General features: G+C 41.8%; 12 protein-coding genes and 1 pseudogene across 19 annotated transcripts; 4 read left to right on the top strand and 9 right to left on the bottom strand.

Annotated features, from left to right (window-relative positions):
- Window positions 1–12635: 12635 nt before the first annotated feature.
- Window positions 12636–18502, top strand: LOC139908297 (serine/threonine-protein kinase Sgk1). The gene is made up of 13 exons (XM_071894939.2): window positions 12636–12824; window positions 13384–13459; window positions 14262–14337; window positions 14438–14478; window positions 14592–14649; window positions 14758–14841; window positions 15010–15141; window positions 15250–15362; window positions 15512–15635; window positions 15749–15844; window positions 15953–16108; window positions 16220–16309; window positions 16704–18502. The coding sequence occupies exons 1-13, from the start codon at window positions 12755–12757 to the stop codon at window positions 16866–16868; spliced, it is 1281 nt and encodes a 426-aa protein (XP_071751040.1). The 5' UTR covers window positions 12636–12754; the 3' UTR covers window positions 16869–18502.
- Window positions 18503–19279: 777 nt separating this feature from the next.
- Window positions 19280–35666, top strand: eya3 (EYA transcriptional coactivator and phosphatase 3). 2 transcript variants are annotated; one of them, XM_078290296.1, is made up of 18 exons: window positions 19280–19371; window positions 21674–21778; window positions 22579–22628; window positions 22903–22997; window positions 23077–23157; window positions 23381–23450; window positions 24079–24188; window positions 24817–24902; window positions 25038–25215; window positions 25799–25968; window positions 26415–26498; window positions 26621–26710; window positions 26912–26970; window positions 27339–27499; window positions 29624–29738; window positions 31022–31143; window positions 31331–31431; window positions 31773–35666. In XM_078290296.1, the coding sequence occupies exons 2-18, from the start codon at window positions 21722–21724 to the stop codon at window positions 31851–31853; spliced, it is 1710 nt and encodes a 569-aa protein (XP_078146422.1). In that variant the 5' UTR covers window positions 19280–19371; window positions 21674–21721; the 3' UTR covers window positions 31854–35666. The 2 variants fall into 2 exon arrangements, with proteins under 2 accessions (XP_078146422.1, XP_078146423.1); XM_078290297.1 differs by having other exon boundaries at window positions 22906–22997.
- A 19-nt stretch (window positions 35667–35685) lies between these two features.
- Window positions 35686–39077, bottom strand: LOC139908300 (XK-related protein 8 pseudogene; annotated as a pseudogene). The gene is made up of 3 exons (XR_013507482.1): window positions 38764–39077; window positions 37854–38044; window positions 35686–37049 (listed from the first exon to the last, which is right to left on the bottom strand). The product of XR_013507482.1 is annotated as an XK-related protein 8 pseudogene (transcript).
- Window positions 39078–41029: 1952 nt separating this feature from the next.
- On the bottom strand, window positions 41030–43285 carry xkr8.3 (XK related 8, tandem duplicate 3). The gene is made up of 3 exons (XM_078290178.1): window positions 42960–43285; window positions 41989–42176; window positions 41030–41757 (listed from the first exon to the last, which is right to left on the bottom strand). The coding sequence occupies exons 1-3, from the start codon at window positions 43283–43285 to the stop codon at window positions 41030–41032; spliced, it is 1242 nt and encodes a 413-aa protein (XP_078146304.1).
- Window positions 43286–44373: 1088 nt separating this feature from the next.
- srsf4 (serine and arginine rich splicing factor 4) lies at window positions 44374–50100 on the top strand. 3 transcript variants are annotated; one of them, XM_071894987.2, is made up of 6 exons: window positions 44374–44527; window positions 45448–45587; window positions 47197–47303; window positions 48079–48293; window positions 48664–48741; window positions 49155–50100. In XM_071894987.2, the coding sequence occupies exons 1-6, from the start codon at window positions 44421–44423 to the stop codon at window positions 49660–49662; spliced, it is 1155 nt and encodes a 384-aa protein (XP_071751088.1). In that variant the 5' UTR covers window positions 44374–44420; the 3' UTR covers window positions 49663–50100. The 3 variants fall into 3 exon arrangements, with proteins under 3 accessions (XP_071751088.1, XP_078146281.1, XP_071751090.1); XM_078290155.1 differs by lacking the exon at window positions 44374–44527 and adding an exon at window positions 46534–46728 and having other exon boundaries at window positions 45450–45587; XM_071894989.2 differs by lacking the exon at window positions 44374–44527 and adding an exon at window positions 46534–46680 and having other exon boundaries at window positions 45450–45587.
- An 820-nt stretch (window positions 50101–50920) lies between these two features.
- On the bottom strand, window positions 50921–59585 carry msto1 (misato mitochondrial distribution and morphology regulator 1). The gene is made up of 14 exons (XM_071894993.2): window positions 59418–59585; window positions 58048–58177; window positions 57664–57733; window positions 57134–57209; window positions 56888–56951; window positions 56598–56748; window positions 55853–55967; window positions 55374–55508; window positions 55140–55292; window positions 54380–54511; window positions 53630–53814; window positions 52614–52718; window positions 52403–52515; window positions 50921–51618 (listed from the first exon to the last, which is right to left on the bottom strand). The coding sequence occupies exons 1-14, from the start codon at window positions 59499–59501 to the stop codon at window positions 51356–51358; spliced, it is 1776 nt and encodes a 591-aa protein (XP_071751094.2). The 5' UTR covers window positions 59502–59585; the 3' UTR covers window positions 50921–51355.
- An 11701-nt stretch (window positions 59586–71286) lies between these two features.
- apoea (apolipoprotein Ea) lies at window positions 71287–74229 on the bottom strand. Its single transcript, XM_071894944.2, has 4 exons — window positions 74187–74229; window positions 73905–74055; window positions 72280–72567; window positions 71287–71602 (listed from the first exon to the last, which is right to left on the bottom strand). The coding sequence occupies exons 1-4, from the start codon at window positions 74227–74229 to the stop codon at window positions 71287–71289; spliced, it is 798 nt and encodes a 265-aa protein (XP_071751045.2).
- A 2196-nt stretch (window positions 74230–76425) lies between these two features.
- apoa4a (apolipoprotein A-IV a) lies at window positions 76426–77470 on the bottom strand. The gene is made up of 3 exons (XM_071895035.2): window positions 77431–77470; window positions 77115–77265; window positions 76426–77005 (listed from the first exon to the last, which is right to left on the bottom strand). The coding sequence occupies exons 1-3, from the start codon at window positions 77468–77470 to the stop codon at window positions 76426–76428; spliced, it is 771 nt and encodes a 256-aa protein (XP_071751136.2).
- Window positions 77471–80143: 2673 nt separating this feature from the next.
- LOC139908362 (uncharacterized) lies at window positions 80144–81137 on the top strand. Its single transcript, XM_071895028.2, has 3 exons — window positions 80144–80183; window positions 80308–80458; window positions 80558–81137. Exons 1-3 carry the CDS (start codon window positions 80144–80146, stop codon window positions 81135–81137), a joined length of 771 nt encoding a protein of 256 aa, XP_071751129.1.
- A 963-nt stretch (window positions 81138–82100) lies between these two features.
- Window positions 82101–87165, bottom strand: tomm40l (translocase of outer mitochondrial membrane 40 homolog, like). The gene is made up of 10 exons (XM_071895074.2): window positions 87135–87165; window positions 86164–86372; window positions 85920–85987; window positions 85415–85507; window positions 85211–85312; window positions 84878–84983; window positions 84369–84491; window positions 84134–84210; window positions 83654–83756; window positions 82101–82975 (listed from the first exon to the last, which is right to left on the bottom strand). The coding sequence occupies exons 2-10, from the start codon at window positions 86369–86371 to the stop codon at window positions 82836–82838; spliced, it is 1020 nt and encodes a 339-aa protein (XP_071751175.1). The 5' UTR covers window position 86372; window positions 87135–87165; the 3' UTR covers window positions 82101–82835.
- Window positions 87166–88772: 1607 nt separating this feature from the next.
- Window positions 88773–98759, bottom strand: LOC139908392 (putative ATP-dependent RNA helicase ddx6). 3 transcript variants are annotated; one of them, XM_071895072.2, is made up of 12 exons: window positions 97677–98759; window positions 97482–97586; window positions 96762–96891; window positions 96257–96403; window positions 95721–95815; window positions 95377–95499; window positions 94655–94783; window positions 94239–94355; window positions 93661–93724; window positions 93453–93554; window positions 92768–92988; window positions 88773–92657 (listed from the first exon to the last, which is right to left on the bottom strand). In XM_071895072.2, exons 1-11 carry the CDS (start codon window positions 97917–97919, stop codon window positions 92774–92776), a joined length of 1470 nt encoding a protein of 489 aa, XP_071751173.1. In that variant the 5' UTR covers window positions 97920–98759; the 3' UTR covers window positions 88773–92657; window positions 92768–92773. The 3 variants fall into 3 exon arrangements, with proteins under 3 accessions (XP_071751173.1, XP_078146272.1, XP_071751172.1); XM_078290146.1 differs by having other exon boundaries at window positions 88773–92660; XM_071895071.2 differs by having other exon boundaries at window positions 88773–92665.
- A 1556-nt stretch (window positions 98760–100315) lies between these two features.
- LOC139908346 (trypsin-2-like) lies at window positions 100316–103313 on the bottom strand. The gene is made up of 6 exons (XM_071895010.1): window positions 103274–103313; window positions 102804–102954; window positions 102378–102642; window positions 101674–101796; window positions 101075–101176; window positions 100316–100363 (listed from the first exon to the last, which is right to left on the bottom strand). The coding sequence occupies exons 1-6, from the start codon at window positions 103311–103313 to the stop codon at window positions 100316–100318; spliced, it is 729 nt and encodes a 242-aa protein (XP_071751111.1).
- Window positions 103314–104077: 764 nt separating this feature from the next.
- lipea (lipase, hormone-sensitive a) lies at window positions 104078–114708 on the bottom strand. 2 transcript variants are annotated; one of them, XM_078290576.1, is made up of 11 exons: window positions 114689–114708; window positions 111801–112042; window positions 111080–111364; window positions 110569–110659; window positions 110263–110408; window positions 109966–110151; window positions 109083–109226; window positions 108517–108661; window positions 107925–108152; window positions 106461–106852; window positions 104078–105124 (listed from the first exon to the last, which is right to left on the bottom strand). In XM_078290576.1, the coding sequence occupies exons 2-11, from the start codon at window positions 112038–112040 to the stop codon at window positions 104858–104860; spliced, it is 2124 nt and encodes a 707-aa protein (XP_078146702.1). In that variant the 5' UTR covers window positions 112041–112042; window positions 114689–114708; the 3' UTR covers window positions 104078–104857. The 2 variants fall into 2 exon arrangements, with proteins under 2 accessions (XP_078146702.1, XP_071751110.2); XM_071895009.2 differs by lacking the exon at window positions 114689–114708 and adding an exon at window positions 114482–114560.
- Between the last annotated feature and the right edge of the window lie 5436 nt (window positions 114709–120144).

The raw sequence follows: 120144 nt of genomic DNA on the forward strand, positions 1-120144 counted from the left end.
GTGTTGTGTAACCTTACTGCACAAAGCCATAATGATAGACGTTTCAACTCATCCTGCTCACTGGTCTGCATCAGCGCGCACACACACACACACACACACAGTCACAAATGCATGGATGCAGACACACACAGGCATACAAAATGACATTATTATCTAGAATATTATAAATCAACGTTATTTCACAGCAGCCGATGACATTATTGACCTAATCTTCAGTGTGATGTAATGTTGCGTATCGTTGCCAGTATCGTTTTTTCTGACCTGTCAAAGAAGTTACAGGACTTCAGAGAATTACATGCAAGGCAGAGCGGGGACGAGCCAGCTATTTTGGTAGATTATATTTTCCATCCTGCTCTGTCCTGCGGGGTAGACTGGCCAGATGCCCTATTATAGTCTAAGCAAAGTGCAGTGTCCTCATTACTGACAGCAAAGTAGCTGGAGTCCGTCTCATTTTTAATACTGCAGTGACATACAGTACTCAGCCTATACTTTCCCTCCTGTACTCCTCCGGTCCAGTACATCTAGTGTCAGGTCTTTATAGGATGTGGAGCAGGCAGTGGTGGAAAAAACACTCAAATCCTTTACTGAAATAAAAGTAGCAATAACATAATGGAAAAATACTTAATTAAAAATAAAAGTCCTGCATTCAAAAGTTTACTTAAGTAAAAGTATAGAAGTATTAGCAGTGAAATGTACTTAAGTATCAAAAGTAGAAGTACTCATACTAACACTTTTACTAACAATGTAACATATTTTATGAGCTTATTGTATGTTTTGCATGTAAAACCTTATAAGTAATAGTAAGGATAATAGTAAGTAATAGTAAGGAAGTATAAGTAACTCCAGACGTCAGATAAATGTAGCGGAGTAAAAAGTACAATATTTCCCTCTGAAATGTAGTGGAGTAAAAGTATGAAGTCTCACAAAATGGAAATACTCAAGTAAAGTGGAAGTACCTCAAAATTGTACTTAAGTACAGTACTTGAGTAAATGTAGTTACTGTTTCACCTCTGATAGCAGGTGAATTTCTTTCGTTCTCTGCCAAAACTATAAACTTTGCCTTTGAAAAACCCCTGGGGAGTGGCAGCACTCCAATAAAACTTTAAAAACAAGACTTGAACTGCTCTGGCTTCACTTGACCCCTGTTATAACTTATTTTTTTATTGATGTCCGCACCAAGCTAATGTGTCTCAGCATAACCCTCCATCAGAGGATCATACACGTGATATTTGGCCAGGATGGATGACACAGAGCTGTAAAGTGATCAAGGAATTTGAGATTATACTTATCTTGTCTGGTTCCTTGTACTGTGTGTGTCTCCTGAGTGGCTGCGGCATGTGTTGATAACTGAAAGTGGCATGACAAGAAAACAGAAAGACTTTTCTTTAGTTTGCTGTCAAATATAGCATGTCCTTTCAGCCTGTCAGTGTGTTTGTGAAGGCACATGATACTGATTTGTAAAAAAAATACCAGCATGCACACGCCTCTCGCATGTGTAGTAGCGGGCGTAACAATTAAATCACAGAGAACCGTGAAGTAGTGTGTCCCTCATTCTGTGTATCAACCACTTTATCCTTTAACCTTTTTCCCCACAGCAGACATTTTGAACTTACGTCACACTCAGGGTGGGAAACACTATTCGAAAGAGCAATATTTTGAGTGTCGAAGAAGTTTAATTGAAAATAATTGTGGAAGATTCATTATAAAGTAACCTATGAAAACATCAACAAGTGGCCAGATAAAGGCTCCGTTTCTGTGCTCAGAAACGCTTTGACATATTTTTTTCTGGATGCAAAGTTAGTCTTTCCTGAGGACAAAACACATTGTAGCCAAACTAAATGTCAAAAAGCCACACAGCAGCAATTGAGAGTAAACAAATAAAAATCAGTTCTTAACGGGTTAGGACAAAGAATCCCATGTATCAAATTAGATTTGCACAAGAGCGATCAAGGACAAATCAGTACAATCATTTATTACTGATTAGGTCAGTTAGGGCAGCTAGAGGAACCTAGAGATCTGCAAGTATCAACTTACTGACCCACATGAGAGTGTAGGCTACCAGCCTGAGGCCTGACCTGTATTGTATTGTATACAGCTCACTCTGCATGGTAGATGAAGCAATGGAAACAAAGAAGCTATACACTCAACGCTATAAATACACTCAACTAGCAGATGAAGCTGAGCAGCCGGAGGGGAAAGCCACGGTCGATCTCACAGACACATCTCAGTTCATTAAGGGAGTAAGGGACAAATCAATGGATTACATAAAGGACAGAAATGACACCAGTTGGGGAATAGCTATGGTAGCAGAACTGAGCAACCATACACAGTTTTTCTTTTTCTATTGTTTGTAGTTACAATGCAATTTCTGAATTGTCGTCCCTTTAGCCTCTGATTGCTGGTACAACACTATTTCTGAACTGCTGAGCGGGCTGTTTCAAGCTGAGTTTCTAGATTATATATTGTGGGATGAGTCTAAAGCTACAGTATTGTAAGTGCAGTGTAGTATAAGTGTGGTGTAAAAAGGTTAAATTTAGTGAGAGTGGACATAGAGGAGAGTGTGGTGGTCCAAATTCAACAAAAACCCCTTAACTGAGCTTCTGTGTATTTGTAAATTTAATGGAAGAATACATTAAAATTTTTAAAGTAATTGGTAACAGTTTTTGTGGACATTTTGCGTCTCCTGTCTGTCACTGTCAAGTGTGACTCAACATTTCACATTCGGGATCACACGGTTCTTAAGAAGACTAAAGTAGCCCGGCCTGTTTCTATTTATATGGCGGCGATAAGCTCTCCCATGTCTAGAGTGCGTCCTTTTAAATCCACCACTCACCCTTACGCCCAGTGGGTGACCCAGTGGGTGACCCAGTGGGTGACCCAGTGGGTGACCCTCAAGCAGAGAGCCATCTCAGGTTTCTCTTTGAAATCCCAGAAATCATAAAAAAATATTCTGCGGCTGACTGAACATATACCAGAGCAAAAGAATTACATCATCAGCAAACCGCAAAGTATATCCATATGAAACTACAGGCAGACAGTTATCATATACTGTATATCATGGGGTTTTCATGGGAACCCACTTTTTTTGAGATGCCCCAACAAACACACACACACACACACACACACGCACACACACACACACACACACACACACACACAGACACACATCTAACAGATCCTCCTCCACCACTCGACCTGCTAATCAGATTAAAGATAGCAGTAGGTGAGCCGGGCGGTTCACAGAGTGACCTACTGTACAGACAGACTGAGTTCAATCCCTCACCTCCACTGGCCTCCACACACCCGCTCACCAGTTATTTTTACTTCTCACCAAGTCAGTTGACTTTGCAGTTACTAATCTGCTGTTTAATGCTGGGATGGGCAAGTGGTTGTGATTGGCGTTGGTTAGAAACGCAACACTCCTTTCCCTTAATTGAAGCCGTTCCCTAAGTTGTTGGAAACTCTTTTTAATGCATACCTTTAACCCCTTTGCACCCTGAGTTTCCCCTTAAATTCCCACCTAAGTAGCTTCAAAGTTAGAAATTTTGTCACATCCATATTCTGTATCTGCTCGTTCCAACACTTCATTGAAGCTATTAGCTGCTTATACTGAGTGAAATATTCAAACCCAAGATGCCACTTTTTTATGGCTGCATCATTAAAACAAATGGGAAAAAATCTAGATGTTTGAGCATCAACATGACCTTGTAATTAAGCATGACATATTTGGGGTCCTTTGGAAACGTTAGGATGTTGACTAGAATTTATAATAAAGTTCTGTGGATTTGAACAAAGCTTGGTCATGAAACCTGTTTGTAATGATGGAGCCGCATGAGGGACCTTAGGGTAGTTAGACATATTAGACATATTTCATATTTCATATTTTGATTAATGTTTGCTCTCCAGATCGGGTTTCTGTCTCACCTGCATGCTTCTCTCATGTAAATTTGTATATTTTGTTTTAGTCTTCCAGTTTAGTAGTCTTACACTTTAGTCTCCTACAAAGGAATTGCGTTTATGTCAATACAATGTCAGTGTGATTTGATACCCAAATTGAAATGAAACCTACACCCTTGTAGACACGATAACTCTAGCTAAGACTTTTTTTGAATAATCCCATGGACAAGAAAATGGGCTTTGAGCGTTTCATTGAATTTGTGTGACAGGAAAAGTCCAGTAAACAGGCATGATGCTCAGCAGTTGTTTTCCTCCTTACTATAAGCGAGAACGCTCAGCAACGCGACCGGCAGAGGCCTTATCTGAGGCTAAGGATAACATGTGACTTAACATATTGACATGCAAATCTGTCCTGTCCAAGCGTCTGGACACAGATTGTTCCTGTGCCTCAGCCACGTCTGGAAGCATTCACACTGTATTCCTGTTCCCCACAATCATTCCTCAAGTTACGTGATACGAGGCTGTATTTGTTTTCACTTTCCCCTGCGAACTGTGTTGTGCAGTGTTGTTCAAGGTGATGACCAGGCGGAGATGTGTCTGTTGGCAGTGAGTCGCTTTATTTCAACACCAGACCGCAGATATAAGATGACTCAACAAACACTGTCTGAAACCTTTCAAGAGGAAGCTCATTTCTCTTTCAAAAGTGACTAAGATGCGTCGAAGGTAACAGCCCTTCTGAATTTGTTACATTTCTGAACTCTTTTTGACCTCTTGTGGGTTTTTTTTTTTTTTTTTTTACGTTCAAAATCATGACAATGTATTCAGCGGTTTCTGTTTGCTCTGAAGTTTGGAGTTCAGCACCGGGGCAACTGGGAGTCTTGTGCGTCAGAAGCTATCGCTTCAGCATCAATAAAGGCAGAATGAATGGGCTGTGAAATGCGTCAAGTCGTAAATATGCATGTGGACTGAATCTTCTGATGAGAACAGAACAACAGAAGTCGCTCATTGCATTAGCTGCTGAGTCATTAAGCAGAGACCCCCCCTCTCTCTTTTTATCAGCGCTGCAGCCATGACACTTCTTTTTTTATTTTTGCCCCGGCCTATCACACTCCATTTCCTGACTCTGAGGGATACAATGGACCCCATTACCGCAAGATCATTCAAATTAAATCGTTTCGCCAGTGTCTGAAAATGCTGTAGTAAAATTTAATATCCATGAGAATGTTCTGTCAGAACGAGGAAGGAAATTTATACTGTTATCAATGGCAGACCGCTTGCACTTTAATCTGCAAAGTGCCATGTGAACTGATATCAAAGTTTTAAGGACAGACATGTACTATTCTCTCTCTCTCTCTCTCTCTCTCTCTCTCTCTTTCCTTCTCCCTTTCTCTCCCTTTTCTGTTAGCTACTTTACACTGTATTGTGTTTTATTCTTTGTGATAGTTGTCATGTTGTATCTATATTTTTGTCATATGCTTCTGTCTCTCTGTCATATCTCTGTTGTATCTTTATTTTTGTCATATTTTGTCCTGTCTGTCTGTAACTTTCTGTGCTGCTGACGTCTTGGCCAAGTCTCCCGTGAAAGATAGATTTTTAATCTCAGTGGGACTTACCTGGTTAGATAAAGGTTAAATAAAATAAACAAAAATCATAACAGCTGAACCAGTGCGCAAGAAGATACCTATGACATCTATCCTGATTATTTCATTGCTTTTATGGCCCATAAATAGGCCTATGTGTAAGCTAGAGCTGTAAATTTGTCAAACCCAAGCACCTACATACAGTATACATACACCACCAGTCAAAAGTTTGGACATACATGATTGAATGTACTATGTTTTTCATTACCTTAAAGCCATTTTGATCTAATGGCTTACGCTTAAATGCTTGAAATTTGTTTTATAGACAAATATAAATAGTGAAGTTGATGCCGATGTGTGAATTTCTTCCCAAAGCCTTTGCCCTTCGATCAAGGCAAAGGGCGGCTACTTTAAAGAATCTAAAATATAAGATAGTTTTGATTTGTTTAACAGTTTTTTGGTCACTGCATAATTCCATTTGTGTTATTTCACAGTTTTGATGTCTTTACTATTATTCTAAAATGTGACAAATAGTAAAAAATAAAGACAAATGTGTGTATATAGTATATGGTTCTTGTTAGAGAAGTTTTACTTCCGGCTTCTAAATCATAATTTACCACAGTGCCTCGCTCAGTGAAAAACTGCCTAACTCATCAATGATGCTGTTGTGTCTCCTGTACAACTAGCCCCACAGACCTAGTTCTTCATCAGATAGCGCCCATTGTATCCAATGGCCTACAGCCCAAGGCGGTGAGCTAACAAAGCAGTCAGGGCTGTCAGTGTGTCTGACCGGATAATTCATCCCCAACCTCCTCAGAGACGGTGAATGAAGGAGCTGAGGGAGCGGGGCCGCATCACTGGAGCAACAGCAGCCAATTAACAGCAGCTTTTAAACCTCGCTGCCTGTTCCCTGTGATCCTCAGGTGGTTCCTGTGCCGTGCAGAGCGGTTTCCCACGGGCGGGACTCCCATCCTCACGGGAGCGGTAACCAGACACCTGCTTTTGTTTTGTACGTGGCTCTCAGGTAGATAAAAGAACAAACGAGGGGGGGCCGGAGGGGGAGCAGGTGCGTCACAGATCTTTGGTTTCAGCTATTTGGTGTCATCGTTTCAGTGCTGCTGGCAGGCAGTGGGAGAGAGAGAGAGGAGGAAGAAACAACAGAGAGGAGCGAGAGGGAAGTGCGATGAGGGAAGTTGTTTGTCGGTGAATTTGTAGACTTTTTTTCCGTCCAGTGCTGCAGTGAGAGAGGAGAGGAGAGGAGAGGAGAGGAGAGGGAGGCAGATTACAGAAGGACTACAGTCGGAGACATCTTACTTATGCACTGAGCCACCTGGACGCTCTGCATCAGACACACACACACACATACAGTCATCGGAGAGTCCAATACAGACACAGCTATTATAATCACAGAAACACACACGCACTGCACTCAAGTACGAGAGGAGATGAAGACCGGCAAGAAATCCTTCATAGGTAGGAGCTCCTTTTAATTCCCTGTGTGTGTAACCGGCAGGTCTTGAGGATTACGTACAGCATCAGCCACACAGCAGAAGACGATGCACCTTGTGACGTCTAACTTTTCTGTTCCATGAAATGAACATGAAACGCTCTCGTCTATATCTCGATCAATCTCTCCAGTTTCCCTCTTATTTGCCTATCCCATCACGTGACTTTGAATGTTGAAGTTGTTTTTCTCTCTATGTTTATTACCTATTCAGTTTCCTTTCTCATCCTCTCTGCTCGCCTTGATGTCATCATTTCTTTTTAATTTTTTGACAGGATGCAGAGGCTCCATCTACCACACCTCCATCTATCCTAGCTTGGCATTATCTATCTTATTCTGTAATAATATCCGACCCTATAAGCCTCTCTCGTCTCCTTTCTGCAGCTCCTTCTCTCTCTCTCCTCGTCACTTCATTTGTCACCTGAGAGGACAGAGGCGATCACCAAGCCTTGACATTATGACCAGGAGCAAATGGATGGCGTAATTCTGACATCCAGCTATTATAGCCTGAAAATTGTTTCTGTCCCGTAGATACAGACAGAGAGAGAGAAAAATAACGCTAACAGGGTACACACTTTGTCCCACGTCATCCAAACCACAAATTTCGAGATTGTCACTAAATCTGGATGTCTGTTTTATATTTTCATTCATCTGTCAGTCTGTCAGCCATGTTGAGATGTGCCTCAGCTCTCAGCAGACCAGGGTTGGGACATTGAGAATTGAGAATTGAGAATGCATGGAAAATTCCAATTCAGTTCCTGGAGTTGGAATTGGAATTGGAATGTCACCCAGCTCTAAGGAAACAGAATCGAATTCCATGAAATTCCACTTCTAAGAGAGAGTTTGTCTAAACTTGCTAAACATAAGAAATCAAACATTATGAATCAAATAAAAGGCAGTTAAATATATCAAATACATTCAATCATAATGTATGGATTACGATGACATGCTGTGCATCAAATGTCACCTTGTCCCTTTAACATTTTATGATATTCAGTATTTATAATATATAACACAGCGTGTAATCTAAGATATGTGGTAGCAAACTACAAAAACACCGAATTTCACTGAATTAAATTCAACTTCCTGAAATTCCAATTCAATTCCAATTCTGTTTACTGTAGATTTTTTCAAATTCCAATTCAATTCCAATTCCTCAGCTGAATTGGAATTGAGTTCATTCATGAGTTGACCCCGACCCTGCAGCAGACTACAACACGATGAGTGAATGAATGAATAACTTGCTAAAGGCAAGTTGCTAAAGGCCGGTGGCTTTGCTAGTGAGCGAGCTTTATCCCTCAAGTGTGTGTTTCTACAGAGGCTGATAGTAACACTCAACCAACACGCTCTCTCCGTAGCTTAGCGTGTGAGCATGTTTTCCCGGTGTCCATCCACTCGTTGCTTAATACACGTCACATTCTCATAATCCAGGCCATGTATGGAGACGCAGGAATGGGATTTAAGGGTTGCATGAAATAACTGGAGTCACAACACACTGGTCTGTTGATCCAGTGATGCTTGACTACATGGGCGCTGCAGTCAGTCAATGAGCTTGGTACTCTCTGAATGAGAAGGGTTGAGCTGTCCTCTAATCTGCTGCCTCGTTACTGAGCCGTGAGGGTTTCAGTCATGTTGGGAGCCCGCTGAGGCATGAAAGACCTTGTATAGAGTCACCTGCAGTGCCGGGGTTGCATGGTTGAATTGGAGCTAATACCAAAGTACATCACAACAAAGGTCGCCCCGCCATCATGACAGTAATTGCACTAGTAATAGCAGTCGCATTAATCAAAATTAATACCAGCTTTGCGCTTCTAAATAGCTAGGATCATCCCACTTGCTTGGAAGCATTTTGAGGTAATGCATCACATAAAATGATTTGGCAGCAGTGTGTGTGAGTCATCACACAAGAGAGCCAATTTTTGTATTTATTTATTTATTTTTTACATCTGATGAAGCAGCCATCTAATCCCCCATAGAGGATTGAAAAACAGCCTTCTTCTGCCTGGGAATTCAGGAGGGGGACACAAACGAAGGAGAGTAATTCCGACTGTAGTTTAATGAGCCAAATCTGCTCCCACTCACCGCGGCCCGGAGCTGCACTGCGATGCTGACGCGGGACCAGCACCTCCTCCAGTCCTGTCTCTGTGGTTCTCACTATGAGTAACGCTGAGTGCCAAGATGTGTGTACAAGGCTGACACAGATAGCAGCTGAAACAGAAAGAGGAATCAGAGAGCGATGGGGGATTTTAGTGGAAGAGAGGCTGATACAGTTGGCATGGAGTGTGCGGGAGGGAAGCCGAGGCCGTGAACGCTCCTCTGAGCCGCTCGATAATAAAAACCACATTCTAATTAAAGATCCTCCATCACCATTACCTTTAAAGCCCCCCAAACCCAGCAGCTCATCACCCAGGACTTGTTTGTCTATATGTATGACTCATTCACCCACCTTCTGGTACCTTCTACCCACTACAGACTAACAGGTAGGACCCAGACCGATGGATACTCTGCCTTTTATACAAACACCAACCTCCAGCTCCTCATACCGGCCCTAGAAAGAGCCCAAGTAAACATCCATCTTAACAAGTCATTTAGTCTCATATTCAGCCTTCAAATCTTATTTTCCTTAAACCAAGAGAAAAATTCTGCCAATAAGGAGAGATAACGCCAAGAGGGTTTCCAATGCAGCTTCACTCGTTTCAGGAATTCTCTAGAAATGAGTGTCAATATATTGAAACAAGTCAGAATAAGGCAGAGCACTGCACTACTATCAAGAAAATGACACTTGATTCTACAAAATTCTCTAAACAAGTTGGATTTGCATTGGAAACAACTGAAATTATCTAACCACACTGGGAGATTTTTTCACTTGTTTTAAGAAAATCGTGATTTTAGGACTCAACAATAGACTAAATGACTTGACAGTAGTAAGACTATGGCTGTTGGTGGAGGAATAATAGAGTCGCAGGCTTTTTCCTGGAGCTTGCTGGCAGGTTGTTTTGTTTGGTGACTCACACGACTACTCTTCACCAGCGGAAGTGCTGCCTGCCTGTCCGCTTGACATCAATCACGCGATCGAACAGAGCAATGGAAAGCAGCTAGGGCGGCTTTTGTGAAGGCGCTAAATAAAACCTGATTAATCTGTCATGTGGCTACACTGGAACTGAGGTGTCATTTAAAGAGAGAGAGAGAGAATGGTAAAAAGAAAGGGAGAGAGAGAGAGAGAGACAGAGAGAGGGAGGGAGGGAGAGAGAGAGAGAGAGGGAGAGAGAGAGAGAGAGAGGGCATGTGCCATTGAGGTTAAGCAATGCATGTTCAGTTTCATTGCAATAAAACAGCAGATAGCTTCTAGTAAAAACAAGAGCATATAGCAGAGAATCTTTAATTTATCGCCGGAGGAAAGACTCTGATCAGATGTCTATAACTGACTTGAATGGGAGATTCCTTTGATAATGTATGTGTCCATTTTGTCATATGCTACATTTTTTTACAGACACGCTTAATCAGCCTCACAGCAGATTCCGGGAAACTTCACACAGGCTTTATCTCTTGTGACAGATGGGCAGGGTCAGTTAGAGCTCGATTACTCGGAAAAACATCACATTTTCAGAAAGGGAAATGCCACTAAAACCAAAACCAGCCTCTGCTTTGTTCTACGTACAGCACCTGACTTTCTGTTCTGTTCTGCTCCACCCCTGACAGAAACAAGCTACGCAAATCCCAGACAGAAGTGACAGAGACATAATACTGTACCAGGGGAACTTCCCCAGTCATGTTTTGTCCTAGCTGCAAATGCTATCAGGGGTGATACGATACACTTCAATAATTCAGGGAGAGGTTGTGTGTACAAGCACAGTGGGTCAGGAAAAAGCCCCCGAAGGAGCCTGGGAGAGGTGTCAGTGTCACGCAATCGGATCTGGTGTGTGTGTGTGTAAATGGATCTGGAGCAGGATTGTGTGCTCAGGTGGCCTGCCAGGTGTGACACTGTACGCCGCTGGCTCCGCACCAACTAGTTTCCTCTGTCTATGGCCTGCCAGCGATAGAGCGCCCCACTTCCTCTTTCCCCAATACAAGAACTACCGGTCATGCTAAGTCTTGCTTCCCCTGAAATATGCATGACTGTCACATGTCAAACAAGGGGCAAAACCCAGGAGTTCCCCCACTGATAGCTTCTCTGTTGAGGTGTTGAATGAATCTCTAAGGAGCGAGGCAGGCGGTCACAGTTTTAATTGCTTGAGACTTGACTTGATGCATGAAGAGAAGACTTGAGACTTGACTTGACTTGGGTTCTGGTGACTTGGGACTTGACTTTGACTTGTACTTTGATGACTTGAAAAGGTTTCTAAAGTCTTGACAAAAAGATCTTGTGTTTGTTTAAATGACTTGAGATTGAAAATGATGAGATTTGTTCCACCAGACGACTGAATTTAAATTCTGTTTTCTGAATTTGTATGGAATGATTGAATTTATTGGAGTTTAAACTGATTATAGAAATCAAACTCATGATGCTCTAACCAAGTTTTTATCCTATTAAAACCATATTGCATTGAAAAGTCCTAGATATTTAGTTTTCTTTAAGATATTAAATTGATACTGGACTCTTGATTTGTTCTGACTTGACTTGGTATACATTTAGACTTGAGACTGACATGGGACTCAAGCAAAGTTGACTTGGTCATAAGAGAAACACTTGGGATCCGGCTCATCCCTGTCCTCAGGCAGTATAGATATCTGCATTATGACACACTTATATAACTTACAGGGTTAGTGGACCACATCTGTCACAGCTGGACCGATCATGGGCTTAGTGGGACATGATGTCATATATAATTTCACTGAGTTTATATAATTTATCCGTGCCAAGCCACCTCCATAACCTTGACTTCATCCGGCCCAATAAGCCATATGTGCAGATAGAATCGCCACTCACCGGAAATGACACCATGCGTCACAGAGAGCAAAGAGGGAAGTTCACATATTATTTTGAATCCAAGCTACATAATTGCATGGGCTGAAATAGTGCATTATCTCTGCTTTATGTTTTTACCCCTGACATACAGTATGTTATCTGCATTCATTTGCTTGTAACCCCCTTACTGGACCAGACCACTAGCATCAGGAATGTTTGCAGTTGAAGCTGAAATGCATTCATCCTGAAATATATTACTCCTTATCCTCTCAAAACATACTGACTGCAGGAAAGTCAGGGAGCTGGTGAAATGAAAGGCCTGAATGCAATCACGATCTAAACAGAATAAATCAGAAGAAGGGCATCAACTCTGCTCCTATTATTGTTTTTTTTCCCTTTCCATAATAGCTGAGTGTCTTTAATCCCTTTGTGCGGCAGGACATTACAGCCAGTTGTATCTTTCCATTCAGAGAAAATGAGGAGGAGGAGGAGGAGGGGGGGGGGGGGGGGGGGGGGGGTGTTCAGCCTCCTCCGCCTCCTCCTATGCGGTGAGCTCTCCTCGTCATCCCCCGCCTCCTGCAGGCAGGATAGGGAGAAGCGGAATCCCGTGACATCACTTCTCCGGTAGTTGCCTTGGTTACACAAGTGATGTCAATGTGTTTCGCGTCCGGTACCACGTGTTCCGTATATAATAACTGGCTGGCTCGCGCTGTGGACAGCGGCATTTGGAGCTGAGCGGTTTGTTGAGCTCCGCTCCAGCGAACCGGGACCGTTAACTGGACCAATACAGGCAGCGATATCTGACCAAGGAGGATTTTTAACACTTATTCTTTTTTGTGTGTATTGGATATATTTTTTCCGCTCAACATGGCTGTGACTGAAGCTGGATGTGATTTAACTTACTGCAAAATGAGAGGAATTGTAGCAGTTCTCACCGGTGAGCGATGAGCATACAATATCACAGCAGACTTGAGATATTCATCGTTAATGGTGTTTATTGATATGTATTGATCCGCAAGCCCAAACGGCTCTGAAGGATTTAATTAAACTGTAACCTCATTGAAAACTGATGCGCTTCGTTTGTTAGACTTAAATATTAGACTATAAATGCATATTCGGATGATTCATTTGCAATCCAGTGTTGCTGTAAAGAAATAGTGCTTTAGCCTACATGATGATAAAAATCTAGGATGGAAAATGTTCCGTTGGCCATCACTGTTGTAACCTATGTGGTTGCGTAACCTATAAGCCCGCAGCATTAGGGTCTATGCGCAACGCGCAAATCTATCCAACAGGATATTTGGAACTTAAAACTCACAAATAGGGGATTAGAGATCCAGCACAGATATGTGTTATTCTCTTGTGTAATGGAAGACCAAATCTTTGCATCAGTACAAGCCAGGTGTCCTCCGATCCGCACTGAATGAAGCAGTGTGTGACGCTGTGTTTGCTATAGCTCTCCACTGACGTAAATGCATGCCTTTCTCCATTTACAGCTTTCATCAAGGAGAGAAAAATGGGTCTGAATGACTTCATCCAGAAGCTGGTGTCAACCCCACATATCTGCCAACAGTGAGTATAGCCTGGAGAATATGTGACCCATTAAAAAGATATTCTTGTCTAATGGAAAAACGGAACAGTGTTTAGATTTGGATAAACTACTGGAGCATTTCTGTGCGTCAGTCACCTCAGGGCTCTGTGGCCTCCAGAGTTTATTTTTGATTATTAGCACACGGTCAGTGTACAGTGGCCAATCCAATCAGCCATTTGAGTTTGGCTGGACACTGTGAAAAGAGTAATCTGGGTCCAAGCAGCTAAAGCCAGCGTAAGAATAGGTCTTTCATGACGAGCCCGCCGCAGCCTCTCCAGCGCCTAATCACCTTTTCTGCAAATCCCTTCTGTTCTCTAGACGAAGATAAACCAATTACATGATATGGCTCGGCCCATCATAGTGTACTGAACTCCCGGGCATCCAGGTCAGGGACTGATACTGTCTGTCCTCTCCAGATGCTCCAAAAGGACCGTAGAGGTCCCGCAGAGCTGTCTGAACCTCTTGTCCAGAGCCACTGTTCAGCTGCTCTGGTTGTGGGTCAGGGCTTAAGCAGTCTGACAGACAGGTTAGGGAGGTTCATGCCACTGAGTCTGTCCTAAACTTGACCTGTCTGCATGTATCAGAGGGTCCATTGGCTTTCATTAAGCCTTTTTGTCACACACAATATGGGTTTTGGGATTTCACTGTAACCCAATTGCAAACCAAATGAAGTCACCCACATGGAGTCATTCAGCCATATGTGACCGGAGTAATAGCTGATATCAAAACACTGATGGATTATCTGTTTCTTGACATTTTGTAATTGCCTCTCTTCTCTCCCAGTGCTGAAGTTAACAACTTCCTGAAGATTGATGAGAATCAGAACCAGGAGGAAGACGATGAACTTGCTGACAGTCCGGTGAGGAGAAACTGTCTGAACCAGCACTGTCCTGAAATTTCTACATATTCTCATTCCAAACTTTGTATTCACATTTCTTGCCTTGTCCATGTTTTTTCAGATGTGCCTAAATTCAAGGAGTTCACTGGCGGAGGAAACTCAGTAAGTAGCACATCTTATATTATAAATGCTGACAGCTCCTGCTTTCTCTTACAAATACACTTCCCACTGTGTATCAGTGTAATCCTAATCTTTCGTCTCTTCCTCCACTTTAGGATCAAACCCTGTGATTTTGACTACCTCAAAATCATCGGAAAAGGCAGCTTTGGAAAGGTGAGCGTCTGTCTTACAGTGTAACTTCTCATCTGCTCATAGGCTAGCCATGAGGTTTCTATCACTGCTGTAGCATTATCACTGATACAAATGTCTGCTTGGCTGCAGGTTCTGCTGGCTCGACACAAGGAAACCACCAAGTACTACGCTGTTAAAGTTCTGCAGAAGAAAATCATCTTGAAGAAGAAAGAGGTAAGCCCCAGATTCATCACCCACAAATACACCTTCATCGCATCTTGAACTAAAACTAAAACTCTCAAGATCAACCATCATACATCTCAATCAGCCTCACTTCTGCGGTATGATGTCTAATGTCGTCGTGATTGATATATCCTCTTCTCTCTGCTGCCTCCCCTCCAGCAAAAGCATATCATGGCCGAGCGAAGTGTGCTGATGAAGAACATCAAGCATCCCTTCCTGGTGGGGCTGCACTACTCCTTCCAGACTACTGACAAACTCTACTTTGTCCTCGATTATGTCAACGGCGGAGAGGTGAGCCTCAACTCTCACACACAGAAATATACCACAGAACTGAATCAGGCCAGAATAAAAGGAACATGTTTCAGGTAGATGTTAACAGAGGCTTTTTGTCTTCCCCAGCTGTTCTACCATCTTCAGAGAGAGAGGATTTTCCTGGAGCCCAGAGCCAGGTTCTACGCTGCTGAGATTGCAAGTGCACTTGGCTACCTCCACTCCCTGCATATCGTTTACAGGTAGAGCATGAACTAGCCTGCAACGCCCCCTAGTGGACATTTGTAAACATGATCCCTGCAGATTTAAGACTGGAACTGAATGAGGAAGTGCAGGAATAATTTACTGGCTTCGATACATTTCGGTAATCCTTCCTTCTTCTGCTTTACAGGGACCTGAAGCCTGAGAACATCCTGTTGGACTCTCAGGGCCACATTGTCCTGACAGACTTCGGCCTCTGCAAAGAAGACCTGGACCCCAATGGGACCACAACGACCTTCTGCGGGACCCCTGAGGTACAGAGCAAACACACCTTCACACATCCTCACTCTCACTGTAGCAACTCAGATGAAGACTAATGATGAAGTGTTGGACTTGGGTTGACTGTTTCTTGTCGTGTTCCTCACAGTACTTGGCTCCTGAGGTTCTCCAGAAGCAGGCGTATGACCGCACCGTCGACTGGTGGTGCCTGGGATCTGTGCTCTATGAGATGCTCTATGGACTTGTAAGTGAAAATCAGCTGCTGTAACGACTTTATGCCTCTTCATTGCAATTCCCTGTGGTTCTGTTTGGCCATAGAAGACTCAAAAATCACTCTCTCCTTCCCCCATAGCCGCCGTTCTACAGCCGCAACACAGCCGAGATGTACAACAACATCCTGTACAAGGCTCCTGTGCTCAAGCCCAATGTATCTAACGCGGGCAGGGAGCTGCTGGAGGGGCTGCTGCAGAAGGACCGGACCAAGAGGCTGGGAGTGAAAGATGATTTTGTAAGTGTTCACAGCTGACTCATATATTTATACATAACATGGAGAACTTTAAGAGATCCATCAAGCTCGTTTGCAATCGGTCCGCTCATGTAGAAATCTATTTTCCTACAGATTGAGCTCAAGCACCATTCCTTCTTCTCCCCCATCAACTGGGATGACCTGATGGCCAGGAAGATCACACCTCCATTCGTCCCCTCAGTGGTACGTTTACACATCGGAATCATGCACTAAATAATAATAATAATAATAATAATAATAATAATACATTCTATTTGTATAGCACCTTTCAAGCATAGAGTGTCAAAGTACTTTCCAGAAGAAAGAAAGCTAAAATACAAAAACACAATGGTAAAAACAGAAACATAAAATGCAAAGACAAGGATAAAATACAAAAACTTAATGATAAACACAGAAATATACAATACAAAAACAGGGATAAAATGACAGAAATATAAAATGCAAATGGTAAAAACTGGACAGAGCACTAACATGTAAAGAGCACCGCTATCAATCAGCATATTGATGAGCATCTATTAATGCATTGGTGGTGATTTCTTTAACATATTCTCTAATATTCCCTCCTGCTTGCTTTCAGACCGGTCCCACAGACCTCCGACACTTTGACCCCGAGTTCACCCACCTCCCTGTGACCTCGTCCCTGTGCAACACCGACGCCCTGACTGTGACCAGCAGCATCAAGGAGGCAGCCGGAGCCTTTCCCGGCTTCTCTTACGGCCCTCCGGCAGACTGCTTCATGTGAAGGCCCGCAGCTCCTGTCCTCGTGTCCGGGGAGAGTTCACGACAAACGGGAAAACTGCTCTGGATTGAGTTTGATACCGGGACCAGACCGGAGCGGCCTGCCTGGGGGACGTTATGTGGATCTAACTGACACAGCAGACATGGGGGGACAGATCTTGAGGGATCGTGGGGATGAATAGTGTACAGATCGGGATTCTCATCTTCCAACAGCGACGGCCCTACTCTTCTGCCTCAACCCCCGCTGACTGATAAATGTGTGCCAAGTTTGGAAATGGGGATGCACTTTTTGTTCTCATAGGACATTGCTCTCTGATCGCGATGGACCTCACAGCTTTCGCTAAAGTGACATGAAGAGAAGTGCCTGAGGTTCGAGAGGCAGTTTGGACGACAGCAGCAGCAGCAGCAGCAGTAGCTTTGTCACGACACAAAACCATCCGATTCGTTTGGACTTCTGACCAGGGCGCTAGCCGTAGAGGGTGATGCCTTCATTATACATCTGCATATGTTAAAACTTGATTTGTCTCAAAATTCACAATGTGTTTAATGTTGTTGTTTTTTCTTGTGAATGCTCAATTGCACTCGAGGAAACAAGGGTCGAGAAAAGTGAAGTTTTCTGCTTTAAGCATCCACTGCTCCTGTATCTGGGTTTAGACAGCTGCATATCTTTTCACTTCGGAAATCATATCTCTACTTTGGACAAATTAGTAAAATAATATAGCATTTCAATATTGCATACCGCTAGGATTACTTGGACCAAATAATTAACTATGCTACTCTTTAAAACAAATACCTTTTCTGACCAGTTTGTCCTCATAAACTGAAGATCAAAGTTGTACTGTGTAGAAGAAAATGTTACAATATATTTTATTGCAAAACCAAATGGTTTTCCGCGCTCTAATAACCACAACCATTCACTGTTTACTTTGACCTTTAAAGAAAGTCCTATATATCTTATAAATGACTTCTAAATGTTTCATAGTATGTATACACCTATTGCGAATCATACTTCCTGTAGGAGGATGTCTTATTTTTGTTTCCCTCCAATTCCTTCTCATTTACAACCAGTGACTGTGTTAACCTGCACACACCTGCTTTTTGCAGACTTCCTGAAATATTCTTCTTTATTGATCCAGAGAATGCGACATACAGTTCAACCAGCAATAAGAGGCCCGCAGTAATGATAGCACATATATCAATCTAGTTACTTCTTTTAAGTGAAAGTGAATGCTGTTTTTATTGCAAACACTTGAGACGAACTACTAGAATCTATTATACATGTTTTGTATTATGCATCATGTACAGAAACAAAAATACGAGATGCTAGAGAAGAACTGTGAATGTCTTGTGCCTGTCAAAGGCGGCCTGAACCATGCATAATGTACATATCTCTTCTCCACAATCCTCTTGATCCTTATTGTTGACACGGATCTGTATAAATGTGCTTCATTAACTTGACAAAGAACCACTAGGTGGAGCAGGATCTGACATTCAGCCGCTGTTGTATGTGGTTCTGGAACGTGCAATAATATCTTGTTGGCTTGCAAAGAATAATTTATCATTCAGAATAATTTTATTTTCTTTTTTCAAGGGAGTGTAAATTGTAATTTATCATCTGACATTAAATTATTGAAGGATCTTCAGTCGACATCTGTTAATCTGTTAACAAACAGATTAGAGAATACTTTTACTTTGTTTCGCCCCTTGTCAGCTCTCCACATTTCAGTCTGGAAATATTGGTGAATATACTATGAGTGCATTTTCAAGCCTGCTGAAAACTATAAACAAGACAACATACAGTTCTAGACCATTTTCTTCCATATTTGGAAGCTTTACTTATCTGTTTTGTATTATTTTATTTTTTTTCATGTATATTTATTTACATGCCATTACATATATTGTACTACTACTGTATAAAGACTGGAGGATAATTTCCTTGTATGGATCAAATAAAATATTGAACTGTAATCTGTTTCAGAAATGATAAATAAATTCTCTAAATTGAAATGCAAAGTGTTTTTCTTTGTCATAATAGATACTACATTTAATTCACTAAATTTAACCTCATAACAGTTTTAATAATCAGCATTCATCATCATATTTGTTGGAACTGAGCTGGTATGAGTCTGACTTAACTTCAAAGTATTGAATAAAAAACATTACTTAATACAACTTGCCCAAAGCTGTTTTACATCTACATGCATTTATTAGGACTGATAGACCCCAAATAAAGATGATTAAATTTAACGAAGGGATTCATCTGTTCAAATAATACATGTTTTCAGGTTTGTTCTTCACACCTGTGTGTCAGTACCACCGCTGCTCCTACACACCTGTCGCCTTGCATCGCGCCAATGACCGCTATGAATGAACGTAGTGCGCTTGCGCAGTGGTAAAGCACCAAAACTTCCTGCAAAATAGTGGTCCCTAACAACAGACAAAGCTTGACACTGTGGATTCAATTGAAGACGTTTAAATAAAAGCGTAGCGTATTTACTTCCTCAATGGTAAGATCGATATTGATCATTTTTGCGGCTCATAAATACTTTGCGATTAGATTTGTAGTGGCTTGCAGTGAGAATGAGATGCTTTCACACGTTGCCATTTCATTACCCACTCCTATGGTTGTCACCGACTATTCTGTGGAACAGAAAACTTTCGTGTCTAATGGTAGCTAGTTAGTTAGCCACCGTTAAATATCGGATGTAATAGCTAGCATGCATGCAAAATAAACATCAGATATAACTAACTTTTCTGTTGGAAACACATGCAGGCTGGGTAATATGATCGAGGGCCTTTGACATAACTAAATGTGGGCTAGGTAACGTTGTATAGCTAACGTTAACGTCGGTGAGCTTGAATGGTGGCGTCTAATTGCTGGTAAAATAGGCCCGCTAAGTGTGTATTGTAGTCAGTCAAATTTGTCTAATCTGTTAGCTACTCGTATCTATATGTGTGGTTTGTGTGGGAATATACAAATTGTGTTTCAGCTTTTCCGCATTTGAATTAAAACCCAACTAGCTACTGTGTTTCAGGAAATAGTCGTATGCTAGACCTCACCTTCACAACAAACCATACTTGGCTGGGGGTATTTGCTGGTTTCAGCGAGCAGCTAGCTGGCTAATCTTTGCAGACGAGATAGGTAACGTTAGTTTAGGTAACGTTAGCAGGTTAACTTGGGTAGAAGCTGTGCCGTGCCTGTATTTCCTCCAAATGATGCTGTTAATTTACAGTGTGCAGGCCTTACAGTGCTGAAGAGACAGCGGCTCAAATTTCTGATACCACAGAGGTATTGAAAGTCTTTAATAACTACCAATCACAATATTGACAGACTACAACATGAAAAGTAACGTTACGGTGTCATCTTAAGGATAATGATAGTTATAAAGATGATGCAGACAGCTTCATCTTTCTTTATCCAAGATGCATTTATAACCTGCACACACCAAGCTGTAACATTTTTGTTCCTCAGTAAGTGTGACAGTCTGTAATCAAATTGACAAGACACTTGTAAGAATTAAAAGTAACTAAAGCACACTGGCCACATAACAAATTATCCAGAATTTACTCAAAGTTAAGTGTTACAAGAATACTTGCCCCTCGTTTATTAGTGGATGGTGGTAGAAGCTGTTTAGTTTCCCATTCACGCTATAGGCCACAGCTTTATTGACTTGCCCAGGTCCAGGTGTTGGGATTCAACCCAAGCCTTGTTGTGATGTTGGCAGAGGAGAGTGAGCATCAGCTGTTGATAGTGAGCAGCTAGGTTACCGGTGGCAACAGCTGGAGTGATATTGGCTGGGGTTTTGATGAGTTTAAGTCTGTCAAGTTGGCCTGGAAACAGGCAGCAGTACAGGGTTAACATCTGTATGAAAACATGGCCTCCATTTTGATAAATCAGCAATGAATATTGTTGAAAAATAATTGCTCAAGTGCATAATATGTTTGTCCCAGAGGTTGTTATTATTGAGACTTCATGGTATTATTGAGACTTCTTTTTGACTTGTTCATATCTAATATTTGGATGCCTTCTTGTGTGGTTGTGACTACTTGGTGTTATGTAGGCTATAGCCTAAATATAGGATAAAATATAAATATGTAGGATAATTCTAAGGATGGCCTTAATTTCCTCCACCTGTAATACCTTTTGAGTTCCAGTTACAGAGATTTTGCATAAGCTAACACATGCTTTGATTTGTCCCGGCCAATTTAGGTGGCATGCTGTTGATTCAGAACGTGAACCATTAACATGTGCCTGACATATTGGAGTGCTTTTGAATTTGCCATCTGACCTATTTTTTCCCCTCTGTCTACATTATGTCAGTTATATAAATGTTCTATCTTTCCACCAGTGGGGAAAGGCCAGTTGAGCGAGCAGTGGACAAAACGAGGCTAGATCTTATCCCCTGGGGCATCTATTGATACGACAGCTTGCACCTGAGCACCTAATGCTTCTGGAGAATATGTTTCGCTGAATGTAGGTTAGGTCACATGTAAGGTGGCACGCTCCCTTAATCCCACTGTAAACACAGGAGCGGTGGGGATATGGGGCAACGTAGGTGCCACACGTGCCTCACCTGATGCTCTCGTGCTGGAGATTAGACCAGGGTGCCCCACTTCCTCCGCTGTTGAGCCTCCGCCGCACCTCCCCGCTGATCACCCCCGCGATAGGAGGAGGGGAGGGGTGCATTGATGAATGTTTAGGGGACAAGGGGAGGGGAGTAGCACGCCATGGAAAAACTACATAAGGCATTGCCGCCGGCCGCTCATCCTGTGCCTATGTGTTTGTCTGCTTGTGGGTGTGTGAAGCAGGGTCCAGACAGGCTTCCCAGGTACAGACAGTAGGCCGAGCGTGCGGACATGTCAGGTCGCTCTGCTGCTGAGATGGATGACGCGCAGGAGCTGCCTGAGCTGCCGGTAAGTCCACACGATGATGCCAGTTTGGAGTTGGGGGGGGGGGGGGGGGAAATCAATTATACTGTTGTGATGCTATCCCTCACAATATTGTGTTGATGCGCTAATGTGAAGTATTATTTTTAAATGTCCTTTTCAAGGCTATGGAGGAAGGGGCTGTGTTTTATCAAATAATCTATAAAAACGGTCCTTGAAAAAGTGCTTAAAAGAAAGGCCTTTAATGTAGTCTAGTATTTGATTGATCATTTTATTCATAATCAGTATTTTTGACAAGTTTGTTGACCAAAGGGATAGTATTCAGCTTTCTACTGCAGTCAAATGGATAATAGTCATGTATCACAGCATAGATTTACTTAAGCAAAATTGACTCGTACACACAAAGAACATTCCTGCTGACGCAACACAGAACTTCATAGCTCATTGAGAAGAATGGCTCAATTGCTGAAAGCAGACGTAAACATGAACTTTGAACCAATTGCCTGATTTTATTTCATTTGACTTTATTGGTTACAGTCTAGATAAAGATTGAAGCACCAGAGAATAGGACACTGTTCATTTTTTTTATTCTGCTGGTAGCATAGTAGCTACATGACATGATGCTCCTGCTGGGTACTGCACTGCCAACAAAGTATGTTTTTGTTGAAATAATGCCACACAGATTAATAGGAATACCCATTTACTCAGTATTATATTGTATACAATAAATCGGTACTTCTCCTTCTTTCTCACTCAGATACACACACGCTCACACTATCACTGTGTTGGAGACCTTTTCTGTAAATGTCTATTTTTTTTCCTTGCAGGCAAAGAAGGCCAGGCTTGAGTTAGATGATGGACTGGAAAAAGAGCCAAGGTCGGTCTTCATTGATTCTAGGCCTATTTCTGATCTTTCCGATCTTTTAAATTGCTACTTGCACAGTCTGATGGAAAACCACTGAGAATAAATCAGAGTTTTGAACAGGGTACCAAAGAGGGGAATTTTTCTCAGTGGCTTATTTTTATGCGTTTGCTGTACTTCGCCTTTTTTTTTTTGTCTGATGCATCTTTCTAGAGTGGCATTTCTTTAGATATCTGTAGGCTGGCTGCAGAGATTATACAATTGTAATGGATTGTCATTGGTGTTCCAGTAGTTTGGGTGACGATGGGAGCCCGACTGCTCTCCTAGGTTCGGCAGAGCAGGAAAGCTCTTACCCTACGCTGTCCAGTGCCCCGCTTGATGGAGGTAAGTGGAAAATGTGGAAAGAGCCGACAACTTCCATAAATGTTGGTGCAGAACATTGACATTTTGTCCCTGATTGTAGGAAACCAAGAGCAGTCCGACCCAGAGAGAGGAGCAGCACGTCAAGCGTGTGGCGACTCCATGAACTCGTATGCACATTCTGGTATGAACAAAAACACTCTGCACAATGTATTAATGAAGGTCTGAAAAGAAAGAAGCTGCTCTTAAATTTCAGACTGAAGTTGCATCGTGCTTTTAACACGCCGAGGAATGCATCGCCCGAAACATCCGTGTGTTTCAGCGGACTGTTGCTTCTAAAAGAATAATAAAAATATAATTGTAAGAAGATAACTGTGAGTGCTGTTCTGTTTGTGTTTTTAATGCAGTTGTGACCTGCAAAGAACCAGATACAACATCCGCCTCTGAATATACTCCACAGATATACCAAGGGAGCAAGTAAGTACCCTGCATGTATGTAACAGATGTGAATATCTTTAGGTTTTATTATTTTCCTGTATTACACAGGTGTAAGAACTGATCAATGCTTAACACAACTGCTTGCACCACTTATTAGGACATGTGTAGTTCTGTATAACTGTGTAATACGGTAGTTTATATTGGGGATGGGACGATATGCTTACCTCACAATACAATTCGAGATGCGATATGAGGTTCGATAAAAACACGACACAATGTTATGAATAAAAGTTTAACAACAAAGTCTGACTGTGGAGAATTTTGTGCCACAAATCTTTCTAGCAATGGCATTGGCTTGCTGGAATGTAAACATTTTAAAAATGTCATTACAAAGTGCAAATATAGTTTTGATCTTATGAAATTTTGAGGGCAGGCCGTCTCATTTGTGATTACTCCAGCAGAATAAAATGGAGCTAATATCGCAATTCATATTTCTGTCCCATGATATGTATTGTTACATGTTTGTATTGTGATATATTGAAGTTCAAATATCGTCCCATCCCTAATTTATATAGTTTTGTGAAGTTTTGTGGTCTCAAACCATTTTCTCTCTCTCCCCCTCTCCCCCTCTCCCCTCTCCCCCTCTCTCCCTCTCTCCCTCTCTCAGCCCGGCAGTGACGTCCTACACCAGCCAGGTGGCTTTCCCTCCTCTGGCCCAGTCCACTGTGTACTCTGCCTTCCCCCAGACGGGCCAGACCTACGGCCTCCCACCCTTTGGTTAGTCCCCCTTTTCACTCTTAATGGCCTGGTTTAACATTGTCTGCTCACTAAAAACCCAGCATCGCACCTTTGTTACTATGCTTTTGTAGGCTATACCGTGCTTTGGCGCTGTGGATTCGATTGCTTTTGATTTCTGCTGACACACAAGGCCCACATCTTGACTGAAAGACCTGGTTTCTTTACATTTCCCCTTATCTTCCCTCATCCTCTTCTCTCTCTTGCTTTCTTTTTCTGCTTCCATTGCTCTCTTCATCTTCAGGTGCTATGTGGCCAGGCATAAAAACAGAGACAGGGCTGCCTGAGGCGCCCTCTGTTGGCCAGCCTGGGTTTCTCAGCTTCAGCACCGCATATACCTCAACCCAGCCAGGCCAGCTGCACTACTCATACCCCAGCCAAGGCAAGCTGCGACCTCACTCTGTCTCACATGATAAAGCTGCCATACCCTTTTCCAAATATTTTAACCACACAAAGAAATATGGGGGAGTATTGGATTTGCAGTGGCACAGCTCTCTTCTTCTTTTGTCATCCTTCCTGGGGTAACGAAGCACCAATGTTTCATGTAGAAATATTGATGTTTTGTCTGGTATTGTCCTTTGTTTTAAAGTGTGTGCTTTCTCTCCACCAGGCTCAAGTTTCACAACATCCAGTGTGTACTCGAACATCCCCTCAGCTACGGCCGCCACCACAGCCTCCGCCACGGTGGCCCACCAGGTACGGAGACAGACAGAGACCCACGGGTGTTCCTCAGGGAAACGAGGCCACAGAGCAAAACACTCTCTGCCTCTCTGTGCTAATCCTCATGTCTTCTCCTGCTGATCGGATGTTTTTTTCCCCCTATTCATCCAGGAATTCAGCAGCTACAACTCTCTGGGACAGAGTCAGTTCTCTCAGTACTACGCCCCGCCCCCCAGCTATGTGCCTGCCGGGCTGCCCAACAGCGACGACCACGGTGCCGGTGTGGGAGTGGCCGGGTATCCAGCCGTCAAGTCAGAGGACACCGCCGCGGCTGGACTGCCTACCAGAGGTGTCGTCAATACTTTATTTGGAGTTACTTTAATGTTAGGCTAATGTCTTCAGTCCTTGTCATATGATCAGCTGTTTCCAGAGTGTTCTGTCATCACATTGGGTGTTCATCTCCATTCATTTGTATTACTTGTCACCACTGTATTCTGCAGCATGCATTGCACTAATATTTAGGTTGGGACAATAACTGGTATTACTATATATTGTGGTGAAAAACAATAACATTTATGACACTGGTCCTAATTTTTATTACCATGATCACCGGGATAACCAGTGACTTATTGGGAGGCTGAAAAACAGACGCAAAAAGTCAATATTTTGCATAAATATTTTACATAAGTTCTACAGTCTTACATTAAAGCGTGTTTGAAAAAAGAGAAAAGTCTTGTGATTGATATGATTAATTTTTAAGTAATTGCAGCATATTGCAGTACTGGTTTTAAGCTTTTCATCTTACTAATAATTATCGGGATAATATTGTATATTGAGATAACGGCACACGTTTGTTTTTAAAGTTTCAGAGACATGACAGAACTAATGTATTAATAAAGTGCTAATGCCAATGCCTGTATCTTGCCGCTAAGATGCGTCCCCACGAGAGAACCTGCCGACGGGCGTTGCCCTTCCTGCAGGCGTGGCTCTGCCTGCTGGAGCCAGAGACCAGGAAGAGGCCGGACGCAGGAACTCAGTTGGGAAAGCCAAGGGAAAGGCCAAGAAGTCCGATAACTGCCCACCTGCTGACAGCGACCTGGAGGTAACCATGTCACCAATAGAGTTCAATTTGAGTTTATCTCTCACACGCATTGACAAAACATTTAATGTGGACTTTTTTTTGTTTTTTATTTTAAAATTTAATGACAAAGCTATTGATGCAAGGGCTAATAAGGTTAACATGAATTTATGAGGTATTTTGATGCTGTAAAAGGTTTGTTTACATTTGTCATGTTAAACATAAACCATGGCATAAAATACACAGAAGTTTTCAGCTGTAATGGATGGATAAAGATGCAAAAAGTAAATTTATAAAGTCTTCGTTTATACACCCAAGAATTCATGTGTGTATACTTAAAATTGATATGGTAAAAATGGATTGGGGCTTGTAAATGTTATGTTCTCACAATTGTGAACATGTATGAATGAAATGGATGAAACTGTTTTTAAAATTCAAACAGTGAATCTATTCTTGTTTGCCATTTTTAGCGCATCTTTCTGTGGGATCTGGACGAGACCATCATTATATTCCACTCACTGCTTACTGGCTCCTTTGCACAAAAGTTTGGCAAGGTTTGTATCTGTAAATAAGTAAAAACTGTTCACTGAACCTTCAGCATATGACATAAAATGACCAAGTGGAGATCAGTTTAAACCAAGGATATTTATTGTGAGTTTGTTTTGTATTTGTTCAGGACCCAGCCACTGTGTTGAACTTGGGCTTGCAGATGGAGGAGTTGATCTTTGAGCTGGCAGACACCCACCTTTTCTTCAATGACCTGGAGGTACGAAATGCATCCAGACTGGTCTAACCAGGGCAGACCTTTTTTTTTTTTTTTTTGTCTACAGATCACAGTAGCTGGTACAACCCATAATTAACAAGACACTTGAGAGGGGTGTTGCTGTTGTCTTTTTAGAGTTAATGTTCGGTTAATAAATGTATGCATAATTGATCTGTAATCCCTTCTGCTTTTTGTCTCTCCAAGGAGTGTGATCAAGTCCATGTTGAGGATGTGGCCTCTGATGACAATGGACAGGACCTGAGGTTTGTTTTATGCTGTTTTATAGCTAACACAGACACACAATACACTCTAAAATCACTTTGCCTTATCACACACCAGTTGGTATCTGATGAAGAAGCTTGAATCTGCTGGCTTTGTTTAATCTACTTCCACCTCAGGAGCATCTGTTTGTGTTTGACCGTCAAAATCACCCAACACTGTAATAAGAGAGTTAGAATACAATCTGTGCCACGATCAATAGAAGTCAGATCCAAAAGAAAAGAATGTTTTTGCACATAAGTAATGTAAAAAGCATGGGGTTTTGCATCATATATTTTGACCAGATCACTTTTTTTTCTTTTTATCATCCAAACGCATCACCAAAAACACACTGTGTGTCTCCCCTCCTTAGTAACTACAACTTCATGGCTGATGGCTTCAACGGCCCCAGCGGCGGAGGGGCTTCAGGAGCCACCACAGGAGTGCAGGGAGGTGTGGAGTGGATGCGCAAACTGGCCTTTCGCTACCGCCGGCTAAAAGAGATCTACAATGGGTATAAAGGGAATGTTGGAGGTGAGTTTGCAATATGTAAAATGAGGTTTTGATGCTTTAAAATGCCTGGTTATTTTGTCTTTTCTTTTTTTTAATATATATATATATATATATTTTGTGTTCATTTTCTTGGGATGCAGGTACAGCATAATTTCCACAGTCACATATTTTTTCCACAAAACAATAAATGATACTGATTTAGTAATACAGTAACAGTATTAATAATAAACAGCAATAATAATAATAATAATGACAATGCTTGCTAAACCTTCCTGCACTCCCTTATTCCCTACAGTTTATGATTCATATTTCGGGGTGCGATAATAGAGTTCTTGCAGGCCCCACTCCAATTAATGGTCTGCATTGGAGCTGAAAGATCAGTGTTCCACGTTTGTATAACCCCTAAAGTTGACTCTTTATTATCCAATAATGATTTATAAATAATTGAAGCATGTCCTTTCGGCAGTTTAAGTAATGTATCAATTTGTTTAATCAGTGCATGATATGGGAGTTGAGTATTTCATGGGACCCCATGGGCCTTCATGGAGGATCTAAGTTGTAAATACAAAAAGAATGAGCTTATATGATTATATGACTTCTGCAGATGTTGGAATAATTTTAAGCCTTCGGAGTCTATAATATCACCCAGACTGCGAATGGTAGTGTTTTTCCATTGACAAGGAAAAATAGTATGACGTCCTATTTTTAACAAGGAGTTATGGAATATTGGGGTATGGACATGCCATTTTGTTGACCAACTATTCGTCTTCTCAAAATGGCGCCAAATAGAAATACTGTGGGTTATGATTGGGCTGAATCTATGCTTGCATTCAGAGAGTGTTCTACAAAAACAGCTTCATTAAGGGGAGCTGGTGCTGCTAAATTTCTCTCCATGTCCACAGAAGAAGGCCTGAACCAATTTAGAATTGAACGAAAATGCAAAGCCTGAAAGTATAATTTAAAATTTGGAAGTAAAAGGCCACCGTTTTCCCTTTTTCCTTTGAAGATGAATTAACTTAATCCCTAAAATTTGAAATTAACTGGTGCAACATCTCCCAATAACCAGCAGGAGGCAGTAAAGCGCTACAGAGCTACAAAAATTGACCCTTGGAAGAATATTCTTTTTGACAATTGATATCCTACCTGACAACGATATGGGGAGATTATCTCCATCTTCCAAGATCCACTTCAATGGCTTTAAGGGTATTATTAAAATTCCCATAAACTATTTGGACCAGACTGGGTTGTAGTAGTAGAGTAGTGATGATTTATTCCAATTTATCTTGTAGCTTGAAATCTGACTAAATTCTTCCATAATAGTTAGGATATTTGGAAGAGAGGTTTTCACTTCCTTAAGAAATAAAATGATGTCATCTGCATATAGGGATATGGAGTGCTTTGTTGAGTGAAAAGTTATAGGATTAATTATTTTCGACTGTCTTATGGCTTGTGCCGATGGTTGAATTTAAAGAAAGCAAAGGACTAAGTGGACCCCCCTGTCTATTGCTCCTTGTAATTCTGAAGGGAAGAGAACAGATATTACTTGTAATAACAGAAGCCGATGGATTAGCATAAAGTATTTTGATCATATTGATACAATTTTCATCATTACCCATACGACTAAGATCTACTCAGAAGTATGACCATTCCAGCTGATCGAATGCTTTCTCAGCATCAATAGATAAAACTGCACTAGATGTAGTTCTTGATGGTAGTTCAGTTAATAGGGGATCAATAAAGTACTATCTTATCTTAATAGATGGCGTAGATTATCTGAGGGTAACAGTTTTTTAACAAAGCTGCTTTGATCAGGGTGAACCAACTTGGTCAGAACTACTAGAGATATTAGTGTCTCTCCCAAAAGTGTGTGTGTGTGTGTGTGTCTTTTGGACATTGGACTGTGGAGTTATGTTTTGGTTAGGCACCACCAATAACAAAACATTGGGAAGGTGCATCTTATCAGAGTAGTATTTGATCTGTTAGTTGAACAGTGACAAAAGCCCTTACGTGTTTTAGGTCATCGCCATCTGATAGTGAACTTTGTAGTCATTTATTACATTTGCCATGTTGAGGTTGTCTTCTCACACCATGTCCAGGCCAAAGTTATAAATGCATATTGTATATATTCTGCTGCCGTGTCTCCAGGTCTGTTGAGTCCCATGAAGAAGGAGCTGCTTCTGCGGCTTCAGTCTGAGATCGAGAACGTTACGGACGCCTGGCTCAGCACAGCACTCAAGTCCCTGCTGCTCATCCAGTCCAGGTCCGCACATGGGAGGGTCATTAGGTCAAACATTTGTTTTAGTGACATCTCCGAAAATCTTAGGATTATATTCGGCAGCAGGATGGGTCAAATACACCAGTATCCACTTCAGTGGGTATGCTGACAGTGGGTGTGTTTACATACAAAACTCAATACTCAGCAATTACATTAAGGTGATAGTTCATTTGAAGTATTTACATCAATCAAAGTAACACAATTTTCCCCAAATAACCCAGGTTAACATGGATTTATTTGATAGTTGGGTTAGTTACTCAGAGGGATGTGATGCAGTTAGATCCAGTCTGTCAGTCATTTCAGTATCAGACAGAAAACATTTTACACCATTTTTTTTGGGGTAATCTTTGTTTTGTTTGTGTTGATGCAAGCGGTTGTATTCCATGTTAAAATGGTTTATAATTCTGTATTATCTCAGTGCATCAGGGTAAACTTTCTTTGTAACCTTTTTAACGCATGCATACATTTAAAGAAAACTGAATGAAATTAGACTAATGTGTTTACAAGGCTGAATAAATGAAAATATTTAGCAGAAAATCTAGGTTTTAATGCATTATTCTTAACACAGTTTATGACCTTTTTCTTAAGAAAAGCAGACTAAGGCATTAAATGACAATTGCTATAGTCATTAGCAATATATTGCAATATAGTGTGAGTATTACCTCAGTCAGGTTAAGACTAGATTCTAAATGCGTAACCCGCTGACTTCCTCTTCCCTATCCACTATGTTAGCTTTTTGAGGCATTGTGTAAGTTTGCTTACACAGTTTGTTTATAAAGCTAGAGGAACTAGCTTGGCTGATATTGGCTGTGATGAATCTGCCCTAAATTAGTTTAAAAATATCTTCAAGATGAGTGAGTTTCGACACATCCTCCTATCTCTGTTAAAAAGTAAAATATAAACTTATTAACTAGATCTGCTTTTGGAAATGCCACACTGCATCACAGATGTATGGAGGTTTTACCTCGCCTGTTATGTCCCTTTTTAAAATGGATCAATCTTGAGGAAATTATCAAATCAAACACACTCGCTCCATTTTCATTCTTCAGTTGAACACATCAAAGAGGAGCCAGAATACTTTTCCTTCATTATTTAAATATGGGCTATGTTTATAACTGCTCACTGAAACTGTGGCCCAATGTCGTTGAATAGTAAACAGCATGCAGTGTTGACTATTTAAACAGGTCTTTCCACTGGCAAAGCTTTGTGGCTTCATCCTGTGTGTGTGTGTGTGTGTGTGTGTGTGTGTGTCCGTGTCCCACTGATAGGGGTAAGTGTATGAATGTCCTGGTTACCACAACTCAGCTGGTTCCGGCTCTGGCAAAGGTGCTGCTCTACGGCCTGGGAGAAGTCTTCCCCATCGAGAACATCTACAGTGCCACCAAAATAGGTAAATTTGATAATACAATACAAAACAGACACACTATTAATCCCTCCTTAGTGTGACAGAGGAGGAAATTTTTAGATATATACCGCTTTGAGCTTCTTGGCAAAGTCCGTGTGGCAAAAGGTTTAACTATGAAAGTCTATAATTAAAGTTAAGTCGTAAATTTCCCCTGTGGTTTTCTTTCACGCAGGGAAAGAGAGCTGCTTTGAGAGGATTGTCTCTCGCTTTGGGAAGAAAGTGACCTATGTGGTGATAGGCGACGGTCGAGACGAGGAATTTGCAGCAAAACAGGTCAATTTTACACATCTTCCCTGTCCTCTATTGTTTGTTTATTGTTTATTGTCACATCACAATTACAGCGAGTATAAAAGCGAGTTAAATTCTTGTGTGCAGACTTCTGTACATTGCAGTTTAGGTAATAGAAATGAAATAGAATAGAAAATATGAAATGGTAGGAACTATGAAATAATAAAAGGTGTATATACCAGGTTTATACATATGTACAAGGATAATGAATATGTGCAAAGAAAGAATATGCCCTCCATTGTGTATTTCTCTGTAGTTTAAGTGCTAAGTGTATGGTGAATGGGTGAATGTGTATGGTACTCATTTGGTTTTGTCTCCCTGTGCAGCACAACATGCCTTTCTGGCGGATCTCCACCCATGGAGACCTTGTGTCCCTGCACCAAGCCCTGGAGCTGGACTTCTTGTAAAGGAGGTGGCGTTGGATGTCGCACACTAAAGGGAAAATGCAGTTGTCTTTGTTTTTTTTGTTTTTTTGGTGGCTTGTGGAGTGACACCGAGTCTCTGAGAATCCTCCGCGACGCCTACGATACACACTCATACATTACAAACACCTACCTGCTCCCACTGGCGACTCGTAACTCACTGTGTGATGGTAACGTACCGAGGCGGACTTTTGGGTCGGCGCCGACTGTGAGAAACAGACTGGATGCACAGTTGGCTGAATTAAGGCTCGTCATGCCCAGCACTCCCACCTCTACGGCAGCTAACCTCACCAAGGCTGAAACTGGCACTGATTTGGACACAGAAGGGAAGACACCTACATCCGTTTCTTTCTTTCCCTTGGTCTCCTTCTCTTTATCTCATGTTTTTGGTTTTTTTTTTTAAGTATAAACGCCTCCTGTGGCTGACAATGTCCTTCAGATTTTTCTCTCTTTGGGTTGTTTGAGCTTTCCGTTCAGACTCTCTATAATTGAACGAATAATATCACAACAAATTGAAAAATCCCTCTTTCTAGGTTGTTTTGCACTCATTCCAAGACTTGAAAGCATTGATGAGTCATTTTGTCTCAAATCATTGAGTTACTGACAATTGTCGGTGAGGTCAGCGCTCTGTTTAAGTATCAAATAATCCGATTTTTTGTTTTTTGATTTGTCTCCTATGTAGCCTCTCCACTATTTGACGTAAGGTACTGATAGAGTTCTCCTTATTGACCATGAATTCCCCTCCTGACCTGACCAACCCACACCACCAGTCAGTCAGCTGCCCTGACCTCTCCACTGCGTCATGACCACAGACTTCTCCGATCTGCTAATATTTTCTGATCTGTGGTCGGAGGCGGATGGAAACAGCTCGTCGCTTGCACGTGCCGAGGATCAGAGGCTTCTGTGAAATACCTGCTACTGGTCAGGCCTAAACTAGCCTTTCTGTACGTCATGCTACTCTGAGAGGTAGTAAGAAATGCAAGTCACGGTGAGAAATGCAAGCCAAACGCTTAAAATTTCGGCAACGACTGGGGAGTTTAACTGTACCAGCCACTTTGCCAGTTCACCAACCATTAATTGGAGGTTCTTCTCTATCCTGAAAACTACTCCAACTGGTAAAACGGCGATGATAGCCTTTGAATTTTGGAGTCTCAGTGGCTGGTGGACAAAAGTTAATTTCCTGCCCCAGTAGTATTAGTCAGACGATGCACAGTTTCTTGAGCATAATCAATGTGTACAATGTGTATAGTGAGACAACCTGTTGTTTTGGTCAGCCGCTCCTCAGAGCACAGTCCTAAGTGTCCTTGAATTCCTATGAGGAGACTTCCATTGATAAAGCTCGTAAAAGTGTTCAGATGAAAGATGAAAAACGAGTCGCACAATGTACACATATTGTATTAAATACAATGGTTTTGCGGTTGGAGTTGGGTTAGCCGTTTATGTTGTTTGACATGTGAATAAGGATAACGTGACCCTGGTAATAAATACTCTATATGTTCAGTGTTTCCAAGTCATGGCAGATACATTTTAGGACTCGCACCTCATAGCCTCTGACTGAGCTGATCGATTGTTAGGATCATAGTCGGCCAAGAGATTTTATTTATCATTTTCTTTTCTGTTGGTGATTTGCTGGAAAGTTGTGACATCTCATCACATTATTCACAAACTGACTGTTTAATTGCGTGAGGAGAACAATATAGAGAAAGCAGTTTTTTGCAAATTTGTGGATTAAATCAACTATTGACTTAGTTGACAAAACCAATGAATTTTGTTTGGCAAATACGAATTTCTTTAGACAGGGATAACAAAATAACTTGTTGGCCACTTGCAGAATTACATTTCATTAGCTTTACATGTGGGCATGTTATAGTTGCTTTGTTGATGCAGTTGAATGTTGTGGTGGTCATTTACCAAAAAAAACTGCGTACATTTATTTCCAAAGACATGCAGTATAATTTCTCAGTTGCTTTTGAATCACAGGTAGTTTTTCAAGTTGGGTTTAGTCAGTTGACACGCACAGTATCTGCAGTTGGTTGGCACTTGGGGATATTTGTTGTGACAGACAAAATTTAAACCCCAAGGTCAGCTACAGCTGATACAGTTCTGGAGTTTATCAGTCGGCCACATTGCAACCCGCACCCTTGTCATTAAGTCGTATTGGGGGAGAAACAAGGGATGACTGTGCAATACATTTCTAGTTAGTGGTTTGTTCATTAACTGTATTTCAAGGGATTTGATTTGCCTGAAGTAGCTGGTCAAGAGAGCAGGAGGGTCGACTTCCCCTGGTCTGAGTGAGATTACGACTGAACAATACTGAGCCTGAAGAAGATTTCGTATTTACACACATGCAGCTTGACCGTTAAGAATGTGTTTTCTGTGTATTTGTTTGTCTTTCTTGAGTGACTGTGCATATTTATATTGTGCCTTTAACCATCATCTGTACACATAATCTCAAAGGGAAATAGTTAAGATTTTGTTTAATACATTATCATCGCATTATTGTTACATTATCTGAAGTGTTATTTTACTTTTTTTTTACTCTATACTTTTTTTTGTAAATGCTGTCGAGACTTATTGTAATGCTCCAGTAAGTTTTGTTACTAAGTTAGACATATTAATTTTGATTTGACTGTCCTGTCTGCACTGTAATTGAAGGGTTTCCTTCCAGAAAGCTCTGTATCCATTTTGGGGGATAAAATGTTGCCTGGTGGCCACTGCTCAGAGTTTAAAGAAACACAAATAAGTTAATCCTCTAAAAAGTTAAAGGGAAGGGAATATTGTCAAGAATAGTAAATAATGAGTGTTACTTTGCTGCCAGCAATCAATTTCTCAGACAAGGTATCATGTTTTTCAAGTGGTGGATATCTCATTTTGGAATGAAACAATTCAGTTATTTTTCAGATATTTACTAGTGAAATTCTCATCTCGCAACAATCATCTGTTTTGTAATATTTTTTTTTTTTTTTCCTTTTGAAAAGGAAATTGCATTTTGTTGCTGTGAAATGCTTACATCGCTTAGAGACAATCAATCTGTAATACATGGTATGTTGAATACAAATCAGATCAACTCACTCTGGTGAAACATGTATATTGCGAACAATCCTATGCTTTTGTTTGATAGTTCAGTGCTGTACTACCTAAATGAGTCGAGGGGAAATGGGCTTATTCAGAATCAATCCTTTGTGGTTTTTGCAGTCAGTGTTGTCATGCATCTGAGAAAAGAGAGAAACCATATGCAATCTTTACATTTTTGTTTTCTGTACTAGCTTGTGGAATGTGTTTCCTGGTTGCTGTTTGTTATACTTTTTTTTTTGTCTGCATGTCAGTCTGTGTTGAAGTATACCATGGCTATCAAAAAATGACCATGCAATGTTTAAGGGGTATATGCGCTAGATCTGACTTTTCCTCTTTTTTTCAATGCCAAATACTGTTATTTTTAAAATGCTGTCTGTTTTATTTTTTTTTTCCTTTTTATATATTTCATCTCATTTTCAAAGACCTGTGAGGCTACGTAGGATAACGAGAGGCTCAACGTGATCCTGTCAACTGAACACTATCTTAATACTCAATGCTAATTTAATTACAATAATAATCACTATTTCCCCACACTAGCTGTTTGGGACCGGAACACTGTTTATGGTCCTGTAAGGTTTTCCTGTGTACTTAAGACACTCATTACAATGTAAATAAATTTTAAAAAGTTTCAAAAATGACACATTTACTGATTGAGTTCAATATCATTTTGTGTTTATAAATTACTGTACACAATGAATAAAATAATACAATTGCATCACATTGTAATTGTACATTATACAAACCTTACAAGTATTCAAATAGTATATATATATTTTTTAATGGTGTTTTAATACTGTTTTGTTTTTAAGCTGTAAAGTGCTCTGAGTCATTGAGAAAGCGCTATATAAAGAAGATGTATTATTAGTATTATTAGAATTATTAGTATAACTCTTAAAACACCACTAAAACCTGAGTGTGTGGGAGGAGAACCAGCCGGTCAGCTGTTATTGGTAAAACCCACAGACGAATTGCGTAGTCATGGACAAAATTACATCCGTTGATAGTAACAGAAGTGAAAAATAAACCCTCAATGAATCAGAGTGTTTTTACATTACATTACGTCATTTAGCAGACAATTTATCCACTCACAAAAAGTGCATTTTGTCAACAGTAGTGAAACCAACTGTATCACAGTCTTCATCAGCTAAGCCAGAATTTCATTTGTCTCTTCTGAAATCGTATCAGTCATTAAAGTTTTAGAGAGCAGGTTGAAACCCCCTGATCTCACACGGCCCCATGATGACGATGACGACGATTAGTGTGTGCTTCTCTCTTCTCAACCCGTGTTCCTGCATGACTCACACGTCTCTCTACCCTCCTCCTGTGTCCTGTGGCTGTCAAGTGATGCAGGTCAGGAGTAGAAGTTCTCCGCCAACTTCCTCATTCTTTTATTCTCTCGCTTCTGCGCTGGTGCGGGTTCTGGTGCGCTGCGGATGCTGCGAAGCATGCTGTCTGATTGTAAGTCATCATCATGGCTTTTCACCTCAGCCAAATCCACCGTATCTGAGTCCAGTCCAGAGGGCGACCCATTCATCTCATGCTTACCAATCTTTGGATGACAGTACATATAGTATAGTCCTTTAACTAAGATACCAAAGATGAATAATACAATAATGATAACACTAGTGATTATGGCGTGTAAAAGTGTTATATCAAAATATGGTGATTTGATGTGGACCTGCCAGCACCACAGACCGCACAGAAGCACAATATCAACCATTATATAGAGGTGGTACAGCAAAGACCTGTACCTGGTTTGCCCCTCCACCACATTGAACCAGCTGAAATACCAAATGAGGCCTACGGTGGCCCGGAAGAGCCATTCCCCACCGGCGCTGTCCATGAAGGTGGTCTTGGCTTGCCAGGCACAGAAGAAGAGAATCATCCAAGAACACAGGAAGTGGGCGAAGACGTAACAGGGCAGGACGGAGGCGAACAGGGAGATAGCGGCCAGGCGCGGGGCGATCAGCAGCTGGTTCCACAGGAAGTAGACCAGCGACGAGCAGATCTGCTGCTGGTGCTTGTCGGGCAGGAAGGAGCGCAGGGAGCGGTGGTACATGGTCACACTGCAGGTGATGGCTGACACCGAGCCGACCGCCTTGAACACTGAGGAAGACAGAGATCATCACAGGGACGCCACAACATCTAATATGATTTAATGGTTACGGTTTACACATGAGCGCAATGGCTTCTTGCTTTGTAAACTGAGTAAGGCAACTTGGAGCAACAGCAAGCCTAGACGAATCGTAAAAATTTAGGGACGGTAAGACCCCGGGGCGCTGTAGTGATACGGGTGCTGACTAGCCAGGGCAACAAGCTGAGGGAGGGGCCCTAAAGTGTCTGGACTAAAATGATTATTGTGGTCCTCAAGTGTCTATTTAGCAATGTTTTTACACTTTTATTTCACACTGCTCTGGTTTCGAAGCAAGGTTTGGTTGAAATCTACAAAACTGAAAATGAAACTTTCTCAAAAATATGATACAGCAACTGTTGTGTTATCTGAGAGCAAGCAGGAATAACAATTGTCTCAGCTTTTCTTATGCAAATTAAAAACTTCAATTACGTAAGTGTCCGATATTTGATCAATAAATGAATGTGTGGAGGTGCGTTTGAGTTATGGATGGGTAGATATAGATGTTTGCCATAGGTGGAATAATGTTGGTGTGGGGATGAGAGGGAAATGGAGGGGGGCCCAGAGTCACTTAATTCTGGGTCCCCCTAATTCCTAGCTACGGCCCTGGTATGATCACAACAGAAATACTGATACTTTCTAGCCTCAGTGCTCTGGTGACGTAAATTTCCTTTTGAGACACTATAATTATTCACTACTAAACATATCTATTACAGGCGGTGATTCACACTTCTATCCCAAATCTACATAGTTCAGTTTTCAGGCGTGCGAGTACGTACTTGTCATGGGATCCAGCGCGCCCCTCTGCAGAATGATGGCGAGCATGAGGACGAGTTGGGGGGCGCTCTCCGAAAACGCCTCTATGAGCCGCAGCATGCTGAGGTCGTGGGTCAGGAACACGACGACGCCCTCGGGGTCTCGGCTCTTTGAGATGAAGCTGCGTACCGAGGCCTCCATTACACCAGCGTACCTGAGAGGGAGAAGGAGCGTGAATGAGTCTGTCTGCTTTGCTTCAGCACCACCAGAGCCAAGCATACAAATGACAAACAAGAGGCATTTAAGCTGCCTAATGTCCCACCACAATCACCATGATACAGTATATTAAACATAGCCAGTTATGAAAATAGCAAATATTTCTGTCAACATACTTGTCTTCACATAACACATGGGTGGTATTAGTATGAAGTAAGTATGAAGTCTCTATCATGTATTGTTCCTGAGTTAGTGTGTTCACAAGAATATGTCTGCACACAAACACACACAGATAAACAGATAAGATAGATAGATAGATAGATAGATAGATAGATAGATAGATAGACAGACACACAAACACACAGACAGACGCCAACATGAAAACATAATGACTAAGATCTTTTCTATTGTGAGTATTTACAACATAATGCACCAGCTCATTGAATGTTTACTTTGCATTTCCTGTAAATGAGAGTGTTTCCATGAACAGGGAGATGGGAATTAGGGTGGAGCTACATTTTGAAAGCTGTTTGGTGGAGCTTTCTCAAGCAACAGAAATGCTTCTAATTTGTATTAGCTTAGTTCCCATTAGTTGCACTTAGACCCACTCTTACAGGTCCAGTTCCCCACCCATACTACTCAGAGTGCGATAAATAGAAACACAGCCTGCGGCCATTTCAACACACTAAGATCATCAATCAACAAAGCTTTCACAACCTGAAGTAGACTCCCAGCTGCAGCACATGGAGGAGCTTGAGTGACAGCCGGTTCAGGCACTTCTCCACCTTCGTCTTTGTCTCATAGTTATCATAACGATACCACAGCCAGCTGTAGACCTGAGCCAGAGCCGAGGATCCCAGCAGAAACAGCAGCAGCAGACCCAGGCTGAAGTAGGCCTTCTCCTGGTAGAAAGTCACAACAGCCCATGCATCCAGCGCTATGTCGAACAGAAAGAGCAGCAGACCCCCGAAAGTAAACAGGAAGTCCCAGCAGGAGTACTTCAAGGCAACGCCACTGTCCATTCCAAACATTTCTGTCTAAACTGACAATAAAGTTGTATCGTATCGTATCTTCTAAACTACCTGCAACTGGCACTGCTACATCTACAACAGCTGTAGTGTACAGCTGTTTACGCCTCTTCCTCTCTCTCTCTCTCTCAAACCCTTGAGTGAAAACTGAAAGCGAGCAAACAGTCAAGGTTCAGGGTGTTTAAACATGACCCCTCCTTTCAAACTAACGAGTCACATGAAGTCTTAAAGGCACATACATACCATATGAACACAGCCATTGTTGCCACATTTGCACACACATGAAACTCAAACCTCTCACTCCTACAGTATAGCTGCATAATGTTCACATCTTGTAATTTTACTGTTAAAAAAAAAATAATAATATATATATATATATATATATCTGAGCTGTGTAAGATTATTATTAAAGTCAACTAGAGTCTGTCTTTGCTGCTACCATGTTTTTACATATTAGAACTATATCAGTTGTCTATGTAATGGACATGCAACAGAAAAGTACATGTTAAAAAAAAGATAATGCAGAAGTATTTAAAATTCTTATCACTTTAATAATCATACATAGCAAATGAGGTAAGAGAAAGAGAACAGGTTTCAGCAGAGTTTATAGTAAATAAATGGGGCAGCTACTACTATACTCTGTATGAAAATACTTTAAAATGTATTGTAAATTTTAAAAAGGTCTGACATAAGAAAATAGAGTCCTGACATAAAACAAAATACCAACCTGAACAAATATCAGGACACCAAAAAACATGTTTTTTTCTAGAATAATGCTGATCGTCCCAGTGTTAACACAATTTATTTCTACACACTGAAAGAATAGTATGCTTCTACGAGCATAAATCAACTGGAACTGATACCAAAGTAAACAGATACAGTATGTTTGGCATATGTGACATTTACACAAGCTATAGAAACACTGGCTGAGTGAGCAACAGTAACAATATGTTTTTACCTGGAACTATTCCAGGTAAAAACCATCAAAATGTATGTTAGGGTTAATACTCCGTTGGTCCCCGGGCGCTGTACTGCGGCTGCCCACTGCTCCTAGTGTGTATAGGATGGGTCAAATGCAGAGGACAAATTTCCCCACGGGGATAATAAAATATACAAAATACAAAAAAAGAAAAAATTTGGTTTTTAAGTCACACAAGAATACCAGCTTCCCCTTAGTCACTGCTAGAGATGGGCTAACAATGCTTGGTTAATATGTGAACAATTATAATTTGACTTGAACTTGTTTTACAATATGAATGTTATGTAGAGAAATACGAGCACCCTGTCAAAGTGGTCTAATATAGTGGCATGGCACAGTAACAGGACAAAGAGATTAAAAAGGGAACTCCTGATGATAGATTGTACATTCATTGTCCTTGAAAAGATAAAGAAAAGTGTAACAAGTGTAAGAGTGTCCAAAAACACATGAAAACATTACAAACTTACACAAACTTAAGATATCGCTGTTGCCATGTAAAAACCTTGCAAATCCAATTTTGGTGGTTTTCATGTTTTCACTTCAATTTAAGGATTATGAGGAAATGCTCCGACCTCTTGGGTTTATGAAACCTGAAAACTGACTGGATAATGTAAAATATACAGGCTGTTAGTTCCTGAAAAGCTGACATTTTGGAGATACAAGGTTTTCATCCGACAGTGACAACATGCTCTAGGCCACATGTAGTGTAAAAGAGAAACATTTATCTTGAAATGCAAACATATACTCAAAAGTGTAAAGATAATAAAATACCATAGAAAATATATCCAATATCAGTAGCTTTTCACTGTAATATTTTAGCATGAGTTTATCAAGTTACCACAGCTTCAAGAACTATATATGAATCATGCAGCATAAAGGGGAGACAGTCTAGAGATGGACTGCAGGCTTGCTGCTTTCCATCACTATCAAGTAATGTAACATTTAACTGTAGTGCATTGTGGGATCTGACACACAGTCAGACAGCGCTGGTGGCTGGTGGTTCGTCTCCCTTTGTCCTTTTGATATTTTTAGTGACTTCTTGTTCTGAGTAAAAGTGAGTGGCATGGCGGGCCATCCTCTTGTTGAGGAGCTGGGAGGACAAGGTGCTGTCCTGGATGGAGAAGTCTCTGAAGGACACCTTCCCATCAGGCATCTCATCAGCCAGTCCTGGGTCTCTCACCGGGGGCCTCCACAGCTTGGGGTGGAAGCAGCAGTAGTAGAGCGCTTTGAAGGCCAGACCCAGGAAGTAGGTGGAGGGCAGAGCAGCGAGCAGGACGAAGTCGTACGACTGACTCAGGACCGGGTCTCTGTAGCACCACCAAGTGGCCAGCAGGATTCCTCCGTCTGTCATCATGAAGGAGTGGTAGATGACGCTCCTGCTTCGGGTGCGACCCTCCGCTACGTTGAACCAGCTGAAGTACCAAATGAGACCTACGGTGGCCCGGTAGAGCCACTCCCCGCCGCTGCTGTCCATGAAGTCCGTCTTCTGTCGCCAGACCCAGAACACGAGAACGGTCCACAGCGTCAGGAAGTGGGCGGCGATGTACCTGGGCAGGACAGAGGCGAAGAGGGCAATGGCCGCCACGCGGGGGGCAATCAGCAGCAGGTTCCACAGGAAGTAGACCAAGGAGGAGCCCCAGCCCTGCTTGGCCTTGTCTGGGAGGAAGGAGCGCAGCGAGCGGTGGTAGTCCACCACCATCCAGGCTATGGAAGTGGTTGATGCAGCAACGCTCACACCTACAAAACAGAAGTTGTGCCATCAGTGTAGCAACCAAGAGGAAGTTTGCGGTGTTTGTAGCCTTTCCTTACACCAAACAGTGGTATTCACAACCTCACCTTATGTTCCTCTTTGATTCACAGTGGTTCTCCCTATTTTTGGAGGCCCGATTATCTGATAAAACCTGCAGGGTGAAACAGAGGGGGGCGGTAACTCACACTGTACGGTCCTGGCCTTGTTGGTGTGCAGCATGATGTAGATCATGAGGGTGAGCTGAGGGGCGCTCTCGCAGAAGGTCTCGATGAGCCGCAGCATGCTGAGGTCGTGTGTCAGGTAAACGGCGTACTCCGACCCTTGCTCCTTCCGCCACCACACCCTGAAGCCCTGCCATATGGCAGAGATGTGCCTGCATGGACAAATGTGTTAAAACAGGATATTAAATGGTGCATGTATCTTCAGAGAATGGGACAGCAGAGCTCACATACCAATTGCCACGCAATTATGTAATTTGTTGTGAATAAATTCAATCTGACATGATGTATAAGGGGCCTTTAATAGAGTTGACTCATATCAACCAAGTCCTCAGCTATTATCATAAGGTATTCACTCATTATGTGTGCATTCTATGTATTCAGTTCATTTCTGACACTGGATTTACTTGTTGCCGCACCTGAAAATTATCTTTATGGTTTCTGCACCAGTCAGATGTTATTACATGCTTGCTTGAGCTGCTCTGTGTGAACGTCCACTTTCACATGAATAGGCACACTGAGAAACACCCTGCAGTGAAGATATAGGTATTATGCTGGGGTACACATCTTCAATGAATGACCATTATTTCACTTTGGTCCAGACTTAGGCTTTGTTTGCATCTCCTTTGAATGGGTTTAACCTGTTGCTGAAGGACTTTCCACATCTTGAGAAACTACTATCAGTTAGGCAAGCATTTACAACACAAGAAAATAAGTCTAGGCTGTTTCATTCCATCATCACTGAATAATTTGACCTAGTGATAGCTATTATATCGCTATAATCAATCAATAAATCACCCGATCAATTGATTAAGCCAAAATTATTTTAGTGATATAAACAGATTGAGACTGGTCCCATTATTCAAACATTACATAATAAGCATTTGGCAACAAAAAAAATGGAAAAATGCCTTGAATCCAACAGCATCGGTTCCCACCTGCAGAAGAAGCCGAGCTGCAGCACATGCAGGAGGCAGGAGAGCTGGACTCGGCCGCCGAAGAGGACGGAGTCAGCTGAAGTTTGTGCGCTGAAGCCCTCTAGCTGCCGGTCGTACTGGAACCAGAACCAGCTGAACATCTGGACCACGACCGACGACAGCACCATGAGGCCGACCAGCACCCCGAACCAGAAGAAATCTCCGCGCCAGTAAAACTCGGTGGCCACCCACACGTCCGACCCCCAGTCCAGCAGGAAGGTGCACACTCCGATTACAGAGAAAACAAAGTCGAGCCAAGAATATTTAGAAAAAGTCCCGCAATCCATGGCTGTTTGACCGAGTTAGCTAGCAGGAAGCCAACCTGTTGACGTTAGCTAACACTCAGCTAACCGGTTTCGTGTACCGTTATTTTCCCCCATGCGACTTCTCCTTCTTCAACCCATTGAAAAAAGAAATTTCCTCGATTTTCACATCTGAGCGACAAGATAACCACACCGCATATTAAGGAAACGGTGGATAGCAAGATGCGGAAACTTTTTGTTGTATGAAAGTTTAAAATAACTTCCAGAATCCAGATAGAAGAGCAGGTATGTTTGTAAATGATCAGTGATCAGAAGTTTGTAGTAGCCCCTCCCACCACAACTCAAAGCTGCACGCGGCAGGTCGCAAAATCCGGAGTGGAAAACAATGAACCTACTGTAAAGTCACACAATGTTAAACTTTTTCATGCCAAGGACCCACATATGCACACACATTAGACCCTATTTGACAAGAACTTCATTTTAGAATTTATTTGTCTTTTGTCATTATTTATTATCATGTATCATAAGTGCACCACTGTCATTAAATGGTTACAACCGCAGTGGGATGAAACATACGATCAAAATCTGCTCTGATTGTGCTAACTTCTATTGAATGAAATGACAGTGGAATTAAATTATTATCCACTTTGTGGGCCCTCCCAAGGACCCTGGACTACCATGGTCTGGTAGTGAAATGGTTGATTTCATGGTTGTTTTTTTTAGCGTTATAAATATCAGAACAAACAAAAGGACCCAGGAGGACTCGGGACAGCCATCTAAAGCTTGGGCTCCTGCATCCAAACAGTTGAATAGTTATGGCAGTTACATAGGTATGTTTAATAGTGGAACACCATATCTGTTCATGTTTTGACTCCCTCCCGCCTTTCTTTCAGATCAGATATGAGAGGTTCAGTCAAAATCAACTGTAAAATAGGAGAAAATTGTATTCAATCAACAATAGACAGCGTACTTAATAATGGACAACATGTACAGAGAGAGGCAGAGCGCGGACAGTTCCTGGGTCGTGAAGACACGCCCCTTTTAGCTCGCGACCTATTGTATCAAGGAGGCGCACGTAATTTATGCGTCTTTACAGCCTCGCGCCTCCGTGTGTGCTCTCTTACGGATTTCGCATTCCAGTAGCACACAAGCCGGGGAAATGTCGAGGGTGTATATCGGAAGACTAAGCTATCGAGCTCGGGAAAAGGACGTCGAGAAGTTCTTCAAGGGTTACGGGAAGATACTCGAAGTCGACCTGAAAAACGGGTAACGTTGATAAAGCTAACCGTTGTTCTCGGCGCTAACGTCTGCTTAGGCCGCACCGTGTGTTTTGGGCCTTGGCTGCAGCAGGCCTGGACAGGCACAAGCTGAATTAGCTAATGCTAGCTAACACACGCTTACCATCTATCAACAACAGCCGCTTCAAATATATTTTACATCAAGGTTATAGCTTTGTAAATGTATTTGGTGTGTTTCTGGAAAACTAAAGTGAAGGTTGGCATTTGCTAGCGCTAGCGTAGCAATCACAGCGCTCGAGCTAGGGCTAATGGTTGGCTAACATTATTTTCCCAAATTGTACGTGGCCATGTTAGACACACGCTTGCATGCATTTGCAATGCATTTTAGTACCATTAAGCTAAACTGCTGTAAGTAAATCATACACGTGGTCAGATTTAATGTACTTTATATCGTGCAGACCTTTGTGCCAAAAAGTGGATCCCCTAAAATATTTCCCCCTTGTGTGTCCTTGCCTCGATTTCACGCTAGGGAAGAAAATGGCAAAAAATAATTTCAATTTTTGTGGATTATGTTAATTTACTTAACATATTACTGGATTTTCAAACAGTAAAACAACATTTCAAAATTATTTCATTGGATTACGAATAGTGAACGTACTACACCCCCCCCCCCCCCAAAAAAAAAAACAGATCACGTTTGTTTGATCGTATCATGTTATCGCAAACCACAAGCGTCCGTTGATATACAAGGAACTCACGCTACACATCGTTAATTTACCTGTCACTTATTAACCGTATTTCCCCCATGTAGTGTTCCTTATGCAGTGGCAGCTAATATAGTTTGAATATTTGTGCAAACCTGGTCATAGTTGTATTTAATGTTTCTGAATGCATGCTGTCCAAATCTCTCTGTGACCCAGTCTTAACATGTTCTCCTCCTCTGTGAAGGTATGGGTTTGTTGAATTTGATGACCCCCGAGATGCAGATGATGCTGTGTATGACCTGAACGGCAAGGACTTGTGTGGGGAGAGGGTTATTGTGGAGCACACCAAGGGACCTCGTCGGGATGGAAGCTATGGTGGAAGGAGTAAGTGTACAGTAAAATCTTGTTTTCTTAACATATGAGGAATATCATTCAAGAGGGCTTTCACTCACTACAAAGAATCAGCTATTGGAATTTCTATTGCATAAATTTTTAAGCTTGTCCTTGGTGGCTGATGTGCATTCAATTTACATCCTAGTAATCAGAATGGAAATTGTATGGTCGAAAGTGGATCACCACTCTTCTTCTGGGGTGTAATTGGAAGAATTACTTTAGATAGTCTAACAACTGGTACCTGATCTCCATTACTCATGCCTGAGCTGAGTCCATCCTCCTGTTGGGAAATTAACATGGGTGCCTTTAAGTGCCACCTAGTTGTTTTCTCTGCAGCTTTTGGTTGTTCATATGAAACTACACTCGTCCACACCTCCCCCCCTTCCTAATTTTATCAGTATTTGCCATTGTTCTGGTCTCACTCAGCCTTCCAGGTTTCTGATGGTCTGTTTAACATACAGGTGTGGCACAGTTTCTGGATAGGGCAACTACAGAGCAGCAGATCTGGATTATATTGTCTTGCAAATAGACTGGCAGACAGTGTACGAGCGCCACTTACTGATGCACTTAACAGTTCTTTCAGCATTGAGCAATGGGGGTGAGAGGGGATTTTCTTATCAGTAGATGACACGATTAAATTTGTGTGCACCAGAGCCACCAATGACTTGAAAATATCTTGGGTTTCCATATGCTGGATTGGAAAAATATTTTGGTGAAACCAAGAATACATGGGAATATATGATGGGGAAATTGGCTTGGGATATATTTGCTGATGGAAGAAAATAATTGTCTTGATTTGAATACTGTAAAATTAAAATTTTTATTGTGAAGTATCTTGTAATCTATTGATGTTTTATTCCGTTTTTTATTTTATTTAAAATGATTGTCAATTTAAAGGTAAAGATTTAACAAAGAACCTCAATGTTTTAATTGAAAGAGTCCTTTGCTGACTGCCTGCCCCTATTGCTGGCCATGGTGTCCCCTTTCCAAGAGTGTGGTTTGACCATTCTGGGCCCCTGGGCAGACCAAAAAAGGGAGCCATTGTGAATGAAGACCGCTTTTCCCATTAGGCCCAGGCCGGGTGGTGAGGATGCCATGGGGTTAGGAACAGATGTGGGTTCAGCTCTTATAGGTGCCTGAAAAAAAGAACATGTTTTATAACAGTGAAATGTTTTTAGATATGGTAGCTTAGAAACTTGCTTTAGTTCACCGTAAGTACTTCCTCGGTCAGATATATTTTTGAATTTTGATTTTTTTCCTTTTTATTTAGAGAGTAGGTCTATATTTTTCTTTTTAACCAAAATTTAATCAGTTACAATTGTGTTGTATAGGCCTAGACTTTTTCATTAAAAAGGCTTCGTCGACTTATAGGAAAGATGAGTTAGTTTTCTAAGGAGTTAATGAATTTTGGTTTGATTTTCTTTTTATTTCACTTTTTGTGTAGCTCTTTTTCATCTTTGCTTTTCCCCTTTTTGTTTCCCTTTTCCCAAATTTATATGGACATTGTTGGTAGTGTGTAGCTTGGAGTTTAGTATTATGGCGATGCCTCAGTTGGTCTCCGGTTCTCATTGCTCTTGGTCTTTCCTTATTACCTTGAAAGGTGGATATGGACGCGGGGGAAGAGACAGATACGGCCCACCGACACGGACAGACTATCGGCTCATTGTTGAGAACCTTTCCAGCCGCTGCAGCTGGCAGGACTTGAAGGTATGAAGTCACATTTTTTTAGGCAGTCATAACATGTCAATTTTGTTATCTAAACAAAAGAATTACCAAAAACAATAACAAATACACACATCTGAAGTGTTATCTGATGGATGATCTGCTATTTAGGTCTAAAAAGGTTTAATTTGGAAATGTAATGATTTAGAAATATCACAGCAGTTTCACAAGAGTTCAGAGAGCCTCACGCAATAGTTCTTCAAAAGTGTCTAATTAATATTACTTGAGCTACTTGCGCTAGATTTACATTACCCAATACGGATATGAGGAATACTGTTTGAATAGAAAAAGACAAACACATTCCGCACAGTCAAAGATTAGCCAGAGAAAAATCTAGCCAAGATAAACACACTATTTACAGAAAGGCACAGTGACAAACTTGAAGGTGCAAGTGCAAAAACAAATGATAGAGCACTGATAGCATGAACTGGAGCATTTGCTCTTCAGAATATATCTTTGACTTGCACTTGTGCTGACGGTTAATTCCTTGCACCTGCACCTGAACTTCTTCATAGCTCAACAGCATTCCTCTCTATTGGGTTATGCAGAAAAGACATAACCCATTTTATTATAGTTTTCCATTTTGTGGACACAGTGAAAATACACTGATTCTTACTGCCGCAATGAATCTGATGCATCAAACCAAATTACAGACAGCGTGGGGGGTAAATGAACATGGTTGGAGGTTTTCGGGGTTTCCCAACTGTACATAACAAGTAGGTCTCGACTTGCCCTCTAATTACCATCTTTCTCTCATCAGGACTACATGAGGCAGGCAGGGGAGGTGACATACGCTGACACCAACAAGGGCCGGAGGAACGAGGGGGTGATCGAGTTCAGGCTCTACTCTGACATGAAGCGGGCGCTGGAGAAGCTGGACGGCACGGAGGTGAACGGCAGGAAGATCCGGCTCATCGAAGACCGTCCCGGTGCCAGACGCCGTCGCTCCTATTCCCGCAGTCGCAGCCGTTCCAGGTCAGATACGCCGCTGTAATGTTATCCGACTTACTGATGCGTATAGACGCGTTTCTAAGTATAGCAACGATACCCAAGAGGGCATTTTATTGTGATTATAGGTAGAGTGGTGGTGCCAAGTCATCTATTAAAGTAGCATACATGTGTAAAAAATAAAATATGGGAGAAAACAAAGATCCCTGAGGTCCTTGGTTACCACAAGAGTCGGCCTAGCAACCAATAAAATAAAGCTAGCCATGTTTCATCAAAATCAAGCACAGTTGGAACCCTGACCAAAATGTTTGCTGGCTGAAACTACCTGTTTTCTATAATAATTTCTTAAGCCACGTGTTCTCACTGTATTTTCTCTGTTTCTCCGGGTGGTTCCCAGGTCTCGCTCCAGGAGCCGCAGGTCTCGCAAGAGCCGCAGCCGCAGTGAGAGCAGCAGCCGCTCCCGCTCCCGCTCCAGGTGAGAAGTCCAGCTTCCTGCAGGGAATACAGAGGAATACCACCCAGATCAAGAATTTCTATAGCCTAGGATTGACAGCACTTTTGAACATTAACAGCTTCCCCAAAGTTATAAGACACAGTAGTAAACTGCCTTTTCACTTTTTTCAGGAGAGTGGGCAGTTCACTCACATTTTAAATTTTTACATTTGTTTTATTTATTTCTTTTGATCATTTGAAACCAGAGTAGGGAAGACATAGTAGAGAAAGCTTAGGTGGCCGATCCGATAAAATAATAAAAATGTCAAGTGCAGGAAACGACCAAGGAATGAGTTTTACAGCACCTGGAAACAAACCGGTCTGTTTGATCTAGCTTTGGTTGCCTCGAGTTTTCCATTGAAAATGTTTTAATTTGCTTTGTGATTTTGTCCACAGGGCGGCTTCCCGCTCCCGCAGCCGCTCCCGTAGCAAGAAGAATAAGGCCAAGGGAAAGAAAGAGGATGAGGAGCGCAGTAACGGCGCTCACAAGGGAAAGGAGGGCCGCGGCCGCGACGAAGGACGCAGCCGCAGCAGGAGCCGCAGCAAAAAGAACAAGAAAGAAGGGAAGAGGGGCAGGAAAGAGGAGTCCAGGTCCAGATCTCGCTCTCGCTCCAGATCCCGCTCTAGATCAGGGGTCAAGGATCGCTCCAGGAAATCGGGCTCCAAGGGCCGCGAGCAGGCCAAGAGCGACGAGGAGGGGGGCGCGGCCGAGAGGGGCTCCCGTTCCCGCTCCCGCACCCCCGCCGAGTCCAAACCCAGAGCCAGGTCTAAATCCAAGTCCAAATCCAAATCCCGCTCCCCCTCGCCTGCCAAAGCCCGCTCCCGTTCTCCATCCGCCTCCCGTTCAGAGTCCCGCTCCAAATCCCGCTCCCAGTCTCGTTCTCGCTCCCGTTCTCGATCCTAGTCCCGAGTTGGGACTGTCTGTCATGAGCCCTTATCCCAACGCCCCCCCCTCTCCTCCACTTACATTCCCCAAATCCCTCGACCCTGTCCCTGTCTCTTTTTGTTTTTTGATAACTAGCTGTAGAATACCAGGCACTCTTGCTCGATGTGTCCTTCATGCTCATGCTTCTCCATTTTATTTGACTTTTACTCTACATATTTTTTCATTAGATCTGTCTCTTATGGAGGTGTTTGTAAAATAACAGGGTGCGATCTCAGTTTTATAAGTTTAAATGATTGAATTATGCTATAGTATGTGTCCTAGCCTTTTTATCACACATGTAAAAGCATACTGTTCTTCTGTCAATATGCTGGGTGGGATTGTTATGTTCTAACAACTCCTCACCTTTGTGAAATCCTTGTATCATTTTATTTCAGAATAAAAGTTTGCCTGACTCGATTTGTAGTTAATGGTGGATTTGTATTTATTTTGGTAACTGATTCAGAGGTATTAAGGTAGTTGTACTGCTACATTTTGGATTTGAGTGCTCAAAGAAAATCCAGCTGCCCTCTACATAAACATCTTTGGTAATATAATTGCAAATTATTGCCAGTAAATTGGAGTAGTAGTACATAGCAAAGCCTCCTGAGTGACTGCTCCAAGGTTTCCATTTGTGGATGTTTGAATTGTTCTTAGCTGTTAAGTTTCTAACTGATCTATGGGTATTAAATGTTGTGGAAGCAAATTAATTCAGCACAAACTGTAGTGTATAGTTATTAAATACAACTAATCAAGTTTTAATCCAAGATCTCCCATTTCTCTTAAACCTCCTTGTTCAAGACATACGTGTAGATGTTGAGGTGCAAGTGAGAATGTAATTGAATTGATGCTTAATTACATATATACACAGCCATATCTTTTTCACTCAAGCCAAACTGTAAACTAAGTATTGGGGAGAAAAAAAAAAAAATGGGAATCTTCTGATCCCTAGTCAAGACGCCGTTAAAGTCTCAATGATGTCATTTCCCAACATGGTAACAACCTTCATTTTATCATTTTTAAACAGTTAAAATTAACCACACTGCATCTTGCTGAAATTTGTGTGCTTGTCATCCTTTCGGCAATGATTCCCAAGGTGTGCAAAAACATTGGGAAGTGTAAACAATCCAGAATAAGTGTCACTGAGATTCACACTACCTTTACCCAGAACAGAGGTGTGACAACATCAGTTAATGTAAATATAATAAAAGACGTGTACTTATTGAAAACAGCATTTAGTATAAAATACATTTAATTACAGATATACAAAGTCATCAGAGGAAATGTATCCACAGTCCGTACATTCTCATAATGCTCCATCCATACATTATTGACTAGTACACGTATATCCATATCGAGGTCTACATTGACTTCTTTATATCCTCTCTCTTACTGGAGCTGGTTTCTGTTCAGATTTTTATTGTGTTTCAACTTACTTCAAGTGCTTTTTGTATTTTTTTTTAAAAACAAACCGTTTCACCTCTTTCTGTTAGCATGTAATTCAGTCTTGTCAGTCTTAGTAAACCAGAGGCACGCGTCCTGTTCATCTCCCTGTATCTGTGAGAATGCATGCATAGATCTGCAGGCGAGTAAACAAAGCGGATGGGCTGACAGGTTAGTGGAGATCTGTCTATCCAGACAGTCATGGACCCTTCTCACACAGACTCTCACAATGTCAGTCATCATCGTCGTCCTCCTCAGACGAAGAGCGTGTCACGCCGCCGCTGTCGTCACGGTAACACCGGGCCAGGAGGCGCAGCTGCTCCAGGGCCTCCTGGTAGTCGGCCATCTCGGGCCCCTGGGAGAGGAAGCTGGGCGCCGTGCGGCGGATGTCGAGGGTGCTGGCACCGCGGTGCAGCTCCGACAGCCACGTGCCGAGCGCAGGGCCGGACTGGAGGGACGTCAAGACTGGAGCGGACAAGACTGCTGGGACCGGAGCTGCAGAGACAGACAGGGACAGAGGTTTAAGATGCAACCTGACTCCTAAAGAGGAAACTGAGCTGGGTGCAGAGCAGGCCCAGTAGCATGTAACATGTTACATACTGGAACATACGTTGAACTCCAAACCTTTAGGCTACTCCCTTAACGGGTGCAGACTCATAGACACAAAACTATATAGAAATAATGTCCGCACTCACAAACTACATGTTTTTGACATTATTTGCATATAGTGTAAGTATATGAGTCTGCACTCGTTCAAGTAGCTTAAAGGTTTGGAGATGAGCGCATCTGATTTAATGTTCCAGTATATAACACAAACACAAAGGTGCTGCTCTATGATTTGCAAGTTGAAGTTTCTAAAACCTTTGAATCCACATTTGCGCAAAAAAATGATTTTCAACTACAAAGAATCTGGTTCTCTTTCAGTCAAATCAGTTGGAACAAGGAACATGCCCTCTAATGGGGTGTTTATTCGTACGGAGACAGGAAGCAAAGAATAAAACCAGACCAAGACGACTGATTGGAAGCACACAATTAAAGGTATACAAGTACAGTTAGGGTGTGGTTAGAGAATCTGCAATGAACCAGGAATCTTAAAGTCAGATGCCAGATTCTCTTTTTTCCAGATTTTCTTTTTTTCCCCCCTCAACACAGAACACAACATAATGCGTCCCAATCAAATTACGATACCGGTACCGAAAACATCCAAACAATAGTCAGGTCTGTAGCGAGACCAGAGAGACACCTCTTGGAGAGAAAAGTGGAATCAAGGTGTACTCACAGCCAGGGGGCGGGGCCTGGCTCTGCAAAAAGCCCTGAGCACCGAGGGACTGGCTGAATATCTGTGGGAAAGGCGGAGTCAGCTTGCTGGGGGTGGAAACCAGCTGCAGAGCGCTGTGTGGCCGGGATGGAGAGGAGAGAGCAGAGTCAGTTAGTCGGTTGAAGTCAAGTTTGCTTGTTTGTTATCAGCATGTGTCAGTGTGGGGACTCACAGAGGAGCTGCGGGATAGAAGGATCTGATGTAGGATGCCAGGATGTCTTCCCCACTGTGCAGGCTGTGCAGAGGAGTGGGCGGCTGAGTTCCTGGAGCCAGAGAGCTGGAGGCAGAGATCACAGCATTTCAGCAACATAGTAAAAGAGATGTAATGGGGTTTTTTAAAAATGTGATTTTCAGGCTGATGTTTGGCCTGAGCGTAGTCGAATCCCTTGTGTCTACTAGCCAGGTTCAGCTTGGCTGTCGTGACTTGGTGCGTCTTGATTTGTGTCTCCATTGATTAGTCAACTAGCCAGAGAATGTAATGATTTGCTGATATTGAGTCCATCAGGCACAGCTAGAATCCATATCTAGTTTCAGCACCAGAGAGAGAAAACAGTTAAACAGTTTCATTGTTCTTCATCTTCACCCAACTGCTTATTTTGTGAAACAGACATGGTTGCAATATCACGATCTATTAAAAGAATGCAATGCATTCATGTCATAAATTGTGGCTAGTTTTGGCTTGGTCTGGCCAAGCTGTAAGAGTCACCTAGTTTTATACAATCAATTTAGGGAGACATATGTTGTTAGTTCTAGTGAGTATTATAGCCTCAATATCTAGCTTGCTACCTTGAAAGCATTCCTAGATAAATTTCCTACTTATCAAACTTTGCAGAGATAGAGAAAATGTTCTACAGTATGAATTTCAGTCTTTCAGCTACACTGCTGTTTATATTTTACAATTTGATGGTGAGAAGATAATGAAAAGAGTGATAGGCCATCTTCAGGCGTACTGTGAAATTCTCAAGATCTAACATTTCATTTTCATTTGGGCAAATAAACATGACTCAAAGAGCAGGGTTCATCTAAAGGTGCTTGCTGTGGAAATAAACCTTATTTCAGCAGCACCACATAACACAGCCAGTAATCATTTCCTGGCATCTATACAAAGTTTCAGTAAAAACAACCACAACATGACTGAATAAACATCAGAAAAAGCATATTACAATCAATTTATCCAAAAAGTCTGACCTGACTAGCCTCTGGCCCTCAAATCCCTTGAGCGTCACCAACTGGCCGTAGCATCGGCCGTCGCCGAGTTCCGAGCAAGCCGACAGGGGTTTCCATGGTAACGCATCCGCGCAGACACTCAGGGCGTCGGGGAGAGAGCTGCCGTGCATCATGGGAAAGGGAACGGCACCATAAGCAGCCACCACCTGGAATTCAAATTATCCCGTAAAAACTAAAGGAAACTTGAAGAAAGGCTTATTGTTCCTTTTCCATCCTCCGGTACGGTCTTTCCTGCTGCAGTGGATTTGTTGGATACAGGAGGCAGAGAATCTCATTCAATGCGCCCAGTTATCTGATTGTGTTAAAACATTTGCATTTAAAAGCTACTGATGTGTGTTTAGTGGTCTTAGGCTAATGCTGCATTCACGTCATGTCGAATTTACTGAAAATATGACCTGCCAACTGGGAAAAACTGTTTATCAGCCTCACACAGCCACCCATACATTACAGCGAATCCAGTCCAAGATAATATGAAATTAAAATGATCCATTATATTCACAGTAATCAATCAAGTAAAAGCAGGTAATGTATTCTGCAGTTCATTTATGGTTGATTTCAAATTCAGAAATAAAAATAACTTTGGATACGTGCGTTCCAACGAGTTAAACACGTTCCAAGTTGGAGCAACGTTTCTTCCGACATGACGTGAACGTGGCACGAGCTGACCACATGGACAGACACTGTAGAGCTGATCTGACAGCACGAAGTCACCTTTCTCCCCGATACGGCAAGTGCGTCGGCCACCTGCCACATGGGGACGCTGTTGTGCCTCAGCCTGTAAGGCGCAGAGAGCGAGTCCAGGGCCAGAGCCAGGACCGAGCTGGAGTGGTACCACAGTGACGGCTGGCACAAGGGAAGCACAAAGAGAAACACACACCATTGGACGGACACAATTAGATAGACCACATTTTATATACATTTTCTATACAGGGTTCCCACAGCTTTTCACTGACGAAATTCCAAAACTTTTCCATGACTTCTCCATGACCCCTTTTCAAATTTCCCTAGCCAAAGTTTAATGAGACAGAATTAAAAAGTAACCATCAGTTACACTAACTTTAAGAATTAGTTTGTTTTTCACTTTAAAATCAAGGATTATAATATTATTTTAACCAACAATATGTTCCTCTAACAGGGAAGTCTAGACTGTTTCTGAGCCAGCTACAGCTTTTTGACAGTATTCAAGAAAAAAAACCAAAAATCATTAACTTCACAAATAAAATTTCATGACTTTTCCGTAACTTTTCTCCCTTTTATCATTTTTCATATAAAATTCCATGGCTTTTCCAGGTTTTCCAGGAGTGTGGGAACCCTGTACATATACATATATAGTAGAAGAAAATACAATCAACAGCACCACAAGTATAACATCTTCTAAAAAGTCTAAAAAATCATTTTAGTCTAAGTGAAGGAGTTAAAACATATTTTCCTTTAACCATGCAAGGTGGAAAAGAGCGTGAGTGAGACTCACATCGTACGTCAGGTGGGGGAACGCCGTGTGAGAGGCGGGTCGTCTGCCCAGCCCGCCGCGCAAGGTCAAAGGGCAGAAGAAAGAGCTGTGATTGGCCAGGTGCACCGTCCCTAAGGCGTAGTTTATCAGGTGGTACAGGTCCTTCATTGGAGTCTGATTCAACAGAAACAATGCTGTCAGGACAAAAAATGTGCTTATACATAACTGTGCCTCTAAAGCGATTTTTTCACTCACTGAATTTGGGTGACTGACGGGTGCCATCCCCCAGGTTAGGATGCCTCTCCCGCCGTAAGAGTCCTGCAGCATCTCGGTGACCTTTGACCCCAGGCCTGCAAAGCCGTCGGCCAAGTCGCACAGCACCTGGAAGCCCTGGGAGGAAAACGGGAGGAGAAAGAAGAGGAGGAAGATGAAGGGACGGGGAAGGAAAGAGGGAAGACGAGTCAAGAGCTAATATATGAGTGTTCAGGGACTTAGTGCATGAGCGAATACATTCAAAATTGAAGAAAAATATATAATAAAATAAAAATAATAATCATCTTGATCATTGGGCAGCAACAGACTGAACTCAATCACTGATTTTTGTTAATTCCCCCACAAAAAACAAAACAAAACTGTGTCACCTTTTATGTAATGCTTCCCTGAGAGATTACAGTACAGAAAAGTATTTAAAATAAAAGCAATAAAACAGGAGGAGAGCTGAGGTGTGGCGTTACCTGAAGATAATCACACTCCTCTACGAAGAAGTGCAGTTTGTCCTCCAGCTCCTCCAGCACCGCCCCCTGCAGCAGAGCCTCTCCCTGCCCAAACGCCTCCAGACGATGAGCCTCCCTGGACACACACACACACACACACACACACACACACACACACACACACACACACACACACACACACACACACACACACACACACACACACACACACACACAAAGGTTGTTGAGACTGACTGGTCACTTCAGATCTGTATATGTTATCACTATAAACAATATAAATGATTCATGGTTTGATTGGCAGGCTTCATTCAAAAACGAAACACATGCAAATCGATCCTATAAACATGAATATTTTGTGAGCAAATGTCTTAAGATGACTCATAATATTAGTAGTAACCAATAATATCTTTATATCTCTTCCTTATATTTACTTTTTTATTATGTTCTCTGATCCTTTTATGTGTTATTTTATTCTGTCTTACTGCTGTATTTTGTACTTGCTTTATGAAGCACTTTTTGTAACACTGTTAAAAAGGTGCTATACAAATAAAGTTTTTTATTATTATAATGTGCTTTACTTTCTTCATTTTGTAGAAGAGTAACTGAAATTTTCCAGTGAAACTCTGCATTTCAATATTAATCAGTCTTCAGTGGTGGAACATAATCCCACAAATAACCCTGTCAACCCCAAAACTTCCCCACATTTCCCCCAACAAAGTGTAGTAAATGTGGTGCGGCTCTTCACCCGTCGTGGTTGTACTGGTGGATGACGGAGATGGTGCGGGGGTGCAGGTGGATTCTGAGGAAGTCCGACCAAACCCTGACGCTGCCCTCCAGCCTGTAGCCCTTCTGGACACGATCCAGGCGGCTGTTCACCGTCTCCACACTCACCGAACCTGCCAACGGGAGAGTTTTCAGAGCCTGACAGATGAGCGAGTGGCTACTGCTGTGCTTAACTATATTTTGTTAATCGATAATAATAGTTAATGAGGAGTCTAAACGAGAACCTGACATGTTTAGTCAGGTTTTGTTTACCTGAGCGCTGAGGTGGGGAGCTGGAGGCAAAATCAGCAAAATCATCGGCCAATATCTCCCCCTTCTGGAGACAAAGAGAGCTGTCAGGATGAGGCACTAATATGAGGAGGTTTCCATCAAGCTGCAGTACTACGCACGTATCAATGTGCCAAATGTACCAATGATACCAAATGCTTGGCATCAATGTCTCAAGACAATACTGGAAAATATGAAGTCATCAGTTTCCTGCCGGCCCTAAATACTCACATCCAGCTTGTCCAGATCTTGGAGGAAGAAGTTCTTGGTCGGAGGACTTTCTTCATGCATCATGATGTCTCCCTCCCTGCCAGATACAGCACAGTTTCATATACACCAGACATTAGGCACATAGACACTAGGCGCACAATCAACACTTCTGGGTCCAACACATATTTTTATATTAATAGGAGAGAAAAACTAGTGATATCTGATATATCCACTGATAAGGGGTTTGGTTCGTTACATAAAATAAAGACAATTCCTTCAAATTTAGCTCTCAACACAGGAATTGAGACTAAAATTGATTGCTAATGAATGTATTTCGCCAAAGTGCGTCGCATGGAGCAGAAGGCAACGAGCAAACACCAGAATTTGCTGTGACCTAAACATGCTTGTATTTTCTGACAAAGAGCCAGGTGCTGACAGAAAATATTCCAATAAGGACATACTGTACCTGTGAACAGCCAATGTCTAAAAAAAAACACCTAAAAAGACACACACACACGCATGTACGCACATACACACACCCTGTTATTTACCATGTGAAAGTGGTGGTGTCTTTGTCAGTCTCATACAGACTTCCCTGTTGCCGTAGAGTCTGAAGGCTTCCTGTTACAGAGACAGATTGAGAGGCAAACAGAGAGAACAGGTGTCATACAGTGTGATGTTAGACTGGGTGGAATAAAGGCTCCTAACACCATGTAGTAGAATCAAATGAGAACCAGAGGAGGAAAGGGACAGATATTTAGGAATGACAAACATGACAAGCTTACCAAGCTTCACACATGTCAACATCATCGTATGAAACTGTGTTAATGTCAGCGATTGACAAACAAAATCTTAGATGACAGGATTAAACTAGGACTAAAACCAGCAACAGCACAGAGGATGTTTTTGCCCTGTACAAAATCATGTTAAGTTACCCTTGAGATCCATGGCGATGAGGCGCGGAGTGTAAGTGACGTGGCCGCCCAGCGTCTGTCCCTCTCGAAACACAACATCGCTCTGGATCTCACTTGGGGGCAACTCAGGGTCGTACGACAAGGAGGCATCCTGAAAAACAAAGACAACACAGTGAGTGTGAGTTAAAAAAGGCATCCATCTCCATTTAAGTGGCAGAGTCTATATAATATCAAAGATGTAGGAAATAAGAAGATTCCCCTCCATCTATTACAGCCAATAGTAACGGAAGATCTCACACATGTTCACATCTACAAACATTGAGAGTGACAAATTGCCACCTGCCAAATGCTGGTAAATTTTAGCTGTGGCTGTAAAAGTTATGGCACTCTGGCAGGTAACCAAACCAACCATTATTTAGAGGTCCCAGGTCTTTCCCAAAAACCGAATTGGCTGGTAATAGTTAAATAGTTAAAGTGACTAGTGAACTTTGGGATTTTGTGTACAACAACAAAATCATTTGACAATTTGCGATTGAAGTATGAAGCTCAACTCCAAGTTTAAATTTGACCTCTGTTGCTTGAGCCTGCTGAAAAAAGAAAGACATTGGACTATACAAATACTAGTGCACAACATTTTTATTCAATATCCTTACTATTCCTGTAGATATTATGTGCAAGCCATGTGGAATGGCACATAACAAGTAATAGTGTTTTAAAACCAGTTAACATGCACAAGTATTGCTAACAAATGCTAACTCTGCATAAATGTCCTATGAGGGCGTTTTCCAGTCCCATACAGGGAAGAACACAACAAGCATTCATGTCATTATGGTCTAACACAGTCCAGTCAACACCTGTAAACACGACCAGCTCTCCCAAAGCCAGAAACCACAGAACCAGCAGACTAGATCAACCTGTGAGGTGGTTAAGATGTTAATCGGGGTCTAGTTTTTATTTTAGAGACAGACTGCTCCATTCTGGAGTTGGATGCTGGAAGGATGCACAGTCTCTACATCAATCTGTTGTTACATTGAATAATATGGTATGTGCCTTATTTAGCGATACATCTGCCAGTTACACATCTTGTGCTCAAGACTCTTTGCCAATTTGCATCATCGGTCTAAAAAAGGAGATTTCCTGACCATACAGTCATGTCATTGTTTATCCATGTGATGACTAGCAGACTTGGCCTGCTAGCTAACGTTTACTGTCTGCTAACCCCCACGTTTGCTAGCTTAGCTGTGTCGTGTCCATCTCAGTCTGTTAAAACAAACCCTGCACATACATTCCCACTGCTAGCTAAACCGACAGATAATGCAGAAAAAACCAAGCAAGCTCTAAAGTTTGAAAACACATGCAAGCTAGCTAGCGTTAGCCTAAACTATCCTCACCTGTAAATTCCACCAGTGCGTCCCCACAAAGTTTGAATAGTGTCCCAACTGAAGAGTGACGACTTCTCTACAAAGGCTGCTCATCGTGAGGGGAATTAACAGTCCGGATAAAATGTAAATATCTCTTCTTTGAGCATGATGAACATATTTTGAAATGACAACACTGAACAGCGTCTACCTAATACAACAACTGTCCCGGATGTAAACTAATAATCTCCGGGCTTCCATTGGTTGAAACAAACTATGAAGTAATATTATTGGCTGTGCAAACGACGTCATCGTAATAGTTCGGTTTCACCGTGCCATAGCTTTCACGTGCGGCGCACAGCGCTCTCGTTGGTTGACTGAAGCAAAGATAATATATGAAGCAGGATATTTCAAACCATATTGCAGCCAAGGAGGTCCTATCCATAAGCCTGTGGAAACTCTTGTCCACTAGTCCTGATCATCTTGCACTTTCTAATGCTATTTCCAATGCACACAGAAGCTAATTTATTCACTATTGAGTCATTTCTTTCCCCGACATTAAACATTACACTGTTTGACTACATCGATCAGCAAATCAGAGTCTCTCAGATGAAAAGGGGACAACGGGAATAACAGACGTAGGCAGAAGTGAAACCTCTCACTTCGTCTTGATGCTCAGATTACAGCAGTAGAACTTTGAGACAAGCAATTAATGCAAAATACGCGCTATATAAAAACTATACCATAAATATGTGGGTCAACACTGGCCTCAAGGAGCTGCTGACCCAAAAAGAATTTCACTAGTCTGGGTTTCAATGGAGAGTTTTAGTGTCCCATGATGGTCTGAATGCTGTTTCAGGACAAGTGTAAAATTCTGGGCGGAAAGTCGGAAACACTGAATACTTGTAATTTTTTTGGCATGAAAATGGTTAAATTTAAAGATATTGAACAAATATATATCGAACTCCCCAGCAGCACTCAACAAGGACCAGAGCCCTGGCCACAACTGAATGATACAGTGAAAAATTAATAAACCCCTGCACTACTGAAACATGTTTTTTAGTGTGCAGCTGGCAAGTGCAGGGGAAAACACTATTGCAAAGTATTGATTCTTTCCGCACACCAAATACAAAAGTTCCTTTATTTTACATGAGATAAAGGAGACTTTTTTCTACAGACTTTTTTTAAAAATGATTATTATCTTTCAAAAAATAGGTAAGTAAGGGTAATAATAAAAATAGAAATATTACTCCAGTATAGGAACGAACCTCTATAACTGATTTATTTATTCTTTGAAGTCAATTTTTTGCCTCCCAACTGTCTCTGCCAAATTGGATTGAGAGGAGAGGAAGGGGGAGGGGAGGAAGAAGGGGAGGAAGAAGGGGGGGAAGAAGGGGAGGGAAGGGGGGGGTTCCCCAGTTTCCGGTCCGCTCCTGCTCCTCCTGCAGGAAAACAACACTGTAAGCATGCGACATCAGATATTCACACAAATGACATTTAATATGCAAGTGACTCTTGTTACACCGGAGCTGGCCGTGGAAATCCTGAGGATCATCCAGCGTCTGGTCCTTATTCATGAAAGCGGTAAGAATAAAGTCTACACAGGCGGTCTAGCCTACAAAACAATAGAGGACGGGATCTTTGTTTGTTTCAAGTTTTTTGTCAGTAGGTGTTCAAAGCAAATCACCGGTGTTTGTGATAGCGTACGATATTTGACTTTATTTTGTAGATTTGTGTGCGTCAACGCGATTGAAGTCAGTAATTGATAAGCATGTGCATGCATGAATGTTGCCATCTCTACACACACTGAGTTGTGATGAATAACATATTACCAAATCTGCTATTGGTGACCATATGAATATTATGTGTTGAACCATAACATCTAGAGGTGACCATTTTCATGTTTGCACTTTCACTTGTCTTCTCCTCCCAGTGTCAACCCAATTAGCCAATTAGCCTATCCACTACGTTGTATCCTGAGGTAATAACACATATTGTAGGCCGCAACTACCCAAAGCGTCGTTTTCTTTCCAGAAGCTTGTCGTCTATAATTTGCAGATTGTCTCCATTTGTACAGCATCAGTCTTTGGGTCAATTGTCCAATTTTGAAAATAGATTACAGCAGATCAAATGAAAGCAACACAATTAGGCTTTCAGTTTTATTTTATTTTATTTTATTGTTACCTCTTTCTCTTTATACATTGAGAACATTGAAGTCATGTCTTAAAAACCACTAAACCAAACTGCTATATTAACCCGTCAGGAACTGTAAAGTGGTGCAAAAGCTCTCATCTAGCAATATAACAAAGGCCAAAATCAGTTTAATCCAAACCTTCATGCCGCACATTCTGCATGACCAACTGACACAATAGTATTCAGCTATCAAGCTATACCAAAACAAGATTTTTTTGCAATTAGACATTTGTTTCCAGTGTAATTTGTGGGATATGTAGCCTAACATGTCAGATCTAGGCAAGTTTTCTGTAAAGCCATAATCCCTTTTTCCAATAAGTGATGTAGGATTTAGTTTTGCAGCTTCTTGTCAACTACTTCAAAACATGTTCTACTGTTTGATATAGTGTTGACATCAGCTGTCATTGTAATTGCACACTAATGGTGTGTAGTTCATTTCAGGTTTTTATGACCACAGATGTTTGTTGTTTGGATTATGCAAGGAAATATTATTCTTTTAGAGATAATATATTCTCTTCTTTTTTATTTTGTGATATTAGGTAGAAACCCCGTCCTCTAATGGTAGGGAGATGGGACAGCAGTGGTGAGAGCGGCCGCTTCGACCTCCGTTTGGCTGAGACTGACGCAGACGGGACTGTTGATGAGAAGAGAATCAGGAAAGACGAGAGAAAGGACCACATCACTACAGTCCAACAGGCGGCCTCAGCAGTAACTCCACCTCTGAAAATGACTGAACCAAAGGTGGGTCATCTCCAGTTGAATATCAGCAGCAGTTCACGGGGGCAGATTTCATTCATAACACTGATGTAGCTTTGTTTTTGCTTTTTTCATTTAACAGCAGATTTAAATAGCTGAAGAGAGCAGGTTTCCGAGCGAGGCAGACCACGAGGAGAGAAACGCCGACAAACACGGGCTTCGTCTGAACATCCACTCTCGAGGTCTAGAGGTCACTGCTGCAGAGAAACTGACAAATACTAAAAGACAAGACGCAGGGAGTAGAGGTTATGTAGTCATGGATACAGGTGGAGAAGCGTCGACTCTTAAGGAAGGCATGGAGGATTTTTTGCCTCTTAGCACAAAGAAAAAGTACAAGAAAGGAGATGCAATCTGCTCCAATAAAGTTGTCGAACCAAGGCAGCTTATGTTCCAGCATCCTCTGAATGACGAAACACACAGACAAGCCGTGGATGACAGAAGTGATATAAATTCTTCCCATCAGGCTGCACCAGTTGTAGAGAACAAGGAAGAGAATATGTCATACAGCTCAGTTCTTCATCAAATGCAGCAGCAGCAGAGGCTCAAACCTGGCCGGCGCTGCAAGAAGAAAACTCTCATGAAAATGGCTAAACTCTTTGTAATTGCTCAAGGATGGGATTCAGAAGCCACAGAAGCGTCAAAAGGGAAATCCTCAAATGGCCGTTTGGTAGAATGTGAACCATCAGTTTCTCCAGTTACCTCTCAAAGTGACATAATTAATGAAACTAATTCTGTCAAAGGCAGAGAGAACGGCTGTGACAAAGAAACTGTACTTCCAACTAATTCAGCAGACGTGATTTCTTCAACAGCAGCAAAGACTGTCGAAGAATTGAGCAAAACATGCAAAGGAAAAAGGAATCCTTCAACCAGCAAAAAGAAAGCAAGAAAAGAATCAAACATATCAGCAGCAACAGAAAGAGACTGTAGCACTTCCACTAATTTGCTAGATGTTCCTGTTTCGGCACAAGAAGCCCCATTGCTTTCCAGGCCGATAACAGCATCAGAAGTACAGAGGGAATCAAAGAAAATGAGCTCAGTGGCTTTCAAAGAAGATAATAAAAGTGATTTAACTGGAAATAGCCCAGCAGCAATGTCTGATTTAGACGTATGTAAAACTCAAACCTCTAAGCAGAAGAAAAAGTCACGCAGAGATCCAAAAGACAGAGGCAAAAAGAGCATTAAACAAACATTTTCACCTCAGATATCAGCAGATTGTAATGATGTGACGATACCACAGTCTGTCACAGAAGGTTTGTTGGGGTCAGCTGTCACTCAGACGGACGACAACAAGGCAGCGGCGTTCACAACAGTAACTGAGCGCACAACAGCTGCAGAAATACACAACAAGGACCCATCTGGAGCGAAGAGCATTGCAGAGGTGCTGAAACTGAAGAAGAAACCTGGGCGACCGTTCAAGAAAAAGACTTTGATGTCGATGGCTAAGCTGCTGGCTATAGTTCAGGAGGGGGAAATAAACAGTGACAGTAACGGGGATGTACTGTTTTCCCAGCAGCCCCATCTGTCTCAGGCTTCACCCAAAGTAAAGAAAAGGAAGAAGGAGACAGAAATCACAGCATCGACTTCATCAACGATCCCTGCGAGAAGATCAGCCCGAACACAGTGTCGCAGCCCAAAATTAAAGTCCGCTGTGGAATATATGAACAGCCCTCCACACATATCTTCTGAAACTATATCATTAGATTCATCAAGACCTATTGAATCCATCATCAAGTCAGAAGACTCAGCAGGTGCCTCTTTATTAGTTTCCCCCAGTGATGAGGTGTCAGTTAAAACCGAAAACCAGGACTTTGCCACAGAAAATGTTAAAGAAAAAATTAGATCTCGAAAGAAAAACGCAAAGTCGAGTTTGTGTTCACCAGACTCCGCAACAGAGCAGTCACTCCCTCCATCTGCGGAGAATGACCCGACCAAGACCATAAAGAAAGATAAGAAAAAGAGAATCACTGCATCTAAATCGGAATGCAAACGGGATCAAAGCGCTGTGCATTTGCTCTCAACAAATGGAATTTCCCAGAGAAAACAAACCAAAACAGCTCATGATAAAGTAGATACCGTCATTTCAAAACCACGAAAACCTGCTGCTAAAAATAAGAAATGCAAAGAAGAAGCTATTGATGTGCCGTTATCTTGTCAAACAGCTTCCTCTGTTTCATTTTGTGATTACGGAGCGATGAATCACAGTGCGTCTTCTGATTTGTTCCTGCAGACATCACACATTAAGACTGAACCGGCCTGTGAACCGGTGACACCGACATTACCTAACAACAGTGATTCAAAGGCAAGCAGACGACAAAAGAGGAAAACTAAGAATGCATCTGCAGTAGCTTCAAATGCCCCTATTAAAGAAAAAAGTGGAGATCTTGATGTGCAGTCTGTGGAGAAACAAGTGGAGGAGGAAACATCCAGGACTAAGGATCCTGAGAAACCACCGAAAGGGAAACGTCAAAGAAAAAGTAAAAAAGAAAGAACAGAGAAGGAAAAGGCCAGTAAAGAGCAAACTATAAATCCTGATTTGGATGAGAAGTGTGAGCCTGGTTTTCCTCTGACAGAGGTAAAGAAAGAATCAGATGAGAGTCATGTCACACCCATAAAAACAACAAAACCATGCAGGAAAAGGAAACTCCCTAGTAAAGACATGGAAAATGCTAAGAAACCCGCTACACTGACTTCTGTTCATGGTATCGGAGAGGAACATAGATGTTTGGGGCCGCTGGGCAGTCAGCTGGTTCATGCAGGAGAAGCTGATGAAGAAATCGATAATAAAGGACTGGATGCAGCTCAGAAATCACTGAAGCAAACAGGGAAAAGAAAGAGGCTGAAACAGGAGCCTGGCAACGCTTTCACTGAAAATCCACAAGAAAACAAGAAGGATGAGGGCAGGAAATGCAAGAAAATAAAACAGAAAAAAACGACATCTACCGAATTAGTTAGTAGTGACGGAAAGGTCCAAGGAGTGAGCGCACAACCTGAAGATAGTTTTATTACGTCTTTGACAGATGGTTCACAGATGACATCTTTACCAAAATGCAGACGCAAAAAGAAATGTAAGGCAGTTAAAAAGGAACCTGTGGTAGAAAAAGCAACGGAGAAAATGAATAACGTTATAGATAACGTTTTGAATTGTCAAGACGTCCTCACAACTCCAATGAATGAAAATCCACAAGATGTTGGGAAGATGATGGGAAGTAAAAAGAAGAAATGTAAAGTAGTGAAGGAGAAGCAGCTGATATCTGACAGAGCAGATGATGTAAAAGCCGATGAAATGCCAGCAAATCCTGAAGATATTAAAAAATCCAAAGGCAAAAAGAAATGTTTGGCATTAAAAAATCCAAAAGTCGAAGCATCAGTTGAGGAGAATGTAACAGTGGCTGGTGAGGTCCCGAGTGTTGAAAATGGCTTCACGACTTCATTGCTTGAAAATGCATTGGAAAATATAAAGGACAAGAGGAAGAAGAGATGCAAAATAGTAGAGGAGAGTCTGGAATCGGTTAGTTCTGTTAAGGGATTCAGTAGAGCAGTTGATAATGTCAACACTTCTCTAAAAAACTTCTCTGAAAACTTACCACAAGCTGTGAAAGTGAAGGGTAAGAAGAAATGCAAGAGAGTAAAACAGGAACAGTCAGTGGTCACACCAGCTGAGAATAACATAATCCACACAGACGTGGTCTCAAAACCTGAAGATAATACCGCTGCTTCTTTAGGAGGTCGCTCAAAAGAGAGTCCAGAAGTCAAGATCAAGACCAGAGAGAAAAATAAATCACTGAAAGAGCAATTAGCAGAAGATGGGACAAAAAAGAAAGGAAAAGTGCCAGCAACTAAGAATAATGTCAAAACTTCTTTGAAGGAAAGCTTAAAAGAAAATCTGAGAGTGAAAAGCAAAGGTAAGAAGAAAACCACAGCAGCAGCCACATTATCAGACGACACAACAGAGATGGAAAATAAGGTTTCAGATTCCCAAAATGACCCTACAGTTTCTGTTGGGGTTAATTCTGAGTTCCCAGAGGCTTTCTTAACAAGGAAGGAGAATATCAAGAGCAAGGTGACAACAAAAAGCAAGAAAATGAAACTCAAGGCAGTAAAAGAGGAACTGACCACATTAGTTGTTGAAGCGGAGGTGTTAGACAACCAAAATAACGCAGCTAAATCAAAAAGGAAAGTCAGACAACCAAACCAGAGATCTAGTGAAAAGCAAAAACCCGAAAAGGATACAGACATTCTTACAAAACAAGAAAGGGGTACCAAATCAAAGTTAATTGGTAAAAGAGGGAAAATAAAAACACGCGAGGTCCCTACATCTGCAAGGTCTCATAAAGCATGGAAAGTTGCAAAGATCGAAGATTCAGTTTCTTGTTATGAGCCTGTTCTTAGCTCTTCGATCCAAGACAAACCCATTCCCAATGTGGATTTGAATGTCGTTAAAGAGGAACAAGATGAAAGTGAAATATCAGAACTAACTGAGGAAGCTGTGTCACCGTGTCGCGATGAAATCAGGCCAGCTGAATCTATCCCATCAGTCGTTCCTACTGGGAAACCACATACTAAAACGGCAAGGAAGAGACGAAGGACGAATAAAACAGGATGGGATACGAAAAAGAAGTCCAAGCAGCCTCGGACCAGTCTGCACTGCAGTGATGCGGCTAAAGATCCTCATTGCTCTATTGAAACCTCTGGACTTTCTTTCAACTCCAGTCTCTGTAACTCTATATCGGATGATGAAATGATCGATCTCAAGCTGAAGGAGGAGCGCCAATCAACTGAAGTATTATGTTGGCAAATAAACACCATACAAACACCTGAAGCGCTGAACAGGGATCAAGCAGAGGAGATGACAGATAGTACTAAACTAAAACACTCCGCTAAATTGAAACACTTCATTCCTCACCAGGACAAACTGAAATCAATTAAACCTATCATTTGCTCTTTTTGCGGCCGCTCGTTTCGACACATCTCGGCGTTCACAGTCCACAGGCGCATTCACACAGGTGAGAAACCCTACAGCTGCCTGAAGTGTGGCAAAAGGTTCGCTCAGCTCTCCAAGCTCCACTCTCATTCAAATACCCACCAACAACCTGAAGCCGTTCACTGCCCATGTTGTGACAGCAAATTTAAAAATAAAGATGAACTGATCGCTCATTTCAGAACTCACCTTAAAGACACTGAGAACTTGAATTCGATTGATGACACCACAGAAGGAAAAGACACTAATAATCAACAGATGGGAGATTGTATGGATTTTCCAGCCATTTCCATGGACAGTAAGTCTCTTAGGTGCTCCACTTGCTTCAAAGAGTTTATTAACAAGGCCACATTTAAGATGCACCAGCAAACACATGTTGAAGCAAAGCCACATCCCTGTACTGTCTGTGGGAAAAGCTTCTGCAAGCCTTCAAGTCTGAACGTTCACGAAAAGACACACTGGCCTCTAAAGCCGTATGCCTGCTCTGTGTGTGGTAAAGGGTTTGTTAAGCTCCAGGAGCTGAGAGGCCACTCTCAGATGCACTCGGGGCCGACGCCTTTCTTCTGTGCCGAGTGTGGACAAGCCTTCAGCAGCCTCGCGTTGTTACGCTCGCATCAAGCCTCCAAAGTGTGCTGTGAGAAACAAGACGAGGACGGAAATGAAACGGATATTGACGGCTTCCTTGTAACTCAGGGTGTTGACGGACAGATAAATACCCCGATGTATTACAAATGTCCGATTTGCAAGCAACTTCACCGTCACTGGTGCCAGTATATTCTGCATTTACAAACACACACTAACAACCAGCCGTACTCTTGTGAGATCTGCGGACAACAATATGACCGGGCCCCGGAAACAAGTATCCATTGCAAAGTTTGCTGCAAATCAAGCGGAGAGGAAAGGGCGTGTAGTTCTTCTCTGTCTGAGATCTGGCAGGAACCAGAACCGCCACAGAGTCAGGTACTCGAACCTCAGCTTGATCCTCTGTCCAGCCACGATCAGAGCATATCTCTGGATGCAGACCAAGAGGAACATGTGTCTGTTTCAGCCCCAGTGGAAACAGTTGAAGTGGAAATGACAGACATGCAGTCACCACCACCGTCACCGAACAGCTCCAGGCTGGATGGTCAGTCAGTAAATAATGACTTGGACATCAGTTCTCCCTCTCCAAACTGTGCTGGAGAGTTTTCTGGCCCAACTTCCCGCTCTGTGATGAGAAATAGTTCTAAGCAAATGGATCGACAACCCCCGAGATTTCGCTCTCATTCACAAATCCGCAGCCGGTGTGGCAGATACTCATGTGGACGGTGCGGAAAGTCCTTTAACCGCTGGAACAAGCTGTGGCTGCATCAGCGTCTACACCGAAAACAAGGCCGGTCCTTCTCGTGCGCTCAGTGTGATTTGGAGTTTCGCTTCCTCGGCTCGTACGTCGACCACCTGCAGGACCACGCGTCCCGGAGGCCCTACGCATGCCCCTTATGTCCCGACGCCTTCGCCACTGAAGAAACCTTCAATACCCATGCCTCTGAATGTCACAAGTCACGTGATTGTATGAAATGTAGCACCTGTGGGAAGAGTTTTTCCAGTCTGAGAAACTTGAAGAAGCACAGGCTGTTACACAAAGGTGCTAGCTCACATTTCTGCCTCCCATGCAGCCTCTCATTTCCCAGCAGCAGTGCCTTAAAGACTCATCTGAAGAGTCACAGGGCGCGTCTCGATGTACCTCAGCCTCAAGGGTTTATTGAGCCATTCTTATTCCCTTATCGCTGCCGAAAATGCACGGCCAGATTCACAAGCACAGAGTTGCTCCAGGCACATCAGGTTTGCCATTTCGTGGCAGAAAAAAAGCCAACCAGCCCTCCAGCCGATGTCCTGTCTTGTCTTTCCGCCAGAGCTCCAGACGTACAGGGAGTCACTTCAGGTTCGGCTCAGCAAATACGCAGTCTTCCAGTCAGCAATAAAAAATATCTGTTCAGGTATCCCCATCCAGACCGTCTGTATGTGGTGCCTGTGATCTCCTCAGAGCCGCCCGTCGTCATTTCAGATACAGAAGAAGAATGCCTAGAGATTGACATCCGAAGTCCGTCCATTCCTACCTCTTCCAATAACACTGTGTTACCTCATTTTCCTGAAGGACAACCAGATGCTAGTAATGACTCTTCGGATCAGAATACCTCAAATATACTCCAGTCCTCCGCACTTTCCACACCTATGGACATGGATGAACCTGTTCGGTACAGACCAGTGACTGAAACAGGCAGCGCACATCATCCGGTTCAGGATCCTTTAGTCTACTCACGCTCTTCGGATAAACCTCCAGTCCACAGTGAGTCACATCAAAACCACGATACCTCTGGGGATATTAAAGTTATCAGTGACTGTGATAATGACTCAGCCGAAGCCTCAACAGTCTTGATGATATCTAAGGAGAAAGAGCTTCTGAATGACGTCCACGCTTGTGCCGTTTGCACGGAAACATTTACAGATGTTTTAAAGCTTCATCAACATTACTTAGATCATGCCAGGGGGGTGAAGAGATGGGACCAATAGACTGGATTAAAAATGTGGCCCACTTTCCCCGAGTCAGAGACTTAAAATAGTTTTCTAGAAAGATCTCCTTTGGCCTGCCTATGAAACAAGTGTTTAGAGTATATAGGTAATTTATTAGATTGGATTTCGGTTATCCCTTTGTTAAGGTTCCAGTAGTTTGTGTTACACCCAATAATGTTGCTATGTTTCCTACCTCAGTTTGTGTAACATGTATTTTCAGTTTCACTGGTAACACATCATACTATTACAATTTTGTAACAAAATCTGTTACTGCAGTAAACATTTCAACAAGTACAAGTACTGCAGCTCTCTGATATACTGCTACTGAATCATAAGGTTTACTGTTATTGTAGTCAATTGTTTTTCTACTTGTGTGATGTTGATATGTTGTTCTGCTACTGTTTGCAAAGTTTTATTTCCTCTTTTGGAAAGTATATTTTTAGCTATTTAATGCACATACACTGTCCAACAGTTGTTTTTTAATGCCTTTTGTTCTTTTACTCTGTGTTCAGTATATTTCATACATGATGATGAGAAGTCATCATTGTTCGATTTGTAAATTTCAGTTGAGATTTATTGCAAATTGCATTTATTGGGTGAATTATTACAAAATGTGAGTTACTTTTAATTTCCATCAATGTGAACATCACCATACTAGCCAGTGTTGTGTATTTTATGTCTTATGCTTTGTACGTTGTCTTCACTAGATAAGAATGAAAATGTTTAGAAAGTTCTTGCAATGAATCCCCAGATGCAAAAAATCATGTGAAATACTGCACATACCACTGTATGAAGTTCATCCCTGTGACTCTTGAATGTTCTGTGAAACTCTTTTGCAATATTATAGTTTTTCAGTAAAGAAAATGGACACTAATATGATTTTTCTTAGTTGTAATTTTTTGGGTGCTGTAATTTTTGGGTGCTGAGGAGAAAAGTTGGGTGCTGAACTTTTCTCCTCCTTTTCTCACCTCATTAGTGAGTGAATACTATATGTCATCAAACATTTGAGGTAATTTACCAGTAAAGGTGACTCACAAGGCAGGGTGAAAATGTATACTACAGTATATTTGTGATGTGTTCCTCCTATACACAGGATCAGGTGTAACTACTCCATGTACTACAGACTGGGGTGAGCACATATGCAAAAACTTGGCTTAGAAATAAATGGTTATTGCTGACCAATGATTCTCTGCACACATGTAAGCAGTTGTTTTTTAATGCAGTGCTTAGAGTGACAGTGGAACAGAAAGATCCCATCAACACATATGGACTGTGGTCGATGTTTACAATGAAAACCTGATATTGACCTTCAAACAGCTGTTCCTTTTGCGATAGATGGTGTAAGGGAGTGATTTTATTCCCTTTAAAAAAACATTTCAAAAAGCAGTGGGTAAACAGTCCAGACTATGTTTGGCTACAGTGGGTTTACAGGGCTTCCAGCTTCTCACGGACCATGTAGGTATAAGGCTCAAACCATTCGCGAACTTCCTCCATCTTCTCCTGCAGGGTCGTGCGCAGGTTCTCTGTGGTTTGGCCAAAGCGTTCGCGGATGTCTTCTGCGGCGGTCTGAAGCTTGTCCTGCATCTCCGTAGCCTGGTTCTTCAGCAGTTGGTTGAAGGTGCTGATCTTTGCCTCGGCGTTCTCACGCACCTGGGTGAAATAGGGCTCGAGGCGCATCTTCACGGTCTCCATGTTCTCGGAGGTGCGGGACTGGAGTTCCTCAAAGTAGGCGGCAACTTTCCTGAGATAATGGGATAGGAGGAGGAAAGAGTAGAGTTTGTATTGAGTGTACAATACCTTCTGACAAGAGTGGGCTCAAAATGTCTTTGATATGGCTCATTCATTCAGTACTAAGAAACTCTGTAAAGAAAACTGCTAAAAAAAAATAGTGTTCCAATACAGTTGTTATTCAGTATCACTGGATTTGCTCAGATTAAAGCTTGACCACTCCACAGCTAAATGGCAGTTGCATAAAAAGTTCAGCAGTATTAGATAAAATGTACACAGTCAATAAACAGTACTTGGTTGAATCAGATCAGTTTATCAAGCACTGAGTTACTTCATCTATAATTACTATCTTACAGCAGAGGTTTGCAAACTTTTTCATAATAATAACCATAGGCTTATAAACAAGAACACCCAAATAAAAATGCATTTAGCCAAAGACAGAAAGTTGTGAGTCTATGTATTCAATGTAGTGATAGCTCAAATAAACTGTGCTTCATTTTTCTAATGAGTCCCTGAAACATCTCCCTGGAAGACTCCAATAAAACAAAGATGAAGCAATCAATTATCCTTGCAAGTAAAACTAAAGATAAATCCATTTGAGCCCCTTACTCAGCAGAGTTCCCCACTCTCCTCCAGCGAACGCCTCTCGTTCTCTCCTCAACAACCCAGTGCACCTTGGGATCGACTCACTTGTTGATCTCCTGTTTGTCCTTTTGGAGGCGTTTCCATATCTTGCGGGTGTAGGCGTTGACTCTGACCCTGACGTCATCTGTGTTCTGCTCCATCATGGTCTGCAGCTCCTGGCTGTAGTCCACCACTCGATCCCTGGCCCCAGTCATGTGGTCGCGGAGTTTGTCGCCCAGCAGCTGAAGGTCCTGACCCAGACGCTCGGCTGCCTCCTGAGCGTACGGACCCAGCTTGGTCTGCACGTCGTCTTTGTACATGGCCAGCTCAGACATGGTGTCTTGGATCAAGGTGCTGTGGGGGGGCAAGGCAGATGAATTTAGTGGTTTCATTGGTGTTTTGTTTTTTACTTTGTGTAAATACAAGGCAGTGAGGGAATTTGTCATGAACTTGTAATAAAACGGGCAGAGCTGCAGGTAAAACCACCTTAGTCAAGCCCAAGTCAATTACAAGACCAAATCAAGACGGAGACCAGAGCAAATCGAGTCCCATTCAAGACCAAAACAGGCAATAAACAGTGTACATGTCTTTCCAAATGTAAACATAATGCTTCAGGAGTTTCTTAAGGATCAACAGAGATGTAGATCGACCTGCAGCAGCTCTGTACTAAACCCTTCAACATCCAACTGATTATCCTGATTAGTCAAAATTAAAGTCGAGTAAACATAGGACTGAAGGACGTCAGCAAAGTGGACTTGAGACCAGAGTCGAGACTCAGCCTGCACTCAGCATGTCTCACCTTACTGTAACATGTTGATTAGCCTCCTCACACACAGAGGCATGTTTCAGCTGAGTGCAGAATGTGAATTGCATAACAAAGCAGAGCATAATTTTAGGCTTTCTCCCGGTGCACTACACTAGAACCAGTTTCACAAAAAAAACTAAGACAAAGAGAGAGAGAAATCCTATTGTATCATATTCTTAGTGTTGTCAGCTACTTGAAGCTGTTCTAGGCAACTTTACATGTTGGCGGCTCCAAATGGCAGCTACAACTGGTTGAAAATGTTGAACTTCAATAACCAGAAATCATGTAATGTGGCCGGCCAGTCTGTGATGCTTTATACCAGAAGATACCAAAGGGATGAGAGAGGAAAAGATCTGATGTTGGTGAGTCCATGTTTCTCTGGACGGAGCGCTGCTCACTGCTGTTTAGGAGACAGGTTGGATTTTGCTCTTCAGTTTTGATAAGTCACTTCCTTTTGGCAGAGAAGTGACCTTTCCCAACAACAGCATTTCATCTGGGCAAACAGGGCGAGTCCAGGTGGTTTCAGTTATAGGGTGGATGGGACACTCTTTATTACAGCCTCAATTTGTGATTTCGGCTGATAAGAAATCTTGCCTAATACTTTAAACCTAGTGCAGTTTTAAAGTATTATCTTTGGCAGGTGGTGCAGCTCACAACACTAAGAATATGACATATAAATACACCACAAATATGAATAACATGCCACATATACAGTATGTAAATATGGGAATTTATAAAGAGCAGGTATGTGAATTGACATGCATCATGTGTAAAATGTGCGTTGTATTCACTTTAACACATCTAGAGAAGGTCATACATATGTATAGTAAGTTTCCTGGCATGTATTCGACTAAATTCCCATCCCTGGTAACATAAATGAACTCACTCCAGCTCTCTGCCGACCTTGGAGCTCTTGATGTCCTTCACCAGGCCGTCGGCCCTGGAGTTCAGGTCTGTGAAATAATCCTTAAACTTGTCAACAGCGGTTTCCCAGGAGCTTCTCTCCTCATCCCACTGCAGCATTCTTCCATGACAGCCTAGATTGGGCAGAGACAAGCACTTAGTACAGAAATTGCTATTAACACAACGTCCCCTCTTAATCATTCAGATGTGACATAAAACATGAAAGAATATGTTTTTAGTTTCTGAGTATAAATGATAAACTCACCTGAGAGGACAGCCAGCACAAGGATTACTGCAAACACCCTCATGATGATTAGATTTGGGACACCTGCAATAACATATGATGAATATTGAAATCATTGCAATGTTTACATATAGTATGTACATGTTTTTGTAAATTTCCTTCCAGAATGAAATATCCATTGAGATATTCTCATGGAAAATGTTATTGAAGTTGTTGACTTCTATCTTAATACCTTTGCTTACTCAAATTTTAGTCATGTGAATCATTTCAGTATCATTTATATTTTCTGAAATCTTCATTTGGTAACATGTTTTTTTTTTTCTCAAAACAGATATACAGAGTTTTCTGCACAAAAACTTAATTTGAGTATAGCAACTGTAATTCAGGAGAACAGCTGTAGAAAATGTCCGGTCTCTAACTTACCTTAGTGATCTTGGTTGGAGACGATTTTGACTGAGCGGCTGACTCAGTATTTATACAGTTCAGGTGGCAGTGATGCGATCCAATAAATGTCAGGAGATTTGCTGACCTGCGTCCGAAGTTCCCAACACGAACTGCGTTGTTGTCATCTTTTATTGCTGTGGTGTTATTTTTGCTCCACGTTGCACATTGAAAGTACACATGGAAATGGAAACCATCCAAAATATCAGAGTCTGCACTGGGTTAAAACCACTCAATAACACATGCATATTTTGTTTTCAGCAGGAACTATTAAACTTTTATATATGAAATGTGATTCTTTCTTCCTCCCACTTAGCTGCAGTTTAAATTTGAAGTCAAAAAATTTTTATGTACAATCACAAAAAATCACTTTGTGTCACACTCTTTTTGGCTTTTCGCAGACAAACTGACTACTACTGAATACTAATGTGAATCATGATCATAATATGAAATCATAATAATAAATATGAAAAGGCCTAAGCTCGGTAATGCATCATATGACTGTCTAACTGATACGGGACATAGTCTGCTTTAGTAATCACTGCGTACCTTTGTATTGCACACTGATGGGAAACTTTCCAATCGATAATCTCAAAGGAGGAAGTGAATGAATGAATAGAAACTTTATTGTCCATAAAAGTGGACATTTGCCTTTGGCCTTGATGCAGTAGAACTAAAAACAGACATGATGCATTAAAAACTTAATCAAACACTATATGACTCAGGGACAACAGTGTTTTTCTATCATTTATTACAGACAACAAGCTTGTATCATATTAACACTGGAGATAAGTGGATCGTCTTGTAGTGTTTAATTCGTTTTTACATTGATTTAGCATTTAGGAGATTTGAAAGTCAAGTACTCCTGGCAATGAATATTCACCAAAACGACAACATGTAATAAAACATGATCATTTTGTGTTATAATTATAAAATTTGAGGATTAAAGGTTATGAGATTTACATTGTTTTGCAAAATAAGTTGTTTGAAGGCTTTTCTTGAATCAGGTAAGATCATCATCAACTAAGTGGAGTGGAAATATTTCAAACTATTGTCACTTTTTTTCAAGGAATTCTAGAAACAAATGAAACAGTATTGGAAACTCACCCTGTTGTTACATTTTTTCACTTGTATAGAACAAAATCAGACTCAACACTAATTCAAATGACATATTAAGTGATGTCTTTCTGATTGCATTTACTGGTTGATTGACAATGGCTGAATTGATGGTCAGGAAACTGAATTGATAGCCATTCTTTGAGAACCTGAACAGCCCATAATACTATGGGATGTGGCTGATGGGAAAGCTAATATCCTTTGATCAGAGCGTCCTGTCCCATCTGCCCTTCAAGTCTCAATGAGTGTGTTTACATGCACGTTAAAATTTCAATATTATTAGGGATATTCATGTGTTCTGCATGCCAACACCATATGCTGTTCACAGTACAATATCCCCAGTAGGCTCTTTAGTGAGTTGGTGTGGTGTTGGCTGAACCTGCTTTGCATTTTCCATTTCCAATGCCAAGAAAACTCCATGACACCAAAAAACACATTTAACTTATTTATTGTTGTTTTGCAGAAAGCAGTTGACACTTGTAAACAGTCACACAATTGACCAGAAAAATAGACATTGTTCACATGGTTGCTTCTGATGCCATTTTCTCAAGAGCTTAGAAAATTAAGTGTTAATATTGCACTTAGTATCTGTCCCATAACCGCTGCCCTGATTCAACAGATTGCTACTGACTAGGCAGTAGAGTGACAACAAATGACCCTTCATGAACAACTTCTAGCAGGCTTAGTGTAGATGTTAGTCTGTTTACTGGGTCATCTTGGTGAAAGACTCCCAGAGCGCAGTCAGCTGCTCCTTCAGGTTCTGGGCGTTGACGTCCAGAGTCTTCTTCAGCTCCTCTCCGTAGGGCATCAGGTTCTGCTGGATCTCCTGGGTTTTCTGGGCCAGCTGGGTCTGGAAGCTCTCGGTCATGGGGATCATGCTCCTCTGAAACTCCTCCAGGCTCTGGTCCATCTTCTCCTTCATCTCCTCGGTGTAGGGAACCATCTGGTCCTGCAGCTGCTTCACGCTCCTCTCCAGGCTTCCCTGCAGCTGCTGGCTCTTCTGCAGCAGCGTGGCCCTCAGGGCCTCGGGGTCCATGGCCTCTGCATAGGGGGCCACGTCCCTGCTCAGCTCCTCCACCTGCCTCTGGAGGTCCGCTCTCAGCTCCTCGGCGTAGGGCTGCAGGTGAGCGCTCACGCTGCTCAGGTCCTTCTCCAGGCGGGTCTTCAGCTGCTCGGCCTCCTGGGAAAGCTTGGTGAGGAGGTCCTGGGTCAGAGGAGTCACCTGAGTCCGCATGGTGTCGGTGAGCTTGTTGACGGCATCGGTGCTCTCAGAGATAAGGGTGCTGCGGAGGGATAAGCAGAGCGAGGAGGGGGTCAGGTCAATCCTGATTAACTCATCAAACCCTAGTCTTTGTTCTGTTCATTAATTATTCTTTGTAACTTCGAACTTACTTGACTTCCCTTCCCAGCTCGGACTGTCTGATCTGCTTCAGAGAGTCCTCGGCAGTGACCGTTGCCTTGGCAACGTAGTCCCAGAAAGCATCTTTCACCATGTCAAGCTGGGGCTTGGGCTGGTTCTGCCAAACAATATTGGCATTGCAACCTGCTGAAGAAGTGGTAAACTTAATATAAATATGAGCAAAAGCACTTATTGCCACATCTTACCATGGAATACTTTATCATTGTTCCACCTTTACAGTCCATGTAGACACATCTGTGCTGTGCATGTATTTATAGTTTCACCAATCAGAACTACATCCTCACTTACCTGTGAAAACAGCGACGACCAGGACCACAAAGACCTTCATGACTGACGCTTCAACTGAAATTTAAAGAAAAGAAAGATCTAATTAAGCTGCATTTTTTCTGTTTTCTCTGTTTTTCCATTTACTGAAGAAGCTGAGAAGTGACTGCAGCCTGCTAGTATCTTACCTGTGCAGATGAGCTTGCTGCCTAGCCAGTAAGCTGTTGAATGCTGTCTGTGCAGTGGAGGGGTAACGGCTGAGTATATATAGGGAGCTGAGCGGTCTGCAGGAGACACGGGAGCAAAGTCCGCTGCTGACTGCCCCGCTGTCCGCCTCCCTGTCACTGCTGCCTCCACATCATAACCACTCCAAACCACAGATGGACTTTTAGAGGCAACGTATGAGGGAAGGCCTCTGACTTCATTACAGGCTCATAAAACCTCATGTACAGAACATTTTACATGGTTTAGATAGCTGTAATTTTTACTGTTTTTAAGAAATGTTTTGGTTTAGTTATTTTGTGATAGACCGTGGGGGACAAGTTGCTGCTGAGGTATCTGAAGTAAATATTTTCTTTGTCCATCGTTAAAGGAAATGAACATACAATAATCTTATCATGTATCAATCGCGTACCAATATATTGATGTTGGCCCTTTGGTGATAGATGGGAGCTTGTGAGTTCTGTCCTATATTCCACTCTTACTTTGTCTTTACCAAAAAACTGAAACTAAAAATATAATAAATACGTAATTATCATAATATGAAACAATAAATATTTATCTGAGAAAATCTTCATGCCTGCTTAGTCCTATTTTTGTAGCTGGTTGGCTGATCATAATTCATTTCAATTCACGTATAAACAGTATAAACAGTCCTGTACAAGAAAGTTTGATTCACAAACTGAAAAAAAAAGTGGAAATGATAACGGACAATTAGACAAAACAAACACTTTCATATCATATTACAAAATCTATATGAAACCATAAGAAAATATAGGCTACTTAATAATTGGAGTGGCTATGCAATAGAAATGACCAAAGAATACTTAGAAGGCTTTAATGTAATTTATTCCTAAGTAATACACCTAAAGGAGGTGATGCAGCAGTGACACAGTAAACTCCAAACTCTTACAGAGGAAAAAAATGTCATTAGATTAGATAATCAGGTTATTGTTGCAGGGTCAATGTCCGGTTTCACTCAAACGCTGCATTGTCTCTATTGATAACACGAGACCCTTTATAGTTAAGACACACAGAGTAAACATAAATACTGAGACATGCACCCTGAAATTATCTTCATGTAGGCTAACTGTCACCGTCAGCTTTGTAGGCCAGTGAAATGTGAGGAGGACTTTGATCCAGTTGTGCCATCTCACACAGATTATCTTGGGAGAGGAGTGTTGCTTTTCCTTATGCAGCAATTTCATCCTGACAGACTGATAAGACAGAGGAGCTGAAGTCTTCCTTAACCGCTGCTGTGTTCAGATGGCACAGACAGGGGCCACAAGATGGATATACTGCACAGGGAGACCTGGAGGAAGCATGTCAAAAGTGGGAGAATGACGTTAAATATCTCCAAGAAAATCTGGAGAACATGTTTAATGCAATCTCCTTGTAAAATGATAACAACACTGTGGGGCTGCAATGTTGTAGCTACTGTGCTTTGAGTTCACTACTCCTGTGATGACGGTGATGATGACGACGATGACATAGTTCAGTCTTGCTGGGACTGTTGTTGATGTATCTGATTTATAAGCCGCATGGGCATGAATGGACACTTAAGCCTATTTTCATGGATCTTGAATGAATGAAACTCTTGTGCAGAGTCACCTTTGTCGCTTTTCTTTTAATGTTTCTATGTGATACTACAGTATATGTTTTATGTTGTGAAATGTGTTTTTATACTCGCTGCTGCACAAATCGCCCACCAGGGACTTAGGATCTTCTAACATGGGGCGTCCTGGTGGGTTTGAATCCCGCCCAGGACGTCATGTGTCATCCCCCTATCTCTCACAACTATAAAAAACTGTCTAATAAAGGAGAAAATGCCAAAAAGATTATCTAAATAAAAAGGATCCTCTAACAGTTTACTACAAGCCACTTCTCTGCTACATGCCTTTAAAAATCTGTTAACATTTGGTTTGTTTAAATCACCTAATATTCTATTCTAATATTGCCTAATATTCTAATATATAGGACCAGTTGTCAAGCTGGTCATTTGTCCCAACATCAGTGCCACAAGTGACATTTTTGCTTTGCCTCCTCTTATTTTTCACCCAATTCTGAGAAGTGCTGCCCTTGTATTCACTGCTTTCTGTATGGCAGGCCAACTGAAAAGCCAGCAATTACACTGCTGCACGTGATGCTAATTGAAGCAGAGTATAAACCGTTGCTCAACCCGTTCTCATGCAATTAAACATATACTCCAGGATGAAGAGCTCTGACACCTAGAACATGACGTGGAGTGACAGCAGTGACAGCAGTGTGTACAGCGGGGCGTCCAGCGAAGGACTTTGTCCTTCATCGCAGCTATAAAGTTTCAGAGAGGAAATCTGCATCACACACACCAGGCACACAGTCGAGAAGAGACAAGCTCCCTCTGCAAGGTGAGACAATTATGATCATAAAACACATTTCATATATCCAAGACTAAATGAATTCTCAGATGATATAATTTTACAAATAATGGTATATTTATCAATTTCTTTTTTGTCATTTTCCAGAGTCAATGTCAATCATGAAGGTCCTTGTAGTTCTTGCGCTTACTGTTTTCTCTGGTGAGTAAATTTTGTCTTTGGCCTGAAACAGTTTGGAGCTATATAAATCTAGACTATATAAATAGTATATATAAATTTACAGTTTCTATTCCAACCTGTGCTAAATCTGCTGTCTTATCCACAGCCTGCAATGCCAACATGCTGTGGCAGCAGCAGCCCAAGAGCCAGCTTGACATGGTGAAAGATGCTTTCTGGGACTACGTTGCCAAAACCACACTCACTGCAGAAGAGACTCTGAAGAATATCAGGCAGTCTGAGCTGGGACAGGAAGTCAAGTAAGAGTCTCAGCTTGGAAAACTAGCACTTAAGTCTTAAAATGAAATTACATTCATGTTTGCACTGCACAACACTGAGTTTTTCCCGTCTCTGAATAGTGCTAGGATCTCTCAGAGCGGCGACGCGGTGAACCAGTACACCGACGCCATGCGGACTCAGGTGACTCCTCTGACCCAGGACCTCCTCACCAAGCTTTCCCAGGAGGCCGAGCAGCTGAAGGCCCGCCTGGAGAAGGACCTGAGCGGCGTGAGCGCTCACCTGCAGCCCTACGCCGAGGAGCTGAGAGCGGACCTCCAGAGGCAGGTGGAGGAGCTGAGCAGGGACGTGGCGCCCTACGCAGAGGCCATGGACCCCGAGGCCCTGAGGGCCACGCTGCTGCAGAAGAGCCAGCAGCTGCAGGGAAGCCTGGAGAGGAGCGTGAAGCAGCTGCAGGACCAGATGGTTCCCTACACCGAGGAGATGAAGAAGAAGATGGACCAGAGCCTGGAGGAGTTTCAGAGGAGCATGATCCCCATGACCGAGAGCTTCCAGACCCAGCTGGCCCAGAAAACCCAGGAGATCCAGCAGAACCTGATGCCCTATGGAGAGGAGCTGAAGAAGACTCTGGACGTCAACACCCAGGACCTGCAGGCTCAGCTCGCTGCGCTCTGGGAGTCTTTCACAAAGAGGACCCAGTAAATGGACTTCTCTATCCCATCATAACCAAAACAGCATCAAAACCTTCACCTGTCTTCCAGCCTTAACCACGTGCCCCCCTAATCATGCCACACCAAATATTTATTTACTTTTTATCTGTTATGTGTAGTGAATTTTACTAAATAAAACTTGACAACCAAGTTCAGTGCTTTCCGTGTCCTAATTAGCATGCATGAGGTATTGTGTCACGTAGTTTTTCATAGAAAGTAATTCCTATCTAGACAAATCTTTTTTTCCATACGAAATGTGCAATCACAGGGAGATTTAGACAGCTTCACCAAAAAACAAGTTGTTTTCAGTCCTCAGAACCCAAGAGTCCTGCTGGTTTTCATTCTAGCCATTTAATCAGGTGAATCCAATTAACCAGCTGGTAGGATAGAAAACCTGCAGTACTCTTGAGCTGAGAACCACCGTCGTACAAGACCTGGAATTAAGAGCCTTACATTTGTAGTCCAGGTTGTAGTTTTAAGGTTCTAGAGCAGCATGTGCCCAGTTTACAGTATGCGCCGTTACTAATCAATATTCCTGATAATCCATTGTTTTGTAGAGAAGAGACATTTGTTTGCTTGCGGCATCAACCTTGAGACTGAACCACCAACATGAATATTTATCAGCCTTGAGGAAAAACTATACCCACACACTGCATCTTCTTCCCAGAATACAATGCGTCACCCCACCCCCATTTTTTTTTCCTATTTGAGGTTTTTGTGGGAGTTTTTCCACGTTCTCGAGGGTAAAAGGTTAAGATGTGTTGTTTTCATTTATCGTTTCATAATGTGGGTGTTGTGAAACCTTTTGAGACAGTAACTGTGATTTAGAGATATACAAATGAAGCTGACTTTACTTTATAGCTAAAGGGAAATAGGAAAAATTTGCATACGCTCACACTCAAGCAGACACTGGATCTATCGAAGATCTACTGAAGTCAAGAAACAAGACATTCAGTTCCTTTTTTGTAAGAAATGGCATTTATCAGTTCCCAAGAGATATATACAGGTAATATATACTGTTCCATATATATGTACCATAAAAAAGGCGACAAAACAAAACAATGATGGATTGTGAACCGTGACACACACACACACTCCTTCCTGGTACTTTAACCCTGTTTGTAACCAAGAAATCCCCCCAGACAAGCAAATGAAAACGATTTCATTCACTTCATGCCAAGACTGACTTTACAGTACAAAACAAGCATAAAATTCAAAAACAGAACAAAACCAAATGCGACAGGCACTGAACTAAGTGATAAAAACAAAGAGCACTGTAATCCTGTAACGTCTCCTGACAACAGATGTGTTACGTCTTTCTACTGCCTATTGGTTTCTGTATTTGTGTTGGGAGTCCATGGTCAACCGTCATCACCAAATTTCTGACAAACGACATTCTTTGTTACACTTTTTTCATAATTCTGGTGATTAACTTTATACGATTAAATGTATTTTATTTACATAGTTATCTTTCAGTGATTCTATTCACCACACGTTATTTTAACATGACTCGTACACCTGGGAAACCAATAACATGACAACGACCGAATCGGCTTTAAGAGATGAGAGACAATTTGAGGTGATGCGACATTGAGTAGCGTAATGGCATAGTCTGCTTGTCCACGGTGTGTTTGTCCATTCTGTGCAGTCCGTCTGGGGGCCGTTCGTTTCCCCTTTTTTCCAGTTAAGTCTAACCGATGGTGACGCCAAAACCGCACTGGAACTTGTTCTTGTGGTGGTTGAGGAAGGCGCAGAGGACGAGGGAGAGGGGCAGCGGGAGCAGCTTCTTTTCTAACGTTGCACCGACTACCCAGTTACTATCTACTGAACCTGGATGAGGGACGGGAAGCAGAAAAATAAATAAAAATGTGGTAAACGGGACGATACACAAAAGACAGAAAGAACATTATAATAGGAATTGTCTCATTATAAAGTGATACAAAGCAAGACATTTACAGACACATAAAACTTTGTTTCTCAGCAAAATGACAATACTGACTTCTCTATCAGTGCTGCCATGTTTTTGTCACATGCTTTAATTGCTCTCAGTGGCCTCCTTGTTGTTGCTGGTGTTTTTTGTTACGCTGTTCGCTGTCTCCAAGTCCTTACGTGTGTCCAGACAACTTATGCCCATGCTACTTTACTGTCTTTTTCAACATTGTTTCCTTCTGCAAACTGCTAGCCTTCTTTTGTCAAGTTTTTTTGTCCTCTTTCCTAATTCCCCACCAAGAGCTCTCTTTCCAGGCGTCATCGTAAATCTTGATTAGTTCTTAATTGAAAAATTTCCACGAGTCAGCTGCTGGTAAATGTTAACTATGTTTGGCAAGTAGGTCACAGGTGCCAACAGTTGTTCAGAGATTTTTTTCCTATTCTAAAACAAAAATATCTGACTGGTAAAAAAAATAAAAAGTAGTGAAAGTAGTGACAAAGGTTCCTGCCCTGGTTATAACTGCAGTAACAGATGTAAGTGTTCTCTTGAAATAGAGAGAGTGTATATAGAAGTCGTACCTTTGAATTGTAAATTGGCTTTAGGCACATCTAGCTGGTAGCCAAATGATACACTAGTGTCTTGCATACGAGTGCTCGCCTCAAACTCCACACCGACCTGCAACTGTTGAATACGAGAGCAAAGGGCAATGAGATCAGGATGAATGCAGATATATGAAATATTGGCAAGACACACAGAAGCATGGTAATTGGACATCATTTTTAGTCTGTTTTTTTAACCTGTAAACCTGCTTGGAGTACCAGGTGGGTGGGGTTTACCACACAGGACAATGAGTCAAACTTCAATCCAAGTATTTGAAACTATATTTTGTATACGTCAGTGGATGATAAATGACCAAATATGACCAGAAATGTCCTGATGCAGGAAACCCTTCCCATCTGTTCCTCCAAGGAGATTAAGAAACAAACACTACAAACTATTTTCAGATACTATTTGACCCAAGTCTGACAGATACAGGAGAGGTAAAGGACAGAAAGTACCTGGTCATTAGCTTTGTGGTAGTACGAGGCGTGAGCCCCTGCTCCTCCTAGTGTCAGCGTGGCGATGTAGTTGCTGCCTACGCAGGAGAAGAAATATAAACACATTAAGACGCTGCATCTGTGATGAAATGAACAAATTATCTTCTGGAGGAGTCATTTAATCAAATTCAACCCATCCATCCATCAGTCAGTCCAGACCAGGTGGTGACGATGAATGATTCAGCATGTGCCTCACCTGTGTATCTGCCAGCTAAAGACATGACGGTGCCTTCCTCTCCGGGCCTGCGGTGGTAAACAAGCTCCCCTCCCAGCGCCAGGGCCGGGGTGATGGACTGGAGGTAGTGTGCTACAACAATACCTGAGAGGTGGAGGAAACAAAACACTTTAGCTCAACTCGTTTCTGTTGAAATGAAACAGCACGCTGACTTGAAGATTTTTGTTCGAATTCGACATCTACTGCTTGAATAACACCTACTCTTAGAAAATGATTGCCAACGGAAAATTAAAACAATTATGGTATTTTTTTAAAAGATAGTAGGTAAACTCAAGTCCTTTACAGATTGGATCCTCTATAGAGTTCAGGAAATTATTTTATTCCAAAACGGGAATAACAGTTTTCAATTATATTAACAGCATGCTGTGAATTTTAGGACGTGCCATTTCGATTGAAAATAAAAATCAAGTGTTTATCTGGCCACATTTCTGCAACACATGGTAACAGTGACGAGAGGACCAGTGACCCACCAGAGCCGACAAGAACATCTGGGTTTCCAAGTGTAACAGCTGCGGTAAAATCTTCTCCCTTGAACTCGGCATCGCCTTGCCAGTTCACAAACTTCTGCTGTTGTGTCTGAAGACGTGACAGATATTCACAAAATCAACATCACTCACTGTGACCGACCACAGCAACAACAAAATGGCAACACACTGGATTGTATCAGAGCTATATCAAATATCTGTGGGTTTTTCAAACTTAACTAAACACTGTGACACTTCCCAAAGTCTAACCGCTCCTGTAATGTGATAGGGGAAAAAAAAACAAAAAAAAACAGAACAAGTAGGAGCAGAAAGTTTTACCTGGAAGGCCAATTTGGAACGTATCCTCTCAGTGACCTGGTGGATGACCTGGGCGTTAAGGCTGCCACTGTTGTCCATGTCTCCCACCATGACTGGAAAAGACTGGAGAAAGAGGGTCGTACATCATGCAGAGTCCAAATACTCCACAGACAACACTACAAACTTCTTACAGGTGGGAATTACAGCGGCTTGACTACAGCATACCTCTGCTGGACCCGTCTGCTTCGATCCAACATAGGTGGCACCAAACCTGTAGGTGGAATCTCCCATGGTGCTCAGCATCACAGTATGGTTCACCTGACAAGAAGTTTAAAAAAGGACACAGTAAAACATTTAAACCGTTACAACACCTACAGTTCATTTTCTTTGGTCTGATCCATAGTGGAAACATTCTGTACTTGGTTCGTTTAGATTCATACTGCCCAGTTACAAGCGAGCCAGGGCTTGTAATCAAAAGTCACTGAATGTGAATACTGAATCAGTTTATCTAGTTTGATATGCACAGTCTACTGTCCATAGAATACCTTGCATCTTTATAGGCAGACTATACTGTCCATAGTACTGCATGTCTTGCCCTGTCACTCTGTACTGTATGTGAGATCCTGTTGTGCCATGTGTGTCAGTATATACTGTGAAACGAATTCCTACACAGTAAAGTCATTCTGATTCATCTTGGTGGAAAATCCCGGTGTGAGGGAACTTTACTGACCTGGAAGTGATTACTAAGGCCCTTATTGACGATTAGCCTGACGCCCTCCATCTGCATGGGGAACACCTCTGTGGAGGAAACAAGAGATTTGTGATGCAGAGAAAACAGCACACACAAGAAACCGATAACAGACATTGTTAATGTTGCCGAGAAGCCAGGTTATAACAATCACACAGTCTTCACTCACTGCATTCAAAGCTCTAGAGTGCAATCATTGACCACTGACTGAATCATCTCCATTTACCTTTGCACTTGCGATGGCACTCCTCAAACGCTCCTGGGTTGGGCAAGGGATTCTCTGCCTCCTGCTGCTGCCCTGAGGCCCCGGCGGGGGGGATGACCGGGGACACTGGGGGCATCCCGAAGCCCGGCGGGACTGTCAACCCTGGGCCAGCAGCACCGCCAGAGGCTGGTGGGGGGTTGGGGGAGCTGGCAGCCAAAACACTGCCCATGCTGAGAGGGCATGACAGACAAAAACCCAGAGAGTGGGCAGGTGAGTGAATGAGTGGGTGAGAAAGATAAGTGGCTGTTACTTAATATTGAGTATTAGTAACATAAGTAGTTATGTTGCTACATTAGTAGCAACATAAGTAGTTACAGGTATTAAGTGAATGACAGGTAGATAATGTGGCTGTGGCACAATACCTGATCAATAACAGATCAAATGTTGATGCAGACAGACAGGATTACCCAACAATGTAGAGTAACACCATCACTCCATATGTGATAAATAATTAAACCACTTGCCGACACCAGTCTGATAATTAACAGCACGGTGACGGTAACCTTAACCTTTCAGACTGGCCATGCTCATTCATACAGAGAAGTAGCAGAGAAGAAAGGCCAGCTAACGTCAGGCAGCAGCAACAACGGGACATGATGAACACTAGCAGACAACAGCAGCCACTTTTTAAATTTTCATTTACTTTATTAATCAAATATAATGTTTTCAATGAGAACTGTCTCGCTTACATGCTAGTCATGAAACGCTAGCTAGGCTAGCTACCTGCTGCTAAGTCAAGTGGCTAGCTGCTAGCTAGCTTTCCAGTCAAACAGTTAAAGAGCCTGGCAGTTTCACAACAAACAAAACACCATCGGTGAAGTAAATGAAAGGCCAATCTGTCACATGGCCACCGTTGAAAATACTATGTGGCATTAATCTGTTCCCAGTGAAACCTCGTGTTTTACAAGAGAGAGCTAACATTAGCTACTCACGTTGTGATTTCCAGAGGACGATGCAGCCGGACGTTACATCCGGGCCCGGCAGTACCAAAGAAGAAGAGAAGATTAACACCAAGGCCCGCCTACTTCTTTTAAAACAACGCATTGATTGGATAACGGACCGTAACTCTGAAATGTGTTTGGCAGAAACACCCATCAATCATTTCATGTACAAGCAGCAAGTCCACGCATGCTGAAGAATGAAAGGCGGGCCTTGCACCTCGGGCCACACCTTCACTCAAAGACGATTGGCTGATCGCGGTGAAGTGAACTGCAGAGGGGCGGGACAAGATTTTCTGAAGCTACTGATTGGTGGAGAACTTCGACGTCGTTTGGTTGCAGCGCGGCGTAGTGAAATTTAAAGAAATAACGCTTTCAAGGTCAAATGGCAGCATGAGGGTTTCAAAACAGTCAGAAATAATTGTCACTACTCTGAATAAGTGTTTACAAAAGCCATTAGGATGACATTACTGTTGCTAACATACTCTATATCAGTAAACAGCATGTCTCACTCTCTCCAGCCACACTCCATACATTTCAGTTCATCTATTAATTACAGAAATAATGATATATTGATTTATTTCTCATGGCAGCAGCAATCAGTAGAAAACAGACCTACTGCCCATCTGCTTGAATCGTGTCAGCTAGTGAAAATGTAGCCTATACAAAAAGAAAAATAAAGAAATAAAATAGACAGTTTTAATTTCAGTTCAATTTATTGAATTTCGTAACCCCCTGCATGTATTTCCATGTTATTAGAACAGTAGAGGACAGAGTGATCAGCGTAAAGTCATGAAATACCATGTGCCTCTCTTCACTGCACTTTGTAGGGACACTAAAGGGACAAACATGAACAAAACATTAACATTTTGAATGACATTTTCTCATTGTTGCGATACCAGCCAATCAAAATCGTTACCGTGTTTTTACCTAATGACCTATATGGCAAGGAGAACTACTGGACACTCGGGGGCGGGAAAAAACCCAAAAGAAAACATGTACTGACAACCTGAACACTGAGTTGAGATTTTAAGCTGATGTAATTCAAAATCCTTAGTTTTGTACCTCACTTGACTCGAAAATGACCTCAAACCCTTGTGTGACTGCAGGAAAACCTTATGAAATAAAGAAAACACTGAAGTTATTTTCCCAGGCATGAGGGGTCGATGCGAGTACACATTTTTGAGGGCCAATTGTAGAATCGTAACACCACTCATTTCTATGTGTTGCAGGGAAAATACTGCTGTAACTTTCTCCTCGGCGTACGACTGCAAGACGATTCTGTTCAGTTTCTCGTTACATTTGGCTGAAATCGCCTGAAGCATGGGGGGTGAGTTACATCGGTGCTGCGCAAATAAGAAGTCCAATTCAAATTTCACTTTGCACAGCACAAGTACTTGGGACAATTCAGCCATTAATACTATTTCAAGTCGGGGTATTCGTATATTTCTGATTTCCACCAATTAACTTTCAACACCCCAGGCAGCAATGCTATAATTGCTACTTTACACCCCAAATCCAAACCTTTTCTCAATTGCTGCCAATACAAAATATTTTGTCATAGTTTTTTGAGCATAGTTACCCGTTCCAAACAAGTTTCTGACAAATATCCCACCACCCGCCTCCCCCCACCCCCCATCTGCACAACAGTTCAGAGTGCAGTTAGACAAAAGACATCCTGACGATACCAGATGACAAATATACCACATCATTCAACATTCATAACTCCATTCATCATAACCTCCTCGGTGACCGCGGACCATCAAGAGCGAGCCGATGAAAGGTGATACATGAAGTTTGAGTCTAGCCAAATGGAAAACTGAGAAATTTATGTCCAACCCAACCAGAGTCTGATGGGTAGAGCTTTTCGGGAGCCAAACCTTGACAAAATAAAACCTAAACTGGCGAATATACTGTATCTCTTATGACAAATTGTTCATAACCCTTCAGAAATATTTTAAATCTTCAAATCCTGAACAATTAACCAAAATTCAGACTCGCCCCATCAAGTCTCGACGGGTCTCGGATTACGGAGAAGATCATGTAATGGAATCGGGGATGTGATCAGGAACACAGAACATGGAGAAGAACAGGAAAACGGAAAATTCCCCCCATTAGAAATGAGATTCATGTCCACAAACCTGAACTCCTCAAACAGGAGGAAAAACAAAAACAAAAAAACAAAACAAAACAAAGAAAACAATCACATCCCTGACAAATGAAAACACCCATACTGATATTTAAGACATTGTATGTCGCCAAAACAAAAACACAAGACGAAATCTGCACACAACAGAAACCTGACATACACCGATAACGCTTACATGCAGCTTCAATCTGTTCACAAATGTATTCTTATTCTAAATCAATCACTCAGCTGGCTCCAATCTGACTAAAACTTTTTTTTTTTTTTTAAAGAAAACTGATTTTCCAACACAAACTGTTCCTCCAATCCAATGACATCAATCGGGATAAGATGGATAGTTCAGTTGAAGCTGCATGTAAACATAGATTTTCTTTATGAATCCCAGTCTGTCACAGCCACACACACACACACCTCACACACACACACACACACACACCTCACGCCCTCCCTCTCCCACACACTCTCACAGAGTTCATACAGTTGCCTGCATGTCACACACACACACCACTAAATGTCACCCAATCTCTCTCTCTCTCACATACACACATCTCTAAATGTGTCTCTTACACACACACACACACACACACAACATTCCACTTTTTTGGTTTTGCTTCAATGTAAATCCTGAAAATCTATAAAAAATAAAAAAAATAAAATAAAAGGGAAACAAAATTCTACCTCCACCGTCATGAAGCAAATAATTTTCTTTTTTTTCTTTTTTTAAATTGTAAACGACTTGTGTAAACCAGGAATCATTTACAACGTACGTTTCCTCAAAATGATTCTGAACACCTCGTATAAAGATTGCCCTAGTGGAATCGGAGCGAGCCGGTCGAAAACAATCACAGCACTTTGATCGTCCATCACACAAAAAACATGGAACAGTGTCGAGAAGATCACAGTGCTTTTCAACGCTTTCAAGAAACTCCCCCTCCTGTATAACTAAGCGCTCTCTCTCCAGCACTTAAAAACCATGAAGCAAACAAATGGTCGAAAGGATTTTTTTTTTTTTTTTTTACAATGTGTACTTTCTGAGGAAAAAAGAAAAAGTTCGGTTTCAAATCAAAACTATTGCCTTTGCTCCACTGTTCTGCTGGAAGCCTTAAGTACCAGAGAGAAGGAAAGATTCGAGATGCCCCGACAGCATCTGATAAAGACTTGGCTTATGCAAACCCACCCAGACTTTACCACAGCGGTAAAGCCTCACAATGCTCCCCCGGCCTGCTGTAAGCATTGTCAAAAAAAAATAAAAAATAAAATTTAAAAATAAAAAGCAAAAATACTATCTTTTTTCTGTATTTTTTTTTATCATTAGTGAAGCTCTTTAAGCAAAAAAAAAAAAAAAGAAACAAACAAAAAATAAAAGAAAATCACAGCTGCCTGTTCAAAGATGCTACAATTTCGCTTTCAAAACAGAACCCACCCCTCACAAAAGAGAATCCCTCACATTTTCACAATTATAAAACATAGCTGTGCTGGGGGAAAAGGAAAAAAAAAAAAAAAAAAGACAAAAAAAAAAACCTCCCACGCTAATCAAGATATCGCTGCTGTTGGAAAACCGCAATTTAATTTAGTGATTTTCATGGTTTTACTTAAATTAAAAGTTTTATGTGGTGCTTTATAGACTGAGCAACTTTCACGACCCTGGAGTCCATGAAACCATTTCGAACTCATAAAACAATTTCAAAAAAAGCATGGCCGTCAATCTGAAAACAAGGAGGTTTTTTTTCTCTACATGTCGATGCAAGACTTTGACCCAACGGCAGCAATATACACAAAACTTGCAAATGAGAGGTTTTAAAAAATGCTTAAGAGCTTGGCATTCAACCACCGGGCTGCAGAGTATACATTGGCATCTAATACATTCACAAACTTGAACTCATGAGTCTTGATGGGGCTTAAAAAGAAAGAGGTTGTAACTTAGGAGGGCTTCCAAAAATGCATATTTTATCAATTCCACTTTATATATTTCCACAATATTATTTTGACACCCCCACAGATGGGAAAAAAAAAGCAAATGGCAGAAAAAAGTCAAACCACTGTTTTGCACCAACTACCCAAGAAAGGCCATCCACCCTGTCAATCTTTACGAATTGGACCTGTGATGATCATCATCAACTGCGATCAGTTCTGTGCATCAAGTTTTCTTTTTTTTGTTTTTTTTCTTTAAATGAGCCTAGTAACTGCAGTTTTGCTGGCCAAAACTGTTCTGAACTGTCTCAGATGCATCAGTCCTGCGCTGTAGTTGCATGCAGGAGAGGAAACAACTTTAATCCACCAACCACAGCGGTTGATGGATTATAATAGTCACCAGCCAAATATGATTTTTTTTTTTTTAAATGGACAAGAACCTCGACAATGGCTGGCTTCAGGCCAAAATGTCTGGTAAAGCGGACCAGCTTGAGACAGGCATGATTTACCAGCATGTGGCTGGTGTTAACTTCCCACCCTGTGTGTTTGGTTGTGGGCTTCCATCCATAGTATCAATATGGGGCCTGTGTCTTTAGGCGGTCTCACCACACTGAATCTGCACATATATTATTCATAGTGAAAGGGAAACAGTCGCGCAGTATTTAAATAAAGCTGCCCTTTTTTATTGCAACGTTCACATTAAAAAGAAACGTTCACATTCAGGATGGTATTCCAGGAGTCTGAGCCGTGTTTCCACACACCTCCCGGTTAGGAGAATGTGCAACTTTTTTTTTCCTTGCATAATGGATGTCTGAATAAACTTGGGTTACTATATAATTTTGTCTTATTTGTGCTCGTACTCTGCTGCATGACAGAAGACAGCAGGTTATGAATGGATGAGAGTGCACATGGGAGGAAGTAAGGCACTTAAGTGACAACAGCAGTGTGTGTGGACAGGACGATGGCTGGTGTAAGTGCACCATTGTAACATTAAAAAGAGACCAACCTTGCTGCTGGCAATGAAAACGGTCTCCAAGGTTCCTAGACAGGTTCAGAACAGCTTTAATATCTATTTGCATCACTGTCTCTATTTTGAAAGCCAGCGCTGCCTGCTCTATGTTTCTCTTTACACATAGGCATAAATAATGCTTTAACAAGATGCTTTTTAGGAGAAAAAGAGGGACTGGGAAAAATAGGCTAAGCTCATACACAAGAGGCATGGGCCAATTTGAGTTTGGTGCAAAACAATATGGTTCAACTTTCTCAATTGATTAAAAAAAAAAAAAAATTCAGTAGGCAGCTCTCATTGAGGAAAAACTAAAGTAATGCTTAAAAATAAAAAACGGCCTTTACATCCATTCGACAGGCTCTGAAAATAATGGAGGTTGCGAATGTGAAGCTGAAGAGTTGCCTGAGGCCTGTGTGCAAGCGCTGATGTTTGTGCAAAAGCCTGGTGTGTCCTGCTGTCCTGCATGGAAGACAAAACTAAGATTAGGAAGACGGCTCTTAACGCTTCTCATGCAACACAACTCTGATCACGTGAGTTACTGGCACTCTGATATCATCTCACCTGTTTTTAGGAGCTGTCCTGTTGGCGTCCCGACTTCTCCTCCACCTCCTCCACCTCGCAGTCGGGGTTGGCGGAGTGGAACTCGGCCACGTAGAGGCTCTTGTCGATGCTGCTGGGAATGGGCTTGATGTCGGTCACCAGCTGGTCTTCGATGGCCTTCAGGTTGAAGCGGTCCTCCGAAGTTATCAGGTTGATGGCCAAGCCCAGGTGACCAAACCTCCCTAAGAGTGAGAGAATATGTATATATAAATAGTCATCCTCTAGTTCTATCCACTTTTCTTTAACAGCCACGACAGGTTTCTCTGTCAAGTGTTCATCCTAATTTACAGCATATGGGGAAGTCACACCAGATCCTGAGTACTGGTAAATTTCAGAATTCCCCCTAGTCAAAAATCAAACTAGACAGGTGTAGAATTGGTATTTATATCACCCACAGGAGGAAGGCATCAATGTGGAAACTAAGGGAAATTACAGCAACTTGTATTGCATTACATGGAGCTCCCCGTCTGGTGTTTTCCGATATGGTGTTTGTTCTGATTTGTTATGTGTTTATATTATGCAGTTTTAATGCCTTTCTTGTGTTTTATTAAACGTTTCTCTTGTAAACCCTGTTTGCAAATTCAATTTCCCTTACGAGACAAAGAAGCTTCAACTTAACAGAGCAGCTCAGATCAGTATTTCATACCTGATCTTCCAATGCGATGGAGGTAAGTCTCAGCATTCTTGGGGAAGTCGAAGTTGATGACTACGTTGACGGCCTGGATGTCAATACCTCTGGTGAAGAGATCTGTGGGAAGTCAGTGGAAAATGAGATACATCTGAGCTCCGTCACTTCCTTGATGACATTTGTGATTGCTCATTCTGAAACGGCTCAGTACAGTATGGAAACTTACCAGTGCAGACCAGGTTTCTGCACAGTCCATTTCTGAAGTCGTGGAACACGCGGTTTCTGTATTCCTGAAAACAAACACGACAGAAAATGCCACATAAGACAGAGCTGAGTGCACAACAATTTCCAAAACATTTTATCAATATTTATTCATTCATATTTTATGCTCAAATTTTGTCCTAAGCTCCAAACCAATCCAAGTCAAAGTTGTGTTTTATGAATAAGTTGTCTGCAGTTCACATTGATTTTCTCCAATATCCTACATCAACTGCTAAAATACACATTACACAATTTGTAACTGCTATAGATATAATTTCCATTTGCTCTATCATATTTTTTGAAATAATCATATGATAGAATCAAAGATAGTCAATTAACATATTTATAAATGAGACCCAAATTCTCCATGCACTCATGCTACAATTTAAGACACACAAGATAAGAGCATATTCAAAAAATACTATTTCAATAATTCAATCTACTCAGAGAAATTAGCAAGGTAGCAGCTAATGGGAACCCGAATCAACACAAACATCATGCATATAAAAGGCCACATTTCCCTCTGCTGTGCCTGGTCCTCACCTGCATCATCTTAGCGTGGATGTAGAAGCAGGAGTAGCCCAGCTGGGTGATCTTCTTGGCCAGGAGCTCCACCCTCTGAGTGGAGTTACAGAAGATGATGGACTGGTTGATCTGAAGCTGTGACAGAGGGGGGGGGGGGAAAAGAGACTAATCAGACCACAGAACATACAGTTTAAGTAGTAATATAGTCAAAACATGATTCAAAGTCACAAAGAAATGGCATTTCAATGGGGTCTTGCTTTTGTAAAATTGCGAGGAGGGGCTGTTCAAAAGTGTTCAGTATACCCAATACTGAGCGCCCCCAGTTCCTCCAGTGAAGCGACCGACAGCGGAAGACTCATTCTGTTTATTCTCGAATTAATGCGGACATCAATGATTCAAACGTGTGTGTATGCATGTGAGAGTCAGTCAGTTACCCTGGAGAAGAGTGTGTTGAGGCAGTGGACTTTCTGCCTCTCGGTGACGTAGGCGTAGTACTGAGTAATGCCCTTCAGAGTCAGCTCCTCCATCAGGTTTATCTCATAGGGTTTCTGAAGGTGCTTGGCCTGGAGGAGGGACACATGGAGAGAACACAGAAGGGAGGGGGAGGAGGCAAGTATCTTAGTGTTTTCGTAACTACATATAAACAAGCATGCAGGCTGTCCCTTAGTTAACTAATGAACTGTTAGGGTCTTAGTCACCTGAGGTTGTTTTAGTCAGTTTTAATGTGGTTTTTATATATTGTATGAGAACTGTATAATTCTACAGAAAATTATTAGCACTTTTCTGACATCAAAACAGTATCCACAAATGTATATAGCTTTCTCTGACACACACTTGGATCAAAACAAATATCTATCTGACTGCATTTTAGTTGACATGGATTAAATGTGCGAGAAATTTTACAGATTTGTCAATTAAACAGACTATTCAATCAATAAATAAAATCCTATGACTGTTAGTTGACTTAGAATCACTGTAGTGGAGGACAGCCCTAGAAATGTGTACAACACACAAACAAACACAGAGATAAACACTCAGACATGCAGGGTTGGGCACAGCGTCAGAACAGCTTGGTCTGCAGTGTAAGCCGACCGGTGCCAAGTGGCCCGGGGCCATTCGGTTGGCTGAGCGGTGCGGCAATTAGCCGACTACTCACCATGAACTTCTGCACGCTGATGGGGAAGGTTGCAGAGTAGAGCAGGATCTGCCTGTTCTTGGCCAGGAAGCTAATGATATCCTCGATGAGCACCACAAAGTCCTGAGACAGCAGCTTATCCGCCTGAGAGGAAGCAGAGAAGTTTTAACATGAAGGAGGACCCGTTCCAACTTGAAAAACAAACAAACTCGTAGATTTTGATAGAGCCAAGACATGGAATGATGCAGATTTGTAAGATAGCCACATCAAGCCAGATCAAAATGAGATCCCTTTCCTGTCAAATACGGTTACTATTAACTTGGCTCAGATTTCTTAATATTTTTATTTGCGTTATTCATATTCACCTCATCCATCACCATCATCTGGACTCTATCCACCTTGGCCACTCCCTTCTTTATCAAGTCCAGGATCCTACCAGGCGTGGCGATGACCACATGCACTGAGGGGGAAGCAGAAAGAGAAGCACATTTACACTGAGCATACACAATACTAAGACCAACTGTTCTCTCCATGAAATAAGACTGATTGAAATCCACTTTAAAATAGAGATGAAAGGAGGAGGCAAGTTATAGAAACATTTTTAAGCCTTGAGAAAACAGACTGTGCAAAGGGTTATGCAACTTTGTATTGCAAGGGTGTTTACAATAGTTTGTCCTCTCAATTATCTGTTTTTACCATTACTTTTCTACACTGCAATGTATAAAATGTAAAAGAATCTACATTTGACGAGTGCCTTTGTTTTTTTAAAAATACAAGCTGAACAAGATAACATGCATTTCAGACACACCAGCTTGTATACATCTCAGCACATGACACTGCACCAGGATCTTTGTGGACACAACCCCACAGACTGGCTCAGTGCAATACAACGGATCCTCACCAGTCTCATCCAGGCGCATGATGTCGTCTCGCAGGTTGGTGCCTCCGGTGGTGGCCATGACTTTGACTCCTCCCAGGTGTTTGCTGATCTGGATGCTGATCTGGCTCACCTGCAGGGCCAGCTCACGGGTAGGCACCATGACCATGGCTAGGGGGATGAAAAAAAACAGATTATAATTGAGGTATGGATATAGATAAATAGATGGAAAAACATCTCACAGAGGCAAACATATAGTTATTAGAACCAACAAGACAGAAGACTAATAGCCTTCTTGCTAAGGATAAAAACAGAATGGGAAAGATAGACTAGAGTTGAAAAAAGGAAAAGGAGAGGGAAACAGGATTAGTGAGAATGACGAGAGCTGGACAGAGGGATTGAAGGGAAGGGGATGAGGAAGGAAGATGGAGATGGAGGGGAAGGAGGAAAAAAGTTCAAATACAGAGGCAGGAGAAGACTGGCAGGCAGAGTAAAACAGGTAATAACATCCCCGTCTCGGGTGCCTCACCCTGTATGTGGTCCTTTTTCAGGTCTATTCTCTCCAGTAGTGGGATCAGGTAGGCTCCGCTTTTCCCTGTTCCATTCTTAGCCCGAGCCAGAATATCACGTCCAGACAGGGCGATGGGAATGCTCTCCTCCTGTGAGGGATCAACAACTTTAGCGTTAGTCTAATTCAGTGACTGCAGTATGGTGCCCTTTATTGGACACATAGCTGTCCTACCGCTGCCTTTGTTTACATAGGGATGAACTATGTTTTAGCTACACTGAAATGTATTGTCTGACCTTATTCTTTTTAAGGACTGGCTGTATGTGACAAGTAAAGAGAAGTATTATATGTTTTTGAGTCTGTAAAATGTTTGTTTATATTTGTAATGTTGATACATAACACAGCTGTATTGAGTTATGATGGGTCAAGGAAGTTCCAGAAACTTATTTTCCATCTGCAAGTCAAACTCCTCAAGAACACAACATATCCAAAAATCTGCAGGTTAAATAAACTGCCAATTGCATTTTTAAGACATTGTTTTCTATCAGAGTAAAGCCTACTTATTATAAGTCACTCTGTACAAAAGCGTCTGCTAGATGATGTAGTGTACAGCAAATTGAGGAAAAAGGCATCTCCTTGGAGTTACTGAAAATCTGCTTTGCCTGAATTGCCATGGAGGCATAATGAGGATGACACTGGGCTCATAGAAACAGCAAGGAAGGTGACAGAACTTAACCATACCTGGATAGGGGACGGTTTCTCCCAGCCCATCTCAAAGATGCCCATCAGGAGTTCACGTTTGAGACAGTAATCCTCAAATTCGTTCCCCTTGGTGGCCGTCACATCCTGCAGCGGACACAAAATGGTTAGCAGGACAATAGAAAGCAACTACTATTGAGCTAAAGTAAGATTAGGAACCCATGAAGTTCAACTCACTGAGGTTTTGACCCTGGTGTCTTTGGGAGGGAGCTGTAGGCTCTTTTTCCAGTCATCTCCAAACTTTATACCTCCTCCTTCTTGGGGGGCACCGCCTGCTTTCTGGGGCGCATTCAAGGCCTTTCCTTGAGCTGTGGGTCCTGACTGGATTGAGGCTGGTTTGGTCTGCCCTCTGAGCTGCCCGTTCTGCTTGTTCAGTCCCATGACGACCGGGCCAACGTTTTCTGTCCTGGCGGTTGCCATTTTCTTCTTCGTTGCCTTAGTTTTTTTTTTTCTTCAAGGTTTTAAGTTTTTGCCCCTTAGGTTTTTCTTTTTAAAAATTCTCTTCAAAAGTAGAAAAGTTTAATAAAGCATTAACAAACAATATTCTCTATCCTTTTTTAGTCCAAAGCTTTTACAACAGAAGTCGATTTGTAGTATTTACATATACACACGTACGTGCAGTTCGGTCCCCTTCAACAATAGAGTGACTGACGTACAAGTAAAAGAAAAAAAAAAGGGTCTTTATACAAGAGCTCTTCAAAATGAAGAGAAATTTGCATTCATATGCATAAATATACCTGCCCACAATATAGAAAATTATATGTGAACAAGTATCAAAGCGGTTCAAGTCCTGAAATAGAACAACTAAGGCAATTTGAACATGGGGAATATCTTCTTCAATATAATCTTAGTTCAATACTTAAACTTCTCCTTTTCTATATTCAACAATATTTCCTGCTTTCGCTGTGAGTCCATAGGAATTGCTCAATATATTTGTCCTTGAAAATAGGATTTCCAACTTTTGTACAAATATTTCCCCAAAATCATATAGTCTGCGATGTTCAATATTTATCTTCCACTGCGCGAGTATCCGTAGCTCCACATGTGAAAGAGCAGTTTCCTGAAATCAAAAAATATACAAGGGGCACTCTAGTCCAAAGCAAAATAGCTTTAAGCCCCCTTGGAGTCCTCTGTGTCCGTTTCCTTTATGCTCCAGGTATTGGACCTTCTCTCCCCTGAGACCACAGGTCTTCCCTTGGTGTGTAAAGTGTGTGAGTGTGGGCCTGATCAACCCGCTTCCTCCTCAAAGTCAGCCAACAACTCAAACTTGTCACCTAAAACAAAAGGGCAACAGAAAGGTTCTGTAGAAGACGGCAAAATTAAACAAATACATCTACTGATACTACAAATACTAACAAGATCACGCTTCAAAATAGTGTAATGCTCCAACAGTTAATTCACCAATTGGTCAGATCAAATATTCTACTATCTGGAATTAATGTCACCAACATTGTCTTTTCATTATTGCTAACGTTACATTTTCCGTTGATTTTCATGTTGTTGCTGATGTTTTATATGTATAAGTTTTTCATGTTGTTGCTGATGTTTTATATGTATAAGTTTTTCGTGTTGTTGCTGATGTTTTATATGTATAAGTGTTTTTAATATGTGTTGGTTTTAAAATGATGGACTCCTGGAAGATTAGCCCTTGAGGCTAAAAGAGATCCAAATAAAATCCAGTCAAACTAGTGAACTTGGCAGGTGGCAGACTAAGCCCAAACTGCTATGGTTTAAAATAGTGCTGGTCTAAAACCTCCAGTTCTGACAAAAATACGTTTCATAATGTCAGTATTAATTATCAGAACGTTTAAGTCGGCCAAAGCTGCTAATGCATTGACTGTGCTAAGTTACTTTAGCTACAACCAACTTGGCTCCACACTGCATGTGCCTCGACTCATCGGATTCCATTCAGATGAATGTCAACTTACTTTTGTTCTCGTGTTTTCGCTTTTCCAGAATTGCTCTGCAAAATGGTCAATATTAATTAACGTCAGCTCACTCGAAAAGAAACTAGCTATATTAAGTTAGCTAATCTCCTGACTGAACGGTTAACGTTATCGTTGACAACGTACGTGAGAAATAATGTACGGAGTTAAGCCAGTGTTAGCGTTAAGCTAGCTAAATGCTAAGCTAGTACAACATACCCTTCAATATTTTCAAAAGATTTCAATTTGCTTAAGATAATATTGTATGTGCGGGACTTACACACAGACATGCTTTGTTTGTTTATATAAGCAAGTTCGCAATGTTAATGTTTCCTGGCACGATCAGCAAGCTCGCCAGCATTATGACTAGCGTTAGCACAGGTAGCGCTAACGTTAGCTAGGTGCTAGCTCGCTAACAACACTCGGATGTTTTTTTAACCGAAATTGAATGGTTTGAACACACTGCAAACCTACCTTAATTTCTCGATGATTTTACATGTCATATGATATCTGTGGTTCATCAATTTCTTTCTTTGCGGTTCACTTTAACATCTGATTTTATTTGAAATAAATCGCCTCTATTGTGTTTCTTCCTTTAAATCAACATGGTCGCCTTCTTCTTCGTCTTCTCTTCCTCGTCGCCTCGCTCCTGTTTATCACATGTGCAACTCTAAAACGCTACTGCCACCTACTGTCACCTCTATGTGTGTAAAGAGAAACAGTTCACAATGTAAGTTTGTTTATCATTGTTATATTTTATTGATAGTTTGCAAACCCTGCTCCACACACAATAAATAAAGTCATGAACTGTTCAAACATTGTCCTCATAAGATATGGAGTGAGCGTCTGACAGTAGCAGGAGACTGGATCTCTCCTCTATATAGAAGGTCTTCAGTGAGAGGCCATGGTGGAGTGGATCCAGTCAGTAAACTGGCAGACCTGTAGGTGATAAACCAGAAATCATTTCAAAAACAGAAGCCAGAGGAAGACAACATACAATAGGAAAAACACAAGTTTAGAAATTGTTGTGACAAAGTCAACTTGAAAGGGTGTCAAAAGTCAGAGAGGAACACATTCGATATATTGGGATGTTGTACTCACAGAAAGTTGTAACCACTGAGGTGTCGTTTCATTTTAAAATAATGTACTCTAGTGCAAAATTGCATGTGGAAAAATGTTGTCTCATGTTTGCAAATTACATGTATTCAATTCTGCACATGAATCTCCTCTGTGGTTCAAGTTAAAACACAGATTTGCAGATTTACACATCAACAAGTTCAAATCTATTCTTTGTGTTCTCAGATATTTTGAGTCTAATTTACGTTCACAAGATGGGACCTGAGGTTTGCAAGGGCGGTTTTCATAACAGCGCTAATTGTAATACAGGATTTTTCTCAAAAGTTAAAACTGCTACCTTAATAATGGCAAGTTCTGAACAAGAACTACAACAAATAAAAGATCACCTACTCTTAAAAAATCCTTCTTTAAGTATAGTAGTTAATTTAACTACTTGGTTGACAAAATGCTAACCTTTTCACAGACTGAAGCATGTATATTTTAGAGATATTAAAAGGTAAACTTCAGGTGATGACTTTTTTGCACAAAAATAAATATATAGCGTGTTAGAGCAGAACTCTTCAGTGTACCAACCTTGGCATAGACACCGGGGCGATTTTCCTCAGCACAGCCCCATCCCCAAGACACCACACCCTGCAGCTCGCCGTTACACACCAGAGGGCCGCCAGAGTCTCCCTGATGGACAGGAAAATACACTCTTAAATACTAATACTTCTACTAATACTTCTAATAATAATAGAGTGCTTTACAAAAAGGCCTAAAAACAATGAATAGTGAAGGAGAAATAAATTGGGAAAAAATAACAACAATGATGATGATAATAATAATAATAATAACAATCGCTTCACTAAAAGGCGTAAAACAAGGAATAGTAAAATATATACATAAAGGAGATATAAATTGGGAAATATTCAAAAGAAAAGCAGATTAACAAACAAGAAACAACTCAAGATTAAAAGCAGACAAAATCATAAACATGAAATAAAAGCTATAAATAAGTCAGTAAAAGTGCTTTTTAAGAAGTGATTTGTCAGATGATACTGAATTAGCAAGATGATCAATTTCCAAAGGCACCCTGTAAACAAGAGTTGACTTATAAGTGCCACCAGAGGAACAAGTGTGAAATAATAATCAGATTGACTTGTCTTATCTATATTCATGTCTTGCTGTACCTGGCAGGAGTCCTTCCCTCCCTCCAGGAAGCCGGCGCAGAACATGGAAGAGGTGATCCTGTTGGGATAGGAGGCCTCACAGTCCTGCTGGGACAGGATGGGCAGATCCAGGCAGTGCAGGCACTTCAGACAGCCAACTGGAGGAGAGAAAGACAGACAGAGGCATTTTGATTGATGCATTGTCCCATCTTACACTGTCATTTACAGTCACAATATTTATCTCTTTAATTTCCTTTGAAGGGGCATGAAGCAATCCCCGACCTTTATCCACCTCTTGCAACATTTCCCACAAATCTTTGGCAAAGTGAGTTTTGAAAGTGACAAAATAAAAGTTGAGTCATTGGTATTGACCAATAACTCTATCAAACCGCCACAGATATGTTATGGTTGTTTTGTGCGATGGGACAGTTCAAATCTGACTTATTGCCCCATTAAGAAAAATCTAGATCCTATATATAAAACTGATGCAAAAACTAAAAGGAGAAGTGCTACATTATGTGGATGCCGCATTATTTTATGTCACTTTATTTTATTTTATTTTATGTAGTTAAATTTAATATTTATTTTATGTTGTGATAAATGTATTATAAGATTATTCATATTTAACTATATTTTAGACTTATTTCATACTCTTTCCTTTCCTTTCCTTTCCTTTCCTTTCCTCTCCTCTCCTCTCCTCTCCCCTAACCCCACCCCCGCCCTACAGACTCACAGGGGCTCTTGGTGGCTCCCCAGCCGGACACCAGGCACTGTGTGCCAGCAGGAGCGCAGCTGCTGGGCAGGGCGACCGGCTGCACGTACTCATTGAACTTTGCTGGCTCGGCAAGTTTGATCAGCATGATGTCATTGTTGATGGTGTAACGGTCGTAGTCTGGGTGGCGGATGATGGCAGCTGGAGCGATGAACTGCTCAGGGCCGTCCTTGTAGCCGATGTGGTGCTCGCCCAAACGCAGCTCAATCTCCTCATCCCTGTTTATAATAGAGAGAGAGAGAGAGAGAGAGAGAGAGAGAGAGAGAGAAAGCATTGCAGACTACTACAAACCAGGATGCAGTAGTAACCAGGTGCAGAAGACCACTTCCAGTGAAATACAGCCTGCTGTGGATGCAGGTGTGATTTAGGCCTGACTCACTTCAGGCAGTGTGCAGCAGTGACGACCCAGCGGTCATTGATCAGCGTTCCTCCACAGTAGTGCCAGCCGTTGTTGAGTGACACCTGCCAGGGGACGGAGTGAGGCCTGCACTCCTCCCCTCCAACTATCTTATCATCGAAACCAAGGGCCACTGCAGGGGTCACAGAGAAGAACTAAATTAGACATAAAGAAAAAGCCACTAACGTCTGTAACTCCGATTTGGTTTTCAATTATTGACATTTGCCTCACTTAGACATGAAGTTTTTTAAGTGCTTAGCAAATGTCACCTATGAAACCTCTTGAAAAACTACGGTATAATTTCAAAAAATGTTTGAGCATCAAACTAGAAGCAAGCCTTTTTTTCTTAATTCCTGAAAAATTTCATTTTTATACATCCCAAGTTTTCTATATCTTGCTCAATACTATTGGAATAAGCAAGGAGCAAAATATTTAGTTTCACTCAAACTCACCATTGGTGGCCACCAGTATGAGGAAAATTGGGAACATCATTGTGGCTTTGGTTTGGACGTCTGCCTACAAGGAAGTAACGAGGTTGACTCCACAAATTTAAATTGGGTATTTACTCAACGTCACCAACAGCTGATATTGAGGAAGAACCAATAAAAGAGGCTTTGGAAGATGGAACTGGTGCCAGGAAAATGTCAAAACCATCATATCTGAGAAACCCACACAGGTGACACAGCTGCAAATAGTACAAACACCCAGAGTTAGCATGAGGGATGGGAAGTCTCAAGCTGTGCTGAATAATTCAAATAACTCAAAATCTGTGGTAATTTGCCAGTTGGGTTTCAATTAGGTTTGATGTCATATTATGTTTGGATTTGAGGTTAAAATGTCAACGATAACCAGCAATGCAAAAATAAACAAGCTGAGTTTCACTGGCAATTTGTTACTTATGGAAAAACTTGTGTGAAGTAATAATAGCCATCATTTCTACAATAAACTTAACGATGCAGCATGGAATTTCTACAATGTTTATACATAACACTTGTCAAAACACACAGGAGTGTTTATGAAATGGGGAACAGATTAAATCATAATAACATTTCTGTACTACATGTAAAGTATGGCCCACCCTGGGTCAGCAGGTCTATCTGGCGGCGGGACAGTACATGCTGTGCTAATAGAGGGGGAACACTCAGATTAGCTATTCAGAAGACTCCTATAACTTTACATTGTGTACCTTTCCTATTTACACATCAACATAACAGTATGTCCCATGGCTTCAAATGAGCACACATTTTAAGAGCGGGTAAATGTTTATATTTTTGATTTAATACAGGCTTTAAATATTACAATACATGTTAAATACTTAGAATTCCCATTTACAGTATAACAAGTTACTGTCACACTCACATACTACTGGTCAGTATTAGGTGAAGGCCACCTTATCAATAGCTGTAAACACCTGAAAAACAGGCAACACCACATTATGTTGTTGACCCAAACATATAATACAGTACATCCGGAATGTTTTCCCTGTAAACCTCGATCCTGCACAATTTGGTAATGTATAGGCAACGTGAAACAAGGCTTCCCTTTATACACAAAGACACTTTTATACGGTACAGCTCTACATTCAAGGCACGACAGCTCCAACAACTGAGATATCAATTCAAAAATTATTGCAAAAGCTGGTTCTAGTGATTTATTTGCTCTGTTCCATGTTACCCAGTGTGAAAATTCTGCTAAACTACAACTATATTATCATGTGAATTTGCCCTTGTTCTTACACTTATAATTCTGGATAGAAAAATACACCCTTTTTGTCATCGTTCAGTGTGATATTAAAACTATTTGGTAATTGTGCGTTTTACAAGAAAGTAAGTGTTGTCAGTGGCTCTCTGAATCATCAATGCATGCAGAAAATGTTTTTTCTTCCCCAAAAATGTGCAATATCTTTAAGCTGCCTCCAATTTTGCAGTTCTTGTTTTTTCGTCATATTTTGTTGCTGATTTATAGCCATTTTTTATCCTAAATTTATTGTGCGTCTTAACATTCCAAAACCACAAATTCCCAAGATGCCAGATAAATCAGCCTGACGGACCGGTCTTGTGATTTGTCCTCTCCAGCTTTGGTCGCTTGCGGAGAGCGGTGGGCGGGTCCTGTTGCTGGAAGACCTCTCTCATTCGCTGTAGACAGATTTCTGTAGCGACCTCTGTGTCTTTGGAGAGCTGCGATAGGCTGAGGAAGCCGTGTGGGAGGTCCTCCACCACCGTCAGACTCACAGGCTGGCCCATGTCTCGCAGCTTCTTGGCAAACATCACAGAGTCGTCCAGCAAGGCATCCAGAGCCGAGGCCTGCGTGGACACATGGGGGAGAAAGAAAACCAGCATTGACAGAACAAACATTAAACAGTTAGCTGGTGAAATGCAAGCCGTAGAGGGAATAACAGACGCAGCAAATATGAAAAATAGGAAACCTTGGGAGGGAGGGGTAGTGTGAGTCTCGACAATGAAAGCCATGTGTTTTATGAATTTATGTGTTCACTCAAAATAATTACTTATTTAAAAGATTGAAAAACTGGTGCTGGATCACCAAGAACTTCAAATTTATTTAAAAAAAACTCAAAAACTGGATCGCACTCAATGAATGAATTGAGTTCATCATTGAGCTTAAAGGGGCATCATGCAATGATCTTTATCGACCTCTACTGGCGACCAGTAGGAATTGCAATAACACTGCTCAAATTTATCTCCTCCTCTTTTATTTGTTTTATTATTTTATTGGTTTTACTATTGGCATTGTTCTCTTTCATTTGTTTATAATATTATGTTGGTTTTGCTATTGGCATTATTATCTTTTATTTGTATTATTCTATATTCTATTTTATTATGTTAAGCACTTTGTAACCTTGTTTTGAAAAGTGCTATATAAATGAAATAAATAAATAAATAAATAAAAGTCTCCAATAAGCCCCCCGTCCCTCCCAACGCCCCCCGTCCCTTTGAGCTACGGTGGCCTGTAATTGACACAAACAATACAGTCACATTTTCATAATAGAGACAAGTAAGCTAGCTAATTAGAGCATAGATCCAACAGAAACGTTTAGTGAAGAGGTAAAATATCACCATGCTAAATAATGGAATAAAAATACTGCTTTGACATTTGTTTTTTTTGGCTTGAGAGCGAGGCTTTTTAGCCTTCGCAGCTGAAATGTCTTGCATCATGTAACACTGTCCTCCCTTGTTGAGCAGTTGAATATGTGTGTATGTGGGGAGGAGGGTGGGTGTCTTTAAATTCCAATGGGCAGAGAGTTGTTGTTCCATAACAGATTACAATGCCAGAAATATCAGCACATGGCAAAATAATCCTTGACTTATTGGCATTGATCAACAACCCTATCAACCCCCTGCAGATATATTATGGTCATTTTGTGTTATGGGGCAGTAAAAATCTTATTTATTGCCCCTTTAATTCTTTTCATCAAGATGTATAACTAGTGTGACAGCTAGATGTTTTCGGCCCGCTTCCTTCTGCAGTACAGGCACAGGTCAAACCTTGTAGCTGTGCCACTCGTTACACATCATGTTGAAATAGATCCAGCTAAGTGATTGAATTGTCTGGACCAGATTTTGAAATAAACCCAATTTCTAGCAAATATTGACTTGTCTACCCACTGCCTCCCTCTCTCACCACTATGTGTACGGGCGGCAGGCCTCTCAGCAGGTTGTTCGGAGCCAGCAGGGGCGACACAAATGGGTTCTTGATAATGGGGCAGGCAGTCGGGCGAACAAAAGCCAGGCAGTCGGAGCGCAGCGGCTCGAAGCCCTCTGGGTAATCCCTGGGACCCTCGGAGCTCAGCGCGGCGGTGTGGGGGGACGTCCTGCGGGCGTCACTGCCCGGGGATCTTTTTGGCGCCGATGACAGTGAGCGCGCTCCACCTGTGGTCCGCATGGGATCCAGAAAGGAGTGGATCCAGTTGGCGGCTCCCTGGGTGAGGTCACTGAGCAGCAGGGCCGTGTCCCGGCCCAGATCGCTCAGGCTGCCGCTGCCCACTGCAGGCTGCACCAGCTGAGAGTCTGCACCTGGGAGAGGGAGGGAGAGAGAGAGAGAGAGAGAGAGAGAGAGGATGTAAGGAAAGAAGAGGATGAGACAAATCAGAGGAACAGAGGAAAGAGACAGTAGAAAAGAAAGAAGGAAGAACATGGGTGTTGCATTTAGACTGTTGTGGCTCATTTCTAAAACTTTCCACTAGACACTTAGAGGCCAGTCTAACACACTTCTATTTTTCATACATTTAGATTTACTCACAGCTTGGTTTTTGCTGTTAGTCTCAATGGCAATAGACACAGTACTTTATTGCAAGAATGGGTGAAGATGGTGAAATATAATATTAAAACTGACGCACTGTTTCGGTTCCATAAAATAAAACAAAACACCTTACCTTTGAGTAAATCAAAGTATCAAAGAATATTCTCAGAACGATCAAAACAAAAGTAAAGAGATGGTACAAAAAGGACAAACAAAAAGCGATTAAAAACTACTTACCCATTATTATAGTATAGTATAGCATTATTATAGTAGGAGTTTGCATGGCCGCTAGTAGGTGCTGCCATAACTCAAACTAGCTACACTATTATTTACAGAAAAATGAGCCTTTCTACTCCTATTGTCAGGAATCTCTTGTGTTTGCCTTGAATAAACTCTGGATGTGTTTACAGATTGGCACTCCCGAGCGCCAGAACACGCTGTAACACCAAACTGGGCTGTTTGTGTACTCAATGTCACCCTGCTGGAGGACTCGGAGTGCATTGTGGGTAACTCTGGCTAAGGAAATGGTGTGTCACAGCCCTCCAGTGTTTACAGTGGCAGTGAATGATATCAGGCTGACCAGCGAGACCTGTTAGCAAACTAGCTGCCACGCCAAGTCAGACCACAACTAGACACAGACTTTGCATTTACATGCTTGCAGGAGGGATAATTGGCTTGATAGTGTAAATGATAATAGGTTATTGATTCTTTCCTCACATTTATCTGGACATAAATCCCTCTAATATTTTCCTCTCTGTTCCAGTGGAGGAGGAAAGTGCTCTTTGTTTAAATGAGGCGTGAAAATAGCACACACCTAAAACGTACACACCCTCTACACCCACATACCTGCGTAAGCGTTCAGACACTTGGCGAGGACACCTAGAGGCAGCAGGGGGTCAATGAGCGTGAGCAGGCGGGAGGGCGAGGCGTCAGTGGTGAGCAAGGTAGCGGGGTAGGCGGCCATGATGCCGTCAGGGACTCGGATCCCGCTGGCGATGGCCTTCATGGACACGGTGATGCAGAGGTTCCCCCCGGCGCTGTCCCCTGCCAGACAAACCCGCTCCGCTGTGGAGCCTATGGGACACAAAGACAGATCCTGCAGTATGTAAACATGGCTGCTGCATTCCCACGCAATGCTACAAACCTCAAGGACACAAGATATGTTGGTGGACATTTTCATCCAAAGCACCTTACAATACCATTGAACCCATAACTCTGTCAATGTTAGTGCTATACTCTACTCTATTTCTGCATATCTCTGCACCTGAGACGGCAGATATGACACTTTTTCCTGTTCCCTGTTCTAATAATAGAGTGGTACTGTGAACAGATAAACAATGCACTCACAAATTAATCTGTCGCAATGCATGAAATACATTCCCTCTAATGTTTTGGATATATATAGCTGTGTTTTCTGGCTCCGACGACACACACTGACCCAGCAGATGACAGTTGTTCAGCGCCCAGCAGTAGGCATAGAAACACTCCTCCAGCGCTCGGGGAAACGGAGCCTCAGGTGACAGAGAGTAGTCCACAGACAGGATGGGCACGTTCAGGTCCTTCGACCAGCTTCTCAGATAATACTAATATATGAGAGGGTAGATGGAGAATGAAATAACGTCAGATGAGAGAAATGCAACACAGTCAAAAAAGAGAGTGTGCATAGAGTGTGCACTCCAAGGTGTGAGAAATGGAGGAATTTCTTGTTTTATTATTATTTTTGAGCCATTTGTGTGCTATTTTATAGTTGTTGCTACCCACTTCCAGTCATTTTACTTATTTATTTACTACCTTTAAATTTACTGTTCAGACTGGGCAGCACTTTGTAACACTGCTTTTGAAGTATAAGCACTAAAGATTATTATTATTACAAGTAGTAGTGGTAATAATAGTGATATTAGTAGTATAGTGGTAGTGTTAACACTGTGATAACTGTTGCAATTATCTACTAAAGATTAAGCTACTGTTTACATAATTCATAATCACTATTCCAGCGTAATGTACCTCGTGGGATTTGGAGGTCTGGGCCACAAAGCCTCCTCCATGGAAGTGGATGAGCAGCCAGGGGGAGAGAGGCCTCTTCTGTAACCAGGGGAGGGAGAGGGGGGGAGGATTGGTCCGGGAGAAGGCCAGCAACTCCTCATTGTCCTGTACAGTAAGAGGGTCATAAGGTAATAAGTGATAAAGAAAACAAGGCAATAGTGAACATGTTGTCCCCCATGCACGTCATTGTTTGGGCTACCCATTACCCAATGCTTGTAGAGTACAGAGTATGGTCTCTGTCAGTTGATTTATTTGTGAGCTGTCACGCATCATATCTCAGACACAACTGATCGATCAAACAGTGCAATTTTTTAAAATGCCAGAACACAGTGCCAAAATGCATCATTCCTCCAAGTTTCATCAAAATCGCACCAGTGGTGTCTAAGATATTAAGTTTGAGTTTAAAGTTTTGACCTTTAATTATAGCGCCTCTTTGAGGCCAATTAAGGTAAGAGTAGCTGAATTTGCAAGTTTTGTGTTAACTGGACTCACGGGGTAGGAGATGGAGCCTTTCAAAGTTTGAAATTTTTACCTTTAATGATAGCACTCCCATCAGGCCAATCAACGTAATTTTTAACACCAGAACACAGTGTCAAAATGTGTCATCCCTCAAAATTTTGTCAAAATCAGACCAGTGATATCTCTAGATTTCATCATGTGGAGGACAAAAAAAGAAAACAGTTCATGCATGCCAGTTCATGTTTAGTTTTTTTTCCCAGATTTTAGGATATACAGGTTCCAGTTATTTCTAATGGCCAATTACTAGTTTCCTATTATTTCTTGTGTGTGTTCCTGATGACATCTCTGCACTTCATCAGAAACCAGAACACCCGTGGAGTCTCACCTGTCCTTCTCTGAGCTCGTAGGAGATCAGCCGCATGTGGACCGGCCCCGGGCCCCAGTGGGCGATCGGAGGGGAGATGGTGGCAAAGAGACTGGGGTCAGAGGCCAGCGGGAGGCGCAGAGGGACGGGGGGCACAGACAGGGTGAAGTTCACCTGCACCGGGTTAGAGGTTATTCTGCTGAAACCCTGCAGGAGGGAGGAGAGGGGATGGACAGAGAAAGAAACGCCAAGGAATGAGAAGTGAAAACGTATGCACATCTAAGGAAGACAATGGGATCAATGCTTGGCCCTGCCTACTGTTATAAGCCCAGACTCTGTGAGGTTCCAGAAGGATTTCCAGAACTGCAGGTCCAGGTTCTGGGTTATGCGCTCAAACTCGGCCCCCCTCAACTCCGGGTCGATGACGTACTTCCCTGATGTGAGGAGGGAAAGGGCTGCCATGCCTAGGAGAGGAGAGGAGAGGAGAGGAGAGGAGAGGAGAGGAGAGGAGAGGAGAGATTTTCAGAAGGATGATGACATCTAAAAAAGGCAAAACAGAACCTACAGTAGAAATTCACTGCCATCAATAGGAGATCAAGACCAAGACAAAACAGAAAGACTCACCTATCCCAGACTGCTGTTTCCCGTAGGTCTCTCCATATGAAACCATGCTTATGACGACCGTCTGGAGAAACGGACGAAGGGTCGGCGAGAACTACCAAAAGAAATGACAGGGCATTTAATAGGAAGAGTTTTGCTCCAAATTGAGGCATCCAACATTAAAAAAAAAAAAATGACACCTACTTTTTTTACAATGATTGAATGCACAAAACGAAAACTAGTTATGGCACTTCTTAAAGTGTAGGTAACTTAAACGCTTGGTTGACAAAATGAAAACACTCGACCGGATATTCTATATTTTATATTTATACAACATTTGTTCCCGACCATGTGTTGTGATTGGACGAGAGGCATTCCATAAGCGCTCATAACCGCAATACACAAACTTATACCTCATAATTTTAATTTAAATCACATTTCAGGGACATAACTCCACAGCGCTAAAACAAATTGTTCTAAACTAAAAACACACACAACAAGTGGTGAGAAACAACTCTCACTGCCGCTGACTGACCTGGAAGCCCAGGCAGCGTCCGTAGAAACAGGCTTTGTGCATGGAGCTGTACTCCTGCACGAACCTGCGGCTCAGGTCCCCGTCCTGCAGGGAGTACAGCTGCCCGCAGCTGTTGTCGTTCATAAGCCGCTGGGCGAGGTGGAGCAGCGCTCGCAGCTGGCACAGAGCGTTACAGTAGGCCTCCATCTCTGAGGCGTTGTGGTCCGCCCGGAAGAAGGCACCGTGACAGTTGGTGGCAATATAACGGGCTTTGTGAATGATGTGCAAAAGGCAAGACTGCAAGACCTGGAGACAGCAGAGAGAGGAGGGTGAAAGAAAGAAAGAAAGAAAGAAAGAAAGGAAGAAAGGAAGAAAGAAAGAAGAAAGAAAGAAAGAAAGAAAGAAAGAAAGAAATGGAGCAAGTATCAACATCCTCTTTCTGCCAGGAAGCAACAGGCTTTATGGGAAATGTGGTTTTTATTTTGAGAAACACTAGTTCTAACAATACCACTGCCATGAGATAGAGGCTACAAATCATCTCGACCGTGATCTCATTTGTTTACAGTAATCATACCAAGGTATCACAATTAATTTGACAATGATATAATGATGATTAGATCAAGATCAAATAGCAAATACAGTAGCATCTGTCAAGTCTAACAGAAAATGGATCCCTTTTGAACACAGCAATGACAGTTCACATAACAAAGTGCAGAGCAGTGGTGGGTGGCACCAGTTATACCTTGACCAGGGTGCGGTAGCCATTCCCAGGCGTTTGTGCGTCAAAGTCGTAATGGTGGTAGACCGCAGTGAAGCTGCCGACCACCGGCTCCAGAGCGCGGCCGTGCTCCTGAATCTGTCTCATGGATGTGACCAGGCGCTTGGCAACATCACCGTATGGCAAGTCGGGAGGCGCACGCAGAGCGGAAATATTCTCCTCACACACCGTTTCCAAGGCTGCAAACACAGCCTTGTAGTCCATGTCTGAGGCAGGGAGAAAGAGACACAGAGTATGTATGTATGACTTGCCTTTATATCCACCTTTGCACCTATCTCAGCCAGACACAACAGACATGTGATGTGCACTGTATTCCTTCACAAAACGGACCACCAGCCTAAGTGTAAACACACAAATCATTATGACCTTATCGCCTAAAGCCAACCTCACTGCTTCTATAATCACAGGCTCTTGTTATCTGTTTGTTCAAGGGTTGAAGTTCCGGTACAGCTGCAGGATAGTACTTTGAAACCAGGCTGGTATGTGTTGAACCCAGGAGGATGAGCTGACTGCAAAGGCATCAGCTAATGGGGATCCTAAATAATAACAATACAACCTAATAAACAATAAAAAAAACAATAGACCCTATGGAGTGTGAAATGCTGAGTCCTCTTTTATGTCAATAAAAACACAGACATGGTGTAAGATGACTGTGATCAAGCCCACAATACGACACATAGCCAATCAAAGTTTATATGCATACACTATTACATTAATCTGAAACTGCTGGCATTAACTAGTAGCTTTACAGGTTACAAAATAGCACTGATTGTAAAGTTAAAGAGTTTTGTTCACTGTTACACTCACATTTATGGGTATATAACCCAACTGGTAATTCCCCTGCCATGTGTTTTCAACTTTGGTCAATGATGTCATATTGTGGGTGTGATCACAGTGAGGTCACCACCCAAAACTGAAAAGACTTCCTGAGGAGGATACAACTGTACATGCTGGGAGACTTCAGGAGCGGCTTCTTTCATCTCCTCCACTACTGGGGCAGCAAGCAACATGGTGGCATGAACATCAATTTGGGGCTCATGGAGGAAAGGAGGAGTGATTTTTGGAGCTTTGAGATGCACCCACTGTCTCCTAAACCAGTGGTTCTCAATCTTTTTGGATTGCAATGTCTACTCGCGACCCCCGTCACAAGAGTTCAACCAAAGAATGATTTTCCCTTTTCAGGTTGTTTCACTTGATTCATTATCAGAGGAGGCTGAGAGGCTGAAAACTATTCAGTATTTCACAAGAAAAATAGCAAAAATTTGAGAAAAATCTAAAAAAATAGACATGATAATACATTTGTATAGCAGAAATATGCTTTTTTCCTATCCCATATATCATCTCGCGACCTCCCAAAATTATCTTGTGACCCCCAGGGGGGTCCCGACCCCCAGGTTGAGAACCACTTTCTCCTAAACAGCAGCAAGGGAGCGCTCCATCCAGAGAAAGCTGGACTCATCAGCGTTAGATCTTTTCCTCTCTCGTCTCTTTCATGAAGCATCACAGACTGGGCGGATTTGTAAACATGAGCACATAACCACATTACATGATTTCTGGGTATTGAAGTTCAAATTTTTCAAAGATCTACTTGCCTGCCGTTTGGAGCCGCCAACATGTGAAGTTGCCTGGTGCAGCTTTAAAGTTATAAAAAATGTAAAATCTCTACAGTGTCAACAGCAGCTGTCAGCAGTAAGCCTGGATAGCCCGGGGCAGAGTGTGAAATCAGGACACTGTTCTAGTTGTGGCGATGTTCATAAACACCGGTAGCTTTATCACAATTTGAATACCTGCTTGATCAATTTTTTTCCATTTCTAAATAGTCACTGTCTCAACGAAAAGATTTAGGCTTACTATATTAAAAATATGGCAGTAACTAACATGTTAATAAGTGTACTCTTATACCAAAATGGAATTCACACTAGCCTATTTCCATATGAAACTCTTCTTATTTTGGCTCTATCTGCATTAGGTAAGGGATTCCCAAACTTTTTCATGTCAAGGGGCCACAGTTATATTTACATTAGATAACAGAGCCCTATTTGATAAAACTACTCACATCAAAAAAGATTATTCTTGGTATTATAGTTATGTTTTGATGTAGAATTGTGTAACTCTGTGTTGCAGATGGGGAGAAAGTGATCAAAACAGTCAGTCAGCCTTATATTCTCTCACTGTATCCTATGTTATGTAACTATGCACATAGGGGAATTCAATTAAATTACAAAAAAAAGGCTTAATAATAAGCCCAGCGTCCTTTTTGCTTCAGTACATGCAGACTTTCAACATAATTTTCAATGTCTATTTGACATCACACAATATTTGGATTCGCTTGTTGCCCATTTAGTCTGTATCTATGAATTCACTACTTCCCATACAAAATAAAACCACTGTGTGACAGCAGTCCTTTTAACCCAAACAGCTGATAGATGATGACGTAAAACTGGCAACGGGCTCGCCACTGTCCAGTGTCTCCGGTACAATATCAGCTTTCAGCAGCGATATCTTCTTCCATACTGTTAAAACGACACTCATACTTGGACAGTAATGTTTTAATGTGGCGACATCATTTCGCCAGCGTGTCTCTCTGCCTTCACATTGTGAAACTAACGATAAATAAACGAGCCGATATCACTATGGTAGCAAACCTTTGATATCGGCAACTTCAAATCCGCAGACCAAGTTGGAGGACTGTCGATCACTTTGTTGCCTTTCAGTGAAGACCGCGTTACAGAGACAGTGTTTAATACCGGTCACTCCTCCCTTCACACCGCCGTGTCAGCGCCAGAAACGCCGCACATTACAAACTGTGTGTGAATGTGACTTCCTAGGTGATTTTAAATCCTACTCACCACCAAAGTCATCCTCTTCCTTCATCTGCTGACAGTTTTCTGTTGGTTCGCCCGCAGAATGCTGGGTAGGCGTCATGTGAGCAGAGCGCGAGCTGCGCCACACTGCTGCAACCCGGACAAATGATCAACAGGTAGACTGACACTTTAGTAACTGGTTCAAATCAAATTTTACTGATGGAAATATTAAAACATATCATTATTATTTATTTTGTATTTGTATTTATTTATTTATTTTATTTTATTTTTTGGAGGGGGGCGGTGTCAAACATGATATCTGACACCACTGGTCTGACTTTGACCAAACTTGGAATGATGCATCTTCAATAATAATATATGCATCTTCAATAATAATAATAATAATAATAGTAATAATAATAATATTAATGATGATGATACATTTTATTTATATAGTATTTTATATAGCTTTTCTAAGTACTCAAAACGCTTTGCATAGTAAACGAGATATACAAAAAACACATGAATGACTGAATGAATAAGACAGTGAATAATTAAATACTAAGTAATTATGGCAAATAAAACAATCAAGAGAGGCTAGGGAGAAGGACAAGGGAAGAGGCGCCCCCATCGGCCTGATGGGGGCGCTGTAATTAAAGCAAAAAAAATTGAACATGTTAACTCAGACACTACTGGTCCAATTTTGATGAAACTTGGGAGAAATTATGCACTATACGCTATAATTAAATGACAAAATTTCAAACTTTGAAGGCCTTAACTGCTACACCACAAAATAGATGAAACTGATCATGATGATAAATGACAGGTATTCCACTGCCTCTGGTTAGTTTCTCTCTCCTTTTTATCCTTTTCTTTTGGCTCCCTCTGTTGTCATGGATCTGAATAAAGCCTAAATCATCCAGCCTATTTATTCCTATATATAGCAGTTGTAATGCAGGCTGAGGTTTGGTAAACTCCTGTTTTGCAGCACAGAATATTAGAACAGAAATATTCCATGCACACTTCCTTGCTTTACACAGCGCTTTATTGCTGAGCTTTCGGCCTTAGGCCATCATCAGAGCAAAGTGAGCAGCACAGAATATTGACATGTCCGTCCCTGCTTTTCAGACCCTGATTTGTGTCGTCCTCGCTTGGCCTTCCTTTAAATTTCAACATATCAATTGTGTGATGTACTATGCAGTGTTTGGCTTAGTGCTAAAAATAACCTTTAGTTAGAGGGGTTTTTAAAATATCGCAATCCTTCAACAAGCAACCCAAAACGTGTCTTTACTGCACTGACTATCTGCCCAGTGTGAAGGAAACTAAACTCCTCCATTTGCTCTCTTGTCACTTTGGACAGGTCAAGGCTTTCTTCAAATGATCAACAACCATTAAACATTAAAACGTTAAACACACGGGAGTGGTCATGAAAAGATGCTCATTAGCCAGCCAAACTCCAGAGGTTAGACTTTGTGGCGTAATGTGACTTTCCTGGTTGGAGATGATTCATCGTTCTGCAGAATCAAACAGGTGCTTAATGACGTGCTGTGGGTGTTGTGGCCACAATGTGAGTGTGTGTGTTTCTCATAATACACACTGTGGACACTTTCTGCCTATGACTCAACACTAGTGCTGATATTAAATATTGTAGAAAGCATACTGGTTTGGTTGTGTTTTAGATTGTAGAAAGCAATCACTGCTGTTTAGTATAGAACTTCATGATGAAACAGGTAGTTGTGTAAGTTAAGTAATATCAGTTTGGTGCAAACAGAAAAGGTCACTTCATTGATCTTATGTTGATTCAACATTTCTGTGTCACTTACTTGAACCCTAAACTTACACACGTCCTTCATCTCCATGCAGGTGGAACTGCTCTCATTCTGTCTCTTCTCTTCAAAGTGACACCGTAAACAAAATGTGTGGCGGATGAAAACAGGATTGAGGTGATATTTCCCAAACAGCTATTTCCAGCAGTGGGAGAGATACTATTTATATTTGCTGTGCCAAGTCTGTGCATTCAGACGGCCTCCCCTCCCCTTCCCCCCCTTCTGTTTAGCCATAACAGAAACTTCAACACAGTATCATCTTTATGGAAAAGATTAAGAATAACCAAAAACAGTCACTTTGATTTGCTGTAGTGAAAAATGCACACTACAAGGACTTCTGCCCAAAATAACACTACCCTCTTATCTGTGTTTGTCAAAAGATAAACTACCACACAGTGTCAACAAATGTGGCAAATGTGGTTTTAGAAAAAACATATTGTTTGTTTGAAGAATTTTTTATGATAATAGAAAAAAAAATAGCCGAGTCAGTGGGCGTTTCACATCATTCATTAATAGAGATAACCCTGTCAAATCGATCAGGAAGGTATTTGATTATTGGCACATGCACTGACCCAAACACACCTATGAAAATCCCTCTCTTTATATAGAAAAGCTGTAAATGACCATGATGGTAGGAATGAGGAAGATTCCACAAGTCGACACGAGTCATGTTGTTCCCAGTGGGGGTTTGAGTCCTTAGGGACAAGTGACGTTTTATTCTCTTTGTGTTCAACCTAAGGGGAGAGTCCGATTCTCATTCACGTTTCTTCCTCTATGTGACTCAGCATTGTCTTCCGTAAGTCTTTCGCCACATTAAGTGCAAGTCAGTAACCAGGGTCATTAAGGTCATTTTTTCATGTATACTGTATTTCTCTATATGAATGTTGCGATGCACACAGGTACAAGTTCTGTGTGTAGGTCCTGTTGTCCATGTACCTTGTGTGTATATGTAGCAGAGTGCTGTAGTTACACTAGATTATAAACAGGGACCCTTACTGTGAAATATAATAGCAGGTACTGTATGTGGTTAGGTATTTTATTTTTATTTTTCTTATTTTCATTTTATTACATGCTGTATTATGTTTTTTTTGTGAATTTGCACTTTACTGTCATGGTTTTCTTTTTATTGTGTGTAAATTTTGTGTGTCACACTTACGTGACTGTGCACCACTCTCTATCAGAGAGTATTGTGTAAAGGGCCTGTTCTTTCATCATTGGTATCTGCTCTGCTATCACAGGTGGCTAACAATAACGCATCTGAGACACACATCCTTGTGAGACATTATTGTGTCATCAATGGAATACACAAAACGCAGATTAACACCCGCGACAAAAATGGTGCCGTGACCCGGATAACGCTCAAGCCATTGTAGGTGTAACTGAGTCTGGCATTATGGAGCTGGATGATGTCACTCCGTCCGAAGATCCCCTCATTTCTCGGCATGGTAGTGTATTATCAGCACTACATCTAGAACTGTTCTGTGGTTGTTACCGTAAGCCACTTTTTCAGCACACAGAGACAAAGGCGGAAAGAGACCCACTCCACCGTGGAAGCTCACTGCCGCTGACTGGACTCTCGCGTGTAAACAAGCTTTTGAGTCTCAAAAAGCTGCTCTAGTTGACCAGGCTTTGTTAGCCCACCCTGATTTCTCACAGCCCTTCGTTTTGTCTGTTGATGCATCTACTAGAGGATTAGGAGCTGTACTTTCTCAAGTGCAGGATGGTCATGCCATGGCTAGGCCCATTGCTTTCGCAAGTAAATCTCTGAACCATGCGCAGTCAAAATGTCCAGCTCACAGACTAGACTTTCTCGCTATGAAGTGGGCTATCCACGATAAGTTTAGTCATTGGCTGTGTGGGCATAAATTTACAGTGTGGACTGACAATAATCCACTCAAATATATTCTCACCAAGACAAAATTAGACACGTGAGCAGAAATGGGTGGCTAAGCTGGCCCCATTTGATTTTGATATCCAGTACCTTCCAGGGCCCAGGAATAAAGTACCTGAGACAGACATCCAGAGTGACAGCGTCATCATTGAAATACGCACAATGCACAATAACACCCGCTACAGGTGCATACTGTGAATCTCTATAAGCTGCCAATATCACCCTGCACTAAGGCCACCAAGGCAAATTCATGTACATTTATTGTTCTTCATGACTTAAATAATTCTTTTTTGTGACCAAACTTTTTTCACATTGGGTGGTTAGACCATTTCAAACAATATACAATAAACAACCAGGAAGGGAAAGAAAATGGGGGGGGAAAAGGTAAAACTAATACATTCATGTTGCAGATCTGACCTCCCTTAGCCTCTAATTCTAATTCTGATAACATTTTTGAGAGGTCAAACATGCATTTATACCCAAACCCCTATGCCTCTTGTTTGATCGGCCTGGTGCCGGTCTGATCTGGTTCCTACCGACAAGTTTCCTGTTGATGCCTAACCTAAAAGGTCAAGTCACAACCGCAGACGCTGCCCTTGCCCCCAGCCACCCTCTGATTACCACTGACCTTAGATATAGGGCCCAGAGCCTATCTTGAGCCACAGTAACAATAGGCGCAGCCAGTTTACTCATAAACTGTCAACAGTGCTGCCGTGCAATCAGCTGCCCCGAGATCCATGCTGGTGTCCTGCAAGAGAATTCATGCCGGCATGAAGCGGACGGTGCTGGTTTCCATGTGTGAGAATCTATTGCAGAAAAATCTAATTTTCTGCTCTAGTATGAAGTAGTCTACACATTGTAGAGTAACTGGGAAGGTGGGAGAAAGAGAGGGAATGGCATACAGCGAAGACCACGGATACAAATTTAAGCCTGTATCATAGTATTTTCCTTAGCCCACTGAGTTACAAAGATACCCTGATGTATTATATTATATATTTTAGTTACAAAATAACCACTAATGGTGTAAGAGTGAGATTTTTCATTAAATTCCACATCATATAAATTAAATAACCAGAAATTTCAGTCCCACTGAAGAGAGCTAAATTAGGAATTCATGTCAATTTCAGTTATGTAACCGCAACAGATCAAACGGTCCAATATCCCCACTTTTCTAGACTTATTGCTAGATGAGTTTGCTATATCCATGTGTCACTCAGGTGAACAAGAAAACCAGGAAACTAATTATTTCAACAATTTCCTGTGTGTACATTTGTCTTTGGGGATTTCTGGTAAAATATTGGTTAATTTCCTCAACGTCCCAAAGTTATTATCAGACATCCTCAGATTAACAATTGAGAGTCTCCCATGGTTCCCTTCAACGAGAATAGAAGCTGATATGGCTGTTTAAATTGTAACCAAAGGGATCGTGCCCAGTCGGAGGGTAAACCTTGATTAGCAGCTCATGGAAAAGAAACGACGTGTCCAAACTAAGGTTCATTTACAAGTCTCTGTCGCCTAAACACACATGTATAGTGGCAATGAAGGCTCAACACAGTCACTGTTAAGCAGTGTGGCATGGGAGGGGAAGTAGGGGTGCAGGTGCTGCTGTACAATGAGGGAGACAAACGGGTCAAACTGCCTGCCTGTCCTCCTCATAGCATCAGATACTCATACATACATGTCAAATTCAGACAAACACATGCGCACACACAGTCAGAGGCACATACACACACACGAATACGACAAGGGATAGAGGGGTGAATGAATGAGTGAATGAAGCCCATTGC

The sequence above is a fragment of the Centroberyx gerrardi genome, chromosome 19, assembly GCF_048128805.1.
Source record: "Centroberyx gerrardi isolate f3 chromosome 19, fCenGer3.hap1.cur.20231027, whole genome shotgun sequence".
NCBI classification, from domain to species: Eukaryota; Metazoa; Chordata; class Actinopteri; order Beryciformes; family Berycidae; genus Centroberyx; species Centroberyx gerrardi.

What these genes read in the sequence shown, in the direction of transcription:
- LOC139908297 (XM_071894939.2), top strand. Translation starts at nt 12,755, where the DNA reads ATGGCTGTGACTGAAGCTGGATGTGATTTAACTTACTGCAAAATGAGA. An exon ending in ATGAGATGCTCTATGGACTT is followed by an intron (nt 15,845 to 15,952) that starts GTAAGTGAAAAT and finishes CTTCCCCCATAG; the next exon opens with CCGCCGTTCTACAGCCGCAA. An exon ending in TGGGAGTGAAAGATGATTTT is followed by an intron (nt 16,109 to 16,219) that starts GTAAGTGTTCAC and finishes ATTTTCCTACAG; the next exon opens with ATTGAGCTCAAGCACCATTC.
- eya3 (XM_078290296.1), top strand. Translation starts at nt 21,722, where the DNA reads ATGTCAGGTCGCTCTGCTGCTGAGATGGATGACGCGCAGGAGCTGCCT. An exon ending in GACAATGGACAGGACCTGAG is followed by an intron (nt 26,971 to 27,338) that starts GTTTGTTTTATG and finishes TCCCCTCCTTAG; the next exon opens with TAACTACAACTTCATGGCTG. An exon ending in CTGCTGCTCATCCAGTCCAG is followed by an intron (nt 29,739 to 31,021) that starts GTCCGCACATGG and finishes TCCCACTGATAG; the next exon opens with GGGTAAGTGTATGAATGTCC.
- xkr8.3 (XM_078290178.1), bottom strand. Translation starts at nt 43,285, where the DNA reads ATGGATTGCGGGACTTTTTCTAAATATTCTTGGCTCGACTTTGTTTTC. An exon ending in CAGCTCGGCTTCTTCTGCAG is followed by an intron (nt 42,177 to 42,959) that starts GTGGGAACCGAT and finishes TTGTCCATGCAG; the next exon opens with GCACATCTCTGCCATATGGC. An exon ending in CAAGGCCAGGACCGTACAGT is followed by an intron (nt 41,758 to 41,988) that starts GTGAGTTACCGC and finishes CCACTTCCATAG; the next exon opens with CCTGGATGGTGGTGGACTAC.
- srsf4 (XM_071894987.2), top strand. Translation starts at nt 44,421, where the DNA reads ATGTCGAGGGTGTATATCGGAAGACTAAGCTATCGAGCTCGGGAAAAG. An exon ending in TGGAAGCTATGGTGGAAGGA is followed by an intron (nt 45,588 to 47,196) that starts GTAAGTGTACAG and finishes TTACCTTGAAAG; the next exon opens with GTGGATATGGACGCGGGGGA. An exon ending in CGCAGTCGCAGCCGTTCCAG is followed by an intron (nt 48,294 to 48,663) that starts GTCAGATACGCC and finishes GGTGGTTCCCAG; the next exon opens with GTCTCGCTCCAGGAGCCGCA.
- msto1 (XM_071894993.2), bottom strand. Translation starts at nt 59,501, where the DNA reads ATGAGCAGCCTTTGTAGAGAAGTCGTCACTCTTCAGTTGGGACACTAT. An exon ending in GACACCACCACTTTCACATG is followed by an intron (nt 57,210 to 57,663) that starts GTAAATAACAGG and finishes TGTATCTGGCAG; the next exon opens with GGAGGGAGACATCATGATGC. An exon ending in GAGGGCCAGAGGCTAGTCAG is followed by an intron (nt 52,719 to 53,629) that starts GTCAGACTTTTT and finishes CTCTGCCTCCAG; the next exon opens with CTCTCTGGCTCCAGGAACTC.
- apoea (XM_071894944.2), bottom strand. Translation starts at nt 74,229, where the DNA reads ATGAGGGTGTTTGCAGTAATCCTTGTGCTGGCTGTCCTCTCAG. An exon ending in AAGGTCGGCAGAGAGCTGGA is followed by an intron (nt 72,568 to 73,904) that starts GTGAGTTCATTT and finishes GCCCCCCCACAG; the next exon opens with CACCTTGATCCAAGACACCA. An exon ending in GACAAACAGGAGATCAACAA is followed by an intron (nt 71,603 to 72,279) that starts GTGAGTCGATCC and finishes CCATTATCTCAG; the next exon opens with GAAAGTTGCCGCCTACTTTG.
- apoa4a (XM_071895035.2), bottom strand. Translation starts at nt 77,470, where the DNA reads ATGAAGGTCTTTGTGGTCCTGGTCGTCGCTGTTTTCACAG. An exon ending in GGTCGTCGCTGTTTTCACAG is followed by an intron (nt 77,266 to 77,430) that starts GTAAGTGAGGAT and finishes CTTCTTCAGCAG; the next exon opens with GTTGCAATGCCAATATTGTT. An exon ending in GAGCTGGGAAGGGAAGTCAA is followed by an intron (nt 77,006 to 77,114) that starts GTAAGTTCGAAG and finishes ATCCCTCCGCAG; the next exon opens with CACCCTTATCTCTGAGAGCA.
- LOC139908362 (XM_071895028.2), top strand. Translation starts at nt 80,144, where the DNA reads ATGAAGGTCCTTGTAGTTCTTGCGCTTACTGTTTTCTCTG. An exon ending in TGCGCTTACTGTTTTCTCTG is followed by an intron (nt 80,184 to 80,307) that starts GTGAGTAAATTT and finishes TCTTATCCACAG; the next exon opens with CCTGCAATGCCAACATGCTG. An exon ending in GAGCTGGGACAGGAAGTCAA is followed by an intron (nt 80,459 to 80,557) that starts GTAAGAGTCTCA and finishes GTCTCTGAATAG; the next exon opens with TGCTAGGATCTCTCAGAGCG.
- tomm40l (XM_071895074.2), bottom strand. Translation starts at nt 86,371, where the DNA reads ATGGGCAGTGTTTTGGCTGCCAGCTCCCCCAACCCCCCACCAGCCTCT. An exon ending in GCCTTAGTAATCACTTCCAG is followed by an intron (nt 85,508 to 85,919) that starts GTCAGTAAAGTT and finishes ACTTCTTGTCAG; the next exon opens with GTGAACCATACTGTGATGCT. An exon ending in AGCAGACGGGTCCAGCAGAG is followed by an intron (nt 85,313 to 85,414) that starts GTATGCTGTAGT and finishes CTCTTTCTCCAG; the next exon opens with TCTTTTCCAGTCATGGTGGG.
- LOC139908392 (XM_071895072.2), bottom strand. Translation starts at nt 97,919, where the DNA reads ATGGCAACCGCCAGGACAGAAAACGTTGGCCCGGTCGTCATGGGACTG. An exon ending in AGATGATGGTGATGGATGAG is followed by an intron (nt 95,500 to 95,720) that starts GTGAATATGAAT and finishes GCTTCCTCTCAG; the next exon opens with GCGGATAAGCTGCTGTCTCA. An exon ending in TCAGCGTGCAGAAGTTCATG is followed by an intron (nt 94,784 to 95,376) that starts GTGAGTAGTCGG and finishes TCCCTCCTCCAG; the next exon opens with GCCAAGCACCTTCAGAAACC.
- LOC139908346 (XM_071895010.1), bottom strand. Translation starts at nt 103,313, where the DNA reads ATGATGTTCCCAATTTTCCTCATACTGGTGGCCACCAATG. An exon ending in CATACTGGTGGCCACCAATG is followed by an intron (nt 102,955 to 103,273) that starts GTGAGTTTGAGT and finishes TGACCCCTGCAG; the next exon opens with TGGCCCTTGGTTTCGATGAT. An exon ending in GCCCCGGTGTCTATGCCAAG is followed by an intron (nt 100,364 to 101,074) that starts GTTGGTACACTG and finishes TATCACCTACAG; the next exon opens with GTCTGCCAGTTTACTGACTG.
- lipea (XM_078290576.1), bottom strand. Translation starts at nt 112,040, where the DNA reads ATGGACTACAAGGCTGTGTTTGCAGCCTTGGAAACGGTGTGTGAGGAG. An exon ending in GAACAACTGTCATCTGCTGG is followed by an intron (nt 108,153 to 108,516) that starts GTCAGTGTGTGT and finishes TGTGTCCCATAG; the next exon opens with GCTCCACAGCGGAGCGGGTT. An exon ending in TGCCGCCCGTACACATAGTG is followed by an intron (nt 105,125 to 106,460) that starts GTGAGAGAGGGA and finishes GTGTCCACGCAG; the next exon opens with GCCTCGGCTCTGGATGCCTT.